The sequence below is a fragment of the Equus quagga genome, chromosome 15 (assembly GCF_021613505.1).
Source record: "Equus quagga isolate Etosha38 chromosome 15, UCLA_HA_Equagga_1.0, whole genome shotgun sequence".
NCBI classification, from domain to species: domain Eukaryota; kingdom Metazoa; phylum Chordata; class Mammalia; order Perissodactyla; family Equidae; genus Equus; species Equus quagga.
Genome location: NC_060281.1, coordinates 87,514,254 through 87,656,699, shown reverse-complemented (window position 1 = coordinate 87,656,699; position 142,446 = coordinate 87,514,254). Strand labels below are relative to the sequence as shown.

General features: G+C 47.8%; 4 protein-coding genes across 11 annotated transcripts in view; 2 read left to right on the top strand and 2 right to left on the bottom strand.

Moving 5' to 3' along the window:
- The window catches only part of PATZ1 (POZ/BTB and AT hook containing zinc finger 1), a 17,862-nt gene extending 11,879 nt beyond the window's left edge, over positions 1-5,983 (top strand). Inside the window, exons 4-5 of one of the 4 annotated variants that reach the window (XM_046640684.1) lie at positions 2,894-3,031; positions 4,488-5,983. In XM_046640684.1, coding sequence (XP_046496640.1) covers positions 2,894-3,031; positions 4,488-4,903 — 554 coding nt within the window. In that variant the 3' untranslated portion in view covers positions 4,904-5,983. Of the gene's footprint in view, positions 1-2,893; positions 3,032-4,484 lie in introns of all 4 variants that reach the window. The other 3 variants (XM_046640683.1, XM_046640686.1, XM_046640685.1) reach the window with 3 other exon arrangements.
- A 25,034-nt stretch (positions 5,984-31,017) lies between these two features.
- Positions 31,018-42,030, top strand: PIK3IP1 (phosphoinositide-3-kinase interacting protein 1). The gene is made up of 6 exons (XM_046640129.1): positions 31,018-31,245; positions 32,213-32,329; positions 32,411-32,530; positions 33,474-33,668; positions 33,770-33,848; positions 40,294-42,030. The coding sequence occupies exons 1-6, from the start codon at positions 31,161-31,163 to the stop codon at positions 40,496-40,498; spliced, it is 801 nt and encodes a 266-aa protein (XP_046496085.1). The 5' UTR covers positions 31,018-31,160; the 3' UTR covers positions 40,499-42,030.
- Positions 42,031-43,255: 1,225 nt separating this feature from the next.
- Positions 43,256-98,176, bottom strand: LIMK2 (LIM domain kinase 2). Of its 5 annotated transcripts, XM_046640124.1 has the most exons (16): positions 98,023-98,176; positions 87,132-87,231; positions 59,586-59,721; positions 58,803-58,912; positions 58,017-58,205; positions 56,687-56,792; positions 56,129-56,325; positions 54,244-54,430; positions 53,309-53,395; positions 52,481-52,612; positions 52,181-52,237; positions 49,992-50,057; positions 48,908-49,082; positions 48,114-48,169; positions 46,900-47,057; positions 43,256-45,060 (listed from the first exon to the last, which is right to left on the bottom strand). In XM_046640124.1, the coding sequence occupies exons 1-16, from the start codon at positions 98,036-98,038 to the stop codon at positions 44,916-44,918; spliced, it is 1,917 nt and encodes a 638-aa protein (XP_046496080.1). In that variant the 5' UTR covers positions 98,039-98,176; the 3' UTR covers positions 43,256-44,915. The 5 variants fall into 5 exon arrangements, with proteins under 5 accessions (XP_046496080.1, XP_046496084.1, XP_046496081.1 ...); XM_046640128.1 differs by lacking the exon at positions 87,132-87,231 and having other exon boundaries at positions 98,023-98,127; XM_046640125.1 differs by lacking the exons at positions 87,132-87,231; positions 98,023-98,176 and adding an exon at positions 68,502-68,736.
- A 1,878-nt stretch (positions 98,177-100,054) lies between these two features.
- Positions 100,055-130,150, bottom strand: RNF185 (ring finger protein 185). The gene is made up of 7 exons (XM_046640363.1): positions 130,032-130,150; positions 115,310-115,533; positions 112,673-112,691; positions 110,592-110,704; positions 109,090-109,144; positions 104,451-104,568; positions 100,055-102,532 (listed from the first exon to the last, which is right to left on the bottom strand). Exons 2-7 carry the CDS (start codon positions 115,483-115,485, stop codon positions 102,435-102,437), a joined length of 579 nt encoding a protein of 192 aa, XP_046496319.1. The 5' UTR covers positions 115,486-115,533; positions 130,032-130,150; the 3' UTR covers positions 100,055-102,434.
- Between the last annotated feature and the right edge of the window lie 12,296 nt (positions 130,151-142,446).

Below are 142,446 nucleotides of genomic sequence, written 5' to 3'. Positions count from 1 at the left end.
AGAGGAAGCCTTCTGCCCAGTCAGAAGTGAGCGCACAAGTTGTCACCAATGCCAGTCATGGATGCAGACAGCCTACCATTCCCTGGGACTGAGCTGACATAAATCTACTTAGTGCCTCCCCCAGCACAGCTCAGTTGGGCATGGCCCCACCGAGGTTTGGACAAGGAGAAAGCAGTCCCTGACTCCTGCATGGATGTGAAGCTTGCAAAAGGAGGATTTGCTTCTGGAGTGCAAATTGCAGCATACTAGGCAAGAAAATGCAGTTGAGGAACAGTAGCCTTTTGGTAATAAATCCTTCGTATCTGGAGTGTGAGGGTGGGTGGCTTGTTGGTTGTAGTGGAGTCATATGTGTGCTCAGTGTCTCCAGCATTCTGGTGCCTGGATCAAGCTGCCTTTTTGGTTAATCAGTGGTGAATGGGCAGGTGAGTTCAGAATTCTGGCTAAATATTTCTGGCTTCAAAGATGTGTTCTTCTCAGAAACTCAGCTTCCGTGTTATCCCAACACTTGGCTGCTGAGTTGCTCTGTGTTTAAATTCTGGGCTTTAAGTGGCAGCTGTGGATCCACTCCTAGCACCCCACTGTGTGGTTTTGCTATAGATAGTACAGTCTGCAGCTTGGGTAAAGTCAAGAAGACCCAGCCACGTGTTTCTCAGACTGTTTTTCAGGAAAACACAGCAAGTTTTCAATGAGCATCTGCTGTATTCCCCCGGTATAGCTCTTCCCACAAGGAGTAAATATAATAATCCTGGTGCTCCTTTCCTGTCCCCTTTGATTGCAGTATACCTGCCCCAGTACTCCATAGAGAGGCCTTCATACCACTTCAGAGGCCCCACAAGGGATTAAAAAACAAAGAAAAAATTCCCTTCTAAAGTGGCATCATGATATCATCAGAGTCCTGATATCTCCTGCTTGTTGCCAGGGACCACAGCCCCAGTCCCAGGCACAGAGCTAAGATCCTCTTTTCCATTAGCCTCATCTACTCATTCCTGACTACTGCCTCCCTCTTAGGAATATTTATATGGGACCCTCTTAAGCCAGTCTGTCTCCCAGTAATTGGTCCCAGGCAGACCTGGTTACAGCATAGGACAACTTGCTCTAGAGGCAAGGCAAGACACCAGCATCTGGTCTAGGCAGGTCTGTGGAGTAGCTGTGTCAGGAAAGGACAGAAAATTCACCCAGTCCCCCCATTTCCCTCCAGAACCACCAGCTGCTACCGTCAGGGGAATGTTTGTTAAATAAGCTTCCCACAGGTCAGCCCCCTCTACCAGCAGCTTTGTTCTCATCCACCAGTGTGGCAGAGAAATACATGTGTGTAAATGGTAATAATGAAATCCACTGCAAAAGTGCAAGGGGTGTCTGTAGGGCCAGGACCAAGACACAGGAACCATTAAAGAGTCTGCCGAGTAGTTAAGGACCGAGTTCTGGTGGCACGTGGTCCTGGGGTTGGAGTCCAGGCTCCGCCATTTAGTAGCTGTACATGTGACTGCAGTTACTTAACCTCACCAAGCCTCTTGTCTCTTCAACTATAAAACGGAATCATAATTCCCAGCTCACGGGGTGTTTGGGGGAATTCTGCAGAGTAATGCATGCAGTGCCGTGGGCCCTGTTGCACCATCATCACTCGCTACAGGTGAACCTTTATTACAATTCCAGCAGCAGTCAAAAGACCATGCCAATTTGGAATTTTTTTAAGCAAGTCTTGTGCAGACATTGCACAGTTCTTTCCAGCCTCTGACCGGTTAGTAGTGGGTCCCACTGTTAGCCTGTGACTGTAATTTAAAAAGGGAATCAAAGTACTTGAGACTGTGTCAACCAGATCTGGAGTGGATTAAAGGGACACCATCAGGGCACTGGCGCCCCAAGTGGGCCTTACACCCAAATGCTTTGTTTCCTGCTGAAGGCGTTTTCGGATCCTTGACCGTGGTGGGGTCCGTGTCACAGTTCCTTCCTACGAAACTCAAGTCAGAATCCTTTGACTGGCCTGCCTGGTTCCATATCCTCGGACTCGTGGCTCGCATGGAAGTTGGCCCAAGATCTCCTCTTTCAAGCATGAGATATCTCACAGCGCAAAGTGACCAGAGCATCTGGGTTGGGCTGTAGCAGCTCCGAGAAGGCTGGATGGCCTCTCCCCCAAAATAAAGACAAACAAAGATTGTCCCTGTTTCTTCCTTAAGAGAACTGATGGATGCTCCAAAACTGAACCAAAAAGACTACCATGAATAAGAGATGACTACTCCCCTGTAACCTAAGTTACTATTTTTTGTTGTTCGTCAAAAGGTCTAAACAGTTACTAAATCCAGTAATTCTGAAGGTGAGGAAGTTAGCAAAATAGAATATGTCCTAATAGACAGAAGAAAAGGGACTCCTGGAGGCATTCCTCTGGGATTTCATCTTGCCTCCATCTGGTGTGTTGTGCAGTTTACCTTTACACGTGTTGAGCGGGCATTCTGCTGGCCGGAGTCCCATGGCTGCCCTGGAGCCCCATATACTTTTCTGACTACATTTCTAACCTTAGTCCCTGCAGCTAACCTGGGGCTGTGGGATTTCGCTCAAACCACTCATTACTGAGGCACCAAGCAAGCCTGGAGGCATCTGGCCTCTGCCCTGGCAGGAGCAGGATCTCAGGCCATCTCTCCAGGCAGCTGGCCTGGGCCCTCCACTGCAGCCTTGCAGAGCGGGCTCTGCAGAGAAGCTGATTCGAGGACAGTGCCACCTCCCATCCTGAGCCAGGTGGCTCCTGTGGTTGAAGCTGTTTCTGAGCCAAGGAGGGGGCCCCTTCTAGGTGCAGCTGACCCGGGAGTGCTAGCCAGAGCGGCCAGAGGAGAGGCATGGGGGAAGCAGAGAAGTATCTCTGTGCTGGCCGCGGGATCTCATCTCCTTTTGTCTTGTTTAGGTTTCTCCTCTGCCTCCTACTTAAAGGTCCATGTTAAAACCCACCACGGTGTTCCCCTTCCCCAGGTCTCCAGGCACCAGGAGCCCATCCCGAATGGGGGAGCAGCGTTCCACTGCGCCAGGACCTATGGCAACAAAGGCAAGCGACCCCTTGCTCTGCACTTTGCTTCTCTGCGCAGACTGTGTTGTGGGGGCGCTGGGCCGGGTGTGGGGAGGCAAGAAGACTGCCAGCTGGCTGGCTGCCTCGAGGAGGCTCAGAGAGTGGCAGTGGCCTCCAGGACAAAAGTCACAGTGGGTATCTCACTCCAGGGCAGTGAGTGAGGCTTCAGGGCACTGCCAACCTCGCCTCCTCTTCCCAGCCCTCCCCTCTTGCTCCTGGCCAGCCCCACTGTCTGAAGCCCTGCAGGGATGCCCCGGCCCCAGGGCAGGAAGAGGAGCCCTGCATGATGAGTCATTCTGGGCCTGTCCATTGCCTGTGGCCCTTCAAGGACGGTGTGGAGCTGCGGCCGAATGCTCTCTTCTCCTTGGTCCGTGTGGGCAGGGGGAGCCAATGGAATGGCTGGCTTCCTCCTCAATAGGGGTGACTGGTCGCTGTGAGCAGTCTTTTCTGGAGGGCCTCTGGCTGCATTTGTGAGATGCATGGCGGTAAATGAGCTACTGGACTGCCTCTGACTTGGGTTGGTTTGCATAGAGCTCACTAGGCCCCACCTTCACTTGTTGATTCAGGTTGTTCTTGGTATTTTAAGTTGTTGTTGGCTTGGATGAAGCCAGGGGCTTGGCAGATGGCAGAGATGGCATGCTCCATGCTCCCATCACAGACCTCCCTTCCTGGCATGGCTCTCTGAACCCAGACAGGAAGCTGCTGATTGGTGGAGGACTCCAGTGTGGGCCGGGCAAGGCAGAGCAGGGAGTTGCCTTGAGGCCCAGCTTATCCTAGGCCCTGCGTGGGGACAGCCAGCTGACTGAGTTGTTCACAGTTGCTTTTAATCTCTGTGCTTTGGCCGCTCTGCCCTGGAAGGGTTTTGGCAGGAGGAAGGTGGTAAAGGTAGGGCTTGTGTTTGCAGCACTGGGGAAAGGACTGGCTTCTGTCGCAGCCATCGATGGCGTCTGCCCAGGTTAAGGACCTCGTGACTCTGGTTCTGCCTTGCTAGGGCGCAGCTAGTCTGGTGCGGAGGTGAGGCCATTGACATACCCGCTCAGCATCCTCAGAACAGCCATCTTACCCTCAGAGGCACCCAAGAGGGTGCCTAGGAGTTGGAGGTTTTTGAGTTGTTCTCAGCAGAAGCAGAGGAGGTCCCCTCTCCGCACCCCATTCCTTGAAGCAGGCTGAGATGGTGGTGAGCGGTACAAGTGCACCTGCATGAAGAGTCCTCGGCGAGGGAGGCTGGCAGCCCTCGGGCCCTGCTGTCTCACCCCTGTAGGCACACCAGGCTCCCCGACTGACCAGCCGAACCTCCGTGGGTCCAGCCAGGGCAGTGGCTGGCCATCAGCTGCCCTCCACAGGCCCGTGAGCTGGCCCCTCACGACCCCTCCAGGAGGGGGCATCTCCAAAGCCCGGCCTCATCTCTCCTCTTTGTTTTGTTTTCTCCTAGAAGGCCAGAAATGCTCACATCAGGATCCGATTGAGAGCTCCGACTCCTACGGTGACCTCTCGGATGCCAGCGACCTGAAGACGCCGGAGAAACAGAGCACCAATGGCTCCTTCTCCTGCGACATGGCAGTCCCCAAAAACAAAATGGAGTCTGACGGGGAGAAGAAGTACCCCTGCCCTGAATGTGGGAGCTTCTTCCGCTCTAAGTCCTACTTGAACAAGCACATCCAGAAGGTGCACGTCCGGGCCCTCGGAGGTCCCCTTGGGGACCTGGGCCCTGCCCTCAGTTCACCTTTCTCTCCCCAGCAGAACATGTCTCTCCTCGAGTCCTTTGGGTTTCAGATTGTTCAGTCGGCGTTTGCATCATCTCTAGTAGATCCTGAGGTTGACCAGCAGCCCATGGGGCCTGAGGGGAAGTGAGGTAGATGCTGTGTCCCCACAGAAACAGCCATCCGGGGACTGCTAAGAAATGCTGTGAATGCGGAGGGAAGTGATGTCTTTGGGTTGGTTCTGTAGCTGAGAGATTTTTATTCGTTTTTAACTCCCCCCCAACCCTATCACCCCGTCTCTCTCCACCACCCATTCCCCCAGTGGCCTTTAGAAATAGGTTCTCATCTGATACTCTGCAGAAATATCTGCGAGACCCAGTATGGGACAATGGCAGAAAACACTACATAGGCCTCCAAGGCAACACCAGTCTCAGTTTCTCTAGTGGGCAGAAGCTGGAATTCCTGGTGCTCAATTCTTAGTGACCCCAATCCCAAACCCATACCTGATGGCATTCTAGGACCTCAGTGATTTGGTCCCCTCCCACTTCTCCAATCCCTCATTTCCCCTTCTCATATCCTTCAAAAGAAACCACAGTAGGGTCTCCACCCACTTCCACAATGCTGATGCCCAACTGTTTTTAAGGAAGCTGGAAGCCTACAGCATCCCATGGACCATGGGGTGAGTGTCCTCTGAGAGCCCCCTGAGCTTGACCCTGGACTTGGAGGGCCCCAGACCTTTCTGAGCCCTGCTTGGAGGCTATCATTTTGCTACTAGGACAAGCTTAGCTATTGAGGACACCCCCACCCCAAATTCCAGTTCTTATGTGATTTTAACCATTCAACTTGCTGTTGGGTTTTAATTCTCTAATTATTATTATTATTGTTATTATTTTTTAGGACCAGTTGTAGTGATTGCTACTGAAAGCTATCCCAGGTGATACAGAGCCCTTTGTAAACCGCAGTCACACGTTAGGGTTAGTATTAAACTTTGTTTAGATGTACCATAATTAACTTGGTTAGTTGATTGTTTGAAGTCTATGGAAGAAATAGTTTTATGCAAAATTTTAAAAATGCCAGTCTGGTCAGGGAGGTAGGGGGTTCAATGCTGTCGGGAGCCAGAAAGTCAGGAGAGCTGGTAGGTGGGGACATTGTGTACCTCGGTTGTGTCACACGTGAGCAAGCCCAGGTTGACCTCGTGATGTGAATTGATCTGATCAGACTGTATTAAAAACGTTAGTATGTTACTCTCCCTGCTCCCCTGAGTCCGGTTTTTCAGCTGTGGGGGTCTTTGGGACCCAGAGGGTGGGCAGTCTACCTGCACCTGGGGGGGAGGGGTAGGATCACAGGAGACTTCTCTTCCTCTTCATTGCATCAGTTTCACTGCAGTTGAAGGTGGGTGTTCACACTGAGGACTCAGATGCCAGCATTTACCCATCATTCAACAAATATTCACTCCTTGTTATCTTCACTGCTATGTGCCAGGCCCAGCCTTAGACCCTAGGGACACAGTAGTGAACAGGACACCTTTGTGGAGGGAGCTTAATGGGGGAGACAGTTAACATGTAAGCAGATTTAACCATGAGTTCAGATAACAAGAAATCCAAGGAGAAAAACTAGGCAATAGGTGGGGATAGTGACAGCAGGAGGGTAGGTCCGGTGGTCCAGGATGGTGAGAGGCAGGGGATGGGACTGAGAGAGAAGGCCTGGAGTTAGAGGGGACCCAACATACGACCAGCTAGGACCTAAGGAGGGACATGGGCAGGGAGAAAATCCTCATGGCCACAGGGCTCCAGAAGCCCAGCGACTTGAATCTGTCCAGCCCCGTGTTACCCACAGGGTTGAGTAAAAGGTTGTTCCACCCTTAGTGGCGAACGTATGAAGAGAAGGGGAGAAGAAAACCAGGAGGCAAAAAGTGAGCACGATAGAGAATTAAGGGGAGCAAGAACTGGAACAAGACAGGACAGGCAGACGTGGCAGCCCAGGTACCTCGAGAAACCTCGGGGAAGAGGGAAGCCCTAAACTAATAGAATAGCATTCAACCTCCAAACAAGTAGAAAGGAAGAAATGTGATAAAGGAAAGAAAAATAAACATATAAAGCACAAAATGATTTAGACCCACATTGATGTCAGTAATTATATTGCTCTGGTTTAAAGGCAAAGACTGAGCTGGAGTTTTAAAAAACCCTCTAAGCCATCTACATGAAATCTTGTTAGTTGCTGGGCTCTGTCGAGTGTGTGGGATGGAGACTTCGGCCATTTGGTGTAAGTATAGGAGGAAAGGGCAGCCCTAGAATGCTGAGGCCCTGTGGACATGTCGCCTTGTGACCACCACAGAATCTGCTAGCTGGTGACACCCGCCAGGCATTAAAGTGGAGAACCTGGCTTGAACCAAAGACTTGAGACATTCTCGGTCCTGTCCCCCAGAACCCCTGGTCACATCCGTGGACAGGTAGGACCACAGTTAGGAAGCAGTATCTGTCACGTGGCAGGAGGGGAACGACAGAGCAAGCAGGCTGCCGCTTCTTCCAAAGCGTTACTCACCTGGATGCCTGAGCAGCCCCTGCCTGCCCCCTCACCTCCGCGTCTCCTCTGTATACCTGTGCCCTTCAGGCCACGGGGAGAAAAGCTGTTCAGAACATGGATGCATACAGGCAGAATGGCTTCTCTTGCCATGGTCAAGGGTCAAGAACCTGAGCTTTGGCTGTCCAGCTCCATCATCTGCTCACTGCCAACTCTGGGCAAATCTCTGAGCCTCAGTTTCCGCATCAGTAAAGCAGACTCTGAAGAGTAAGGGAGGCCACTGTGAGCTAACGTTCTCTGTGCCTAATTCTCAGCATGACCTGTGAGTCGGTTCCATTATTACCCTCTCCTGCACATGAGCAAACAGGCTCAGAGAGCTGGGCCCCACACCCCATCCCTGCCCTGAGTCACAGTACATGGCAGAGCCAGGGTTCAAACTCAGGTCCGTCCTCTGACTCCAGAACCTTCATTCCCGAGCTCTAGTGACAGTGCTTTCACACATATGTAAATGCCCACTACCGTGCTTGGCACAGTACAGGTTCTGTAACCCTGCCAGGCCCCCAGGACAAGGGCCTGCACAGCACAGCAGAAAAAATGCGACAGAGGAGCTCAGGGTCAGTGCCAGAGGGAATGCGCAGAGACCCTGCGTGAGAAAGCACACTCTTCATACTTACACTGACTCTCTGGGGTGACTTGCACCAGCAGCAGCCTGGTGGACTTGCTCTAGCAGAGCTGTCACACCAGAGAGCCCATCCAGCCACTGCCTGAGGGTCTGGGCCAGGACTGGGCACTGGCCTCCTCTCCCGGTGATGACCCGTCTCTGCCCCTAGCAGAGGTGAGGGAGGCCTCGTGGCACCAAAGGACCCCGGTGCGTATGGCTACAGAGACATTTGACCCCTGACAGCCAGGAGTGGGGCCGGGACCTGGGGGCCAGGCAGGTCTGGGGCTGTGGCCAGTCTCAGGATCCGCTTTCTGAAATACTTTTTACAACACTGGCAGTTCTTCAAGCCTTGGCTTCCTCATCTGTACAGTGGGGCTGACAGGACGACTTGGGAGGGTTGTAGTGAGGATTAACAATGTCCCTCAGGAGCTGGGCCCAAAGCCAGGCTCCCCACAGGTGTGAGTGAACTTGAGCCCCTTCCCTGGCCCCCTCTTTTTCTACTCTCTGCCTTTCTCCCTCGGCAGCCTTGGGGATCCCCCAATCTAACCTTCCTCAGCAGCTTGCCTCCTCCGGGTTTCCCCGGCTCCAATCCCACACATCTTACTTGGTGTGCCCCAAGCACAGGTCCCCACTTGTGCTTCTATTTTGTGTGTGTCAAGCCTTTTTAATGCCAACCTTCAGTCACATCCTGTTCTGAACAACAATAACCATAATAATAATGACAAATGCAGTATTTACTAAGTGCCAGGCACCCTTCTACGCACTTTGCACGTATTAATTCAGTTCGCCCTCACAGTCGCCCAAAGAGGTAGACGCTGTTTTTACAGTTAAGCAGCTGGCCCTGAACACACGGCTTTACGTGGTGTCGTGAGGCTCTGAACCCAGGCCCAGTCTGTTTCTTCACTGCCACCCTGCACTGGGGAGTGCCGTGGCTTGACCCCAACTGTCTGTCCAACCAGAGCGCCCAGGCTCAGCTCCTCCCATTCTCAGTACGCACCACTCACTCCGAGCCCTGTGTCTTCACCCATGGAACACCCTCCACAGCTCTGAGCACCTGAATCTTACCCTTTTCATCGTCTTCTTCGCCACAGCTCTCCTCCGACCTTCCGCAGCACTGCACCTGCCCTTCCCTGGGTCGTCGTCACTGTGCCCTGGTTCATGACGGTCTCTGGGGAGAGCCCGCTGGGCGCCACCACTTTCTAACTGGGTGACCTCTGGCAGGTGTGTCTCCATTTCCTCAGGTAGAAGACGAGGATAACAGTTCTTATTCACATGGCTGCTGTGAGGATTACATGGGCTGGCACCTGTAAAAGTAAGAGTTCCCTTTTAGTTTACCTGCATTATCTCCTCCACCACTCTACCCGCGTGAAAATGAACAAGAGTAGGGACAGGCAAACTTTTTCTGTAAAGAGCCACAGGGTAAACATTTTCAGCTTTGTGAGCCATACGGTCTCTGTCACAGCTACTTAACTCTGCGTTGTACAAGAGCAGCCAGGCACAGACAACAAAAGGATAGGCATGGCTGTGTTCTGATAAAACTTCATTAATGGACAGTGAAATTTGAATTTCACATGATTTTCACGTTACAAAATATCCTTCTTCTTTGGATTTCTTTCCAACCATTTAGAGATGTAGAAACCATCCTTAGCTCACAGGCTATATGAAAACAGGTGGCAGGCTGGATTTGGCCCCCAGGCCGTAGTTTGCTGATCGCTGCACAGACCAGCTCCTCCTCCTACTCCTCCAGGCCCTCCCCTGGCTTCAGATCTTGGATTTCACCCAGACTCTGGTCCCAGCCTACCTCAGGCTCATGTGAGTTAAATTGATCTGACACCCAGAGCTTGTGATTTCTTGGTCTGCCGATCAATCCATCTATCCACAGAGAGTACGACACCGTGTCCCCCAACCGAGGTCATCCCGGAGAACTCCAGAGCCCACACAAAGAAGTGCCTAGTGTGCTCAGAACAAGAACTATTTGCCCAGTTCACGTATCCTGTGTTTCTGGTCATTTTGTTTTCATTCATGTCTCCTTTTGAGGGTAGGGGCAGAAGAGGCAGGACGCAGGGAAGACAGTAGGCAGGGAGCTGGCAGAAAGGAGTGGAGGATGTGGTAATGAGGCCAGTGACTGAATCTGCTACCGTCTGCTGGGGACCCTCCTGGCTGCTTATCTACCTCTGCTTTCTGGCTTTCCTGAGAGGCTTGTACTTGGAGGCACCAGGGATGCAGTGAGGGCTGCCAGTTTGGGCAGCGACTTCAGAATTTCACAGTCCTCTTGAGTGCCCCTTGCAGGAGGAAGTTCCACAGTTACGCTCTCTCTTATATTGAGCGACGATGGTCAGCGCTCACCCTAAAGTTACCTAAAACTTGCCCCAAAGTTATCACCGGAGTCTCGCAAATCCCTCCTGGCCCTTGGAGGAAGCAGGCTGGTGCGATTCGCTGCAGTTTACGGTATCAGGCCTGGCCACCGAGCACCTGGCAGCAGGGCCTCCAGAATTCCAGCCCTTCACACTGTACCTCTCCCGCTCCTCTCCACGGCCGCCGGCCCAACCCTCCTCTGGACCTCTCCAAGGGGGAGGGTGCCTGTTAGACCCTGGGAAGCCTGTCCCACTGGAGGTGGGGAGGAGGAGGGCAGAACAGTTAATGTCTGGATCTGCATCTCTTGCTAAACTGCTGTGAAAGGAAATGCCAAATATTTATCTAAGAGACTACTCCATCCTAACAAAACAAGTTTCCTTTGAGGACAAGGCAGTGTGGAGGTAGGCGCCTCTGAATAAAGCTTCTTTGTATCGCTGTGGATGGGCACAACAGGATAATAACTTATTTTTGCTTCAGGGCAAGTCTGCTGCTCTCCCTAAGTCTGGTGCTCTACCCTGTGGCCAGGCCCTACCAGGCCGAGGTCAAAGCCTGTGGCAGCAGTGGAGGAAAAACTGCGTGATTATTGACATCTCCCTCGCTCCTTTAAGGGCATTCTCTTCTGATTTTCTCCTCTTCCGAGTTAAAATCTGTACCCTGAGCCTGCCGAAAGCTTTGGGGTCCATGTTAAGGGGCAGAAACTCCATGAGTGGTGGGGCCTCTGTTTAACTTTTTTCATCTTTTCTTTGGCTGGCGATGAACTGTTTGCTTATTCACATAGTTTCCTCTGCCTGTAAAGTCCTTATCTCTTGTCTACCTGTGGAATTATTATTCAAAAGCTCAACTCAGATGGCCCCTTGTCTACTCACTTTCCCTGCCCTCTGCAGAAGCGAGACAGCTCTCATTTATTACATCACTACTACATGCCACACTCCATGCCAGGGGCCTTATGTAAATCAACGACCCTGTGGGGTAGGTACTATTTTATTCTCACTGAGGCCCAGAGAGGTCAAGTAACTGCCAATGTCACATAGCTGTGAAGTGGCAGAGCCAAGAGTAGAATCCGGAACTGTCTGACCATGGAACCCAGTGGGGTTTTATCACTGTGTCTTCCTCTGTGACATCTCCCTATTCTGCACATATTTCTACTTTTGCATCATCTTTTTATGGATCTGTCTCCCCATATGAGATCAGGTGTCTTTGCAAATGGGGCTCATGCAAAGATAATTCATCTCTGTATTCCCAATACCTGGTATCACGCTTGGCACTTAGCAGGCACTAATTCATTTAACAGATATTCTGAGCGGCTACTGTGTGCTAAGAAAGACAATTCCTGTTTTCAAGGAGACTGAGTACAGAGTTGCACAGGACATGGGACATACACACAAACAGATGTCTGTACCACAAGAGAGAACATGACGTGAGAAGTGAGGGAAAATAAATCCTCTGATGTCTGGAGAAGGAGAGGATGCCAGCCAGGTCTGAGAAGGTGGTGGCATTAGAGCAGGGCCCTGGAGCACGCTTAGAACTTGGCCGTGTAGGGGAAGCAGGGGTGCCCAGAGAAGGGAGGACGTGGGCAAACTTGCCCTTGAAGTCCAAATACCAGCTGACGACCAAAGTGACAAATCTCTTCATGTTACTGAGGGAGAAAAGGTCCATTCAGACTGTGTAGGAGCTGCTGGAAAAAGTTGGTCAGCCAGCAGACTGAGAAGAAGAGCTGGTCAAGGCAGACCGTGGTCGAATGTGGGGGCGAGTCTGGGTGACTGAACAAAGACAATTTCCGAAGAAGAATTCTGCAGCCAGCTTTTTAAATAACAAACTTTCTCTCATTATGATAATAACTACCACCATTTATTGAGCACACAGGTCTTCTGATTCCCATGCTCATGACAGGTGCGGCTGTCTCCATTCCACAAATAAGAAACCTGAGGCTCATAAATCTAGCACCGAATAAACAGCCTGACATTTAGAGTCAGAAGATCTTGGTTCCAAGATTCACTCTTACTTTCCCGTACTGATGGCAGAATTTTTATGGAAAATAATTTGTTAAAAATCTATCAAGTCTACAAGAACATACAATGGAGAAAAGACAGTCTCTTCAAAAAATGGTGCTGGGAAAACTAGACAGCCACATGCAAAAGAATGAAAGTAGACCATTATCTCATGCCATACACAAAAATAAACTCAAAACGGATCAAAGACTTGAAGATAAGTCCTGAAACCATAAAACTCGTGGAAGATAATATAGGTAATACACTGTTTGACATTGAACTTAAAAGGATGTTTTCAAATACTATGTCTTCTCAGACAAGGGAAACAAAAGAAAAAATAAACAAGTGGGAGTTCATCAGACTAAAGAACTTCTGTAAGGGAAAAGAAACTAGGATCAAAACCAAAAGACAACCCACCAATTGGGGGAAAATTTTTGCAAATCATATACCCGATAAGGGGTTAAGCTCCGTATAAGGAACCCACACAACTGAACAACAAAAAACCAAACAGCCCGATCAAAAAATGGGCAGAGGATATGAACAGACATTTCTCCAAAGAAGATATACAGATGGCCAATAAACACGTGAAAAGATGTTCAACATCACTAATCATCAGGGAAATGCAAGTCAAAACTATACTAAGATACCACCTTACATCTGTTAAAATGGCTATAATCACTAAGACTAAAAATAACAAATGTTGGAGGTGTGGAGAAAAGGGCACCCTCATACTGTTAGTGGGAATGCAAACTGGTGCAGTCACTATGGAAAACAGTATGGAGTTTCCTCAAAAAACTAAAAATAAAAACACCATATGACCCAGCTATCCCACTACTGGGTATCTAGCCAAACAACTTGAAATCAACAATCCAAAGCAACATATGTACCCCTATGTTCATCACAGCACTATTCACAATAGCCAAGACATGGAAACTATCCAAGTGTCCATTGACTGATGATTGGATAAAGAAGATGTGGTATATATACAATGGAATACTACTCAGCCACAAAACAGACAAATTCATCCCATTGTGCTTAGTGAAATAAGCCAGACTGAGAAACATCAGGTGATTTCACTCATATGTGGAATATAAACAAGACACGACAAAGATAACAGGTCAGTGGTTACCAGGGGAAGCGGGGTGGGGGTGGGCACAGGGGGTGAAGGGGAGCACCTGTGTGGTAACAGACAAGAAATAATGTACAACTGAAATCTCACAATGATGTAAACTATTATGAACTCAAATGAAAAAAAAATTTATCAAGTCTAAAAATGTTCATATCCTTTAAGCCAATAATTCTACTTGTAGGGAGCTATCTAACAAAGTAATCCTAAAAAGATCTACGTCAGATGTGGAAGAAGCCTAAGTGGCTGGTTAATATATAGCCATTTAAAAATGATGATTACAAAAAATGTTTAATACCATGGGAGGAAATGTTTATATTAAAAGTGGTTATGAGAAAACAGCAGGTCATGAAAAAACAAAACTGCCTAGATGGTAAGATCAGAACAGTGGTAAAAAGATGCGTGGAAAAAAGACTGGAAGGAAATGCAATTGCAACTGGTTTACTGGGGCATCTCATTCTGTATAAATGTGAAGTTTTTTGATCTTTTCAACAGCTGCCCTCGGTGACACTAGGTCAAACCCCTTTTTCTTACTGGGTAGCTTAATGATAGATGCCACAGATTCCTAGCTACTTTCAGAAATTAGAATAGTCTCCTTCTGGTATTTAAGAGTAATTTTAAATGTTTACACATATAAAAATATTCATTTTTAAAATGTCCACCTTGAGCTCCCCTTAAAGCTTTTGCCCTGTCCCCTCCCGTGGCCCTGGTGGTTTGAGGGGAGGGTGGGGGAAATGTGCCCTGTCCTCCACTACTCTCCTACCGGTTCCTCTCTGAGGAAGGTCTGGGGACAGGGCTGGGTAGGCAGTGTCCTTCTACCTGACAGCCTTGGGGAAGCAGTGGTCTCTCTGTTGGTTGGCTGCTGCCCTTCAAGACTAACTGGCTGTTGTCTTTCTCTGTGTGGCAGCATCCAAAGACTGGCTCTCTTGTGCAGAGCCTTTCTGAATCTCGGCTTCCTTATCTGTAAAATGGGAAGGAAACAAACTACCTTATGTGGGTGATGGGAAAACAGAGTAAGGTAATGTATGTGGGAACACTGTCAACTGGAAAGCACTATGTAAACATCATTAGCTATTATTATTATTCCTTTGAGGAGCCTATTATTTGAAATGTCTACTATTATTTGAAGTAGATACCTCCACTTGGTGATCAAATTGGTGTTTCACTTAATAGGCAGAAACAGAACTGGTGAATTTTCCCTCAGATCTGCTCTTCTCCCAATCTTCCCCACCTCAAAAAAACCCATGAGGCTGGCCCAGTGGCTGCGTGGTTAAGTTCATGTGCTCCACTTTGGCAGCCCGGGGTTTGCCAGTTTGGATCCTGGGCACAGACCTACGCACCACTTATCAAGCCATGCTGAGGCGGCATCCCACATATAGAGGAAGATGGGCATGGATGTTAGCTCAGGGCTAGTCTTCCTCAAAAAAAATTAATTAATTAAAAAAAATTAAAACGAACAAACAAACAAAAACCCATTCTTCCAGTGACACAGGCCAGAACCTTTGGAGGTAGCCCTGGCCCTCCCTTTCTCTCACACCCCACACCCATTCCATCAGCGGACCCTGCTGGCTATACTTTTAAACCGTATCTACAAGTCAATTGCTTCTTCTCACGTCCACAAGTACCCCATCCAAGCCTCCTCACCTCTCTCCAGTCACCACCCTCCCACTGGTTTCCCTCCTCCACCTCTGCCTTCTGTGATCAGTCTCCACACTGCCCCCAGAATGAGCCTTTTCAAACATAAATGGGTCCACATTACTTTTGGCTCCAAACCCTCCAATGGCTTTCCCTCTCACTCAAGGCGAAGTCCAAAGCCCCTGCCAAGGTGTGCAAGGCCCCATATGAGCTGGCCCTGGTTCCCTCGCTGACCTGGCTCCTACCATACTTGCTCTCACTCACCCAGCTGTAGCCACATTGGTCTCTTTGCTGTTCCCCCACAAGCCAACCGTGCTCCTGCCTCAGGGCCTTTGCACTTTCTAGTCCCTCTAGAATACTCTTTCTCCAGGTAGTCACAGGGCTTGCTCCCTCACCTCAACTGAGTTGTTTTCCCTGACCACCAAATTTAAAACAATGCACTCCTGCCCTATCCCTTTTCTCTGCTTTTTCTTCTCTCTTAGCACCCCTGACATATTACATGTTTATTTGTTTACAGTTTGCCTTCCCCCATTAGAACGCAGGACTTTGCCCACTGCCAGAGTCCCAGCACCCAGTACAGAAATGAGTTCCTCAAATACTTCTTTATAATGACCATTTCATAGCCATACCTGCCCAAGTCCAAGGGCGATTTTCACGCCCTGAGGTTCTTCTGGATTGGGTTCGCTTCCCTGTGTGTTGGGGAAAGTCACGTGCTTACCTCTGTGTCCTGAAGGGGAACATTTTCCACGTTCATCTTTAAGTGGAATTACCCTGGCTCTTGGGGTTTGGGTTGGAGAGAAGAGGAGGGGGTCTGCCTTTAGTGTCTGATCACCTTTAGCCCTCTTACTGATGATGCCTACAGCGGCTGGAGTCTGGCGAGATTCATACTGCTACAGCCTGCTGTCTGGGGAATTGAATTGTGGAGAAGACAAATTTGTGTAAACAACCGGGAAATGTAATCTAGGGGGTGGGCAGGTGTGGGGAATTTATTTCCAGAGGGTGAAGGGTGGAGGCCCCAGCAGAATGTCCACCCAGAGCTCCACAGAGTTGTTACTGGTCTTGCGAGTTGGGAGATGGGGTCATGTATCCAACATAGGATCATAAACTCTGGGGATGCTTCCATCTACATTTACCACCAACCTTGCCTCAATTTTCCCAGGAGGCCAAAATAAACTCTGCAGCCACTCTGCCTGCATGGTGACTATGTCTGACCCAGGCCACTTTGTCTTAAGGGGAGAAACAGCTCATCTCTGTTCTCAGTATAGGGTCTGATCACATAATGACCAGCTCGTTTATGGGCCCGTGTGGTCACCACACTCGTGGTCTTCCAATGCCGCAGGCCCCGACCCTGCCCTCCTGACTTGAGCTGGCAGTGGGCCCCCTTCCCTGCCCTTTACACGGAAAGCTGCACTTCCCAGAACTGTTTTCAACAAGCTGCTGTCTTCCTCCTCAGACCTGCCTGGACTAGCTAGGGCGCTCTATAATAATGTTCTATTTTCCCTTTGCACAACTTGCCTCTGGCTCCAATCCTTTGCCACTGGAAGCATCCATATGCAACTGCCCAGGAGGGACCAGCAGGGGGAGCCAGAAAAATTCAGATTCTTCCCGAGACAAAAGGGTCAAGGATAAAAGCTATTTCTCAAGAGGCTCAGGTAATTTTCTCCTCATTTAAGATACACAGAAACAAGAGCACTGTTAAAACAGCCGATTGTATGGTTCAGGTGAGCGGAAAGCCAAGTGGAATTCATCCAACAGTCATCAACAACTATTTATTAAGTATCCACTACATGCCAAGCTAGACACCGCATACAGAGTAATTAAGAAGACTGTTAAAGTCCCTAAGCTCGTACCTTAGAGTTGGTGAACTGAGAGAACTGGTGAGTGGAGGTCTAGGCACTTGGATCAAAGTGAAGACATGTGACAGGTTCATAGGACTCTGGGAGTGGGAGACACAAAAGAATAGAGTTTGAGGCCAGAACTTTCCTGTGATTCTACCAATACAAAAAAACTGCCAGAGAAAGAATGTCTGGCTTAGCAACAAAATGAAAAGGCAACCTACTGAATGGGAGAAGCTATTTGCAAATGAGGAGATGATATCCAAAATATATAAAGAACTCATACAACTCAATATCAAAAAACCCCAAACAGGGGCTGGCCCCGTGGCCGAGTGGTTAAGTTCGCGCGCTCCGCTGCAGGCAGCCCAGTGTTTCGTTGGTTCGAATCCCGGGCGTGGACATGGCACTGCTCATCAAACCACGCTGAGGCAGCATCCCACATGCCACAACTAGAAGGACCCACAACGAAGAATATACAACTATGTACTGGGGGGCTTTGGGGAGAAAAAAGGAAAAAAGTAAAATCTTAAAAAAAAAAACCAAACCAAACAATTGTATTAAAAAAATGGGCAGAGAACCTGAATAGACATTTTTCCAAAGAAGACATACAGATGGCCAATAGACACATGAAAAGATGCTCAATATCACTAATCATCAAAGAAATGCACATCAAAACTACAATGAGATATCACCCTACACCTGTCAGAATAGCTATTATCAAAAAGACAATAAATGACAAATGTTGGTGAGGATGTGGAGAAAAGGGAACCCTTGTGCACTGTTGGTGAGAATGCAAACTGGTGCAGCCACAGTATGGAGGTTCCTCAAAAAATTAAAAATAGAACTACTATATGATCCAGAAATTCCACTTCCAGGTATTTATCCCAAGAAAATGAACACACTAATTTGAAAAGATATATGTACCCCTATGTTCACCACAGCATTATTTACAACAGCCAAGTGTCCTTCAATAGCTGAATGGATAAAGAAGATGCAGTATATACATACACATACACACACACACACACACACACTGGAATATTACTCAGCCATAAAAAAGAATGAAATCTTGCCATTAGTGACAACATGGATGGTCCTAGAGGGTATTATGCTAAGTAAAACAAGCCAGACAAAGACAAATACCATATGATTTCATTTACACGTGGAATCAAAAAACAAAACAAATGAACAAACAAAACAAAACAGAAACAAACTCATAGATACAGAGAACAAACTGATGGTTGCCGGGGGAAGGGGAGAAATGGGTGAAATAGGTGAAGAGGATTAAGAGGTACAAACTACCAGTTATAAATGTCTCAGGGGTGCCATGTACAGCATAGGGAATATAGTCAATAATATTGTAATTACTTTATATGGTGACAGATGGTTACCAGACTTGCAGTGATCATTTTGGAATGTAGAGAAATGTCAAATCACTATGTTGTACAACTGAAACTAATATAATATTGTATGTCAACTATACTTCAATTTAAAAAAAAAAAAGAATGAATGTAAAGAAAAAAAAAGGAACAGCAGGTTCAATAAAACTACTAAAAGCAATCTAAATGGGAGCACAACCCAGTATCTAAGGGAAATAGCATCAAGAACAAGTACAAACTGAAGACTTGATCAATACAGTGACTTTGGTTTAAAATAATCCAGTGGGGAGAGGGAGGGAGTGAGGGTAGAGATGAAACAAGATTGGCCACGAATTGATGTTCCATAAGCTGGGTGACAGGTACCTGGTAATTTATTATATTATTCTCTCTACTTTTGCATATGCTTTAAATTCCCGTAGGAAAAGTTTATATATATCAACAACTTGGTCAATAACCATGACGGCCAAGTTTCACAGAGGACACCCTACTTGTTATGGGAGAAAACTGAGCATCTCTGCTCATCCAAAATTCCTAAAGCATTCAGAACACACTGAAGCTGTGGACGTTTCCTCGCCTGTCCCCTTCTCTCACAGATCTGTTGCCAGAGCCTATGATCTTGATCCTTTAAAGAGTGGCACAATGTATGCAAGTTATTTACTGGGGCTCCTTACCTGCATTATTCACAAGGACAGGGAAGAAGAACCTCAAGACCTCCCTTAGGGGAAATACTAAGATGTGCATTCTATCTTCTGTTGGTAGGAAGGAAGGTTTGGTAACGCGGATGAGAAAGGAATCCGCGGGCGCAGGGGACGAATTCTGTTCCTAGTAGCACAGCGAGGTCACTGAGCAACCTTGAACAAGTCCCATAATCTCTGGGAGCTCCTCCTTTCTAAAGACAGGGACTACATATGGAAACACCACTTGTAAATGCTTGTTTTGGCAGCATGAGAGAAGTTCAAAACACAGGTTCTTTCCCACCTGTCTCCTCCTCAGTATGCCATCTCAGGGAGAGTAATTTACAAAAGAGCATGGAGAAGGTCGTAAGGCTGGTGCCACTCCTGACCTCTGGAGAGCTCTGGTTCAATACAGAGGTTTTCCTAGCAGGCTCCTACCCCAGGAGTTCGATCCATAACTGGCAGACATATTGGATCTGAGCTGAGGCAGATGGGAGTAGTCAGTTTCTGGGAGGATGAACCAAAAACAGCAGCCAGAATTCCCTGACATCCAGGGGTGTGGGGCTTGATAGCTAATGAGTCTGGGTCTAGAACAAACAGTGCAAACAAAGCCATCTAGAATGTGAAAACCAACCCAGAAAACAGAGTGAAATAAGAGCTTGAAAACCAAGCACAGCACAGGAAGGCAATAAAACAAACACTTCATAATTATTTTAAATGACAAATGTGCTGATTATATAAATGATCCACACAGAAGTACATGCTCCAGAAAAAGTGAAAGGAAAATACAAAATATTGAAAATCCACAAATGTCCTAAAAATCAGAAGCACGTTTGGAGTAACAAGAGTAGAGCATTTGCAAAGCTACAGTAATCAAAATGGTATGGTACTGGCATAAGGATACACATATACATCAATGGAATGGAATTGAGCATTCAGAAACAAATTCATACATCTACAGTCAATTTATTTTTGACATGGGTACCAAGACCATTCAATAGGGAAATTGTCACTTCAATAATTGGTGCTAGGACAACTGGATATACGCATGCACTATGTGACACCAAAAGCATAAGCAACAAAGAAAAAAAGGATAAAATTAGACTTCATCAAAATTAAAAACTTTTGTGCATCAAAGGACTTTCAAGAAAGTGAAAAGATAACCCACAGAGTGGGAAAAAATATCTCATATATTTGATAAGGGTCTAGTATCCAGAATATATAAAGAACTCTCACAACTCAATAACAAAAAAAGACAAGCCAATTAAAAAATGGGCAAAAGACTTCAATAAATATTTTTCCAAAGAAGATAAACAAATGGCCAACAAGCACATGAAAAGATGCTCAACATAGTCATTAGGAAAACGCAAATCAAAACTACAATGAGATACCACTTTACACCCGCTAGGATGGCAATACTTAAGAAAAGGGGGAGGATAACAAGTGTTAGACAGGAAACGGAGAAATTGGAACCCTCATACGTAGCTGGTAGGAATGTAAAGGTATAGCCACTGTGGAAAACAATTTGGCAGTTCATCAAAGTTAAAGATAGAAATACCCAGTAGGGGCCGGCCCGGTGGCGCAGCCGTTAAGTTCGAACATTCCGCTACAGCGGCCCAGGGTTCGCCAGTTCGGATCCCAGGTGCGGACATGGCACTGCATGGCAAGCCATGCTGTGGTAGGCGTCCTACATATAAAGTGGAGAAAGATGGGCACGGATGTTAGCTCAGGGCCAGTCTTCCTCAGCAAAAAGAGGAGGATTGGCAGCAGATGTAAGCTCAGGGCTAATCTTCCTCGGAAAAAAAAAAAAGAAATACCCAGTAATTCTACTCCTAGGCATATACCCCAAAGAACCAAAAATAGGTATTAAACAAAAACCTGTACATGAATTTTCATAGCAGCATTATTCATAATAGCCAAAAGGTGGAAACAACCCAAATGTCCACCAACTGATGAATGGATAAACAAAATGTAGTATAACCATACAAAGGGATATTATTCAGCCATAAAAAGGAATGAAATACTGAACATGCTACAACACAGATGAATCTTGAATACATTATGTCTAGTAAAAGAAGCTAGACACAAAAGGTCAATGTAGTATGATTCCATTCATATGAAATGTCCAGAATAGGCAAATCCATAGGGACAGAAAGTAGATCAAGGGTTTCCATAGAATAGGGGGAGGGGAGAACGGGGAGTGACTGCTAACAGGTAGTAGGTTTCTTTTTGGAGTGATGAAAATGTTCTGGAACTAGTGTTGATGGTTGCACAACCTTGTGAATACACCAAAAACTGCTGAATCGTGCACTGTAAAACGGTGGATTTTATGGCATGTGAATTATATAGCTCATTCAAAAAGTAGAGCATTAAGTTCTTTTGTTGTTAAATTACTTAAATTCATTAAATTTTGTTTTTAAATGTGTCTGTGTCTTAATGGTGCAGGGAGTTACTGACATCTGAAGGCTTGTGTGCCCCTCCCTTTGCAGACTTATTTGTCACCATCAGTTCCCACGTCATCCTCAGTCCCCAGCTGCATATCAAACATCTGGCCATTACCCGAACATCTACTGTCAGGCTCTTTCACACTTCAGCACCTGTGCTCATGCTGTTCCTCATGCCTGGAAACTTGCACCCTCTGTCCACCTCACCCAATCCTACCTTGTCTTTCAATACCCAACCCGAACGTCACTGGGGCCTGGAAGCTTCTCCAACTCTGCCCTGCCCCAACTCAGAAAAGGTTACCTTCTCTTACCTCTCTCTGTACGTTCCTCCTCAGTGGCATTTCTTATACTATATTGTAATGGTTTGATTTCACGTTTGTCCTCTTCTTCTCTCTTCCCTCTTCACCCAAGACTAAGACGCCAAGGAGGCACAACTTTCCTGTTCCATCTTGAGCACCAGTGCAGTGCTTAGCATAGAATAGGAAAAGAAACTAACTGAAGGCCTAACAAGCACACAGCACATAACAGTGAGGCTTTCAACCATCCTGTGAAGTGTATATTACAGTCCCTGTTAATCAGAGGAGCAGACTGAGGTTCAGGAAGCTTGAGTGACTTTCCTAAGGGCGTTCAACTTGTTAAGTGATGGAGTGGAGGAGTTGAGATCAGAATTGGACTTGCGCCTCTCAAATCCAGGGTTCTCCCTGGCCGTCCCAGGAGGTGGTTATTAGCACAGGCTGTGGGATCAGACTGCCTGGGTACATATCCTGGTTCTCCCACTTCTTATCTTTGGAGATTTAGGCAAGTTAGCCTCTTTAAGATTGTTTCTTCATTTGTAAAATGAGGATAATAATAGTGTCTGCACATAGGGGTTTTATGAAGAATAGACGAGACAGTCTATACAAAATCACTTAGAACACAAGCTGGCACGTACAAAGCGCTCAATAAATGTTAGCTATGATGTTTATTACTGTCGCGTGTTGAGCTAGCGTTCCGTAAACTTACTGGATGGCTGGATAACGTGTACGTCATTCTAAGCAGAGATTGCTGGATTATCCAGCCCACTGTCAAGACAGGACCAGACTCTCTCAGGAATCCAGAGTGCGGATGTTCAAACTCGAACAAGTAAAAATACTAAGGTGATAACACTTTGGCCTTTTTAAGACTCCTTGAGCTGACATTGGCCACAAAATTGAGAGGAAACCAAGTATGTTCAACCATAATTCCAGATAAACTGGATTTTCTTAAGCCACTCAGCACAACAAAAGCAAAATCAGAGGTTCAGCTAGGCTCCGGCTTCTGTTACTAGATGGTGGCAATAACAACAAGAACAATATTAATAATAGCAAAAGATCTTAATATGTGTTAGGCACTCTTCTAAACGCTTTTCACATATTAACAATCTAATGTTTATTGGAGCATGTTTTTCTACTATATCCAAGAGAGCAGAAACTCAGAGCAAAAAGCATGCTACTGGCTGATGGCAGAGCGACTCCAGAAATGGGGAGAATTTCTCATAAATCTGATGACCCATGAAGGTGACAAAAGGTTAGGCCACTCAGTGTTGGAGAGGACAAGATCCTGGAAAGTGGAAATGCTCCACTATTGCCTGGGTAGCAACAGCCTGGCTGCAACTGGGCAGAATTTCTATTTCTAATGTCAGGATAATAAGGAAGCCATTGCCAATGCTGCAGAAAACTCAAGAACACTTAGCAGCGATGGCTGACTTCCAAGTGAGCCATTAAGGTAAATGTAGACGAAAGCTCCAGGTAGAAAACATTGGGAACTCAGAGAACACACTGAGCGTTTGAAGTAGGTACTTAACCTCCTATTATTGAATTCATGGTTTTGCCATGCTGGGGACAATCTGAGTCCATTTATGACACCGCCCATAACACTGCTCATTTCTGTTATCTGGGCTTCACAGAGGGTGAGAAGGGCAGCAATCAGATCTTACGGCTGGGCCTTATAGTAATAAGATGTTGATTTCTCTTGTCCTTGAATTTCCTTCCACCCACAATCACTCTGTGATTTCATTTGGAATTATTTTTTCTTCTCTCTCCATTATACTGTAACAGAGTCTGGAGAATATATGTAACATTTACTAGTATTTCCTGACATACACATGCTTTAAAAAATATCTCTTAAGAGGAGAAGGGATGGAGCCAACCATAGGAAAAGATGGATAGAGAAAGTCTGAAGGAGAATGGTCCACATGACAGAGCAGAATGGGAGAGACAGGCAGGAAGGAACTGAGATGATAAAAGGAGAAGCAGTCCCTGACACGGAAGGTACTCAAGAGCTATTTGTTGACTGATATAGTAATAGTAGAAAGAAATACTAGGATTCTAAAGGGGGAACAGTGATATTTTCCCAGCTACCTTGTTGTTCTCCCAGCCAAGATATATTTAATAGATAAACATCTGATTTACATATTGTTTACGTAAATACAAATGCTAACTATAACCGTGTATGATAAATTAAAAGAAATTCATGTCAAACACCACAATCAGGGCTGGGTGCACCTGAAATACACGGATGAGTGTTTTTACATTCTGAAGACAGCAAAGATTAGGGCAAAAGCAGTGCGTTCCTAAAGTTAAGGCACAGGGCTCATCATGCCATGTGACTGCCTAGACGAGGCCTAGTCTCTGGCCAAGGTCAATTGCTCCAACTCCAAACCCAGGACTTTCCTCTCCTGCTCCCTCTCCTTGACAGCTTAGAACTCCTGAGCTCCATCTCTGAGCTCCCCTGTCCATTGCAAATGCTCTTTATAAGCTGTGAGGTCTGGATTTGAGGCCTGGTTTCTTACCTCCATTTTAAGACTAACTTTCCAGCCCACCAGTACCTGGCTCCATGGAGTTCACAGACTCTCCTTGTGATGATGAATTCTAAGCCTAGACCCAAAGCTCCTTTGTGCCTTCTTGCCAGCCATCCTGTGTTCTGGTACCTCCTAGTTGATCCTCACTCACCTGAGTGTTACTCTGATTTTCTGTCCAGTCATCTCACCATTAGTTTCGTGTCAAACTGTTTACTGGGCATTTGTACATGCGCACCTTGGCTTTACATCAAATTCAAAACCAGTGAGGCCAAATCCATTATTCGTCCCCAGATCAGCTCCCCTTCTTAACCTGCCTAGCATCACTACTGACCAATTAGAATGCGTGCACCACCACTCAGAATGTCACACCCAGCAGGCCAAATCAGTTTATTGGGTCCAGTGTCAGCCCTGTCCATAATCCTTCCAGCCACTTCCACTCCTTCACAGCTAAACTTCTTGCCTGTTCTCACAGTCTCCCTTCATCTTCTCCTTTTCCTTCCATAATCTACACATTTAGCTATGCCCCGCCCCCTAATTCCTCCTTATAAAGTCACCAATGGCCTTCTTTTTGCTAAAACCAATGGATTCTTTTTAGCTCTTATCTTACTTGACCCTCCTGGTACATTTAAAATACTGACCACTCCCTCCTTCCTCACTCTCTCCCCTTAGCTTCTCTAACACCAGACTCTCCTGGTTGCAATCCACCCACCTTTGGCTACATTTTCTTAGTCTTCCCCACAACTGCTCCTCCTCCACCATCTGCTAAGCCCCCAAACCAGAGACCAACTTCCTTAGCTCCTCCTACTTGCTCCTGACACCCCCTCGGCCATGGAGTCTTGCCTGTTCTTCCTCCCAGATAGTTCGCCTCTCTTCGGCCTCATTGCCTACATTTACGGAGCACTTACTATGTGCAGCCAGGTGTGTTCCATGTGCTTCCATCCTCACAACAAGCCTCTAAGGTAAATTTTATTATCGTCTCCAGTTTTCAGATTAGGAAATAGAGGCACATACGGTTAAAAGGTCACAGAGCTCCTAAGTGGCAGAGCCAGGATTCAAGCCCAGGTGGCCTGACTCAATTCTGGATCCAGGTTACTATTCTCTCACCTAGATCATTGCAACAGTCTCCTTGCTGGTCTTCTGGCCTTCTGTCTTGACTTTCTCTAGTCCTCTCCACCCTGTGGCCAGAGTGATCTCACCAAAACAGAAGTTTGACTCTTGTCACTCTTGCTTAAAACTCTTTACTGGCTCCTCACTTCAAGATAAAGTCCACACATGGGAACCTCCATAACCTGGTCAGCAAGCCTGTACCTCTTCTGCTTCATGCTTTTGTTTTTTGGTCTCATTTTAATCCCCACCCTAAATGCTCCACTAACCACAGTGATAGCCTAGACTTCCCGGCTTCTACACATTCCAAGAACCTGACCTGCCAAGAACACTGACTCCTACCCCCTCAGATTTTACTTTTTCTGATAAGCATTTTGGGACCTCCTAAAACCAGGCCATACGCCCCTCCTGTGAGCTCCCCACAGCCACCAGTACTAATCTCGCATTAATAATCACTAATTAATAATCACTAATGTAGCATTGCACTGTGGTTTTTTGCCTTCTACCATATCTGGTCTACCACAAGACTGTGAGCTTCTGGAGCACAAGAACCTCATGGAGTTCCCTGTTGTATCCTCCGTACCCAGTTTAGTAGCCTGACTGGTGCACAGTACACATTTAAAAAATAATCATTGAATCAATAAACCTTTATTGACTGTGTCACACTCTTTAATACCTTACATAATGCCCTATATTGTTTTTATTTTCATATGTGTTAGCCTGATCTTTATAAGCAGATTGTAAGTTTCTTGAAGATAGCAAATATACAGATATTCCTCGACTTAAGATGGGGTTACATCTCGATAAACTTATCATAAGTTGAAAATAGCTGAAGTGAAAAATGCATTTAATACACCTAACCATCCAAACATCATAGCTTAGCCTAGTGTAGCTTAAATGTGCTCAGAACACTTATATTAGCCTATAATTAGGCAAAATCATCTAATACAAAGCTTGTTTTATAACAAAGTGTTGACTATCTCGTGTAATTTACTGAATACTGTACTAAAAGTGAAAAACAGAATGGTTGTATGGGTACAGAATGATTGTAAGTGTACCGGTTGTTTACCCTTGTGATTGCGTGGCTGACCGGGAGCTGCAGCTCACTGCCCAGCACCATGAGAGAGTATTGTACTGCATATGGCCAGCCCGGGAAAAGATCAAAATTCAAAAATTGAAGTATGGCTACTACTGAATGTGTATTGCTTTTGTACCATTGTAAAGTAAAAAAATCGTAAGTTGGGTCATCATAAGTACCTTCAAGATAAAGTCCACACATGGGAACTTCTAAGTACTCAGTACTGCTAAGTTAGAGGCTACTCACACAAAAACTGACACCGTTAACATTTATTCAGGGCTCAATGGAGGGTCAACAATCCAATGATATAGATATTATTTTTATCTCTTTCTCCCTCCATATAAGGAAACTGAATCAGAGAGAGTTTAGCAACTCGTCTAAGATGACACAGCTAGTAAGTGACAGAGCTGGGGTTTGAATCCTGACATTGATGGCTGTACTCTTAACTGTAACTATACTATAATAGCAGGCTAAGGAAACTTAGAATTATAGATGCTAAGTAACTCATCCAAGATCATACCATAGTGCTGAGACTGGAACCCAGGTCTTTCCAAAGCCAGCACTCTTTGTTTTTTGGTGAGGAAGATTGGCTCTGTTGCCCATCTTCCTCTTTTGGCTTGAGGAAGATTGGCACTGAACTAACATCTGTGCCAATCTTCCTCTATTTTGTATGTGGGACGCCACCACAGCATGGCTTGATGAGTGGGGTGTACGTCCATGCCTAGGATCCGAACTCATGAAACCCAGGCTGCTGAAGTGGAACCTGTGAACTTAACAACTATGCCACTGGGCCAGCCTCCCAAAGAAAGCACTCTTATATTTGACATACTGCTTCTCTTGCTTTAAATGTCAGTGCCAAAGCTCATACCGGATGTTGATAAACTTTAAAAGCTGCAGATCCAGTTTACTGGGAGTGTGGAGAATATTTGATCCCCTTCCTAAAGAGCCATAATTGTAGCTTACTGGGTTAATTTACCTTAAATATCGATAGCCTAGTTTCACCAACCAATGAAGTTTATAGTCTCTAGCGTTCTCCCTGTGACACTGAAGACTGTGTTCATTGTGAAAGCCATGTTTTCTAAGGCTGGCCTCTAAGTCAAAATCCACTCTCATTCAGGAATTTACTCTTCCCTTTATTACTTAAAACCAGTAACGTGAGGTTCTCAAGCTCTCTGCTTTTGTGGCTCCTCAGTTCCCCAGTGTGGAATGTCTTGTTTCTGAAAGTAAGTTGTGATCCATATGCCTTCTTGGCTGTTTTATTATTTACCCTTAGAAAAATCCTATTCTCTGTGGACTCATTAGACTCTTTTTCCTTACATGGTATTCTGCTTTTCCCATTTCAAATATTTATTAAACACTTAACTGTACCAAAATGGAAATAACCTAATTTACAGAAGGCCATACTTTCAAAGAAATGGCCTTGGGGTTTAGATATTTTGACTGGAATATTATTTCCTTAACAAGCTTGATAAAATCATCCTCTGCTCAGTTTTCAATTATACACCCAAATATCCTTCAGCACAATCTCAGTGGCTCCTTCTAGAGCACATGATGGGGAGAGAATAGCTGGAGCTAATTCATCAGATCGTACTCCAAAGATTTTTACCAATACCTTGGCCCTCTTTTGCTGACAAAAAGGATTCTTAAGCCTTTTAACAGCTTTATGGCTTCCTTATTAGAGCTCTTCCACTAATGTACCCCGTTATCCAAATGAACTACCCATCCTTCTGGGGAAATTCTCTGAAGGCAATTTCCTGAGTTCACGGTATGGCTTCGTCTCTCTGGGTTAGTACCGATTTAATATGAAACAAAGGGTCAAACATCCCTGAAATATTCAGTAAAATATGAGTGTTATATTTCACAATGTTGTCCTCAGGGATATAAACAATCCAAAATGAGTATTTGAGTAGCGCTGTATTAGAGTATTATTGTAGTAATATTTACAGAAGAAATCTCAAGTTTGGAAAAACTATAGGCCATAAAATCTGGCCATATAGGACCAATACACGAAGCAAAGTTCAAATCTGGATCATAAGAAAAAGACCAAAATATCATCAATGACGGTGACAGGCACATCTCTGAACAAAATCTGATTTCCTTGAGGAAGGAAGGTACTGAACCTATTATAATAGGATATGCCTACGAAGAACTGGGAAACAAGTCCTTCATTTAAAAAAAAAAAATCAAATCACGCTGCTAAATGTCTTAGTTACAGGGGAGGAAAAGCAGAGATGACTAAGCTGAAAGAAATCTCCTCTGGCCTGTCTTATATCTTTTCTAGGCAGTGCTGTTCCTGATAAAACACATGGCACAAAATACGGTTTTACTGTATATCAAGGTGTGTAAGTTAGGGATGATAGCAGTTTTTTAAATAGAAAAATAAGGTGACAACAGCAACAGGTAAGGAAGCTTTGAGCTTCTGAGGGAGCAATACTGGCACCCCTACATGGGCACAGCAGATAATCTGAAAATGGTACAAGTGCCAGCCTGTGTTAGCCCGTCTCTATCAAAGTCAGAAGGAAAAGTATTATAATTCAGCAGAAGTAGCTCCTCAGAGTCTAAGGAGGAGCATTTCATCAGACATTATTTGAGTACTCAGTGGATACAAGGGCAATAGGTTAGGTACTGAGGAGTCAATCCATAAGAACCCCTGCTACTCTGAAATTAAAAACTGCCCTCTCTTTTCTCAAGCCTATATATATATATATTTTTTTTTAAGATTTTTTTATTTTTCCTTCTTCTCCCCAAAGCCCCCCAGTACGTAGTTGTATATATTTTAGCTGTGGGTCCTTCTAGCTGTGGTACATGGGACGTGCCTCAGCATGGCCTGATGAGACTGCTAGGTCCGCGCCCAGGATCCAAACCGGTGAAACCCTGGGCTGCCGAAGTGGTGCGTGCGAACTTAACCACTCGGCCACGGGGCCGGCCCCAAGCCCATATATTTTATGTAATGAAACAAAATACACATCATCTCTCTTACAGCGGTGCAAGAATATTTAGGACCCACAAGGAAAATTGTGCCAAGAACTCTTCCTCTTCAGCCTTTGCCTACAGAAATGTTCTACTGGTTCCCTGAAAATAGCGTAAGCTTTCTTTAGCAAGTGAAATACCATCCCAACGCTCTCTCTCCCTACACTGTTTCGCTTTTTTTCATAACATGTAAGACCATCTGACATTTTATATCATATAATTTGTCTTTCCCAACTAGAATATAAGCTCCATGAGGGCAGAGACTTCAAATATTTTGTTTATAGATGTATTCTCAGTATCTACAACTATATCTAGCATGTAGTAGGTTCTCAAAAAGTTCGTAAAATTAATGAGTTAAAAAGACCCCTGAATAGTATGTTGGAATTGTTAAGTTCTACAATTTTGGCATATCTGTGTGGATACGTGTATGTGAGTCAATTTACAGAGTCTGTGGTGTGATTCCCAGTGTAGACCACCTCAGGTGTCAGAGGATCAGGAGCTTGTCTGGGGATATAGGAGAGAGACTGCAAAAACAAAGCAAAAGGTCTTATTAAATGGACTGAAGGGATCAAATACCATAAGTAAACTTCTCTAAAGAGTGAACTAAATTTCTCTCTGTTCTTTCCATGTCTGACATCCGATGGTAGTGAATTGAAATTCACTTCAGATTAGTTGCACTGACATCAGCTTTCTTCCTTGATAAAACTTTTGAAACTTATTGAGTAAACTTTTTTTTCTTCTCCTCCCTAAATTACTGCCTGCAAGACCCAAGTCCTCTGATCCAAACAGTCTCCCATTTCTATTTTGAGACGTGCCTGAGTCACAAGGTAGTCTTGGCGAATCAGTCGGCTCTATCTTTCAGTTTACTGAGGCTGCCTGGGAACTTGAACTGTCAGCCAAACAGGAAGAGGGCCCTTCTGCCTAACTCCAAAAGGCCTAAGTCATATGGATGTGGTGAGGTTTAATGATGGATATAAATCACTGCAAATGGATTTCCCACAGGGTGGGGGGAAAAACAGCAAACATTTTACTTAATGTTCTCTATATGAATTCAGGGCTAGTAGAAAGGACAGATTATCAAAAAATATAGCTGAGCAAATGCCCCAGTGTTTGCACATGTGTTTTCAACTAGAGACCCCTTCTGTATTCTTATTACGTATGACACCCCAAACCCCAAATATAAGAAAACGAATGTGACTGATCTGACCTTAGCAAAGTTACACTGTTTAAAAAAAAAATCAAGTCGGTGTTCATAAACATGTATAAACCACAAAGGCCCTTTTTCGAGAATGAGTACAAAGATTACTTCCACCTGGATACTCTTATTTGTGCCTCCTATGTGGTCTTGAGTCCCTCCTCCTTTTTTAGCTAGCACATCCTCTATAAACTGTTCTGCTTTAGTCAGTATAATTCCAAGACTCCCTCCCCTCAACGCTGCCTCTTGACAAAATTACTCTTTCTGTACTCACACAAATGGAAACAGAAGGGAGGAAAAGCCCTGGGGATGCAGCCAGTGCAGGTCTCAAACTTATCTGCTGCTAAGCACAACCTGAACTTCTCTGCCTCTCTTCACTTGGCTGAGTTCCTCTCTTGGCTCAGGGTTAGTGATCTTGCATGGCATAGGAGGCTTAGGACCCAGGGGGCGCCTTTCAGCTGAAAAACACCTCGCTGCAGCAAGCTAGCTGGGAAGCTCCCAGTTCTAAAGAGAGGCTGTTTACCAGAAGAGCATAACAAGGGCAGGTCTGACTGCAAGGCTGGGGCCGGGAGGCAGAGCCACCGCCAAGGGGACCCCGGTTGGACGCTTTATTGATCACCTGCAAGATGAAGGAGGTGAGGATGCTGTTGGCCTGGGTGCAAACATTCTTCATCAGCAACATGCTCCTAGCAAAAGCCTATGGATCTGGAGGTGAGATAACAATCTTTCCTTTCTGCAGCAACTTAATGAAGCAGAAAGGGTAAAGCTCCCTATTTCCCAAGCATGGCCAGGCTAGACAGGAAGATGACAGGAAGCGAAGCTTTTAGCCAGTTTCTGTTGTCCCATGAAAGCTTTTTAAAAAATTTTTTCTTCCTTTCCCTGCCAGGGGCTTGCAGCTCCATCCTTGTCATTAAAAACAAAGGCAAGTAGCCACTTTCTCCTTCCTTTTGCTAGCCTGTGGCTCATGAGTGGATGGAGCTCGGGGGTTCATCTCCCCTACTCCCTACTTAAGTCCTGTTCCTTTCAGAGGCTTTGCACCCATGTGGCCAGGGCACAGGCCCTCCTTCCCCAGCCTCTTCCTGGGGTTCTCCTGCTGAGGGGAGTGGGAGCTGGGAGTCACATCCAGGCAGCGATGAGAGCAGCTTCCCTCCGTTTGAGGCTTTCTTGTGCCTGACTGAATCAAGGTTTTTGTAGAAGTCTCTTGGGAAGGAGTGTTGCCTGCGGAAGTGTGGCCGTATCCGCGGAGAGGGGAACCCCAGAGTTTATGTAACATGGAATTACACACAACACGGGGATGAATTTCAGTTCTGGCCGCCCACCGACCCCAAATTCCCACCATCTCCACAAAGGGACCCGAACCCAGGCCTCTCCCGCACCTTCCTCCAAAGTGGCCACGAGTTCCAGAGTAACAACCCCTGACACTTGTGCAGTACTTTCCGGCTTACAAAAAAACAAGCTAACGTTCTCTCAGCGCTGACTGGGGGCCAGGCACCGGCGGCTGCTTTCTCTTATGGGGCTCACAACAACCCTTCGAGGCAGGCGAGGTTTTCCACGTGAGGACAGTGTAGGGCCCCGGGTGCCCTAGCCGGGCAGGGACACGGCCAGGGTGGGCCGGGGCTCCCCTGCCCGCCGCGCGTGGCGCCTTCGTTCGCCGCCTGCCACTCAGTCTGCCCCACAGGCTGCTTCTGGGACCACGGCCACCTGTACCGGGCGGACCAGCCCTCCCCCGCGCCGGGCCTCCGCTGCCTCAACTGGCTGGACGCGCAGAGCGGCCTGGCGTTGATTCCTGGGTCAGGTGAGTGTCCGCCCCTGGCGGTGGGCGGGCGGGCGGGCGGCGGCCGCGGCCCCGGCCCATCGCGCCCTCTCTCCTCTCCAGGCGCCGGCAACCACAGCTACTGCCGGAACCCAGACAACGACCCCGACGGGCCCTGGTGCTACGTCAGCGGCGAGACCAGCGCTCCCAAGAAGCGGCCTTGCGAGGACCTGCGCTGCCCAGGTACCCGCCCGGGACCCCCGGGACCCCCTGAGGCCGGCGCTGCCTGGGAGTGGCCGTTACCCCCGCTGCGCACGTGCGGCCGCCGGCCTGCCCCGCCCCGCCCCCGCGCCGCCCGATTGGCCAAGGCTGTCTCCAGGCCGTGGGGCCCGAAGCCCATTGGCCGCTTCGCCGCTCGGAGTGAGCTCATCCTCCCCGAGCGCCTCGTAAACAACCGTGGGAGCGAGGCCCCGCCCCTCGGCCGCGCGCTCCCGGCTCGTCACGCCGCGTGTGGGAGCACCAGGGACTCGCGCTCCGGGCCCGAGGCCGTTAGCGAGCCCTTCAGCTTTTACCGACCGTTTGTGGAGGATCTGCTGCGTGCTAGGTGCGCTGCTCACAGCCTCCCTGGGAAGCAGCTGTTTGGGGGAGCTGAGCCTTAGGGAAGTTCCGCGCTCTACCAAAGGCAGTGGCGGGGTCCAGGTTTCAATCCAAGTTTCTTAGACGCCAGAGCGCAGGTTTGTTGCTCCCGAGGCAGCAAGACAATTCTCTAGGATTGAATGGGATGTGTAAAGCATATAACATAGGGATTGGCACAAAGCACGGGCTCAGTAAATGTGAGCTGCTCAGAGGAGTCATAGATTGTCTTCCTGGCGTAGAGAGGGACCCTCTGGAGAAGATGGCGACTGAACTGGGCCTTGGAAGGTGGCAAGGATTTAGACAGATGAAGACAAGGGAGTCAGGAGAGGCCCTTTCTCATGGCGTTGCCCTCACATTTGCCTTGTCCCAGCAATGGAGCAGCCCTCTCAGGCCTGGTCTTGTCCCTGGGGCAGGGTTTGATTTCAGTGTTGTGTGTGGGGAGCATTCCAAGGTGGACATCCTTCATCTTCCTCAACACTCTGGCAAGGTTCAGCTGTGGAATTCCCTCAGGCCACTCTCTGATGAGAGCTATTTCCCACCTCACCTCCAGAGACCGCTTCCCAGGCCTTGCCAGCCTCCACAGCAGAAACGGAGGAGGCATCTGAAGTGCCAGGCGAAGATGAGGTGTTCGCTCCTGCCAACGCCCTGCCTGCCCGGAGTGAGGCGGCGGCCGTGCAGCCAGTGATTGGGATCAGCCAGCGGGTGCGGGTGAACTCCAAGGAGAAAAAGGACCTAGGAACCCTGGGTATGTTTGCCCCACCCCTGTCCTTGTGGGATTCGTCAAGCAATGTCATTTGCTGATTGTCTGGGGTGAGGCTAATGGAACCTGTGTCCTGTCCTTGGCAGGCTATGTGCTGGGCGTTGCCATGATGGTGATTATCATTATCATTGGAGCTGGCATCGTCTTGGGCTACACCTACAAGAGGTCAGTAGCTTCTCTTTTGTGCTCTCTTTAGAGGAGGGGAGGAAGGTACACAGTCAAATCAGACTCCTTTGTGGCATTCTTACCCCCAAAAAAGGAAGTGAGGTGTTGAAAGAGAAAAATCAGCTCAAAATGTAGAGACTTGGTTTCTAGCCTTTACTAGGTGACCTTGGACACACCCTTTCCTTTGGTGCCTTCACTCCTAACCCAAAAGTCTTGTGAGGTAGGGGTTCTTGTTCCCCATTTCACAGATGAGGAAACCTTTGTCAGAGAGGTGAAGCAATTTGCCCAAGGTCGCACTGGCTGGGAATGACAGAACCTGGATTCAAACCCAGCTCTTTTGTAAACCAAATTCCCTGCTGTCTAATCGACTGTGTCTGGCATGGAAGTGAGTGGCACTGCGGAAATCAAGCTGGGCACTCATTGCAGGGGACCCAGAGCTGAATTCTTTCTGTGAGTTACAAAATTCTGCTACTAGAAAAGGTTACCAGCCACTCTTTTTGCAGCTTTGAATTTCCTGAGTCATAGGCAGTGGAATCTCCTCTAGGACAGGAGCGAAAAAGTGAGTTGGAGGACAGAGAGCCTGTTTGCCACATGTGAGAAAGCCAAAGAGGCTACCTGGGAAGCTCAAGGACATGCCCTGTGGTTGGGACGGCAGGAGGAAGGATGCTTATTTTGAGAGGCCCTCTGGGATACCGTGTGGAAAAGGCTGTCAGAGTCAGTGATGGGTGCACGACGAGAAGCCAGAGTCGCGTTCATTTTTACAGTACTGGCTGACTCTGGGAAAATTATTTGCCATTCTTAGGCAAAATCATTCTTCCAGCCCTGAGTGTCTGTGATATTTCTTTTCTATGGTCTGAAAAGGCTTCCTGTAAAAGAAGTGACATGGTGGCCTGCATTTTCCAGTGGTGAGGGCCACGTCTGAGCCCACGTTCCCAGTGGAACACCCAGCATTAAATAAACTGAGGGTGTGCATAAACTGAGGGTGTGCTTAGAGGTGAAGTAGTCAACCTTCTTATTTTACAGATGAGAAAGGGGAAGTGTTGGGTAAGAGTAATAATAATTACAGCACTAGCGAACATTTACCACATGCCAGACACTGCTTCAAGCAATTTGCATGCTTTAACTCAGTTCTCCTAGTCACCCTTATGAGGTAAATGCTATTATTATCCCCAGTTTACAGATTAGGAAACTGAGGCAAGAGAGGACATGTGCCTTGCCGGAGGTCACATACCTAGCATTTGGTGGAGCCAAGTCTTAACCCTGCCACTAACTAGCTATCTGTGTGACTTGGGCAGGTTGCTTCTATTTCTACTCCAGAGCATTGCTGTAGCTAAAGCATGTGACTGCTTCACTCAGTGTGTAGCACATAGTAAGTGGTCAGTAAGCAATAATGTTTTTCCTTTCTGTAAAATATGGGTACTGTACTAGTGCTCTCCGAGCCCTGTTCCTTCCCTGATTTCCTATGATGCAGGAAGCAGAGGTTCAGAGAGGGGAAGTATTGACCTGATAAGGTCTCCTGATTTCTTGTCTGAGGTTGTTGCCCCAGTGGGATAGTTGACATGGCAAGTCCAGGACACCTGCTTGTTCATTTTAAGGAGTTAGAGGAAATGATGTGGTGGTCCTGGCCTGTACTTCATAGTCAGAAGCAAACCATGTTAGCTGAGTTTAGCCCTTGAAATATTTCCTCCTTCCTCAGCCACTGGATAGCGTTTGGCTCTCCTCCAGTCTTGTGACAGTTTCCAGGCCTCCAGGTGCTTGAACTGACTAAATGTTAATTCTGAGCTCAGGTCTCATGCCCAGTGAAGAAGCCAGGCCTTTTTCTGCTAGATTTGCTCCTCTAAGGTTGTCACGGGACTGCCCTGAGGACTAGAATTGACTTTCCTGTAAGCTCAGGGCAGGGCACCCAGTCACCCGACTCCCCGTCACCAACCACCAGACCACCCCGTTCCTCAGCAAAAGTGCTCTGAGAACAGACTGCACAACAGGAAACCACATGTGAGCTAGAGACAAGCTCTCAGCTGCCATCTCTCCCCAGAGTCAGAGAACAGAGTGTCTAGAAAGAGCTGTTGAGTGTAGGTTCTGCCAGCCTCTGAACCTTGGTTTGTTGTCTTTTAAATGGGGATATATCCCCCCTCCACACATATCCATACCCATCTACCCAAGATTTTCATAAGTATTAAATGTAAACAGTAGAACACCAATTGGGTAATCACAAGAGCAGCAAACATTTATTGCATGCTTTTTAGTAAGTAAGGCCCTATTGAATGCATTTCCCTGATGATCTCGCCCAAGCCTCATGACCACACTAGAAGGAACACTTTGACACCATTGTACAGTGAGGAGCTGAGACCTACAGGAGTTAAGTGCCATGTCCAAGCTACACAGCTAATAAGGTGTGTCTAAGGATTATCAATATTTCCCAGAAGTCCAGTGAGGCCCAGTAGCTTCATGCAAGTTTGCTTTGAATTGCAAAGGATAGTAGGAAAAATAGAACCTTTCAAAAAAATAGCTGGCTTTAGAAGTCAAAAGAACCAGGATCTAGTTTTGGAATTGGCACCGATTCTGGGCGCAACCCTGGACAAATCATTTCCTTTCTCTGTTTTCCTCATCTGTAAAATAGCGTAAGGGCAGGGAGTTAGATATGATGATCCTCCCAGCTCTGATATTTCCTGAAAAGACAATATTGCCTGCTGGTGGCTGCAGGCATTCTGGGTTCAAATCCCAGCTCGTCTATTTCCTTGAACAAATGATTTAACCTCTCTGCGTCTGCCTTCCCATCTCTGAAACAGAGATCCTGATAGAGAGCATGTAGGTTTGTTGTGAGGATGAAATTAGACGGTGTAGTTTGGGCATCCAGTTGGTGCTCATAACCTTAGCTGCCCTGAGGAGCTTTCCCCGAGCAGCAGTGTGGCACAGCACTGCTTCTGACTGGGAAAATAGCAGTGGCTCAGTTATGTAATAATTGGACGAAACCTCTGTTGCCTGAAGGAGATCTGCGGTGCCTCCATCACCCCTGAAGAGGATGTCAGAGGCAGGCAGCAGCTCCGTCCACACCTGCTGTCTCTGGCCAGCCCAGCTCCTGATTCTGGCCGTGGAGCAGCCAGGGATAGACTTACTGCAAGCCTTGAACTCTGCCAAGGCCATGAGGCTAATGGGATGGAGCTTTCTCCTGGCTGGGAAGGGCGGGCAGGCACCAGGCTTCCTCTCTGGGGAGGAAGAGCGGCAGGTGGGGGTGAGTGAGGGCTCAGCCTGGCTGGTCTTTGTCCTGGTTGTCTAGGCCACGAGGTTCAGAAGGCCAGTTGGTGACTGGGCAGCTCCCCGTCCCTACCCTCAGCACAATGTCTGTGCTAGCTCCTGAGGGAGTGCCTATTTTCTGATAAAAAGGAAAGGGAAAAACTGTAAGTCAACCCCATTCCCCCCGCCTTAGGAGAGGAGCTGAGTCAGTGAATAAGCCTTTTGTTCTCTCTTGGCTGCCAGACCACCGCCCAGCTGCCCCCCCGCCCCTCCCCAGGGGGATGGGGCTGAGCTGCATGATGGTCAGTGCAGCAGGCCTAGTGGCCTCTCGCAGGTCTTGGAGGGAGCTGGAGGCAGCCGCTGCGTCTCTGGGACTCATAGGCACCATTAACATGAAGCACGTGAGGTTGGGTGTGTTTTGAGGCTTCCAAATGGATGAGACTGTAATCCGGATGAGTCCTAGCACCTGCTTCCTTTACCCTTGGCTATTCTTCCAGCCCTGCTCTGCCCCAATACAGTTGATTTTTTTTCCCCTAAAGACTTGTGTATGAAGCAGCCTGGCCATTATCAACAACTCAGCTAGCCACAGCCAGATGCCTGGTAAAGGAGGTAGCTGAGGAGAGCAGGCCTTTGGACTCAGACTCTAAAGCCTCAGTTTCTTTATCTATAAAATGGGGATGACATTATGTTGCAAAGTTGGTGTGGAAATTAAATGAAGAGGGTATGCATATAAAGTGCATGGCATCCAGTAGGTACACAATTAGTTCTTCTCATCCTGGGTAATGGGAAGGCCATTTCCTGGCAGCTTAGTAGGTACTCAGGAAGTATGAGTTCCCACTTTCCCTGTTCCTCCAGCCCCTTAGATCGTGAAATTCAGGCCTTAGCAAACACACTTGCAAACTACATCTTTTGTAAAGTGCCTTTTGGTCTTCTGCTGGCTTGGGGGCTCCCTTGATAAAATTAAACCAAGACCTTCCAAGTTTCTCTCTACCTGGGCAACCTTGAAGAATCTGGCTTTTTGTTTTATTTTGGAGGTGGGTGTTTCCTTCCATGTGGCAGTACTGTAACTGATGAGCAGTGCCCAACGGTAAAGTGAATCTCAAGCTGAGTGTGGATGCACTTGGTCCAGATGACCTTCTCCCCACGTCCCTCCATTTCCCCTCTGGGTGCTCTGGGAGTTATTCTGCTGCGGGAGTTGGTGGTGTCCAGTACAGAGGCTAAGGAGAAGGATGGGGCAAGAGCCTGAGGCTTGCACATTCAGAAACTCAGTCACCCAAGGTGACTCAGGGAGATGAGCTCACGACTTTGCCCTCTGTGACCTTACAGTGGCAAGCGGGGAATCAGAGAACATCTCATGCAAGGGATCTTACAGAATGTTAGGGGCCGCAGAGATGATCAGGTTCAACTCCTTGTTTTACAGATGTTGAAATTAAGGCCCAGAGAGGAGGGGAGTTGCTCAGGTCATATCAGCCATACTTGCCTTGGCTGGCCAGTAGGAGGGTTTGCTTGGGAAGCCAAATTAAGATAACATTGCTTGGTGAGTCAAGTCATATTCAGGGCAAATCATAATAACCACTTATGGGTTTTACAGCAGTCTCACTGTTCTCAAAATGCTTTCACATTCATTATCTTATTTATTTTTTGAGGAAGATTAGCCCTGAGCCAAAATCCATGCCCATCTTCCTCTACTTTATATGTGGGACGCCTGCCACAGCATGGCTTGACAAGCGGTGCCATGTCTGTACCCGGGATCTGAACCAGCGAACCCCTGGCCGCCAAAGCAGAACGTGTGCACTTAACCACTGCACCACCAGGCCGGCCCCCATTATCTTATTTTGAGGCAGATATTATCCCTATTTCAGAGATGAGGAAACCAAGGCTCAGCAAGGCTAAGTGTTTTGCCAAGTGTCACACAGCTAAGGCTGAGCTGATACTAGAACACAAGTAAAGAGAACTGGTTGATTTAAAGACAGTTCTGAGGCACTCGTGCAAACTCCTTCCCCTCCAGCCCCTGCTGTTTTCTCAATATTGTTGTCTCTGGAAACTCTGGTCATTGTACCTGACATTGTGATGGATGTGTAATCTGTCTGATCTCAGCCATCTCCCTGAGGAGGTCTGAAGCAGGCCTGTGTTGTTTCACCAAGTCATCCATCAGCTGCCTGCGTCAAGGCCTCTTTGGGGCGGGCTCCTTCCAGGAAGATTTCCTTCAACAGCTGAGTCCATGTGTCTAGTTGCTGGCTTCAGAGGATGCTGACCTAGGTCCTGGTTCTAGTGTGCAGTGTGCTGGGCACTCACCCAACCCTTTGGCCTGCAATTGGGGTGACCTGGTGCAGTGGAAAGGGATCTACATGTGCAGCCAGAAGACTGGGTTTGAGTCCCTGCCCCACCATTTCTTTGGGGTGACCTTGATCAGATCAGAACTTCTCTGAGTACCAGCCAGAGTCCAGCAGACTTGGATTTGAGCCTACCATGTCATTGGAGAGTTCCTTAACTTCTCTGGGCTATTTCTTCATCTATAAAATGAATGAGATCTAATTCTTAGGGTTCAGCTGAGAATGAAGTCAGATAATGTACATAAAGTTCTCAGCATGGAGTGAGCACTCCACGTGAGTAAAATAGGGCAACACGATGGCCTCACTGGGTCATGAGCACCATGAGAATTCAAAGGCCTGTGAAAACTCTGAGGGGTCTGACCGTCATTGTCTCATCATTTCCCATTGACCTGAGCAGCCATCAGAATCGTTTTAGCCCCCTGCGTTGGGTGGGGATGGTCCCTGATTCCAGTCGGGGCTCACACCTTGTGGGACTTCAGGATAAGATGACTGTCTCAGAACAAGATGGTCAAACCAGTTTTCTGACTTTATGGGTTAGGGCCAGGATAGTTCTCTGAGTCTCTTGGAGCCCTGGGCTGAAAGAACAAAACTACATCTTGCTTTAAGAGTCTCTTTCCTCTACACTGTCTTCAGTGAGCCCCATTGCAGCCGTGTGAGGTTCATACTACTGTCGTCCCCATTTTACAGATGAGGAAGCAGAGACCAGAGGTGTGGGACCTCTTTGTTGAGTTAAGGCAGTCTGGCAGAGTAAAAATCTAGTACATCAGCCACTGATTTGCTGTGACCATGGCTTGCCCCTGCTCGGGCCTCAGAGATGCTGTCTAATGAGCAAAGCCACACAAGAAGCACAGCCTGAATGCTTCCCTTTTGTCCTCCAGGGGGAAGGACCTGAGAGAGCAGCATGAACAGAAGGTGTGTGAGAGGGAGATGCAGCGAATTACCCTGCCCCTGTCTGCCTTCACCAACCCCACCTGTGAGATCGTGGATGAGAAGACTGTTGTGGTCCACACCAACCAGACTCCAGTTGACCTTCAGGAGGGCAGTGTCCCCCTCATGGGCCAAGCAGGCACTCCTGGGGCCTGAGCCCCTCACAGTGGGCAGGAGCCCATGCAGACACTGGTGCAGTTTGGCCTACCCTCCTACAGCTGGGAGGTCTACACTTTTGTTGTGGTTAAAACCCTCCCCTCACTTTTTTGTTTTGGTGAATCCTAAGACAGAAGCAGGAGGTGCTGTGGGCTGAGGGCGAAGCTGGGTAGGGTCCTACCAATACGCCTTCTCGATCCCTTGGAGCAGGATTTCACCCGTGGATGGAGACAGTGGCCGCCCCCACAGCAGTGCTGCTGACAAAGGTTTCCAAACATCACCCGTGCCCCAGAACTGAACCAGGGATGGACAGGGAGCTCCCCCAGCTCCTCTGTGCTTTATTATCCAAGATGGCCTCAGTCTCTGCCTTTCTGTTTGTTCTCTGTGGGCACACACTGTTATTCATAGTCCAGGTCAAGCAGGTCGAGAGGCAGCATTAAAAAATATATTTAGTTTTTTAAATATTTGGGATGGAACTCCCTACTGACCTCTGAGAACCGGAAATGAGTTTGTACAAAAGTCAAAACTGTGGGTTGAGAACAGGATCTAGGCTGGGGGCTGCTGGGTGTGCTCCAGCTTGCTGGCAGTGATGTGCCTTGACAACCGTGGGCCGGGCCTGGGCCCAGGCCCAGGGACTCTTCCTGTCTGGAGAGGAAAGGAAGGGAAGAATTGCACTGAACATTCCACTTAGGAAGAGGGTAGAGAAGGATCCGTGACTGCCTTAGGCCACAGGACCTGAGGTGGACCTGGGGTGCCCTCGTCTCTCTCCCCTCAGGGTAGACAGTGACCTCTTCATTTTGCAGGGGTAAGACACCAGCCAGCTAACCTACGGGAATTACACTGTGGGGTCTTGTGAGCTGCTTCTGAGAGGGTGACCTGGAAACTATGCTCAGAGGCAAGGTAATGAAGTCCTTCAGGCTTGCCTCTGCTGTGGTATGAGTTTGCAGGTGGCCCTGTGGCCTCCAGGCCAGCACCTTCCTGTGGGGCAGTGGGGCTAGGGGTCACAACCCCTAACTTGTAAAACAATCATAGAACCATTGGAAGGGACCTTAGGGTTCCTCAAGCCTTTTGGACAAAGTGGCCCAGAGGGGGGAAGTGACGCCCCAAGGTCAGAGCAAGCTACCGGCATAGCCAAGAGGAGAGGAACATTTCTCCACAGCACTGTGCTGGACTGTGCCAGGGCCTCAGCAGGGCCTCCAAGCCCTGATGTCACACTTGGAAGCCTTAGCAGTACTCTATCCACAGAGCTTCCTTCCCAGAGCCCTTCCACTGCCCCACGTGGAGAGGGGGGTTGGTAGGGCCCATTCTCTTCAGTAGGCTGTTCCTAGGAGTCGTCTGCTGAGGGGACCTAGGCCTCAGGGGGTCCCTTGGTGTTAGTGATGCTGAAGAAGAGAGTATTACTGGTTTCTACTTTTTTATAAAAGTATTTCTCTGTATACGTGTTTTATATACCTCATTCTGACACCTGTATATGAAGTGCAGGAAATTGCTCTGCCATTTCACTTACATAAATAATAAAAAAAAAGACTCCGTATTGCCAATTTTTTGTAGGGTACCAGGACACTTCTCTCCTAAGTTGGGAAGTCTTGAATTACCTTGTCAACACTGTGTGGTGAGCTCTGGCTTTCTCATTCACTCTGCAGCTCTAACTGGGAGGTGGCAACAGTTGAATGGTTAGTAACTGCAGCCTCTGTGTTCTGTCATCATCGGGAATCTTTCAGGCTGAAGCTGCAGGAAAGGTGGGCGTGCGGGCAACCCAAAGGGATGTTGGTCGCTGCAAATCCTCTCCCCGTCAGCATTCTTTCCGAGCTGGAGGTAGTTAAAGGAACATCCATGCAGCCCTTGGCAGGGGCTGGAGACAGGGATGGTGGGTGATGGAGCTACAGCAGCCAGTGGAGGGATGGGTGTGCAGAGGGGGATGGGTCCTTGGGCTGAGGAAGGTCCCTGTGGGGGTGACTCCTAGGGCTCAAGAAGCTACCAATAGGAGTGTTTGTTGGACTTTTACCAGTGGGTTTCAGCAACAGGTTTTCAGCCTCTAGGAATCCCCAGAGTGAGCTCTGCCCATGTCCAGACATTGCTTTATAGTTCTACAAGCAAGGAGCACCCTGGAGCGTCAGTTTCCCAGTAACCAGATTCTGCCCTTAAGTTGGACTCCTCAAGCTTTGGGAGAAACCACTTTTGGGTATATGGATTTATATTGTGCCCAGAATCCCACTAGCCAGATAGCATCATCCTGCCCCATGGTCATCCATCCATAAAATCCTCTATATACAGAAGCAAGAAGAAACAGGTCGTCTCCTCTCAAGCACTTGTGGGGAAACAAAAGGGGTGTGGTGATTTGTATTCATTGCTTCCCATTATGAAGGTGGACTCGGCCCTGAGGAGAGGACTCCAGGATATCCAGGCTATAGGAGTGTATGTATATTAGAGGGTGGGACTGTAGGGCCCTGAAGGAATGACTTGGCCAGCAGGTGGGAGTCAGTCAGCCCTCTCCAAGGACTGGGCTGCCTCAGGGGGGATGTACATGTTCTCTGGAGCAGGTTGGTGTCCACATAAAGAGAAGGGATTAGGGTTCGGGAGCATAAGAATTCCCTGCTGTGGGGAGTCGTGTGACCTGGGCCTGAAAGTGCCCAGCAGTGTTCCTCTAGAAGGGAGCAGGGGAGGCCTTGCACTTCCTGGCAGACAGGCCAGCAGAACCTCCACACGGATCTCCCTGAGCCAGGCCCCAAGTCACTTTTTCACTCTCAGTATCATCAGTTAAGTTAACTGCTTAATTTATTTGGTCTGCTCAATGGCCCAGCGTGGGCCCACCACTCCCACGTTTGCTGGGGACAGCCGAGGCACAACCAGCCACACAATACGGACCTTGCTGCTGCTGGGAGCCCAGGGCTCAACCCTATACAAGCTTGCACACTCCACACCTAAGTATGGTCTATACAGCAAGTAAACTCTGGTCAGAGATGACATCTAATCCCACAATTTATCAGGTCTATGTATAGTATTTCACATATCACCCAAGAGATATAACAACAAGATAGTATTAACAGCAACCACTCTCCTGGATCACTCCCCCCGCCCCGCCCCACCTCACCCCCTCCAAACAACCACCACACATTATAGTAATATCCCAAACCCATTCCCAACTTGTTAAATATGGTGCAAGCTCACAGACACTTAGGGAGAGGCAAATCTAGTTGTGTTCAACAGTCCCTAGAGCTCTGGAAGCCAAGGTGGAGGGTGCCCCCAGGGCTCTTCAGTGCCCATGGCTGTGGCTCAGGAGGCGGCAGCCAGGAGCTAGTGAGCTGGACCAGCCAACAAGGGAGGTAGAAGCCAGAGAGCCCAGCGCAGGGAGCTGTCTTCCCCGGCATCTCAGCTTTAGGACTCTGCCACCACCTCTTTCTGCCCAAGGTGCTGCCTGGACTAGCATGGTGAAGGGTGAGCAGTGGCTGCCACAAGGACAAGGCTAAGAGATTGCTGAGATTGCCACTCCCCCGCCTCATACACTGGGCCTGTGACAAGCCACACAGTCCTCCAGAACCCATCTAGCCCTAGGCAAAATGTCTTGGGCGTCTGACTGAGGTGCCCACCAGGTATGAGTGACAGCAGCCAGGATATAGCCTCTCTAGAGGTCGGGGCCCTCTTTCTTTCTCGCCCCCAGCCATTCCTGCACTTGTGGGTGACTGCTTGTTGCAGGCAGAAAGGAAGGCCCAGAAGTTCTCAGTCAGTCTCCAGCAGAACACGAGGTGGAGGCTTCCCCTCACACTGATATGGCCCCTGCACCTGGGAGGTGAACAGAAACCAGCCCTTCCCCTGACTCCTGGTCAGTTCCACCACAAACTGACTAAGAGACTCTTCAAAACCTACTCCCTCAATCCCTGCCCCAAGGGAAGGCAGGACACGAAGTGGAAGGGGCGTAGCACCACTGTCGTTTCACATCCTTGGAGTGCCGCCTGGCCACCAGGCTTTCTCTTGTCCACAGTCTCACTTGAAGTCCTCCTGTACCCAGCTGGACCAGAAACTTCAGAGCCCCAGGCAGGTTCACCCTGGCATCCTGCCCAGCAGGTCCAGATCACGCTGATTAGTGTAAGCAAGAGCGTCCCGGAATCCCACTGCCAGGGAGTTCCCGAGTGGTCACAAGTAAGACTCCTCCTGGCCCAGGGCCAGGCTTTTTCTTCTTCACAGCTTTCAGGCGAGTGTTGGATTTACAGACAGTAGCCAGGCCCCAAACCTGTGGAGATGTGTTTCCCTGGTGCTGCACCCGCTCGCCTCCTGGGGAGGTAGTAGGGATGGCTTGTTCTGCTTCTAAACAAGCTGCCAATCCACAGGAAGCCCGGACGGCCCTGCCCACAGCAGGAATGGGGCGCAGAGGGGGCAATGCTGGCTGTAGAACGCCCCCCTGCAGGGGGCTGGGCAGGGGTTAGGGGGGTGAGTCCCGGGTCAGGCCATACTGCATGCTCACAGTGTGGTCCAGCTCCTCCAGCTCTGCAGGCAGTGGGATGCCCAGCTCTCCAAGGTACAGGGAGAGGGCCTCAAAGGAGTCCTCCAGTTTTGAGAACGCCGGTCTGGAAAGACAAGGGGTGAGTCAGTGGCAGGTGAGATATGGGCACGGCTATGGGGTGGTGTGAAAGGCAGGTAGGCCTGTGGCTCAACCACATCCTAATTGTATGGGCTCGGGCAAGCCCCTTAACCTTGTTGTGCCTCCATGGGAAATGGGGATAATATAATGTTACTGCTGCTGCAAAGATTAGAGATAACACTGTGAGAAGGCTGGCCTAACTCCAGGGAGTAGCTTCAAAAAAGAAAGTCCAGGAGAAAAAAAGCCCCTCACATGTCTTGGAGAAAATGCAATCATCAAAGGTGGGATTGGACTAAGTGCCTTAAAGATCCTTTCCAGTCCCGAGACTGTTTCCACATCAATGCATCTGCCCAGGAAGGGGCATTTCATAGACTCAGCAGCTCTCCCCAGAGAAAGCAAACACTGGACTCCTCGTGCTGTGGAAATAGCTCAGCTGCTGATGCCTGGAATCCTAAGGCATCTCAGGCTTACTCCTCTGCCTCCTCCACATTTTTGTTTAAGTATCTTGTCACCTTCTCGGTGAGACCTACTCTGACCACCATATTTAAAATTGCAGCTTGCACCCTACACAATCCTCTTTACTCAGCTTGACTCATTTTTCCATAGCACTTGTCACTTTCTAATACTTAGTTTACTATACGTACTGTTTATCATCTCTCTTCGTTAAAATGTGAGTTCCAGTAGGGCGGGCACCTTTGTGTTGTTCACGGCTGTACCCCAGGTGCTAAGAACAGTATCGAGCATATGGTAAGCACTCACTAAGTATTTTTTGAATGAATTAAAGACAAACATTGAGAGTGACTGAGAAGGGATATTAGCTAACAAATATTGTGTAGCTTCTTGTTTTCTCCTCGTGCTCTTCATCTGGCGTTACTGAAGTGTGGTCCTTTGGTCCATGAAGGAACAAGATCTAGAGCCTCGCACTAGCAAGTCCCAGCTGTGAAGTGGACCATCAGAAATCATTTTAAAATAAAGGCTATGTGCCAACTGCTTATCTTGGTGGGGTGGAGTTGAGGAGTGAGGAGAGTGCTGAAGGGTGCATTGGTTAGGAAATTATGGAAGACATATACATCCTGTGCTATATATTTTGGTAACGCTTAAATTTGTTTTTTTAAAAGAAACATGATTTTTGATAGCAGGAGAAAAAGCACAAGATTCTAGTTTTCTGATGCACAAACTTGAAAAGACCCAGGATAACTTTGGTAATAATGAAAGTGATAACCTGAGAAGAATAAAAGTAATTTTTAAAAGATTTCTTTAAAGGAGAAAATTAACTAAATGCATAAACATGCCCACTGTAGTAATATCAACTGCAAAGAGAAACTGGAAAAACCTGAACATCTACATTATGTATATTATATGTTTAGACAGCTTCTTAATTGAAATTTCAGGTAGTCAACAAAAATGATAAACAGGAAAATTGGGCAGCAACAAGGAAAATGCAGGGCAAAATATAAAACTTTTCTCTATTTGAGATTATTTAATGATATAAAAAATGTGTGTTTGGACATGGACGGGGAATATGGAAACATGAAGACATTTATTCTGTTAGAATGCTATAGTTTGGGTGAATTTTCTTCTGTTAAATTTTTTTAATGGCTGTGTTTATATCCAGCCTGTGATATCCAGGTCACTTGCTACTACGCCCTCATCTCCCTCCCCTACCTGGCATGTCAAAGTCGTCAGGTGGCTTCAGTGGTTGACAGCCCCTCTTTGAGCTCAACGCTTTTGCCAGCCCCGTGCCTGGGAAGAGCTCAGAAAGGCTGAAGGTTGGGGCCAGTATCCCAGAGCTGTGTGAGCTGGGGGAAAGGGGTGGGGTACCAACCTGCTCTCAGGCTCCAGTTTGCAGCAGATGGCAGCCAGGGGGAAGAAGGCTGGGGGGCAGTCTGTGGGGACAAACTTCTCCCAGAAAAGCTTCACGTTGAGGCCAAAGTCCAGTGTTCGGGGCAGGCAATCAGGATCTGCATACACCTGCCCAATGATCTGCAAATGACAAGTTGGCTGGTCAGGAATGGATTATGGAGGGTGCAGCCATATGGTAGGAAAGAGGGATGTTGGTGTGTGGACAGGAAGGATGAGAAGAAGAGGGAGGTAAAGACTGAGGTTAGAGAGCTGCCCCCACCCCCATCTCTCCAAATCTTGCTGATCCAGACTTGTCTCTCGACTGAGAGAGTCTGGTTACCGAGGAGGGTTTAGAGGAGGCCTCGCTGCAGCGGAAGCACAATGTCTCAAATTGGCATCTGGAGGGGCAGCTTCCACACTTCCCACCCTGCCCTGCTGTGTTCCCTTGCGTCTGTGTCCCCTGCCAGAGTTCAGGCTCTGTGAAGTGCTGGGTCTGATTCATGTCTGAAGCCCTTTGGCGACTGCCTAGTGCTTTGTACACAGTAGATGCTCAGTTGATCTCTATTAAAGAAAAATTTTAAAAACACTTCCTCCATTATTCCAACTGTCCCTTGTCTCCTCTACACTCATCACTTTGTAGGAATTACAGTAGCCTTGGAATGCATGTGGTTGGGTGAGTGCTTCGAGAGAAGACTGAGCGAAGCTCCTAAGGGCAGGAATCTCTCCGAGACTACTCATCCTGTACCCCACAGTGCCCAGCACTGTGCTAGACAGGCCTCCTGGAGTGCCTGCTTCCACTTGTCAGGCGGAGGTGGGGGCACCACTAGGGCCTGTGGAAGGGGAACAGAGGGAAAGGCTGCATCTGGCCCAGCGCTAGACAGACAGCCACAGGAACAACCTCGTGCCTTTCCTGGTGGAGTTCCGAGTCTCACCTGTGCCTTATTGGCCATGTCACTAAGAGCAGGCCACTGGCCCTTTCTGAGCCTCAGTTTCCTCACCTGAAAAAACCTGCCAATCCTTCCCAGGGGACCAACGAGACTCGCACGTGTCAAGAGATGTATGATAAACTGTACAACGCTACCCTTGTGTTGATCCTATGGCAAGCTACTCATCTTTAGGAGGAGAAGCCCCAGTCCTGAGGCAGAACACAGCTGTTAGGCCTGCTTCCTCAGGCCTGGCCTCCACGCCGGAGCTCACCTCGCAGAGAACGATCCCAAAAGAGAAGACATCCACTGTCTCATCGTAGCTCTTTCCTTGGGGAACACAGGACAGCAGGCTGTTAGGTTTGGTCCCTTAACTGCTCTGTAGTAAGTCTAGGGTCAAGCCAGGCCACACCCAAGAACCAGGGCTAGAATATAATATGTTCTGTGAGGATGCCCCAAAGGCTGCCCAGAAAAGGCGCCATCTGAAAATTACCTCTCCTCAGCCCTTGGGGTGGGCTGCCTTGGAGAGATCTTATCAAACAACACTGCCCAGGATGAAATGGAAGAGAACTGGACTCCGCCATTAGCTAGCTGTATGCTCCTGGGCAAACCACTGAACTTCTCTGGGCCTCAGACTCCAAAAACCCCTCCATTTCTGAGGCCTCACAACCCTGTGCATTTCAAGAAGCCCAGCCAGCATCTCTGGCTGGTTTTAGCATTATCCACAAGGGGGCACCACACATCAGTTCTCAGCATGGAGAGAGAAGAAAAGGCTGCAAGTTTGGGCAATAAATAGCCTGAGCTCTCAGCTACCCTTGGGACACAAAAGCCACAGTCAGATCTCACCCTAGGCCTAGGATGGGACACTGACCAGCACGCAGCTCAGGGAGGAAGGAGCTTATGAGTCCTGGTCTGGCAAAGGACAAAAAAGATCCAGCTCTCAGCTCTGGGTACCTGGCCTTAAACTTCACAGGCCTCCCTTGGAGCTCCCAGGGCTCTGCTGCGAGATGTGGGCCCCCCACTCCCCTCTGGGGGCACGGCACGTCCCCTCAGGGCATCAGAACTCACCGTTCAGCATCTCAGGGGCCATCCAGTAGGGGTTTCCCACCACCGTGTAGCGCTTCTTACGGTCGTTCTTGCGCAAGGTACGTTTCTTGGTGGTGGCCTTCTCCACTGGGGGCCTTTTCCTCTCCTCGACTATGAGCCGTGACAGCCCAAAGTCTGCCACCACCACGGTCTTGTCCTGGTAGGACAAGGGCCAGGTCAGGGCTTGGTGGGGACATTCCCAAGAGAAGCCATTGAGAAGGGTAGGAAAGGTCTGTAGCCAAGGAGAGGCAGAGCTGGAGCTCTCTGGCGGCCAAGGTTCTAACAGTCTCTTTTGTGCACACAGCCGATTCCCCAGATGTGGGGGTATTTGTAGAAGAGCCTGGAGGGGTAAGGCTCCGGGACCTAGAGAGTGGAACTCAGAGGCAGGACAGGGGCTTTCTTTTGTTTTGTTTTTTTCCCCATCCTGCTTTTTTCCCAAAAAGATTTAAGGCCATGGCTAGAACCAGGATAAGACAGAAAAGGACAAGGTGGAGGCAGTCAGGGAGGGAACTTGGGAGATAAGCTCTTCAAATAGCTACAGAGCAGTCATGTGGAAAAGGGATTAAGGTTATTTGGTGTTGGTCCAGAGGGCAGAGCCAGGGCCAGTTAGTGGACACCCAGGAAGCCAGATGGCAAGTCAACAGGAGGAATAACTCTAACAACCAGAGCTGATGGGCCAGTGGGAGAGTGCTGGCCCCAAACCGGTCACTGTAATTTACTAGCTCTGTGGCCTTAGGCTGAGGCTTTGGTGCCACAGTTATAACATGGGGTCTGCAGTTAGCTGCTTTGCAGGACCACCATGGGGCAAAACCAGGAAAAGTGACAGGGCTCTACATACAGTTAAGGAACTTCTGAAGTCCCTTTCAACCAAACGATTTCGAACTGTGTCTGCAGGTGTCTGGGAACCCCCGGAAGAGAGAGGAGGGCATCGAAGGCAGCAGGAAGGGCAGGATAGGAGCCCTAGGAGACACCTCTGGTCTAAAGCAAGAGGAGGCAGTCAGTCTCCTTTGTGACAGGAAGCCAGGAGGGCTGGCCCTAGGGGGAGACCCATAGCCGTGGGACATACCAGTTTGATGAGGCAGTTGTGTGAGTTCAGATCCCGGTGGATGATACACATGGAATGCAAATAGGCCTGGAACAGAAGTACACGCTGAGGCTGATGGCCAGTAAATCAACCAGACGCTGATGCCGGAATTGGGGGCCACGGAACCCGTTCTTCTCCCAGGCCATCCCCACCCAGCTTCAGAACCCAACCTGGACTCCAGAGCCCAGACCCTCCTGCTGTTACTCCCTTGTCCCAACACCGAAAGAAAACCAAAGGCCACCTGGGCTTCCTCTCTCTCCCTGCTGCCATCTCCTGCCCATCCTTTGTTCACTCGCCCTAACCCAGTGGCTGCTCTAAGCCCTCACTGCTCTCTGCTAAAGTTCCTAACTCTACTGGGCCCTGGCCCTTGTGTGCCCCCAGACTTTCTACCTGTTTTACTTAGATCCAGGCCACCTGAAGTGAGTGCCCTCAGATGCACTGTTGCCGGCCCCCTCACACCCACCTTCACCCCAATCTCTAGATTCAGCCACCCTGGGTCCTTCCTGCCTGTGATGGGGGAAGAAGTGATCTTCTCCCTGTCTGGTTGGCTCTATATTCCTGATATTCCCCTCCCCTGAGACTCGGCACCCTCCTTGCTCTCTGTCTACACTTTAATCTCTCCCTCTTCTACCCAAATGTTTCTGAACAAGTCTCTGTTTGCTATTTCCCCCTCCAGGCCTCCGCCTCTGGCTCTTGTCACTCTCTGGAGCCACTTGCTTTTCCTTCCCTTCCTTTCCCCAGCAAATGTGGAGGGAGCCACTCCCCCTCCCCAGCACCCTGCAACACTGCTTCCATCCCCTAGGCTCCTGGAGCTGCTCAGAGACCCAAGGAGCTCTACCTGAATCACCTGTAGCTTGTGACCTGCTGCCTATCCCCTCCTCAAAGGTGGCTCACACCTCTCCCAAGCTACCTGCCCGAGACTGCTGCGTGCCTGCGTTTTCCTTCCAGCCTCCTCAGTGTCAGCCCTTCTCAAAACCATCTTCTCTTCACATGCGGACCCCCGCTAACCACACATCAACCTCAGCAGGCGCCTATCCTAGCTCTTCCCAAATCTGTTTCTAGACCACCACTGCCACCCCTAACATCTGGTAAATGACACCCCCATTGATCTAGGCACCTCAAGCCCCCCAACTCCTCCTCCCCTTACCTCTGTTCTCTCACTGCCCACCAGTCTCCCCATTCTAACTCCATCTTGCCTCCCAGTCTCCTGTCTCCACAGCCATACCTTAATTCAGAAACCTGAAATATTTCATTAGCCCCCTACTCACGTCTCCCTGCCCTGAGTTCTCCCAACTTTACCCTAACCTCCTGACGACACCAGACTCATCTTGAAAAAAGCACAGCCTAGTCACAAAATTTTCCTGCTTAAAAATATTTTACACCTATCTTTTTGGCTTCCTAAATAAAGTCCAGACTCCTTAGCTTGAAACACAGGGACCTTAAGGTACCCCTAGACTAATACTGTCTTCATGGACCCCACATAAAGAGCAGTGACTAAAAGCTCAGGGTTGGAAGTCAATTGACTAGTCCAAGCGCCTAGCTCTGTCCCTTTCTAGTCTCAGCTTCTCATCTGGAAACCAGGGTGGTAGTAAGGAATAAATATGCACATGCATGTTAAGTTGCTCGGCCCAGTGCCTGGCATATAGAACACTCAGCAATTATCACTGTTATTATTGCTATGTTTGGCACCATTATTTCCCAGGCAAAATAAACTATTTCCTCCTCTCTCCCCCCAAGTCTTTGCTGCTTTCATCACCCTAACCTTGGGGCCTCTCTGCCAAGAGGAACTTTTATCCAATTCTGACCATCCTCCAGGGCTCAGCTAGAACACACTTCCCTCTTCTCTGATTTCCTAGGTGGTGAGGTATTCTGCTTGCTGGACACCTCTGCGTCAGCAAGGGCAGGCCACCTTGTGCTAGTTTGCTCCTCCAGTTTGCCTTGCCCATATCTTGTTTTCCCTTGAAGATTTGGAATTCGTTGAGATAGCGTTGTGAGCTGAGAACAGCCGGCTGGGGGCAATTTCACTGGCACGGAGAGCAGCTCAATAAGTGCCTGCTGAATGACCCAGCAAAAACAAGCTGTCCAGGCTGGGGTTTCTGCCTTCCAGCGCCTGCCCACAATCTTTGCACCTCTCCTGACCCCCCGTTGGCAGGGTTGTTGGCAGGACTCACCATTCCAGAGGCGATGCCTTTGGCAAAGCTGACCTTCTGCTGCCAGGGGAACGGGTCCTGCAGGAAGGAAAAATGCTCATCAGAGGCTGTTGGGCCTATCCCCGTTGTGGTCCAGGCCCCACGGGTCAACATGGTCTGCCAGTGAACCCTCCCTGCCTGTGCCAAGCCCCGCCCAGCATGGCCCTTTGTAGGCAAAGCGGGGAGCCTCTCTGGCCCTTGTAGTTCCATGGTAGTGGTGACATAGGTATCCCACTGACAACCCACCAGGGCTCCTGGGGACCATCGGGGTGTTGTGCTCACCACACTGCGCAGAAAGTCCTTCAGCGTGCCCCCCTCAATGTACTCTGTCAGCAAGTTCAGCTTCTTGTCCTTGTACAGCACGCCAATGAACTTGAGCACATTGGGGTGGTCCAGGCTGCGCATCACCTTCACCTGGGGGTGGGGGAAGACACGGAGGGTAAGTGATTACTTCCCACTATGTCTTCCTCACCCCTTCCCTCTAGGGTGTCAGTCTGGTAAGTGTTACCTGCATCTCCTACCTCTCATCTTACATGATGGGGAGGAACACCTCCACATGGATGGAGATGGCCTCACAGGCTCACCCTTGGGATCTTGCCTTTCTAGGAATTGCACTGGGAGGAACTGGAGTGGGAGGGTCCAAGAGTGAAACAAAGGCCTGGAAGGCAGCACTTACACCACAGGTGCGCCCAACTGAAGTAATGGAGCAACTTGGGAGAGGCGGTGTAAGTGCTCAGTGGGTGTCACTTTTCTGGGAGGCCCCACTCCAGGTTCCCTTAGCAGGGTGTTCAGGGGGTCATTATAGCATCTGCTCTACTAAATTGGTCTGTTTCCAGGTCCATCATCCCCATTATCTGTGAGCTCCTGTGAACCACCTCTCACTTGTTACTGCATCCCTCATGCTCAGCTCGTGCTGTCTTAACAGGTGTTCATTGAAAAAATAATTATGCTATAATTTAGAGGGGCAGAGACCTTCCTCTAGTGCTCTCTGCTGCTCAGCCTTTAAGAAAGTGATTGCAAACTAAGTTTCCTCTTGAAAACACTGTTTAGTAAGGTCTTTCACCTTTCAATGGTGACACCAAATTCCTAACCCCTACGCCACCTTCGTACCTCAGTCAGGAAAGTCTTCTGTGTCTCCTCGTCACACCGAATTAACTCCTTCATGACCATCACTTTGCCCGTGGCTTTGTGCGTCACCTATAAGGAGGGAAATTGTTACCAGTGCAGAGACCAGAGGCAGTTCTGAGGAACCATTTGTGAAAATCTATGCAACTGGCCATCCCCATCCCTTGGAGGACACACTGAGCTGGATCAGACTGACAGAGTTCATGTGTAGAAGACACAGCACGGGGCAACAGGAAACTCAGAGGGGAGCATACCCTCTTCCCTGGAGAGCTGGGCATGCACAGAGGAGAGGCGAGAATCCAAAAAAGGGAAGTGCAGAAGGAGGCAGGAGGGGATGCTGCCAAGCCAAGCAGGAGCTCTGGTCATCTGACACAGGGGTGAGTCCCTTGGGTGAACAGAAGTCTGGGGGCAGGAGGGTCAGTGCCACAGACATGCACCAGGGAGCTAGGTGGGTGGGGTGTGAGCTCTTGAGCCCCACTGCCCCGAAAGCTGAGACACATGGCTTACCTGACCCCCCCTCCCAGCTCTCAGCAGAGGAGGAGGAGGAGAGAAAGAGAGAAGGTTAGTCCCTGAGACTGTTCATCAGGGAGGCAGAAGCCACTCTCCCTTATGCTCCCTGCAGCATGCCCAGCACTGAGGCCTCTGGGCACCTAAAAACACCCAATGACTGGAGGCAGGAGGGCCATGGGCACAGCTCGTCACAGCCCAGGTCTCCAGGTCCACCAAGCTCACTGCAACAGCAATGCTGCCCTTAGGTGGCCTGGGAGGGTGGGGGTCAGCCCTCACACCATCACCTGCAGCCAAGTAGGAGGCCTGGTGTTCTGCAGGATGTGGGGTGACGTTATGTGATGAGAACTCCCTGAAAGAAGGCGAGAGAAAGCTGGGGACACGGGGGCAGAGCAGCTACTGCCTGTGCTCACCTTGATGGCCTGCCCAAAGAAGCCCTTCCCCAGGACCTCCCCGTGGATCAGGTCACATGGCCGGAAGATCTGCTGTGAGTAGCTGCTGGAACAGCGGAGGGATTCTGAGCGGCTAATGTCACGGCTAAGCAGCAGGGGCTCCTTTGGGGAGCTGGGGCCAGGGGACTTGGATATGCTGTTACTGCGCCTGAGAACAAGGAAAGATGGAGGTAAGGATAGGGTAGTTCTCGGAGAGCCACCAGGAAATCCTGGAAGCAGGAACTTCAGGGCCACCCTGTCCATTCCAATGTCTGTAGTTCAGGTGCTATGAGGAGTGGGAGGGAGACCCACATCATACAGATGTGCCATGTTGGGGAAGCAGACATCAGTAGCTTATTTAAGCATGGTAAAAACACATTCAAAGTGGGAACCTTGAGTACTTCTCGTCGGGAACAATTGACTAGACTCTACTAGCTTATGGTGATCAATATATAACAGCACTGTAGATGGTAATCCACCACCTTCCATGTCTGCTTGATTCAAGGCACTAACCGGGCTAGAGTGATAGCCTACCATCATCCAAAAAACGGTCAAATGGGATTTTGGGATTTTGCATATCTTTGTACCTGTCTACACTTAACAAATTTTAAAATAAAAAGCATGTATGGTTTTTATAGCAGCAAAGCCAGCGTGTTTACATTTTTAAAAGCAGCCAGTAATAGTAATGGGTGAGGACTGTTCCTCTGACTTCCTGAAGAAGGGACAAGGTTGACAGCACTGCAGGCGAAGTGCAACCCCGCAAACTTCTCTCCAGGGCATGGTCCTGTTTCACTTGGCCTACCCAGAAAGGACCACTTGCAGGCTTCCTAGCCTTTGCTCTTTTGCTCTGCCTCCCCCCAACTGTGCCCACCAGAGCACACAAGATGAGCTGTCCCCTCTCCTGCATGACGGCCCTCCAGATATCTAAGCAGCTCTCTGGCCACCCCCACATCTTCCCTTTCCCAGGCCATGTGTTCTCAGGCCTTCTCTGCCCTCTGGCGCCCAGCCTCCACCAGCTCACTTGTGCTGATTGAGGCCAAGAGGGCAGTCAGGAGTGACGGGAGCAAGCTGTGGGGAGGGCCCTGAGTGATTCAGTCTGTTTGGTCAGGCGGGTGGATAAAGAACCCGATTCCTAGTGATACTAACGACACCTCACATTTGCTGAGTGCTGACCCTATGCCAGCACTGTGCTACTTTGCATCCCTTTCCACACTGAATCCTTACATAATTGGTGAGACAGCCACCTCTATCTTGCAACTCCACTTCACAGATGCAGAAACAGAGGCTTGGAGAGATGAACGATTTGTAAGGGAGGGAGCAGTATGGGATGTCTGCCTTGAGAGCTGCTGCTCCAGGCTCCTGTTCCTTCAGTCTCCCCACTTGGCACCTGCACCCAGGGCGAGTGCTCCCTCCCCATGAACCTGGACAACTGTGAGGTTTTGCTTGCTGGTCTCTCAAATGTAAAACAACCTACTTTCATCTCTTGCTTTATTGTTTTCAACATCCTTATTTATACTTATTAATCCTATCTGTGCCCCTACTCCAGCCTCTGAGCCCCATGTTTTTCTCACAGACCATGATCTCCTTTGGGGTCCAGCATTGCCGCCTCCTGTCCAGCTCAGAAGTTCAGTGGACAGAGCTTGACCCTCTGGTTTCTACAGAAACCTGGCAGACAGCTGGGTCAGATCACAAACAGGCCCTGACTATGAATTGTGATCCCCGTTGGGGGAGCTGGGTCAGCACAATCCTCATAGCCTGCCCCTAGTCAGCTGGTTCTCTTCCTAATTCTGCTGGCCTTCGAAAGCCAGCTCTGCCTCATCTAAGGGATTGGCAGGGGTCAGCACAGAACTGGGGTGGGAGGCAGCACCTCAGAGAACGTCTCCTCAGCGTCCCTTCCAAATTCTCCTTGGTGTCCAGGGTGCTGAGGGTATGGGAGTGTCTGGTGTTCTGCATGTGGGGAGAGAGCCGGGCATCCAGCCGCAGGTGGTCCAGGCGCTGGGAGACGGGGTCGTGTTCAATCAAGAGCTGGAGCGTCTGGCTGGTCTGGCTAATTGCATCCTCTACCTGTGGCCAAGAGCAGTGTAAGGCTGGCTCCCACAGGCTGTCCCATCCCAGGCCACCCACTGTCAGCCCAGATGATCCAAGTGCAGTGTGGCCAATGCTCAACTTGGCTAATGGTGGCCTCCAGCTGCCGTAGCCCCACGGTGCCCTCTGCCTGGCATCCTGTCAGCTTCCCCATCTGTCAGGCCATCCCTGCTGCCCTGGGAACATGCCAGGCTGACACAGGAGGTCACGAGTGGTCACAGACTCAGTGACAAGACAAAGAGATAGAGTCGGGGTGGGGAAAGGTAAAGGCCAGAGTCTGATCTCCCAGAAATCTATTTCATGTCCCACCCCTACGAGACTGACTGGACACACATGCTACCTCCTCCACTCGGAGTGTGCGGACGGGGGTCCCATTGATCTCCAGGATGCGGTCCCCAGGGTGGATGGCGTTGCGGTTGTTGGGACTGATGTGCATCCGGTTGACCCTGGACCAGACAAGAATTGAAGCAAGGCAAAGGCATCCTAAAAATGGGCCTGACCATTTCACACATGCAGGGAAGGCTCACCAGGCCCCAGGCCCCCGCTGACCTCCAAGGCCCAGGCTGCTCACAGGGAAAGGCAACACCCTTCACAGATGCCTCGTCTCAGTGAAGGGCACTCCACTCGCCCAGTGGCCTACGCCAGAAACTTAGATGTCATCCTCCCCATCGAGAGTTCCCTCACTGCCCCCAACCCTCACCATCTTGGAGAATCCTTCCTTCTATCACCAGTCACCAAAATCTCTCATCTGGATCTTACAACAGTTTAACTGGTCTCTACAGGCTTGCTCGCTTGCTCCTCTCCCGTCCAACTTCCATACCAGCCATCCTTCAAAAATGCTAACCTGGTCACGTCACCCTGTTGCTTAGATCCCTCGATAGACCTGCTGAGTCTTCATAATCCAGGCCCTCCATGATTTAACAGCCCCCTCTCCGGCTACTCCCAACCACCTAATCTACACCAGGCACAACCAGAGACTCCCACCTCTGCCCTGAACACAATTCCCTCCCTCTTTCATCTAATGAGGCTTTAGAGCAGACCTCAGCTTCTCCTGACTACCCCAATCCTAGCACTTCTCACCTATACTGCAAGCACCTAGTGCCCAGCACAAACTCAGTGCACAATCACGATTTACAGGGTTAGCAGCCACAGGTGGCTCTTTACTGGTATTAGACGGACACAGATTCCTTCCCCTTCTGGTCTCCGGCCTGGACCTAGAATGGAGGCTTTCTCCTCCTTCCTCCATTCATTCACTCAACTAACAAAACAATCATCAATGAACACCTACTACATCCCAGGCACTGTTCCAGGTCCCGGGCATGCAGTACTGAACAAGACTAAGTTCCAGAAGGAACTTGTGGGGAGGACAAATGATAAACTAATACACATGATTAAGCAGATAATTTCAAAGAGCAAACATGATCTGAAACCTGACATGTGAAAGGTGAACAATTCTGGCATCAAGTGTCCGGTGGGAAGCGGCCTAGGCAGAGAGAACAGTAAGTGCCAAGGCCCGGGTGTGATTACAGTATAGTGACCTCAAGGAGAAAGATATGGGATGAGGATGAAGGGAGCTCTGCATAAGACTCTGGAGTTCTGAGCCACTTGAGGCCCATCTATGGACTCTGCTCACTCACGAACCTCTGCTCCAGGGTTCCCAAAATACTCACTCTTTTACTTGCACAGTGGTGGCGTAGTTGGAGCAGCCACTCTCCACGGACACGGAGAAGCCCCGCCTGCCCTCAGTGGTGGCTGGCATGGAGATGTGTGTCACGGAGTAGGGCAGCTGGTCCTGAACAGACTCCGTGGAGAGCCTCTCAAACATGGGTGCCAGCACCACCTCATTGTGGCACTTCCCACTGGGGAGAGGAGCATAAAGGGGGCTCAGATCCTGGAGCCCCACCTGGAAGCCCCCAGCAGCCACTGCACCATGTGGCTTCAAGCAATAGCATCCACAGTCCCATTATGACTGCCCTTGCCATGATTCTAGCTGGCTGCTCAGAATGAGGAGCCTGGGTTCTCTGGGGCAGGCTGGGACTGCGGATGAAATGGCCTGTGTTCTCTCCACTCTGCCTGACTCACAGTGAGAACCCAGCCCCCTTCCTCTCTGGGCCTCAGCCTGACTTCATTGGTCAGTCGAGGCAGTTGGACTAAGTGAGCTCTAAGGGGCCTTTGCCTTTAATATTCTGGGATCCTTTTTCAAGAGCACCTTCCCAGCCATCCTCTTCCTCTGGGAGGACTGCAGGGCAGAACGTCGTTTTCCTCACAGCAGGTAAGAACAGAGGGCAGGGAAATGTTAACCGTTTTGCTTACAGGTTACAGAGCTGGTTAAGAGCATTGCTGATAGGAATCCAGTTCTCTGATACCCCAGTAGTCTTCCCACCCAACTCACACTGCCACCTGTCCCTCTCTATGGGCCACTCTTGTAGGGGAGAGATACAGGGCCACCATCTTACCAGTAGAGGGTGGCGTGCTGCACCAGGGCATATGCGTCCCCATCCTCGATGATCACCTTGCAGCTCATGCAGGCAAAGCACTCTGGGTGGTACTTGAACTCCCCGGCCACCTGTGAGCAGGTGAGGAGAGGGGTGGACAGACGGAGGAAGTGAGTTGTCACTGTTGCTGGAGTGAGGGTAGGGGTGGGTCAGTGATCTCTGATCAAGGATCTACAGATCCCTGTCATAATCTACCTCTGCACTTGAGCTTCCAGAGTAAGTGTCAGATTGGTGGCTCCTTGTCATTTTTGAGATTGCAAAAAACTGTTTTGGTCTCAGCCATGAGAACAAGTCCTCAGAAGTAACCATCCCCACTAGAAGGCCAACACAGGGTTGGCAAGTCTGTGACTAGGTTCAAAGCCCTTTGTTTAGAGCAGGTAGGGGAGGCGGTTGCGGTACCTCTCTCTGCCAGTCCATTCCGGGGTCTCTTTTTCTGATTCCCTAAACACAACTTAGGTGTATCCACCTCTCAACCTGTACTGCTCTCCTTTAAGGCCCGCATCCCATGGTATTGCGTCTCGTCCCTGCCTGGCCACCCACCCACTCCCAACGCCGGACTGTTAAGTCTTTGAGGGAAGGATCTTGCCTGGCTCAGGAGCTCAACAAACATCAGTTAAATTACTGAATAAATAAACAGAGAGGCCTTGATGAATGGCCTCAGAAGATGAATGTCCATGGAGAACCAGAGGCGCCTTCAATGGACTCTGATGACCAAGAGGGACAGAGGTAGAGGGACTCACTCACCATTACGGGCCCTGTCATCAGCAGAGAGCACCCATGGCAGAACTCCCCAAACTTCCCCCAGTAGTCCTTGTGGCAATAAAGCTTCCCATCCTTCTCGTAGTACCAGTTGGTGAGGGAATCCTGGCATTCTGAACACCTGAAAGGCAAGACAAGAACAGAAACTCTTCTGGATCCTTGGAACAAGGCCACACAGGCTGTGCCTGCCTTTCAGGTCTAACAACAAAATGGACAGACCTCTCTTTGATCCAAGGCCAGAATGGGGGAAAGTTACAGTTTACTGCTATCTCCCCAAAGGAAGCTGGTTCAGAGTGAACAAGACCCCAGAAACCAGCTCTGTATTGCCTGCCTGAGCTGGCAGACCAGTGTTTCTTAACCTCTTTGGGTCTTGAAACCCTCTGAGAATCTGATAAAAGCCAAGAAGCCTCTCCCAGAAAAATGCACATACAAGGAAAATGTGCACGTAATTTAGGTACAGGCTGTGTGTGTGTCAATGACTGAAGCCTATTCACGGCCCCAGTTAAGCACCTCTGGTCTAGACAGATAGCTTGATGAACCAAAGACGCTCAATAACCTCCACTCTTCCAAACCTGCCCTGTTAGCCAAGAGTACTACCGATGTAGCATTCTTGCGAAAACCATGTTAAGCCTCAAGAAACAACCAGGCAAATCTAGAATGTGGCTCATTCTATAAGACAGCTGGTCTTGACTTTTCCAAAAAGTTAATTTCTTGGGGGGGGGGGGGGGCGTTGCATAGGGATTAAAAAAGCCTAAAGACATAGCAACCAAATGCAACACGTAAATCTTAGATTTGATTGTGGATTGAAAAAGCAAACAGCCATGAGTGACATTTTTAGAACAATTACGGAAATTTGAATTTGGACTATACATTAGATTATATTGTGAAATTACTGTCAATTTTCTTAGATGTGATAACAATACTTTGGTTATATAGAAGAATTCTTAGAAGAAACATATTACAGTAATTAAGGGTGAAAATCAAAATACCTACCACTTGTTTTTAAACAGTTCAGCAAAAATACATAAATAAATACATTGTGTATATGTGTGTGTGTACACATATAGACAGATAAAGAGAAAGTGGCTTAAAGTTAACAAATGATGAATCTAGGTACAGGATCCATGAGTGTTCATCGAACTATGCTTTTGACTTTTCTGTTTATTTGGAAAATTTCTTTTCTTTTTTTTTTTTGTACAGATTTTATTTTTCCTTTTTCTCCCAAAGCCCCCTGGTACACAGTTGTGTACTTTTAGTTGTGGATCCTTCTAGTTGTGGCATGCGGCATGCAGCCTCAGCATGGCCTGATGAGCAGTGCCATGTCTGCGCCCACGATTCAAACTGCTGAAACCTTGGGCCTCCGAAGCACAGCACGCGAACTTAACCACTCGGCCACAGGGCCAGCCCCTGAAAAATTCCAAAATAAAATGCTGGGGGGAAAAAACCCAAAACTCCATTAGCATTGTGTGAGATGTACATGTTAGACCCACGGCTCCTTTCTCCTCCAGTCACCTGGTTGTGACGCTCCACCTCTCAGTCAGGTCAGGTGTGTTCTCAGGCCATGTCTGCACAGACAAACTCCTCCTTATTTCTGAGCCTTCCAGCACCCAGAGCTAAGAGCTCCCTGGCCTGCTGAGCCCATGCCACCTCTTTCTAGTCAACAGACTATTCTTCTTGTCAAGGCCTCTCACCACCCACATGAGCCATAGCCTTGCTTCTGAGAGGCCGGGTGGAGCTGCCCCTTGGTTTGAATCCTGACTCTGCCACTTACTAGTTATGTCATCTTGGGCAAGTTATTTCACTTCTCTGACCCAGTTTCCTCATCTGTAAAAAGGGACTACTGTGAAAATGAAATAACATGTATTAAAGTATAGATAGTTTATATAAAAGGCCTAGTATAGTAGGAACTCAATAAATGTTAAGTGCTATTAAAGATGATGATGATAATGGTATTGGCCATTACTCACATTATTGGCCACTGTCACTAGCTTGATAGCTTTGGACAACTTCTCTCAATAGCTTTTCCTCACTGACAAATGTGACTAATAGCATCCTACTACAAAGAGCCACTGTGAAGACTAAATAAGTTAATGTATGAGGAAAGCCTTTTGCAACCTGTGAAGGGCAAGGTAATTATTATAGTTTGCTTGTATTAAGTGTATTATTATAACTTGCTAGACATGGCTGATATAAAAGATAGATACATAAGATTCCCTACTCCACTTTCCAAGAGCTTATAATGAGTTGGGGAAGAGAAAGTCTAAACAAAACTTAACAATGCAAGCTGAGAGGTCACAATGGGTGCTACTACTTCTGGGCACTGCGGGAGGCAGGGGAGGGAGACGGGAATGAAGTGAAGCAGCTGTGGAAAGCAGCTGAGCTAGGGAGGTCTGGAGAAGCAGGTGAACCCCTCTCTCTGGAGTGCCCAATTCCCCATGGATGCTTAACAGACTGATGGCTTCTGCCATGAGCCATTCCCATCCTACAGCATTTCCTACTTGTCCTATGCATGCTGAACTTTAGGGTCTTGAGAGCTGGGTAGAGCATGAAGACTGTGAAGTGCCTGAGGCGGCACAGTGAGAACCATGAATTACAGGGGGTGGAGGGGAAGATCCCATTTTGGGCAAGCAGCCCCAACTCCTCTCAACGTAAAAGACATGCTGGATGAGCTCTGAATTGGGAAGAGAGAGACCCGGGGTTCAAGTTTGTGGGAGCTACATGCCCTTTCCCTCTCTAGGTTCAGTTTCCCCACCAGTAAAATGAGGGGATTACACTATACACCAGAACCCCTCAATTCTGTGCATATCTTTGTTTTTCCCTGGATGATCCAAGGTTCATATCTTAGCACCACCACTACCACCTAAGTGATCTTGAGCCAGCTACTTCACGTCTCCTCTGTGAAATGGCAACATCACCACCTGCCTTCGGGGTAGCAGTGAGGACTAAGTGCAGTTCTGAATGTCTGGAAGGTGCCTAGCAGAGGGCCAGCACTAGGAGCAGGGGCTTCCTTCTCGCCTCTCACCTTCTCACTTAAAGCTCCTGGGTACCTGTGTTTCTCCTTCACTAGACTGTGAGCTCCCTGAAGACAGGAACAGTGTCCCATTTACTCTCGGGAGACTCAGCACCTAGCAAAGGGCAAGGTGGAGTAAGCCCTTAGCAAATGTTTCCAAACTGAAAATGGTGGGAGCGGCAAGAACCAGCAGTCCAGGTGGAAGCACAAGGGTTCCATGGCTCAAGGTCACTAGGTCCTGCCCTTCTGTCTGCCATGGAGAAAAGTTGGTACAGACGTATTTGTACCCAACTGCAGGCCTGGGCCCTGTTACACCCTCGCAATGGTATGTGTGCCGCAGGGCACAAGAGAACCAGAACACGTCCTCCTTTCCATTGCCAATATCCTGCTTTTGTTTGCTGTGAGTAGCCTAGCTAGGCCCAGGAGAGGGGGCAGGGAGAAAAGCGAGTGCAGGCCTGCAGGAGAGCCACGCCAGCCTCCTGGGAAGACACCTGGCTTGAGAGCAACATTACCAATGCACATATCTGTGGAAGGAATGCCTCTGAAGGGCATGGCCAGCTACACTGCCAAAGTCGGCTGCCACAGGTGTCTCTGAAGAGCAGGAAGGTGAACAACTGATAGGAAAACTGGCGGGGGTCCCCAAGCTGTTTTGTCATAGAACACAAATGGTTCTTACGCCACTGGAGAAGTTGCATGGCAGAGTCCTAGTTTAGATATTAATAACAGCTACTGTTACCTGTTACTTGAATGCCAACCATCTCCTGGGCATGAGGTGCCTCGCATCTGCAATCTCTAATCCTGACCACACCCTGCAACGTGACAGGATGATCTCTATTTTATAGACTAGAAGACTGAAAAGCAGAGTCAAATCCCTTCTGCAAAGTCGCTAAATACATACATGATGGAGCTGGAATCCCAACCTATGAGTACTTGGCTATGAAGCCATTTCCACTGTCCATCGCCCGAGTGATGCAACACATCTACTAAGCTGGGCCTCGGGATTCGCATTTGTGAGAATAAGGAGGCTGGAGCCCCAAGAGCTCAAGTCCCCTGGAGAGTTAACACTCCGTGAGGCTTCTCCTTGGCATAATGATTGGCATAATCAAGGTATCTTCTCCTTCATTTAATCCACAGCGTTCTACTCCCCAGCAGTCTCTGCCCTTTTAAGAAAAGAATCCGAAACCACCTCTGGAAATGTAAAGTGCTACTCAAAAAAAAAAAAAAAAAAAAAATCCCACCTCAGATTCTCAGAGGCCATGGCCACAATATGTTCTTTCCAAGCCAAGGCTTTTTTCCAGCTTTCAATTTTTGGAAGTTTCCAATGAAAGTGAGAATCTGCCCTGGCTGCAGGCTCAAGGGCACCCAGCTTGGAGGTGGTGGAGCCTCAAACCCAGGGCTGCAGCATCAGTCACCACACTCTTCTGAGCAGCCAGAGATCACTGAGAGGCCCACATACATTGAAGGCAACCTCCAACACTCATCTTCCAAAGCACTCCAGAGGGCTTGGGTAGCTACAAAGTGAACGGAACCCTGGCATTTAGTTCAGTGGGCAGCTCAGAGCCAAACAGACTTTTTGAGTCAGCAGGGAACAGAGGTTTAAAAAAAGATAATCAGTTGAGATTCTCACAAATAACTCTTTTAAGACCCAGATCCATACTCCTTCTTTGCCATTTAATATCTGCATCACCTAAAGCCAGCTACTTCATGGCTGTGAGCCTCAGTTTCCTCATTTGTATACTGGTGATGATAAAATCTCATGGGGTTTTGAGAATTACATATGTACAAAGGCCTAGCATGATGCTTGGCTCACAGCAGGTGCCCAGTAAGTATTCATTTCTCTCCCTTTCCTCTTCAGTTTGAGGACACCAAGGGTGAAAGGAGACAGACCCCTTTCCCTCCTATGACCAAGCAATATGGATCTGCTTATCAGTGCAGAACCAAATTTCTGTGAGGAGAGAAGGTCCTAAAATGAATTATTTATCTAATCAATTAGAAATCAACTGATTACAATCAATCTCTATCAATTAGGAAATAGTTACTGTGCATCTAGGATGTGTAAGACCAAACAGGCAAGGCGCTTGCTGTTGGAGAGGAGCCAAGTGAGACAAGATAGAGGTGCAGCCCTCACTCACACGCAAATTCTTCAAACCAAATGTTTATAGGTAAATTTTCAACCTTAATGTTACGGGAACCAAAGAGTCACTATTAATAGTAGATTTACACATGTTAAACAAGCCCTCCCACATCCTAGTAAAGGCCTAGTTGGATGCTCATCGTTAGCCTTTTTTTTTTTTTTACAAGATTGGCACCTGAGCTAAGAACTGTTGCGAATCTTTTTTTCTTTCTGCTTTTTCTCCCCAAATCCCCCCAAAACATAGTTGTATATTTTAGATATGGGTCCTTCTAGTTGTGGCACGTGGGACCCACCTCAGCATGGCCTGATGAGCGGTGCCATGTCTGTGCCCTGGATCCTAACCGGCGAAACTCTGGGCCGCAGAAGCAGAGTGCGTGAACTTAACCACTTGGCCAGGGGGCCGGCCCCTCATCGTTAGCCTTCCACATGAGCAGACAGACAGCTGGGGCGAAGATTCTTCCAGCCCCTTGCCTGTGAGCTTTGACTGGGCTGAACGGGAGGATGGGCAAGCTTCTCTGCCTCAGCCTGAGAGTGCCATGACTGGGGATGCCAACTCTCCTCGAGGGCCCAGAAGGCAAATATAACAGGGGCCTAGAGACTCTGGTCCATCTGAGTCCAGTTTGCTATCACCACAGATCCCTTTACTATTCCTCCTTCCTGCAGACCCTGTAGATTGAAACAGGCTATCAATTAAGCTGTAATTATTATGGAATATGTTGTTATCCTGTTTAAAAAAATTAACCAAACATATAACAAGCCTCTGATCAGCAAGAAATAAGTGTTACCAGAGTGCGTTGATTCAGTTCCAACCAAAAGCCGGGAAGCCTGTAGTTTCAAGTAATTTGTGCAGTCATACTGCAGTTAAGGGTAGAAGCTCTGTTATTTGGAAAAAATGGAAAAGAGCTGTGTGTCTCTGAGGAGCGACAGGAGTTGAGGAGTTGGGAACCATTCACCTGATCCAAGTCCTTCATTTTTCAGATGAGGAGAAAAAGAGTCCCAGAGGACTTGAGGCAGCTGCCAAATGTTACTGCTGAGCCAGGCAGGGTTAAGAATAATTTTTCCCTTTAAACATGGGTTGCTTTAGAATACAAAGATGCACTTGTTTTCTTCAAGAGACAATGTGTAAACCAAACTGATTAAATCAATGTTGGGCGTTAAGGGAAATTCTATAAAAAGAAAAATTTAATTTACCTCTTTTATAAATTCCAATTTGAAGTGTTTTCTTACTTGGGAGCACTCCTGTAATTGCATCTCACCCCTCACACTAGTGGCACTGGCAGAGGAAGACAGTGCACTCTGCTGAGCATGGCCTGTCAGGCAGGGGTGTACAGGGCACAAAAATTACATTCTTCATTCCCGCTCCCTCTTCCCTCCCTTGCGTGCTGTCACGCCTGATCATGTCCCCGTGGAATCTGGTTGCGTCACTTTCTTGCAACCACAGCCCCAGAAGTCCTGCGGACTCTGTACTCCCCCAGAGGCGTGAGGTCAAGGACTTAATTTGTTCTACAGAATTTGGCAAAGGTCTTATTCAGGAGCCCAGGAAGTCCAGCCCCTCTGCTCTGTAGAAGAAACTAAGGCCCAGGAAGGGGACAGGCACCTGGTCAGAGAGCAGCCCTGGAAGATGCCCTGTAATAAAGGAGGGGGCTAATCGTATAAGCAGCTTTCTGACCAGGCAGTGACAGTGATGACTGATTAGACTGATACCTGGGAGAGCAGAGGGTCTGGGTGGTCCCTCCTGTGGGGCACAGAGCCCAGTGTGCTGGCTATCTCTTCAGAAGTGGTTTCAGGAATGTGGCCTCCCATTTGGGGGAGGGTCTATAGTGACTCAGTCAGTCAGTACCCCTCTGACTTCAGCTGGGCAAACAGAGCTGGTGATGGGGAGGGGTTGTCAGGGTCCCCCGAGGGGCTGGGGCAGAACAAGACAAAGGACAGGCAGCTCTGGGCAGCAATGGTGGCCAAGCCCTCAAAAGTCCAGGCTGAGAGTTCATTATCAGCTCTACTTCTTGAGAAATTGTATCCTGCCCCCAAAGATTAAAAGGGGCACAGCATGCCTGACTCCTAAGGGAATAACCCCTCCCCCAAGATGCCTTTCCAGGATTAAGAGTAAGAGGGATTAATGAGGCTCTGGCCTAAACTGGTGGCTACTTCAAACACTTGGCATCTTGACTCCACGTGGTAAAACCTGCCTCCTAAACTCAAGATCAATTTCCGAAGGCTCTTCAGAAAAGAATCTCTGCCATCCCTTCGACATGCCAGGCAAACTATGGGGGCCCTTTTTCTGCTCTCTCTCTGCTAGGAGAGGAAAGCAAACCTGAGAACACCCCTGGGGGAGGTGCGGGCAGAGGGAGGTTCAGCTTCCTGAAGGATGAGAAACTGGGAAGACGGAAAAGCCTGGCCACAGTGACCCCACATGAGAACTGTTGCCTCATCTGTAAAGTGGGTATACGTAATATCTTCAGGCTGTTGACAGATCAAAGGATAAAGCGCCTAGCAGGATGCCTGGTAGTGTCAGCACTGAGGACCAGTTCCCTTCGCCCTCCTCCAAATCCAGAGGCTTCCCACCACTCTACCAGGGTCCAGTAATTCCGTGAAACCACATAGTGTTCTGCTTTTCTGCCCAGGGCACAGCCACTTGACTAGTATCCCAGCAGCGAGGTTTGGGCATGGGGTTGGGTTGGGAAAGCCAGAAGGGAGAAGTTGACTGGGACCACTGGTGAGGGGGAGGCAGCCCTTGGAACAGGCTGCTCCCAAAGAATGAAAACAAGCCCCACCCCAGCCAGGAATGGCTCCATTCAGAAGGGACCCTGAGGGCTAGAAAGCCCCTGGGGAGTTTCTGTTGGAGATGGGGCGGGGCAGAGAGCAAAGAAAGGCAGGTCAGAGGTAGAAAGTTTCCACATCTCTCTGAGAAGGCCCACAGAAAAGAGGCCCCCCTGGCTGCTTGGGGGCTGGAACACTCCAAAGGAATTGCCCCGGTCTCAGCAGCACTTGCCCAGGCCTTTCCCTAGCAACTGTACTCACCTGGGAGCTCAGAAGCCCTTACGTGCTTGCCATTAAGAGAACAAACGTTTACAGAGCACCTACTGTGTACTACCAGGTTGCCCACACCCAGACCTTGCCAGCTTCCACGCTGTTTGGCAAAACCTGCCCATCCTGCTTGTTGGGGCAAATTCCTGGGCAGGCGGCACAGCCTGCAGGTAAGACATGTGAGAGCTAGAAGAACAGCACCCTATTTGTGCTCTTCCCCCCGGAAGCAGTAAGACCAAGAGTAGGCAGCGTCAGCGGCATCTTTTGGAGGCTCTTCCAGGTGTGCCTGGGAAGGAAGGAGAGCCAGAGTTCCCCAGGAGCTTCCTTCTAGGCATATCCCTCACCTCACCATTACCAGAACATGGTAGGGAACCCTTGCCAGGCCAGTTCTGCTTGGGAACAGATTCTCCTGGCTTCTGCTTGACAGAACTGATGGCCAAAGGACAAATGAAATCTGAGAAGCCGATTCAGGGAGGCCTCTGCCCTCCCCTCAGGACCAGGGGCCAGAAGAGGAGATGGGGAGGGGGGACTCAGAGCCCAACTCACCGAAAGGGGTCTCTGGAGGTGAAGTAAGCCGGGACGGACAAGTAACTCCCCATCTTCTTCCCACACCAGATAAACAAGCTCAGCTGCAAACCCGTCTGGGAGTGCCTCAGGCTGGCTGCAGACGGCCACCATGACAGGCCCAAGGCTCTCGGCACCTCTGGCTGCGGGCCGGCTGCCCAGCGCTCACCTCTCCCTCTGGAGCAGCCGGAGGGGCATGAGGATTCCGGGCCACTTGCCCCCTGGCAGATTCCCGCAGGGGCTCATGGCTGGAATGGCTCCTCCCCAGTTCTCGGAAGCTCCGGCGGCCCCTCGGGACTCCGGGAGAACCACCTCTCTGCGGAGGCTACACACACACAGGCATTCTTGGGCAGGGACCGGTGACTAGCTAAGAAAGAAGCGCTGCTGTCAAGTTAGCCTTCTTCTCCAGTCCCACCCCTGATGAGGGAGGGAGGGAGGAAGAGGAGGGGCTCCTCGCGGAACCGAGGTGTGTGGTTGGAGCAGCTATTAGGAAACAGACCTTGCAGGCAAGGGGTGGAGCTGGGCTGGAGGGAGGCTCCAGGCAGGCGCCGCAGACAATAACCAGGACTGGCTGAGCGTCCATCCCTGAGCTCAGGGAAGGGCTGGGCAGGAGAGAGGCTGAGCTTATCTGTCCCCAAGTGTCCCCAGCCTGAGGAGCTGCGTAAAGGACAGTAACTCATCTTGGAGGTGAAGGAAAGCACAGGATACCAGCTCTGGGCCAAGCCATGCCCCCAGAAAGCGGTGGTGTGTGTGTGTGTGGGGGGCGGGGGGTGGTTTGGTGTCTCTCTGGAAGGAGAGGCAGGTCCAGAGAGTCGCCTTCTGGGCTCTCTGCTCTGGGCTGGCATCTACTTGGTCCTGGTGCTAGAGTCCCCATTCGTCCCTCCCCTGGCCTGGCCCAGGGACAGCCCCAAGAGCTGGCCAATGGGGACTGCTACTCCACTTCTGGGCAGAGCTGTGCTGCGGATGAGGAAACAAGGCCCAGTATTAACTGACACCTGATGTTTCTCCCTGTGGCAAGCACTGTGTAGGCACCCTTTTATTTCCCCGCCGAGATGGGAATTATCTCCACTTTAAAAACAAGGAAAGTGAGGTAGAGAGTTATCAGGTAACTCACCCAAGGCCAAAAAACTAGTCAGTGACAGGGCTGCGATTTTAATGACGGCCCATGTTGACTTAGAGCTGGGGCTCTCAGCCCCTTAGCTTCACTGGGCCTCTTCAAAGGGAGACACCTCCCTCAAAGCCCTTCTGCAGGTAGGAGAGAGCACAGGGACTGGAGCGCAAGTCACCCATCCCTCTCTGTCATCCATCTGCCTCAGTGGGCAATGGTACTTATTCTGCTGTGTTCATGGTAACCAGGCTTCTCAAACTGAAAAACGGGGCATGATGGACAAGGCCCAGCGTGCCTGTGGGGATGATGGGCCTAGGTATCTGGAGTGGGGGCCTGCCTGAAGAGCCCTAGCTGTGCGGATGGCCAAACCAGAGCCCAGCACTGGGAAAGCCCCTTATCCCCCATGAAAAGGGGAAAAGCAAGGCTGCTGGAGAAGACTGGGGCGTGTCCAGACCTAACTTGGACTCAGGGGAGTGACACCAGCTCTCTCCCACCAGGCACATACTCCTCTCCACTGCAAAGAGCCACAAGTCACCCTGCAACTGCTGTCTCTCATTGCGAACTGTGACAGCAAAGTCTGTGGTGAAGGTGGTGGCTGGGTTAAAAGGGAGCCTTTTCTCATTCCGCTGCTTCTTGGGCACAGGGACAACAACGAATGTGATGAGAGATTGGGTTTGCACCCTGTTATAAGCTACCATTTATTGAGCAGTGAATATGTTTCAGGCCTGTGTTATTAAGTGCTCTGCATCTGTTATTTACTATACCTTTTTTTTTTTGAGGAAGATTAGCTCTGTGCTAACATCTGCTGCCAATCCTCCTCTTTTTGCTGAGGAAGACTGGCCCTGAGCTAACATCCATGCCCATCTTCTTCTACTTTATATGTGGGACGCCTGCCACAGCATGACTTGCCAAGCAGTGCCATGCCCGCACCGAGGATCTGAACCAGCAAACCCCAGGCTGCCGAAGCGGAATGTGCGTACTTAACCACTGCGCCACCAGGCTGGCCCCTCTTATCTACTACACTTAAATTGCCAATGTATGAGGTAGATGTTATCATCCCCATTTAACACATGAGAAAACTGAGGTTCTGAAGGGTTATGTCACTAGCCTGAAGACACAGCTGGTAAGTGGCAGAGACGGGTTCTAAACCGCGTATGATTCTAGAGCAGGAGTCAGGACACTTTTCCTGTAAAGGGCCAGAAAGCAAATATTTTAGGCTTTGCAGCCATTTAGACTTTGTCATAGCTATCAACTCTGTCACTGCAGTGCGAAAGAGGCTATATATAAAAAGTAAACAAATGGACATGGCTGTGTTCCAATGAAACTTTATTTACGGACACAGAAATTTGAATTTCATGTCCCACGAAATATTCTTTTGCTTCCCCCCACAACCATTTAAAAATGTAAAAATCACACAGACTGTACAAAAACAGACAGTGTGGGCTACAGTTTGCCAACTCTGCTCTACAGCAATGCATTCAAACACTCTGTTTACTGCCTCTAATAGTGAAGACCAGCTTTTGGCATATGGGCAGAACTCAGCCACGTCTATCTACTGCCACAGAGACAACACACTCCAGCCCCAGAGGCAGCCAGTGGGGAGCGGGCACTGGACGAGCGCTCCCCCCACACCAAGCACTGCTCACAGCACTTACGTGTATGAATAAATTTTAATCCACACTGTCAGTAGTGCTGTGATTTCTGCCTTTTCACAGAGGAAGAAATCAAGGTACAGAGAGGTTAAATCACTTGCCTGAGGTCACCCAGCTGCATGAGAGAGAAGTGAAGCCAAGATTCGAACCCAGGCTGCCTATTAATGAGCTCTACCATTGCTATGCTGGAGCCCAGCCTGGGCCCAGAGCCAGACTGTCTGGGTTTGAATGCGACAATGCACTGCACGTAAGCCTTTGGCACAGAGTCTGGAACACATTAAGGGCTGATAAATGTTAGCTGCTAATATCATTAAGACTATTGTTACTACCACTAAGGGCTAGCTATGTGGCCTTCAGCAAGTCGCTGCCTCTGTCTGGGCCTTGGTTAGGTCTCTAAACAGCTTCCAGCTTCAACATTTTGCAGCCCATGAGGTTGCAGAGGACTCCTTGTTTTCCTTGGATCTCAAGTTGAGTTTAAACCCCTTGAGCTGGCCCTGAGATCAGGATCCTAGCCTGGGGGCCACACAAGAGCCACAGAAGAGGTGGGGCAGGGTGTGAGGGGGGAACGACACACGGGATACTGAAAGGCCTGCCCAGCTGGAGAGTGGGAGCTCTCTTTCTCCCAGCGACAGAGCCAACTATTTCTCACCAAAAATCTATTATGTTCCCCTGTAATTCGATCAGGCAAGAAGGGGGCCCCAAGTTAAGTCTGGAACTAGCAAATTATCTTCTAATTGCACCCTCTGATTTCCATCTGATGAACAGAGTGCGGGTGGAAGAAAATGCAAGCCACAAAGAGACTGGGGCCAGGGAGCCCGTGAGCATAACTCCTCCTGACATTTCACACAGCTCCGCCGTTCCAGCGGCGGCGGGTGCAGTGAGTCGGTGTCTAGGAATGTGAGCAGGAGGCTGCAGGCATTCTCCATTCCCCCCACTCCCCTTCAAAAGGACTCAGTGGGTGGGTGGGTTGGTGTGTGGGGAACTAGTAAGAGGACTTCTCAATGCCACGAAAACTGCCTCCTCCTGGCAGAGGGGCAGCCGTCTCCCCATGTCCTGAGCTGAAGTGGACGCCCCTCCTCGGTGGAATCCACTTGACCCTCATAAATCCAGACTTCAGGAGGAACCACTGAAGGATTGATCACCAGATGCGATAAGCCGCTGGCCGCTCAGACCCAAGCGCGTGGTTCCTCAGGGCCAACTTCAAAGGGCCCAAACCACCCAGAACTGGGAGGTGAAAGGTCACACTGGAGGATATACTTCCCCCGCCCGCCCTTGGATACTGCTCTTCTAGGTCCCCAGAACAGCTGGCAGAGGGTTCAGCAGTTACAGCTGCCAGAGGCAACTGCAGGGATCTTTGGGCTGGCAGTTACGGACAGGATAAAATGGCAGGAGAAGTGCTAATCTCCTGCACATTTCACAAGCTGGAAACCTGGCGGGGAGCCGAGCAAACCGACTCCTCGGAACCAGCTGAGCCACAGGGCTTCAAGGCATCTGTGAGAGGCTAGGGACAACAGCCTTCAAGGTCAGCAGGCCCAAGTGAGAGGCCTGGGGAGGAGCGGTGAAGGACTGAATCACCCACCCTCTCCTCGAGAGAAGGCGCTGGTCAGACAAACTGAAGTCTAAGGAACTGTGTTCGTGTGGGGCCCTCTACGGGCCGGGAGGACTCCAAACACAAAAGGAAACTTCAGGGGACTCTGCAGCTTCTGAAACCTTGAAAGGTGAGCACTGCCATCCCCATTTCCTGATCAGTTCTCCTGCCTCTGCTGCTGTTCTCTTCCAACTCGCTTTCCACACATCTACAGCAATCACCTTTCTTTTTTCCTTTTTTTTGAGGAAGATTAAGCCCTGAGCTAACATCTGCTGCCAATCCTCCTCTTTTTGCTGAGGAAGACTGGCGCTGAGCTAACATCTGTGCCCATCTTCCTCTATTTTATACGTGGGACGCCTACTACAGCATGGCTTGCCACGCAGGGCCATGTCTGCACCTGGGATCTGAACCAGCGAACCCCAGGCTGCCAAAGCAGAACATGCGCACTTAAGCACTGCACCACCGGGCGGGCCTCCAATCATCTTTCTAAAACAGCAGTCCTAGGGCCAGCCCAGCGACAGAGTGGTTAAGTTCACACGCTCTGCTTTGGCAGCCCAGGGTTTCGCCAGTTCGAATCCTGGGCGTGGACATGGCACCGCTCATCAGGCCATGCTGAGGCGGTGTCCCACATGCCACAACTAGAAGGGCCTACAACTAAAAATACACAACTATGTACCAGGGGTGCTTAGGGAGAAAAAGGAAAAATAAAATCTTTAAAAAAATAAAACAGGAGTCCTAGAAATTCCACTATGAGAAACTGTGCCTAGAGAAATACGCCAAGACATGTATCCAGCATCCTAGGAACAGACTACGTGTCCATCAAAAGGGGTGAGCTAAATACTATAACGCATCCACATAACAGAATACTATGCAGCTCTTAAAAATAATGAGGTAGATCCATGTCCTGAAACAGAAATTGTCCTGGGTAAGGTGTTACATGAAAAGGCCAAGTATCAGAGAAAGTGTACAGTATAATCCCATTGTTTAAAAAGTTGATGTGCATAATCCTTAGAGACCACCTAGAAGACTCCACTACATGGTTATGAGTCTCTCCTTTACAGCAGTGAGACAAGAAGCAGGGATAAAACAGCATCCATGTTCTACCATTTTGATATTGTTTACCTTTCTTCTTACACTTAAGCGCTGCTTTTTATTTTTTTATTTTTTGGTGAGAAAGATTGGCCCCGAGCTAACATCAGTTGCCAATCTTCCTCTTTTTGCTCGAGGAAGATTGGTGCTAAGCTAACATCTGTGCCAATCTTCCTCTATTTTGTATATAGGATGCTACCACAGCATGGCTGGATGAGCGGTGTGTAGGTCCGCATGTCGGGTCTGAACCTGCAAACCCCAGGCCGCTGAAGCAGAGCACACGAATTTAACCACCCACCATGCCACTGGGCAGGCCCCAAGTGCTGCTTTTTAAAATGATAAATGGAGGGGGCCGGCCCGGTGGCGCAGCAGTTAAGTTCACACGTTCCACTTCTCAGTGGCCCGGAGTTCACCGGTTGGGAACCTGGGTGTGGATATGGCACCGCTTGGCAAGCCATGCTGTGGTAGGCATCCCACATATAAAGTAGAGGAAGATGGGCACAGATGTTAGCTCAGGGCCAGTCTTCCTCAGCAAAAAGAGGAGGATTGGCAGTAGTTAGCTCAGGGTTAATCTTCCTCAAAATAAATAAATAAATAAATAAAATTTTAAAAAAGAGTCTAAAAAATAAAATGATAAATGGATAACAACAAAAAGAAGTCCCATAAAGCAAAAACCTCCTCACTCTTTTTTCCTAGTGCTCTTGTCCAGAGGCAAATCCACCCTACGTGCACAGCACTCAGGACCGCTGGCGCTGTCTCTTTAGCTTTTCCACCAGGGTCACCACTGTGGCCCCCTCCTGCCCCACTCCGCTTCCTGGCCTGGCCATGCAGGCTCTCGCCGGCAGTCCCCAAGCCTTTGCTCTCTTAGCTCCTCTGCAGCCTCCCACATCTCCAGCTGGTGGCTGTCGTCTCCTTTTTCCAGGCCCAACTCCAACAGAGCACTCAATCTTCTCTGGAAAGGATTTCCGTGACAGGTCCCCAAGCACATCACCACAGGAAGCGCTCTGAGCCTGTATCTGTCTACCTCCAATCAAACTACATGGAGCCCACACCAGGCCCACAGCTAGCAATTCAGTTTACAAAGGGCTTTTATGCTCATCATCTAGTTTAGTCCCTGCAACAACCCTGCGAGGAGCACCTCCAGCACAGACAGGGCAAGGGAGGCCTGGAGATGGCAGGTAATTCATCCAAGGTACTGCTGGGAAGGGCAGCGCTGAGAGGAAAAGCTGGGTTTGCTGACCTCAAACCCCACGCCCTTTCCTCACCACGAGCCTTAGCAAGGTGTTCAGGAATCCCGCCTCTCCAACACAGGGCCCAAAACTGCGGCGTACGTTGAACTCCGGCGTCTCATTTTTCTAGATTTCCTGCCCACATTCCTGCTGTCAGGATATCATGAAAGAGTTTACCAAATGCCTTGTGGAAATCAAGAGAGGGTCTCATGACTGGCAATCCAGTGAAAACACAAAGTCAAGTCTAAGTCACAACTAATTCACTCCTGCCGAATCCTAGCGATCAGCTCCTTTTCTAAGCGTGCAGTGTCCACCTATTCCATCATCTACAAAATTCCACAGAATTCCATCAGAATTTGTCCACAAAATTCCCTCAAGAGTTCTGTGAAGGAGTCAAGTCAAAAAGACTATGAATTTACTTTTTCCAGGATCGCTTTTTCTTCCTTTTTGAAAACTCAGCCAGTTAGCCATCTCCATTTTCATTTCACTAAGAGATCCCCAGTGCCCGGTATATGGTAGGTATGGAACAAATAATCATTATACTTAGGGTGTTGCCCCCATTCTCTACGGTTTCTCAAAAGTTACTAACAGTGGTTCTGTTACTGTGCTAGAAAGGTTTTTTTCTTTTTCTTTAGTTGGGAAACACATTTTTCTGGTCTGAAAATCTAAATGCATTTCATGTGACTGGGTACCCTCACACATCTTGGGCTTCCTGTCCTCCCTTCCTAATTTCAAGTTCACGAGCTGTACAGTAAGGAACTGGACTAAATCCTTACGCTTCTATCTTGATTTCCACAATAGTCGATTAAGGTGGATACCAAGGATTGTCTTTTACCTGGTGTTTGTTAACATGACACCAGGAAACAGAGGTCGTGGACACTTAGCTCTCACTCTGCAAAACACTGACCGAGTTCCACAAGCCAGGTGCTGAGGTGGGCTTGCTCCCGTTTGCTCCCATTGAATTCTCATAACTCTGTGAGGTGGGGCTGTCATCTCCTTACGGATGAGGAACTGAAGCTCACAGAGAAGGCTGTAGTCCAAAGTCACAGGTCTAGGAATTGGCAGAGCTGGGGTTTAAGCCAAGTCTTTGGATTCCAGGTCTGAGACACTAAAGTTGCCTCAAGTAACTCCTTTACACTTGCTATTTGATTTATGGGGGTGCTTCTGAAAGTGTGGTTGAAAGAGCAGCAGCATCAGACTTCTCCAGGCAGAAAATGAAGATGTCTGGCCCTACCCCAGGCCTACATACGAAGAATCGCTGAGACGGGGCCCCATAATCTGCATTCTTCAATAAGCCCCCATGTTTCTGATGCACACTGAAGGCTGCAACCACTGCTTTACGCTTTCCTACATGCGCGTCCACTAGATTGCATTCTACCCTCACGCTAACCCTGAGAGGCAGGCAGGGCAGATCCCTACTGTTCCCTTGCTACAAATGAGGAAATGACTGTAAGACAGGTTGTTCATCTTCTTATTCTGGATGCAGCTTAATAATAAATGTTTGCCGGTTGATATTTTGTCAAGCCTTGGCTCGCTGGGGACTTTCACCTTCCTGGTACTGTTCTTATTCACTTGTAACCCCACAGTAGCTGCCTCTCTCTTTTCCTCAGTGACGCTGGAGTGGTGCTCAGGGTATGGTGGGAAAAGGTGACTCTAGAATTCAGGGTCATCTCATGAAAAGGCCACCTTGGTAACTGAAACAAGTTAAAAAACCCCACAAAGAACACAAGGGCATAAGCCAATTTCAGAACCAGCTTGTGCTGCTGCCAGCGTCAGTGCTACTGAAGGGAGTGGAGCGGAGCAGTCTCTGATCTAATCAGGATCACTACAGGGCAGCCTCAGGAAGGCATGACCAGGAGACGACTGACATGCAGAAGAAAACTACCCTAATTCAAATCTGGCGTGAGGAACTTGGAGGCTTTTCCCTGTAACGGTGAGGAGTGTGGAGAAAGAGAATTTGTTAGCACCCCTCCAGCAGTGCCCAGGGGAGGAGAGACTGGCCCTTGGCGTAAAAAATACAAGGCAAATTAGTACCGTGGGCTGCCGCAAGGCAGAAGGCATGCCATCCCTTGAGGCCTTGGCTTTGATGGTTTTAGACTTTAGAATAACATTTACACACAGAGGTCTTATTCCAGGCCCCGACTTCAAAACAAAAGTGCTTGCCTGGGAGAATACTGCAGAGCAGACATGGTGATGGTGCATTTTGGACACTTACCCAAGAGTCCAAAAAGAAAGGTGGTCATTGGACAAAAATATCATCCATTCAACAAACACTGAATACCAACTCTGTTCCAGGCACTCTGCTAAGCTCTGGGACACAAAGACGAACTATATATGGCTCCAGACTTGGAGAATTTCATACTCCAGAAGTGATGTTAGATGTGTAAACAAATACTGATAAGGCTCTAACTGAGGTACGAGGAGAATAACAGCGAGGGAGAAAATTGTCCTCTGATTGGTAGGGAGGGTGAAGGTGGACTTGGGGAGGCTCCTCCACAGAGGACGGGATGTAGTGGCTGAATCTAACTGGCTGATTGCCGGGCAGACAAGAGCATTCCAGCCTGAAGGAGCAACATGTGCAAATGCTCAGAGGCATAACAGTTACAGTTACTGTAAATGGCAAGGAGGAATACAGTATGGTCCCTAAGCTGCAGTGCAGGACACATGTGAGGAGTGATCAGGGAGGAGGCTGGGACAGTGGAAGAGAGCAGGCGCAGATCACGATCACCAAGCACCAAGTCTGCCAGGTGAGAGTCACCCATAGGCTGTGAACAGTTATCAGAGGTATTTAAATAAGCAGAGGTTCCCAACGAATAGAATGTAAAGCCTGAAACACCAAAGACAGTGTCAGTCTTTAGTTGCCAGTTTGTCTCCCTGAATGGGCATTTATGCCTCAAGTCTATAGGTGGCTGCATGTACGTCCACGTGGAGTCCCTGGCTAACTAGTGTTCACTAACAGCAGACTATGGCTTCGTCCTCAGGCCACATCTCTACCGAGCTGGTCATTTTAACAGCTGAGATTTGCCTGTATTGGCTGTAAGCAAAGAGGAACGGGGTCACAGCCTCTTGTAGACAGACAATCATCCATTGTTGCTCTGTGATACTAACATTAGAAAATTGAGTGTCTGACATTCAGTGTCAAATGCTTTGTTCACACAGATATTCTTCTTCTGGCTGCGCCGGGGGAAAAAGTGCTCTGGACACCTTAATTAATCTCTGGGTAATGCCAGGAGAAGAGCCCCGGCCTGGCAGAGAAGACCTAAAATTTGAACTGCCTAACAACAAACTTGCCGTGTGATCTGATGGAAGCCATTAAACCTCTCTGGGCTTCAATTTCTTCCTCAGCAGAAGGAAGATGTTGGGTGAGCAAAAAACTCCACACCAGTAGGTCAATGCTGCAGGGAGCAATGAGGAAGGGGTTGTGGTCAGAGAAAGGTAGGCTGGCTGACCACCCAGACACTGCTCCAAGGCTGGCATCACCTTGGTGAATGATGCTAATTTGGGCCTTGTTTTTGGCCTTTTAGGTCCAGAAACAGGACTTCATAGTACACAGAGAGGTGCAGACATTCTGTGATGATCTATCCTAACAATTTATCAACCCCACTGTCCATTTATGAATTGACACTTGAAATTGGAACACCCACAGCCCCTAAACAGGTGCTACCTCCCGACTCTTCCTGTTATCAAGAGTCCCAGGAAGCTGAATTAGGCATCAGAAGGTTGCTCTGTGAGCATGGACTTAAAAAGGGACATAAGCGGCCATGGAGAGAAATTTCATTCTGTCGGTGGTGAGCCGGCCAAACCAGCCCTGCCTACAACAAAGAACGTCCTTCTAGGGACCAAATCCAGACTCAGTATCTTTATCTGGACACACTGCTAGTTTTGCCTCTCTGACTTCTCACTTTCTGTTTCACTGCTGACCACTCATTATTATATTGGTTTTCAAACTAATTTTTTTTTTTAAAAAAAGATTGGTACCTGAGCTAACATCTGTTGCGAATCTTCCTTTTTTTTTTTTCTTTTTTTTCTCCCCGAAGTCCCCCAGTACATAGTTGTACATTGTAGCTATAGGCCCTCTGGTTGTGCTATGTGGGACGTCGCCTCAACACGGCCCGATGAGCAGTGCCATGTCTGTGCCCAGCATCTGAATCAGCGGAACCCTGGGTCACGAAAGCGGAGTGCACGAACCTAAGCACTCAGCCACAGGGCTAGCCCCTAAACTAATTTTTAATTGAAAAAAATCATTACTTCTTTAGATATGTAATGATCACCAATTCACATATTACTCAGCCCTGGAAGACATTTGCCTCCTTAGTAGCTAACACAAACGGCTAACACATGAGTGCTCACTCTGCGAGGCCCTGTTCCCACCCAGTGCTGCACATGACTTCACTTGTTTACCCCTCACGATAACACACTGAGGTTGGCAGTAGGTCAGTACCTCCATTTTATAGATGACGAAATGAAGCACAGAAAGAGTAAGTAACTTGTCCAAGGTGCACAGCTAATAAATGGCAGAACTAGGATTTGAACCCAAGCAATCTGGTTCTAGAGTCTGTGGTCTTAACTACCACCTGAGTGTGCTCTCATTACATGTAGATCTAACTAGTTTAACTCATAGAGGACAAACTTTATTTCCACGTTCTTGGGGAACTGCCAACCTATCTACCTATACCCTGCCATAAATTACCCATAAGTAAAAGATACTATGTTAAGTATTCCAATTTTTCCACTCTATACTTAATGGGCATCTTTAGCTAATAGCATCCTTCAAAGATTTCTAAAACTTAAAAACAAATAAATTTAGAAACTTACAATTAAAATTGAGATTTGTCAGATTTCAGGGCAATTCATAATTAGTTTGGGCTGAAATCATTTTTCCCTCTATTGCCTCTCTCTCCAGGGCTTGCTCCTGTCTGGAATTGTGCCTACAGAGAAACGCAGCTCAAGACCTACTGCTGGACAGGAGCACTCCTGGGCCAGCCTCTCTGGCTATTCTGGGGGCAGAATAAGTTTCAACTTCTCACCTCGACATTTGCAGGCAAATTTCCAAAACAACCCAATGTCCGGAACCGATTCCTCCCTGCCGTTTACAGTAAGTGCAGCCACGGTGGCTGCTAAGGGAAGGATGTGGGGAAGGGGCAGGGCAGGGAAAGGCCTCGCTTACATCATATCTTTTGGCCACCTCTGGCAATTCATTCAACAAATATCCCTCCCATGCTAAGGATATGTTCAGTGGTGACCCAACAAGGGGCAAAAAGCCCCGTGGTCCCTGACCAAGTTATGCTGACAGACTATTAGAGGTCTCAGGATGCCACTAAGGAGACGATCACATGAATAAATGTGAAAGTAAAACCACAAAAAAGCTTCAAAGGAAAGGTCTATGAAAGCATAAAACAGGGGCCATGACCTATTTTATAACTACTTCCCTGAGACATCCAGGTAAGGATCTGGAGGATGAGCAGGAGTTAATTAGGCCAAAAGAGGGCAAGGGGGCATCCCAGGCAGAGGGAACGGGAGGAACAAAGGCCTTGTTAGAAGAAAGGAAGACGCACTTTGGACAGTGTGAAGAAGGGCAGAGAGGCTGAAGTAGAGAGAGCAGGAGGCTGTGGGGAGAGGCCAGACTACAGGGGGCTCTGTATGCCACGGGGGGCTCTAGGGGCCAAAGTAAGGACTTCAGTCTTTATCCGAGAATACTGGAAAGTAAGTTGTGGAAGTGTGTAAGAATGGAGAGACGACACAGTGTGACGCAGTCAGACTTTTTTAAAGATCACTCACTCTGGCTGCTCTGTGGAGAAGGGATTGCGGGTGCAGAGTGACTATGGACAGTTAGAAGTCCTCTGCAGTCACCCAGGTGAAAGAGGATGGTAGCACGGAACAGGGTGGAGGTGGGGGAAATGGAAAGAAGTGGATGCATTCAAAATATAATCTGGACATAAAACTGATAGGCTTGGGTATAGAGGATGAGAGAGAAGCATCCAAGCGGACTCCCAGGTGCCGGCTTGGGCAGTGCGCGGATGGTGGTGCCATTCAACAGGACAGGTGACAGTGGAAGAGGAACCAGTTTTGGGAGGAAGACAAAGTCCAGCTGGGTCTGGGGTGCCTGGAAGACATTCAAATGGACATGTGAAGGTGACGGCAGGACACATTGGTCTAGAGCTCAGTCAGGGGAAAAGTCTGGACTGGAGATACTGATTTCAGGATTGTCCTTGTGTGGAGGACAACAGAAGCCACAGGCGAGGGTAGGACTGCCTAGGGAGAAAACAGAGAACCACATCTGGGAAAAACACCACCATTTCAGAGCTGGATAGAGGAGGATAAGCAAACTGGAATGATGAGAGAAGTGGGGCGAAACGGAGGAGAGTGTGGAATGTCATGGAAGCCAAGGGAAGAGAACATTTCAAGAGCGACAAAGACACTAATAACAAATGCTACCATCTATTAAGTCCTAATTATGGCCAGGCACCGTGCCAAGGGCTTGGAATACATGATACAATTAATCTGCACAACAACAAATTGAAGTGGGAACCGTTTCCCCTTTTCTAGTTGATGAAACTGTGGCAAAGAGAAGTTCAGCAGTTGGTTCAAGGTCAGGTGTCTGATAAGAGAAACTGGGATGGAAACTCAAGCAGCCTGACTCCAAACTCTGAGTCGCTTTTCTCTACTACCTCTAGTGCAGTTTAGGAGTTAATATAAAATGAAGACTGAAGAGTGCCCAGTGCACGAACCAACGAGGCTGTCCTCTGGAACATTACGAAGGGAAGCTGTGTCAGGACAGAGACAGCACGGAAGCCCGCTATTAGGAACGCCCTGTGTTATTACCTGTGTTCAGCTGTCTGAGGGAGTCAGTTAGAAGAGCAGGCCAGTACGTAAATCTGTATCCCCAACAGCATCTAATTTGGTGCCTTCAATACAGCAGACGATGCTCCAAATTAAACGTGAATGATTAATAGAAGAAGCAAAAGGCTGCCACGTGCTGCTAATCCTTCACATTATACCGTTCGAATGGTTTCAGAATGCTTTCTTCTCCGTACCTCCTTGTTCCTTACAACTACTCCATGAGGTAAATTACTTTCACCACATTTTATAGATAACAAACTGAGGCTCAAGTGGCAAAGGGACTGGCCCACAGTTACACAGCCAGCCTGGCTCCACTGAGACCTAAATCTAGGTCTTCCGACTTCAAGTCCACTGTTGTTTCCTGGAAGTCCCAGCGCAAAGAGGACCCTCCTGGGAGCTAGGGAGACTTGAGTTCAAATGTCAGCTCTGTGTGACCCTGGGCAAGTTCTTCGACCTTTCTGGGTCTTCCTGTTTTATATAAAATGGTGTTGCAGGGGCTGGCCCTGTGGCCTAGTGGTTAAGTTCAGCAGGCTCTGCTTTGGTGGCCTGGGTTCACGGTTCGGATCTTGGGTGTGCACCTATACTACTTGTCAGCCATGCTGTGGTGGCAACCAACATATAAAATAGAGGAAGACTGGCACAGATGTTAGCTCACGGTGAATCTTCCTCAAGCAAAAAAAAGAGGAAGATTTGCAACAGACGTTAGCTAAGGCTAATCTTCCTTAGAAAAAAAAAAACAGAAGAAGGAGAAGAAGAAGAGGAAGATGGGGTTGCAGGGTTATTGTGAGGGTTGACTCACATAATCTAAGTGAAACTCCAGATACAATGCTTAATAAATACCAGTCATCCATCCCCTGCCCCACCCCCACCCCCACCCCTTTCTATCCCTGCCCCAGACTGCAGCTGTGGGGCTTCTGTTATAGCATCTTAGTTGTCTCTTCCCAAAGAACAGAGCAGGATTAAGGCACATGGAAGGTTACATGCTGCTGCTGCTACATACTAGGAGTCCCACCCTGTGTTCATGCTAGAGTCCCTTGTGGGGGCACAGGAAGGCCGAGGTGGTAGCCTGTGCCTCTGTCAGGCAGGTCCCAGCTCCCTGCCCAACAGCCAGCCTTAATGACCCACTGGCCAGCTGTTTCCTTAGAAATAAACTAGACAAATGGCAAATCGGAATCCCAGGCCTGGGTCAATAAACGCAGCAGCAGCGCCCACAGTCCAACAGCAGATGGCAGAGTTGCTCCACTGACTCCCACGCCAGGAGCCGGCAGACCCAGGGGAAATTTAATAGCACTTTTATTGACACTTGAGAGTTCCTGAAGCCTTTGAACCAATACCCTTCAGTGTTATCTGACACCACCTGTGGCAAGTAGAGTGAGTGTTTTTACCCTGAAGTTACAGAAGAGGAAACTGAACCTCAGGGAGGTTAAATGACACGTCCATACCCAGAAATGCAAACAGATTCTTGTAAGCCAGGAGTCAGAACCCCAGCGAACTCTACTTAGTAGCTCTGTGACTAAGCAAATAACCTCCATTTCCCTATTTGTAAAATAGGTAAGACCAGTACGACAATGAGGTTATTGTAAGAATGCAATGAGATAACGCATGTGAGATGCTTAGCACAGTGTGTGGTGCAGAGTAGGCACTCAATAAATGGTACCTATTACTGTAATTATGATTCTACCTCACTTGTTTAGAAGGGGGTGTGGGTGAGAAAATGACCATGGCTTTCAGCATCACAGAAATACTCTGTCGTCAGTCAGCCCATTACACCACAGTCTCTGGTCGTTACGTGTGTAATTTCTTCACCGGCCTTTCCTGGAGTCAGAAATTTAGCGGAAATGATCTGTTGCCCGCTGAAATGACAAGAGCTCGCTGCATTATCCCTTTTCAAGGGCATAGCCATTAGAAACCACTTCTCAAAAGAGAAAGCTCAAATAGTGTGTGTTCATGGCCCTGAGAAAGGAGGCCCTGAATAGTTCCCAGGAGCCTTAAGAATGGTGGATTTTTTCCCTCTGATGATGCTGTTAGGAGTCAGGTCAAGCAACAGAGTCCCATGTAGGGGCCATAAAGACTAACAGAGGCAGCTTTTCCCTCTGCCCACGAACCCTCCTCTTTGGCCAAACACCTCTGATGAGGTGAAAGGGCAATCATCAGAAAACTTGTCAAGGTTCTTTGGCTTGCCAACCTGCCAAGAGGCCGGGTCACCATTCATAGCTCGACACTCTAACCTCAGCCACAAACGATGTGAGCCTGGCTGCTTTCCTGGCCTCCCCCACTGAGAGGGAGCCAGTTCTGGAGAGCTTCAGAGAGAAAGGACACAGCTCTGGAGCCAATGACACTGCTCGAGGAAAGGAAAGGCCAGAGGTACTTAGTGTCTAAACAGGCCTATTGCAAAGACAGAAGAGAGGAAGTAGAAGGGCTGGTCAGCTGAGTGTCCAGAGATCAGAAGGATCCTGGCCAGGCGCCCAACTGCGCCAGCACAATTACAGACTGGGCTACTTCCAGGAGGTCTGTCAGCTGGCCTCCACTCTACAGTCCCAGGTTCCAGCCCTAAGTGGCTCCCTATTTTCCTGGGTACCTGAGAATCTGGCGGAAGGTTATCGGAGGCAGGATTAGGGATGTAGCCGCAGTGAGGGGGGAAGGGGTAGTGCAAGGAGAAGGCGAGGGAAGGAGTTTGGGCCAAACCCCAGCAATTTGTCCACTCAATATCCAGCCCCACCCTGTGACTAGGAAAACAAAGGTGTGGGGGAAGGGGAAAAGAAAAGTCATTTCCTTTATTGTAACTGCAGCCCAGCTGGGTGAGAGCAAGGTTGGAAGGGAGTCATGAAGAATGAACTGCTTTGGGTAGCATGGAGGGAGGGTCCTGCTTCCAGCAGGCCTGCACCCAGACACTCTGAATTCATCAGAGAATCACAGATGAGCTGGGGTGGAAGAGACCTTAAAAGACCATTCAGGCTGATGCCTCATGCTCCGCATAACCCAGGTTACTTCCGGGGTCAGGCTGGGCCTTCACAGCCCTGAAGATCTTCCTCCAATTTGGGCAAAAGTCAAATTGGCTCCAAAGCAGATGCCCCCACGGCAAATTACTAGACTCCGTCTAAGGGGCTCCCCATCTTCCAGTTTGCACGGGAAAGCTCAGGAGTCTGGAGATGCACCCCTGCAATACGGCTGGATTAGAGACACTCCACCCTTGAGGCAAAGTTGTAAACAGGAGACGAATCTTCATGCTCTACTTCCCTCACAGGCATGATCTTTGGTTTAATTGTGCCAGAGTAATTCAAGGTTGACATTCATGCCGAGCCTCCACATCAGATGACCCATGAGTATGTAATAAGAGAAATAAATGTATGCATGGCGGTGTATATAAACACACACATAGTGTAATATAAAGTGACAGCTACTGATGATTAAGGGTTTTGTATGTGTCAGATGCTATGCTAGGCACTTTACACAGGTTCTCACACTTAATCCTCCCCAACCACCTTGTGGGAGTAGTACACTCTTATCCCCATTTTACAGATGAGGTGCCTGAAGCTCAGCAAAGTCACCTAAAGCCAGTTAATAAATTGCAAAGCCAGGATTTGAAACCAGATAGTCTCATTCCACAGCCTGCCTTCTTATCCACCACGATCTTGTGGCTCACTTCTTTACGAGCATGTATTTGTGTGTATGGTTTTCTCTCTCTGACACATATCTCACACACACACAGCTAGCATCTGACCAGATCTACAAATGACCCAAGACTTCACTTCTAAGGCCGGCTCCTGCCATCCATGGCCCGTTGTGTAACTCTTTTTGTCTTTTTGGTTTCAGGCCTCTCATCTGTGATATGAAGCGGTTATATCACACAGTAGGTAGTCCCTTCTAGTTCTGAAGTTCTTTAGTTCTAGGAGAATCCAGAAATCCCAAAGATTAGCATGTTGTACCCTATCCTGCTTATTTTGGATAGAAAATATTCATACAAATAGGAAAACAGCAGGAACAAATATGACCATCTGGGTTAGATGCCAAGGCAAGCCCCGGCCTGGGAACTCACTAGGTTCAGATGCTGCTGGTTAACCTCAGCTCCAAAAGGGAAGAGTCAGCCAAAGCTTTATCTGTAAGGTCCCTTAACAGCTCTGACGCTTTGCTCCTGTCTTACTAAAAGGCATAGTAAAGGTAGAATCAACTTGCCTGAGGGTAAAAGGAGGAGGAACCAAGGCAATTAGATCCACAGAGAAGATTGGAGAGCTCTGAGTTAGAGCTGAGACGGCACAAAAATGTTGGTTCCTCTCCAACTATTCCAGAGGCCAGAGCTCCCCAGACCAACCCCCTACACACCCCAACCCCGTGTAGTTCCTGTAGTTATGGGTGGAGGCAAGTGCTTAAAGGTCAATTAAATTACTTGATAGCAGCAAGAAGGATGCTTTACAACAAGAGCTGTGTGCGGGAGCTGGAATCTACACCACAGCACATGGTGCCTGTCTACGCAGTCTGTCTCATTCTCAGAATGTGAGCACAGTCCCACCACTTCAGAGCACGGGGGCCACACATGCCTACCCAGCCTCCGACATGGAATGACTGCAGGCCAGGCACTGTTTTATGTTCTGGAGAATGCAAAGACAAGCTCCCACTCTTGAGGATTCCAATCACCCAGGGGAAAGAAAGAACCATTCAGTGTGTGCCTACCATGTGCTGGGCCCTCGGTACACATGATTTCATTCAATCTTAACAAGTCTATGAGATAGAGTCTTAACGCCTGTATTTTCCTAATGACGAAACTGAGCCTCAGATGGCAGGAACAAATCTGATTTTAAAGTCTGCGTTACTTTCAAGAAACTGAGCTGCCTCCAAACAATAATCTAGGAGCTATAATAAAGTTCATAACAAAAAGCAGGACACTAGGGAGGCATCCTGTGGTGAAGAGCGGGCTCTGCCAACTGTGCTCAAAACAGCCCTTCAGGCACCTGCATAATGAGCAGTGCAGCGGTGGGAAAGTCACTCTTTCTGGGCCTCGGCTTCCTCATCTATAAAGTGAGGGCGCTGGGACACCCTGGAAAGGGCTCCTCCATCCCCCCACCCCACCTCTAGCTGCAGCTGGCCCATTTATGGCTCTTCCACTTTCACCTGGTGTCGGGGGCCACACCTGACGTTTGCTCATGTGCCCTTCCTTGGCACACCCCGGCCCCTGCCCCCAGCTCACTCACACCGAAATGGAAACCCTAAGTCAGAAGCTTATTTTTGCATTTTCAGAACATGAAATAGTGCCTGGCCCTTACTGCACTGGCAAAGACAGGAGGACAGGCCCACTTACCGGAAGCAAGAACTGTGCCAGGCTTCATTGACAGTCCTATACAATCTCTGGCTTGGTGCGACGTGGTCCCCACAGCCCTGACACCTCCAGGCATCCTCACCTGCACACAAAACCAAGGGGTTCAGAGGCTGAAGCAGCACGGAGCACAGGGACGGGATTTCTACTGTGTAGAATAAAACTGAGTTAAGAGACTCATATTGAAAGGGCTGGGCCAATGCTCGGCTAGATGCACAATTTCCTCCTCCAGAGGATCTCTGGTAAGTAAGCACTCATCCAGCCTCTGCTCATCTCTCCAGGGACAGGGAATTCAAGGCCTCAAAAGTAATCTCATTCCATTTTTTTTTTTTTTAAAGATTTTATTATTTCCTTTTTCTCCCCAAAACCCCCCGGTACATAGCTGCATATTCTTCGTTGTGGGTTCTTCTAGTTGTGGCATGTGGGACGCCACCTCAGCGTGGTCTGATGAGCAGTGCCATGTCCGCGCCCAGGATTCGAACCAACGAAACACTGGGCCGCCTGCAGCGGAGTGCGCGAACTTAACCACTCGGCCATGGGGCCAGCCCCAATCTCATTCCATTTTTTAAAAATGGTTCTGATGGTTCCTTTTTCCACTGAAACAAAACTTGCCTTTTCCTTGAACTTTCAGCCTTGCTCATAGCTCTGAGTAGATGAAATGAACAAGGTCTTTTTCTTTTCAGGGTCACCCTTTCTTACGACTGTTCCCAGCCAGCACCCAGAAACTTCTCTCTAGGTTAAATACATCATTGCCTTTTCCTATTCCTCCAAAGCTCTGGTTTCCCATCACCTAGTCCAGGAGCTCATTCATTCAGCTAACATCATGGGTCTTCTTGATGTAAAGCTCTATGTTGGAGACTGTTGGATAACACCATCCATGCTCCTCCAGGAGCAAATCCACTGGAAAAGAGACATTCTTCCATATTGTAATTTTTCATTTACATATTATTTCGGAGGTAGAAACAAAGTGCTATTTTAGCTCAGAGAAATAAGCTATAGGTACAGAAGGCAAAGAACAAACATCTAATGAACATCTCCTATATGCCAAGAACTGTGCTAGGTGCTTTCACAGACCCGATTTCATTTAATTCTCAAAACAATCCTGTGAGACAGGGATTATTATACTCATTTAATAGATGAGAGAACCATAACTTGGGGCTGGTGGTGACAGGCCAAGTGGCAGATCTAGCATTTTAACTCAAGTCTGGCTCATTCTAAAGCCCATGCTCTTCCCACTCCGCCATGTTAATTCCTGCTTATTCCACTGAGAGGAGTCAGGAAAGTCTTTGAAGGGGAAGCTGACACTTGAGCTGAGCCCTGAAAGATGGGGCACGTTTACCAAAGGCTGAGAAAGGATGCAAAAGAGCTGTGGAACATGGGTAATAGCACAGAGTCGATCCACGTTCCTCCAAAAGCGACAAAACACAATACTCCTGGTGTGGCTCAGATGCCACCTTCTTGAAATAAAGAGGGCAGCTGAGCTCAAGCTGTGGTACCTGACTCAGCCCTAGAAAGCGGGACAAGGTTGTTACAAGACTCCCTTGTGCGCTCCGTGTATGCAGCTTTGTTCTCTCTGGGTAACTCTAGACTGCCACAGGCACAGTGACAGTCACCGAATCTTGTTTCATAGACACAGGGGCCATGAATAGACAATGCACGGCTCCGGGCACTTCAAGATTGCTCAGCAGCATTCTGGGGCACCCAGGGCAGATAGCCCTGAGGAGAGTTAAATAAGCTGGCAGAAGGCTTTAAAACCTCGACCCACCCACTCCTCTCCTCTAGTTCCACAGCGACAGGACATACATGCCCATCACCTCCTGGATTTAAACTTCTCAGACTGTCAGTTGGGGCTTTTTGTTTTTTGGGTGGTTGTGGCCAGAGACTATACCATCATCTTCACAAAAACTCCAAGGCAGAAAGTCTGCGAGACTCACTCAAATTGGGTTATGGACAGTGGGGGAGACAGTGAATTAGTGAGAGGGTTTTTAATGAACACAGACATCCAAATGAATCTTCCAAGTCTAGAGGTACCAGTTTGAAACATTTTTGGAAGTCTTACATGGAAGGGTTTTCAGAGTCAGTTTGTGAACTGCCACATCCCACCCCCAGCAAATCTTTCTTTCTTTCTTTTTGCAGAGGAAGATTCGCCCTAAACTAACATCTATTGCCAATCTCCCTCTTTTTTTTCCTCCCTAAAGCCCCAGTACAAAGTTGTGTATAGCTGTAAGTTCTTCTGCTTCTTCTATGTAAGCCACTGCCAGAACATGGCTATTGACAGACAAGTGGTGTGGTTCAACATCTGGGAAGCAAACTGGGGCGTCCAAAGCAGAGTGCACCAAATTTTAACCACTAGGCCATCAGGGCTGGCTCACTCCCAGCAAATCTTATTATTTTAAGTCACACCTTGTGTCTTGTTTTTACTTGTTAACCAAAAGGAATAGTCTGTAACCTGACCACCCACTTAACAATTCAACATCTTGGCTCTACAACTTCTGGCTATTTCCAAAGTTCGAAAAGGATCAAGACTTTCCACTAGGAGGATATTCGAGATACTTTCTATCGCCACACCCTCTAGAGCCTGCCCTCCTTTCTCCAGTCCCGAGAAACTCAAAGCCATTCAATCAACACTTATTTAGCACCTGCTCTGTGGTAGGCACTGCGGACACAAAATCAAGACCCCTACTGGCTTCTCTCACATCCACCTGGTTCCACCTGCCCAATCTCTCTCCAGTCCCTCCCTGTGCCTCACCGCAGCTGGAGTTCAGGTCTTTGGCTTCTCTTCCCCGTCCCCTGCACCATCTTGGCTGGCTCACCCAGACTCGCCGATGTCTACAGAACAAAGGCTCAGCTGGTGAGCACGGCACTCCTGTTCTAGACTCATCCTCTCCCACCTCTCAGAAGATATGCTCTTTCCACTATCTCTACCACCACTCCCTTCTCCACTGGCTCCTTCCAGTTATCATTTAAATAAGTTCAAGTCTTTCCCATTAAAAAAAAAAAATCTGGACTCCATTTTCCCCTCTAGCTACCACCCTTGCAAACGCTTCACAGCCACATGTATTAGAAAGTTGTTTACACATTACCCCTCATTTCCTCTCTTCCCACTTACCGCATAATCCACTGCAATCTGACTTCCACCCCCGCCATTTCTCTGAAACTGTCTCACCAAGGGCAACAGTGACCGTTTATTGCTAAATTCAATGGACACGCTTCAGTCACTCTTTGAGCAAATATTTCCTGCATGCCAGCTATGTGTCTAACACTGTGCTGGGAAAAGGGCAGCAAACAAGAGAGCGATTAAACATAGAGCAGATATTAAACAATAACATAATTATTTTAATTATAATTGGGGCAAGTAGCATGAAGGAGATATCAAGTTCATAACTAGGAAAATGGGGGTGCGGTAGGGCAAACAAGTAATCCTTAGGGAAGTAATTTCCAAGCTGAGCTCTAAAGGATGAATATAAATTAACCAGGTAAAAAGGAGGAAGGAGGGCCGGCCTGGTGGCGCAGTGGTTAAGTTCGCAGGTTCTGCTTCTTGGCAGCCCGGCTCAGCAGTTCACGGTTCAGATCCATGGCACCGCTTGGCAAAAAGCCATGCTGTGGTAGGCGTCCCATGTACAAAGGAGAGGAGATGGGCATGGATGTTACCCCAGGGCCAGTCTTCCTCAGCAAAAAGAGGAGGATTGGCAATAGTTAGCTCAGGGCTGATCTTCCTCAAAAAAAAAAGGAGGAAGGAAGGATAACAATGGAGACTGGGGTAGGGGAGACACGTGCAAAGGTCCTGAGGCAGGAACACAAACTCCCCACACATCATTAAAGTCAGCTACTGTCAGCTCCAAAGGACTAGGGAAAGCAAAACCGGTCTGCTACAGCCTCAATAAACATTTATTGTAGGAACCAATGGCCTTCCGCAAGGTGGCCCTAAAGAACCTTTATCTCTCACCATCCCTTACAAAGGATGCTCTAGCCACATTTCGATCTACTTTCTATTCCTGCCACACACATTCATGTTCTTGCATCCTAACATTCACACCTCAAGCTATTCTCTGTGTTTAGCATACTTTACCCACCTTTTTCCTTAATCAAACATCTAGCCTTCCTTGATGGTCCCCCAAAGGTAGGCAGTGTTTCTTTCACTTTGTCTATGCCTGCTTTATATTATTTATTCTGTAATTACAGTTCATTATGTTTCTGTCTCCTCCAGTCCCTCCCTCCACCCCCAGCTCCAAGGGGCAAACACTGCACCTTGATCATCTTCAAATCTCTAGGGCCTAGCATACAGCCTGGTGCAGAACAGATACTCCTTTGTGTGACAAATCCAACTGAAAAAGTGGATCCAACTGCCAGCTGTAAAGATAAGCTCCCACCGTCAGCAGGGATGATTCAACTGGGAAAAGTGTTCTGGCTCTCAGGCTGACTACCTACAGGTAAAGTCACATCTAGGTGCACAGGCCTCAGCCTATCATGTTCTACCTGAGCAAGGATATTCACGCAGAGCCTTCAGCCTCCCAAGCCCAGATGTTCTTCCAAAGAATACTCTTGGCCTTTTCAGCTCCCTTACAGCCCTGAAAGTCCATGATCCTAGTTCTCTGACAACCTTCACTCTAGGAAAGGTGAGAGAAGTATAATAATACAGTCTTGGAGATTTCCGTGAGGCCCAATGGAAGACCAATCCCGAGTCCAGTCTGCCTAGGAAATTCTTCCTCCAGGAAAACACCTTGTTGTACCAGTTTGTTCACTCTCTCCCTCTACTGTATTTACCTCTCATATTTGCAGACTTATCAACAGTGGCTACTGACTGAGTCCAGAAAGGGAGATTGATTAAGTCAATGTCCTCAGTAGCCTCAAATAATAAGGGGCTCTTATTAAATGTTTAATAATCAGAAAAATGTGCCCTGACAGTTATTGGAATTTGTTGCTTATAAGAAGTGGTAAATGTGTAATGTAAACAAGATGAGAATTATACCAAATGGCTCATTATAAAGTTCTCACCTTCAGGTTCTTTTGAATACTAGTATAAAACATATTCAGTTTATGCAGGATGCAAGGATGGTAAGGCTGGAAGGGCCTTTAGAAATCATCTACTCTAATCTAATTCTTTCATTTTTCTAAAAGAAAAGGAGAATTGAGCTGCCTAACCATCAGAAAGCTGATGTGGGAGGGGCTCAAACCCAAGTTCTGAGACTACCAGACCAGTCGCATTTTTATTATCTTACGCAGCCTCCGACAAGCTGAGACTTGCTCAAGACTACACAGTTGTTCTGTGGAAGGGCTTGGCCTGGTAGCTCAGCTCAGAGCCCGTGCATTTCCCACAAGACACTAACATTCACCTTAATCTCGGTCTAAGAGCTGGGTTTCTGCAAACTAGTCCTTTTCAGACTTCAAAGTGGTGAGAAATCCCCAAGTGCTGAGACCTCATGAGACCATAAAGCTTAGCCTGAACCAACATGCACAGACCCGATCCTCTTGTTTGAGAAAAATCCTTGATGCTTCTCATGTTCCACCAGGCAATGAGAACCAGGAACAAAATCCAGCCAATTCAGTGGAGTGCAAAACAACAAGTATGGTAACTGTTGTGACCCCTGGGATCTGGCAGGTCAGGTGTATAAACTGCACTTGTTTCAGGACAAAGCAGGAAGCAGAGGGGCAGGGCAGCAGCTCGTGGGGAACAGCCAAAAGAGAAAAGATCACATTTTAATGAAGTGACTACCAACGAGACTAACAGTAATGATTAACATTCCTTTAGATACTTTCCTCTATATCCCAAAGGGTTTTCCACCTCACTAGCTTACCAAATATTACCAAAGGGAGTGTCTAAGGAAAAAAGATTAGATGATTTTTAAAGGAGCTTTGGAAATTCTCTGGACCTTAGATTCTTCCTTCATAAAAGGAGGCGTCAAACGATTCCTTCTAGCTCTGAGAGTCTGTGACGCCAAACCAGGGGCTTCTCATTCAGGTGAAAAAAATGTCTATGTACAGACACAGGCATCTCAGAAAGTTTCATTCTTGCTGTTGTTCTCTTCTGCTTTTCTTCATCAGGAGAAATTTGTGAGGGTCAAGCAGAAGAACTAGAGTTAGACCTGGATTTGAAACCTGGCTCTGTGACCTTGGGCAAATTATTTAACCTCTCTGAGCTTGTCTCTTAATCTTTAAAAAAGAGGATAATGCCACCTACTTTACAGGATTACCAAGAGGATTAAGAGAAACAACAATATATGTGAAAATACCTCCCGCAGTACCTGGCATTTAGTTGGCAAATGAATTGAGAGTGGCTTTTCTTCCTTCCTTCATGTATATCTAGGGGGTTGGCTGAGTAAAGGTTGAGCTGCATACGCTAACCTCTAAAACCTGAAGGGAACGTTTTCAACACAAATTGAGCAAATATTTTCTATGTGTCCACTTGCAAGACACAGACTAGGCCACAAACTGCTGGGGGCCCTTGGTGAGTACTCATGGGGCGTGAGGGACAAGGATATGTAGAGAAATAACACACGTCAGAAAGGGACAAACCAGGTGCCGGGGGCAGGGCAAGCTCGGCACAGTAATAAGACACCTGGTAGAGAAACAAACGAACAGATGGTTCCTGTGGCTTTCGGGCACTCAGGTTCTCACTTCCAACCGTGAGTTTACTCGGCTATGAGTGAGCAGGCATTTTCTTATCTGGAGGAAGACCTAGAGAGAATCTCTTTATCAGAAGACGAGTTCACCAATTCACATATTCCCAGATGGCAGTTCTCTACCATTGTCAATAACAGGGAAAAAACTCCAACTACTTTGAGTCCTTATCGTGTGCCGGGCAGCGTTCTCAGCACTATGCAAGCACGAACGAACTGAACATAAAGATCCCATGATGAGGACTAGTTGTGAAGGACTATTACTGTTCCCATTTTACCGAAGAGGAAACTGAAATGCTCAGCAAACAAGTGTTAGAGCTGGGATTAGACCATAGGTCTGCTAAACTCCAAAGTCTGTATCTTTACATTTTAGACTTTCTTTCCAGGAAAAATAAATTACAGGCAAAAGATCTGACAAAATAGAATCCCAGGGTGGACGCTCAAGGAATACTTTAATAGAACCAGGCAACGGTTTCACATTCTAGTTACTGTTGGATGTAAATTAATAGGTAAAACAGTCTAATTCTTGTTACTGGATAAAGAAAGGGGAGGGGTGAGAAAGAAAACAGACTTGTAAGAGACTGCCACAGTTCTCACAGGTCCTCTCACTGAAATGCCAAAGTGATGCCTGGGGTGCCCCCCCCCCCCCCCCCCCGTATGCCCTGAGCCCCCGCCCCCCCCAGGTTGCACTGATCAGATGCCAGCCCTGGGGTGGGTATCAGCCCAGCTTCCAGAAGGTGCGGAAAATCCACCAGGAATGTGGAAAGCCTAATACAGCCCGTTGAACATGATGGGTTTCTACTCAGCTCTGAAACCTTGTGGTTCTCTTGGGTCCTACCTTGCTCCCTCCACCCCATATCTACGGCCATCCAAGTCACACTGCTCTGCCCATGACAAGAGGCATTTCCTACTGGTTGGTGCTTTCTTCTCCATTCCTATCACTAACACCTCAGCTCAGGGCCCACTCTATCTACCTCCAGACTGGTGCCCTGTCTCACCCTTGTCCAATCCATCCTGCCCACCAATGCCAGATTGATTGTCTAAAAGCAAAATGCCCATGTTATGACTCTTCCTCCCTCTGAACCTATGGTCTCTATTACAGACTGGAAAATTCCACAAGCCTGGCATTAAACCCTCCACGGTCTGGCTTCACCCACCCTCTCAGCCTTACCTTCCACCTCCTCTGACTCCTCCACTCCCAATCCTCATCTCTACCACACATACGAATTCCCCACCCTTGTGAAGACCTTGAAACTTGACCACCTTTCCCTCCTACTCCCACAGGCTTCTTCCCTACCAGGATATCATCCTGCCCCCACCCCCTTTTTTTAACCTACCTAAGACTTCTCAAACCTCACCTCCTTCAAGAAGCATTCCCTGACCAAATCTGGTAGCCACCCTGGACACCTTGCTGTTCTTCAAACATGCCAAGCACATTCCTGGCTCAGGGTCTTTGCTCATTCTCTTTTATCCTCTCTGGAATGTTCTTCCCCCAGATATCTAAATGGCTCACTTCCTTGCTTCAGTTCTCTGCTCAGATGTCGCTAACCAGAGAGGCTCCCCTGACCTCCCACTGCTCCTATGCCCTTATCCTACTTTATTCCTCTTCAGAGCATTTAGCCCTAATGGATGATATTCATATATTTACACATTGTCTATCTCTCCCGCCAGAACACACACTCCATTAGGGAAGGGATTTGGTCTACTTTGTTCCCAGTTGTATCCTCCAGGGCCTAGAAGTGCTTGGTACACAGTAGGAACTCAATATATATTTGTGGAATGAATATGTGTACAGAGTTCTTTCCCACCTTTGAAATTCCATGTTACTGCAAATAAGCCTTATAACAATGTGTCTTGATTTGTCCATTTTTTTCTTAATTACTCTCAATAGACAGTGAATTTCTTGAAGGTGTAAACCACAAATCCATTTCCACAAATACTTATTACGGGCTTCCTGTGCGCCAGGCCCTGTGTCTCAAGCAGCCTGGAATACTGGAAAGAGCACTGCGGGGAGAACTCCTAGATTAGCCCTGGCTCTACCACTCGTTCACCAACCCTGGACAAATCCATTTTCCTGCCCGGGCCTCAGTTCTTCACATGTAAAATGAGGAGTTACATTATCACAAGTCTCTCCCGGCTTTAGCATCTGTTAAAATTCATAAGAGGTGAAACTCGGCCCAGCCCAGTGCCTTCGACATCACAGGCACTCAGTAAATATTTGATTTCTTTCTTGTTGATTCTCCTGTTACACAAGAATCTGAGTTGTCTTGGAACACAGTTTGGACAGAACAAGAAAAACTTTAAGTCCTACTTCCTTCTCTGACTCCATGGGCAACCTCATTCTGGTGTTCGTGATATAGAGAGGATGAAGTATTGAATTTGAAATTGGAAAATATGAATTCTGACCATGGCTTATTTGGCTATGGAACCCTGAACAAATCATTTCTGAGTCTTAGTCTCCCCATTCCTAAAAAACCCACATTGGCCTTCTCTCAGTTCTTCAGAGGCACCACATGACTTCCTACCTCAAGGCCTTTTTATGCTGTTCCCTCTGCCTGGAATGTTCTTTGCCCTTTCTTTTCTGAATTAACTTCTACTTATCCTCAGGGATTAGCATAAACTTGCTTTTTTAAGGACAGTATTCCCTATCCACTCTCCTTCCCCTGCTGCACTCTTATAGCACTATCTCAACTGTTTATCCTGAATATTGTACCATTTATCTCAATTGATACCTCAATTATTTAATGTCCATCTCTAGGACTGCAAGCACCACAAAGCAAGGACTGTGTCTGTTTTGTTCATCACTATACTGCTCAGCACTTGGCTAAGTACATGGCACAGAAGTATCTAACAAATACTCTTATGGAAGAACGTATAAACTAATGCATCTAGAGGCTTTAATGCCTCTAGACAGCTTTTTGGTTTACTCAGAGAAAATGTAATAAACACCATTGTACTCTAAGATCTTCTGCAAGTTTCTGAGAATCAAGGTTCAAGACAGGACACCTATGTTACACAGAGGTTAGAAAAAGTCATCGGAAATCATGAGCTGAAGAATTTTGAAAGCCAAAAAAACAAAAGATGAAGGGACAGGCAGCATTTCTACCTCTAGCCCTCTTTCTCCAGAAGCCTATTATCAAGAATGAGAAAATCCTACGCTCCCAGGGTGAGGAAGTGACCCACTGGTGGCCTGGTTCTTGTATTCAGGATGCAGGAAGTGACTGTCCACAGGCTGAAAGGCAGGAAGCGGGGGTAGATATCCAGGACAACGTCCCCCCTCCACTAGTCCCTCCTGCCACCTCTAGAAAGCTTCTGGACGCTGACCCTAGCCGACCTAGAGACTGAGCCACCTACACAGGTGTCTGGGAAACACAGGCAACAGAAAGTCCCTGGTGCTGGGGGACACGCCAGGAGGGCAGGAAGCTGCAGGGTGGTGTGTGAGGTGACCGGGAGGGGACTGCAGGGCCAGCTAACCTAACCCTGAAGCTAACCTTCACCCTTAGACAGCTCTTCTTTCCAGGAGGTGTTTGGCCCCATTCCTCTCCTGTCTCACAGAGGCCAAGGGAGGACCCGGCTCCCATGGGAGGGCTCAAAACCCCAGGGAGCCTACCTTCCCCAGGAAGAATGCTCCAATCTCTCCCCAGCCTCGATCCGTGTCCTAAACCCCAAGGGAGCCCACCCTCTCCTTTTTCCCCCGCAAAGAGCCCCAAGACCCAGGGGACCGCAGGCATCAGGACCCCACGAGAAGCCTTGGATCCTATCGGGAAAGTCATACTCTCCTCCATTTCCCCCAGAAAACCCAGAACCCGGGGCAATTCTCCATCCCCTCCTAATTGCCCAGAAGCCCGAGGATCCCGTACTCCCCATATTCCACAAAACACTCAGTCCAAGGGAACCCAGGCCCCCTAGCTGCCTTAAAAGGGTTTTCATTTGAGGACCTGCAGTCGCGAGGTCCACAAAAAAAGCTGGCCCCCTGGCAGAGCCAGCATCCCTTCCTCCCGGGGACCTCAACTCGCGGGAAGCCGCCCAACCTTCCTGCCCCGCGCAGCTCTATCTCCGGCCCCCCAATTCCCGGAGCCCCACAACCTCCGAGTCCTCGAGGTGCGCTGTGCTCACTTTCCAAATTCTCCTTCTAAGGAACCCGGACCCAGGGGCGTCCACTCAGCCCGAGACCCCCGAGAGGCCGCCGGCTCCCCTCGGGCGCCCGGGCCCGGGCTTCCGAGATAACGGTGGGACAGGACGGCGCGGCCCTTCCTTACCCGCCTCCTCGGCCATGGTCCCGGGGGCGCAGAAGTGCGGCGGAAGAAGCAGGGTCGCGGCAGCCACTCTCAGCTCCCGCCGCCGCCTCAGGCGCGGGAGGACCTCAGCCCCGGGCGCCAGCGGGATGCGCCGCCTACGGCGCCCGGGGAGGACCAAACCGCACCTGGCACCGGGGCCCGCCCGCCGACGCCAGGACCCGCCCCCAGACCCCGGACCAGGACCCGCCCCCTGGCTTGGGCTCCTCGACGGCCCTGGCGCCCTCTGTGGGCGCCAAGCTGGTAAGCGTGATTTTGCTCAGGCCAGAGGTCTCAACGCAGAGGATCCTCAGCCCATTTTACAGATGGGGACAGCTGAGGACCAAAGGGGACAAGTTCGACTCCTAATGGCTCAGCTTATTAGGAGCTGAGCTGGGATGGAAACCCAGGTCTTCTGACTCCCAGTCAAAAGCTCTTTCCAGGAGTGTTTGGAATCAAGAATATGAATAGAGAGAAACCAGGTCTACCCCACAAATAGCTTTGGGGGTTGAAAGTGGACTTTTCTTAGAAGCTTCCAGCTCAGAGAAGCCATTTCTCTGTGCCACTATGAGTAAGCTGACACTCAGTATATAATCTCTAGGTCAAAGATGGCATGGAGGTGGTACAATCAGCATTCCAGGGGCAGATCCTTAGCAAGGCCAAGTAGGTATATAAATGAACCCAGCACACCAGATCTTCCAGTTTTTCACGACAAGCCAAAAATCCAGGTCTTTAAGTGAAATTTCCCACTTTTTAAAATGTTGGAAACATTAAAAAATTCTAAGAATGCCATGTAGGCCAAAGGAAACACACCTGTGGACTAGATTTGCCCTGCGGGCTCCTCTTTGTGGAGGAAAGAGCACTGGACGAGGAGTCGGGACACCAGACTGGTTTCTGGCAGCTGCTAGCAGGCTGAGGGGCCTTGAGAACCACTTCCCTTCACTGGGTTTGGGAGTGGATTGGGGTCCTCCGTGTGAGGAGGGGTTGGCCACATCACCTGCTCCCTGAGATTCCTCCCATTTGATTCTCTTGTGCTGGATCTTTGGCAACTGTCATTTCCCTAGATCAGATTTAGGTCATGTGAAACGTGTCCAAATGACCAGGAAGGAACAAGGATAGGGCCCAAGGAAATGGATCACGATGCCCCACAAGGACAAAGTTCAACCCAGCTGCTCTGGTCCCAGCACTCTTGAGTAAGCAAAGATGAACACTGCTCTCTTTCTTCCTGCCCTCTGTGGTCCAAACCGGATGCTGGGCTTATGAGTTCCTGAAGTTCCCTTATCTTTCCATTTCCTACTACAGTTGTCCCCGGGTATCCATGGGGGATGGGTTCCAGGAGCCCCCCGCGAGTACCAAAATCCATGGATGCTCAAGTCCCTTAGTGGGCCCTCCATACCCACGGATGCAGAACCCACGGATAAGGAGGGCCAAATGTATATCTTGGCGCTATTCAACTTGATAACTGTTAGGTCAGAGTGTAAGAGGGAGAAAAGAAAAAAATCTCCTTTCAGAGGGATGACCCGTAGCTCTAGTGTGCTGGGGAGCCTGAGGCTGGGCCAGGTTTGTATCCTCACCATCTTCCATCTCACACTCTGCTACTGAGGAAACTCAGGAAGCAGCACAGCCTCTGCTCCAGGAAGAGGGGTTGGTGGGGGCCCACCTGCCCTGTTGAGGAACATGCGGAGAGATGAAGACACTGAATAACCTGGTTGTCCTCAAGGCTCTGACAGACCACAAGCTAAGCTCCATCATGGCAGCTTGCAAGCTTAGGAATTCCATGCACTTTTCAGGGCCAGGGCTGCCTGTCAGACAGGTCACACCTTGGGCAAGACTGTGTATGAAGCCAGGCCTCCAACCTATGCTTCTAATCTCTAATTATGGATGGCTGTCTGAGAACTTTCATCCTCAGTGTGACATTTCCAAGGACGCACAGGTGCTTCCCACAGGCCAGACTGGTGTGGCCACTCCTCAACCCATTCACCACCTCCCATGACAAAGACAAGTTCAAAGCTCACAGTAATGTAAAACCATTTGTTTAATTCTAAATCATATCACTTTCACAACAGTGAAAATCAGTGACTGGTCAAGGTGTGTCACTGTACATGGTGTCATTTTCTGACTGTGGCTGGGACCTGGTCCTAACCCACAAAGGTGGCAGGCGGGGGGTGGAGGCAAAGAACATAGAAAATACACACAAAAGAAGGGAGTATTGCCTTGGCAGAGGGCAGTGGGAAGGGGGCTCCCTGTCGGGGCTGGGCCAGCAGTCCCAAGTCAGCTCTCCTGCCCCAGCTCCTGGAGGCGGATGAGTGGGGGCCTATAAGCTTTAAAATCAAAGGGCATGTGGCCAACCTGGCTTTGCAAACAGGTTCCTGGGATGCCTTTGCTGGTGGTGCTCTCCAGGGCTCACTCCATTTCGTAAGGAGTCCAAGGGATTCGTCTTTCTATCCACGACCCTTTAACCTTTCTTCTGGGACCATCTGACTGAAGTCCTCTACTTCACCCACCACTAGGTGGAGCCATTGCACTGAGGGAATCCCACCAATCCTCTTCAGCTGAGAAACTCCAGGGGCCACCCTCTGACTCTGGGGATCTCCAGAAGGTAATAAAAAGAGCACTCTTAAGTGGGTGCCCCCAAGGACGTTTAAAATCCAGCAGGCACACTGTAAAGGTGGTGGCTTATTCCTACCAAATGAATTCAGCAAACGAACCACCTATTATCCAATACTTACATTTTGTCTGTTTAAACACTGAACTCTGGCATTGACAGGTACAAGGGAAATGGGTGGGGCTGTGGAGAGGGGAGGAGGGCTTCCTTCAACTTCTTCCTCAAGGTCTTGGTTCACACACTATGCAGAGCCATATCTGGAAAAGAGCACTAAGTGGGGCTTTCTACCACTTGTTGGCTATTGCTGGGAGTAAGCCAGGAGCAGTGTGGACTGGAGAAGTGACAGAGAGGCCCCCAGAGGAAGTCCACCTCCCCCCACCCTCGACGTCTCCTGTAAGGAGATGGATTTCTAGGAAGAGACCTGACTGGCAGAGTGAGAACCATTCCATCAAGTGACCTGTCTTCCTGCCTGGCACCGCACTCCTTCAATCAGATTCGGAGGAAGAAGCTTGTGAAGTTGAAAAACAAATCAAAGGCTTGGGAAGAATGAGTGCCCCTGGAAATTTCCAGGGGAAGACTTCCACAGGAAGACCATATCATATGATTATATTGAGGCTCCCCAGGTCCTGTGCCTGGCTTTTACAAATCATCAGGGATTGCCTGTTCTGCAGTCCCAGGCTTCCCTGGTTTTAGAACACACACAAGGAGTTTTCAGGAGAATCCATTGAGCCACACCAAAATCAGGGTCACAAGCTGGTCTCCCCCTTCCCTGCCTCTTCATTAAAAACAATTTAGCTTCTGAGGAAGGTGGTCTTCAACATGCAGCTTGACTGACTTGACAAAGCCCCCAGTTTCCTTTGGGCAGGTCTGGGAGAGGATGCACCCGGAGCTTCTGCAGCCTTGCGGACAGGGCCGCTTGTTCGGTTGCTCCTCCATCAGAGCTCGGAATCCCACCGGAGTCCTGACTGCAGGTCTTTCCTCACAGGCAGCAGTCAGTCCCGGCTCGGCAGCAGTCTAGGCTGTGTGCCCTCTAGCCAAGAGGCAGATGCACATAGTTTTGGGGGGAAAGCTGATGGGAAATCTGGGAGTGAAGCCACATGTCTCCAGGGACAATCTAATCCAGGAAACCAGGAGGTCATTCAAGCCAATCTCTGGGGCCAAAGACACTGAGCACACCCTAGAGCCAAAAAAAGATCTTTGGGTCTCTGGTGAATTCCTGAAGTGGCTCCAGCTCCAGCTGCTGCCATTATGATCTTTATAGGACAGCAATTTCTTGCATTTCTGCTGAGGAGGAGGAGGAAATAGGACAGAGCAGCACTGGGACCTGGAAGGAGAACCTCTCTGTATGAGGAGCCCTAGGGATTTCAGAGGTCATTTGTCAAGGGGTATTTAAAGAGATAAAAGAAAGTACTATTTGGTTCATCCCTTTGTTTTTGTAGTATTAAACTCAGGTGACACTGTACTGCCAGTTTTGCTCTTCCTGCCTTTTCCCTGTGCAGAGTCAGGACCTGCTGAGCTGGCTGGAACAGGATTTCATGGTGTAACCCATGAGAGATGACTCAATGCCAAGGACTGAGGATAGCAGGGTGTTCCCAGCAGTGGCCACATTCTAGGGTCCTCGACAGCTGGTCTTGAGTCCGAAAGCTCTGATGGAGAAGCAAAACTCCTTGATGTATTACTGACCCCATTGATTCCAGGGGTCAGGATTAGCCAGGAAGTCAAACATCAAGAGCTGGGGTGGTGTGTCACCAGTCCAGAGGCCCTGCCATGGATGTAGGCCAGGAGCCCAGCATTAGGCAATCAGGAGCCAGAACATGATCACCAGGGCCACAAACAGGAAGAGGCGTGACAGGAACTGCTCGTCCACGTACTGGGGCGTTCCAGGGACAGCTGCAGAGACAGGAGGGAGAAGAGAGACTGTCAGAATGCTGCTGCTGTGCACACTGCCCATTTGGGCCAGAAGTGGAGAGCATCACTGTTCATCTCTTTACAACAGAATCCTGCACACTAAAAAGCTTTCCAAACCCCAAATAATATTAGGCAAAATAAAACTGGAATTACGAAAACACATGGAATAATATAACAATGAGGATAAGGTCTCCAATTTATCCTAAGAGGGTTTGGCCTGCAGGTGCAAATAAAACAGGAAACTCTTAGAAGAAATAATAAAAGAAAAGCTACTGTTTGTTAAGCATCTTCTGTGTGCTAAGTATTTTGTACACACATTATTGTTTGGTGGGTATTATTCCTCTCACTTTGTGTAAGAAGAAAGTGAAGCACAGGTAGGAGGTGACCTGCCGGAGATCACAAGGCTCAGGAGGTGGTGGCAGAGCTCTGCAGCTGCGTGCTCAGCCTCTCTGCACACCGCATCTCGAGTCACGTAGTCTCTAGATTCTGGCACTTTTGAGCCTGGAGGGGTCTCAGAGAGCCCCACACGGAATGCCTTTCTTTTCCAGAGGAGAGAACTAAGGCCCAGACAGTCAAAATGATTTGTCTCCCTCATCACACAGCCAATAGGGGCAGAAGTGGATTGAGAGGCTGGCTCTCCACTCCTCTCTGCTTTAAGAAAAGCTACTATGTAGAGCTCTCTGTCTTGACTTTGGGGGAAGGAGAGTAAGAGAATCTAGATCCAGGATGGGCAAATTGTACCAAACATTACAAGGGAAAACTGTCTGTGATTGTGGCAGGGAGATAAAATGATTCAGAGTCCAGCCTGGCTGTGGAACTCTGTTTACCGGGGGAACGCAGGGTGAGCTCTGGACCAGGCTGGAGGGAAGCAAGCTACCAGGCAAATTCCTGCTGCCTCCCCAGGGCTCTATTCCCACTTCAGAGTACAGCATGCCCCTGCCCTTTGGGGTCTCCTTCCTCTGAGAAAACAACGTGAACACACGAGAAACCTTTGCAGTAGATGAAGTAAGGAGGGGCATTCCCAAGATCTCTGGGTGCTGTACTATTCCCAGTCAGGTGCTCTGATGGACTCATGCAAGCAGGCAGTCAACAGAGACTTACCGATTGCCCGCTATGTGCCAAGCACCAGGGTGGGAATGCAGGAGTAGGCTTCTATCCCTAGAGCATAAGCTCCTGGCCAGGAACCACACACTGGTCCCTTCTGTACTCCACACTGTGCCCAGTACACATGAGGCTCCAACAAGTGCAAACAGAGCTCAACTGACCTTGGCATCTCAGCAGACTCCATGGGAAGGATCTTGGCCCAGGGGTCAGATTGCGATACAGTACAGGGCACCAACCTCACCACCCTGCTCTACACTGAATGCAGCTGACACCTTCAAGCTGGCTGGACGGAGAAAGGCAGCAGCAAGTGGCACACCTAAGAAGGGTTCCCAAAGGGCTGGGGCTTGGGACCAGCCCCACGTGTGTCCTGAGGGAAGCTGGACAGAGAATGGAGAGGCCATGATTCCTGCAGGGTCGCCTTGCCCCTCGCTGCCCCCAAATGGTCAAAGTGGGCGGTATGCACAGGACTAGGCTTTTCCTCAGGTGGGTATCATTTATACTTTTTCATCTTATGGGCATGGGGTACGTCTTGGGAAACATTTGTAACTGAGCTAACTGCACACCTGTCTCAAAGGCTTGTTGTGAGGATCCCCCAAAATTATAATGGCAAGTGCTGTGAACGTGCCTAATACTTGGTAAGTGCGCGATATCATTAGCATAACTACCAGTAATCTGAAAAGAGTTCAGCATATTTTGAAAAGGCTGATTATCCAAGCAGTGACAATTATCTGCAACCTTTATACTGCCGAATTCCAAGGAGGCTTCAAGCAGGATTACCAAAGAATTAGGGTCTTACCTGGAGGAGGCCGCCCATCATTTATGTTAAATGCTGTGGCAAAAATCCCAAAGGGAAATGCCCCAATTCCAAAAGACATCTGGAAGCCACCATCCCCAAATCCAAATCCTTGAAATCCCTGCGTGGAAGAAATGCAAATAAGAACAAGAAGCAGGTTTCTCTTACACCTATCAAACACGTCACCTGAAATGTGGCATCCACCTCTCCTGCCACCTGTTTCCAAGGGGGGACATCTTTTCCCCCCATTTAGACCCCAAAGCAAAGGCCTCAAACCAGGTGGCCACTCTGCCTTTCTAGCCTTCAAGGGGTCCCAGCGAAGGAGCTGTGAATGCCAGAAAGGACCGGCTCTGACCCAAGGTAAAACACTGCTGACGCAAGTCAGGGTTCTTAGAGCTCCAGGCTCTTTCCCAGAGTGGCACACTAGCCAGTAAAATTTTCTACATACTTTGTAACAGCAAAATTGGCAATAACTCCTACGCCCAATTACAAGGGAATATTAGAACAAGCTACACATTATCGGTAATAGCAAATAAGTGGAAATCTAATTAACCAACAATGGAGGTCATGATCAGAAACTTGATACATGCTGTCTGAGGACCATTACACACTGACCCTGCAGCAAGAGAAACTCTTGTGACCAAGTTACCAGACAAAACTGAATACTATGGTCACAAGTACATGACAATATGTAGGTATGTGGACAAGACATAGGTATAAGTATTTTCCCTTAAAATTTTAATATTGTTACAGAGAATTTTTAAAATTTAAAATACTTTAACTTTTTTCTGATTACAAAAAGATACATGCTGGGGCCAGCCCGGTGGCGCAGAGGTTAAGTGCGCACGTTCCGCTTTGGCGGCCCGGGGTTTGCTGCTTCGGATCCCGGGTGTGGACATGGCACCGCTCAGCAAGCCATGCTGCGGTAGGCGTCCCACACATAAAGTAGAGGAAGATGGGCATGGATGTTAGCTCAGGGCCAGTCTTCCTCAGCAAAAAGAGGAGGATTGGCAGCAGTGAGCTCAGGGCTAATTTTCCTCAAAAAAAAAAAAAAAAGATACATGCTTATTATAAGAAATTCAAGGGCTGGCCCCGTGGCCGAGTGGTTAAGTCCACGCGCTCTGCTTCAGCAGCCCAGGGTTTCGCCGGTTCGGATCGTCGGCATGGACATGGCACTGCTCATCAAGCCAAGCTGAGGAGGCAGCCCACTTAACACAAGCAGAGGGACCTACAACTAGAATATACAACTATGTACTGGGGGGCTTTGGGGAGAAGAAGGAGGAAAAAAAGAAGATTGGCAACAGATGTTAGCTCACGTGGCAATCTTTAAAAAAAAAATTCATACATTAGAAGAATAATCGACACAGAAAGTTAGAGCTCTCCTTACTCACCCTCCATTTCACTGCCCCTCCCACCAATATCCACTGCGGGGAGTTTGGTACGTCATCCTCAGCTTTTCCCCATACATGTTCTACACTGCATCATCTTTCACATGAGAAGATTCAGCAGGAATCCTAATGTTGTGAGTAAGGAACTCCCATTCTGTAAGTGCTAATTCTGTGCTGGCACTGTGTTAAGCACAAGCTACTCTAATTGCATTTAATTCTTACATCAGCATCAGCCACATTTTACAGATGACCAAACTGAGGCTCGGAGAGGTAAAATAACTTGACCAAGTTTGCACAGCTAGTAAGGGGTAGAGTTTAGACCTAAAACTAGGTCAATATGATCCAAAAACCCATGCTCTTATTTTGCACACCTTACCAAAAAATCTCTTCCTCTCCCACATCCCTGGGTAGATCTCTAGAACAAATGATTAAAAAATAAAGAAGAAGTAATCATTGGGCCAACTGCTCTCCACAAAGAGCTGATTGGCTGTCATTTGTGAGTGTTTTGCAAGTCATGAAAGTGGCTGCTCCCTATCCCATACTGAGCAGTCTGGCATCTAGCTCCAAACTTCTTGTTGGGTGGCACCACCTACAAAGCTTAACAGCCGGTTTAATAAGAGGGCAAACCTACAGGGAAGGAAACAACTGGTTTCCATCTCCTCAGTGCAGAAATGCCTCCTACTCAGACCCAGCATGGTTGAGTCTGAGGGCTCCTGGGACCGAAGCTGCCTTACCCAGGAAGGTGCAACTGTTTCATCAGGAAACACCACTTCACCCAGTGCAATCCTGAAGACTGACCCCACAGCATCCCTTTTAGCAACCCCTATACAAATCGCACAGGTCCTCACATTTGGTGGGTTTATGTACCTGGGGCAGAGAAGGCAAAAAGCATCACTGGCAGCTGCAGGTGCTTGTAAATGCTAGAGGTGTGGGACTGCAGTCATCAAGGCCAGGGCCTCTGACTTCCTGGGGCCTCTGATTCCTGGGTTAGGAGCTAATACTCTGTTGGGAACCAGAGCTTGGGAAGGTTAAGTGGCGCTGCCTGGTAGTCAAGAACAGGGACTTCATACCAGCCAGATCTGGGTTTCAGCCTTGTCTGTGTGGCTCTGGACAAGTCACTTCACCTATCTGGGCCTCAGTTTCTTCTTTTGTTAAATGGGTTGATGGGAGGCTTAAATGAGATCGTGCATATAAAGCCCTTAAGATATAATTCTTTGCATATAATAATTATCAACAAGCGTTCACTGGTATTACTATTGAGGGTAATATGGAGAAGAGACTCTCAGTTTCTATCAAGATCCCTGACTCAATAATCCCACTCCTGGGAATCCTAAGGAAATGCCAAAATTAAAATAAGAAAATAGATACGTGTGCAAAGATGGTCACTGTAGCATTATTTACAACAGCAAAATCTGGAAGCAACTAATTATAATGCAAACCCAAATTATAATGCACCAAAATTCAATGGAATAAATAGCAGCCTTTAAAAATAATAAAGAGAATACTACAGAGCACTATGGAAAATACTGCCAAAATTAAATTTTAAAGAAACAAACAGAATGGTGATGGCTACATAAAAATACATCACACAAATGAAGAGAAGATGGAGAAATGAAAATATATTTGTTCTGGAATTCGGGTAGTGTGGGTAAATATTTTGCTTTCAAAATTTCTTTAACACATATCTATTTTTTTGTGAGGAAGACTAGCCCTGAGCTAATATCTGGGCTAATCCTCCTCTACTTTGTATGCGAGATGCCTCCACAGCATGGCTGATGAGTGGAGTAGGTCTGCACTCAGGCCATTGAAGTGGAGCACATGGAACTTTAACCACTTGGCCACGGGGCCGGCCCCCTAAAATTTCTTTAATATTTTAACAAGAAAAATTTTTAGAGGGCCGGCCCCATGGCCTAGTGTTGAAGTTCACGTACTCCACTTTGGCAGCCCAGGGTTTCGCTGGTTTGGATCCTGGGTGCAGACATGGCACCGCTCGTCCGGCCATGTGAAACCCTGGGCCGCCAAAGCAAGCGTGTGAACTTAGCCACTCAGCCACGAGGCCGGTCTCAAATGTGCAAATTTTTTGAGCCAGTAATTTCTACTTCTAAGAATTTAGCCTGGGGCCGGCCCCGTGGCCAAGTGGTTGGGTTCGCACACTCTGCTTCCATGGCCCAGGGTTTCACTGGTTCAGATCCTGGGCACAAATATGGCACTGCTCATCAAGCCGCACTGAGGCAGCATCCCACATGCCACAACTAGAAGGATCCACAACTAAAAATGTACAACTATGTACCGGGAGGCTTTGGGGAGAAAAAGGAAAAATCGGCCGGCCCAGTGGTGCAGTGGTTAAGTGCGCACATTCCGCTTCGGCAGCCCGGGGCTCGCCAGTTTGGATTCCAGGTGCGGACATGGCACCGCTTGGCACGCCATGCTGTGGTAGGAGTCCCACATATAAAGTAGAGGAAGATGAGCATGGATGTTAGCTCAGGGCCAGTCTTCCTTAGCGAAAAGAGGAGGATTGGCAGCAGTTCGCTCAGGGCTAATCGTCCTCAAAAAAAAAAAAAAAGGAAAAATAAAATCTTTAAAAAAAAAAAAGAATTTATCCTCATAATTGTGAACCTGCTCAAAATTTATCTGTAAATTCATCAGATTATTTTCAAAAGAGAAAAGAGAAAATGAAGCAGCTAAATGTCCAACAAAGGACTAATTATGTTAAGTCTGTGCATCTGAACACTAAACAGCCATTAAATAAAATATTACTGACATGTAAAATCTCCAGATCTCTCTCTCCCTCTGACAATGTAAACTCCGTAGGGCAGGGATCTTTGCTACGTGCACTGATATATCACCAGTGCCTAGCATGATGACCAACACACATAAGGCACTTACCATAGAATGAATAAAGTTTCAAAAGAGGGTTACAAAACAGGAGCCAAATATTGTAAAAAAAAAAATATATATACATATGTATGCACATAAGTATACAAGCACATATATCTATAAAATACACAGATAAATAGATGTATAAAATTTGCATGCATATATAGGTAATTATAGAAAAATAGAAAAGAAAACAGACCAAAATGTTTCCAGTGGTTATCTGAATGGTGTGATTCTAAGTGCTTCCCTGCCCCCCTTTTCCTTTCTGTCTCTTACAAATTTTCCTTTACTTTTACAATCAAGGAGAAAAAGGCCAAGAGAGAAACTTCTAAAGTCATGGGTTTATTTCTAGAGACTTTTCCTGGAATTCTCCTCACCCCTCTGTTCTCCGGCTCTGGCCTCTGTCCTTGAGGACGGGGAGGGGTCTTCTCTCTGAAACAGAAACGGTGTAAAATAAGTCTATTACAAAATGCTTTCCGCTGCTCCCTGAGTGGACTGCGAGCTCTTCATCAACAGGGGCAGGGTCACAGCGCCCTTTCCTTCCAGCACATGAACTTACGTCAAATTAAACCAAACACTAACTCTGTTCTACCTGCAATCGTTTTTCCCTACTGTATAGAAAACCAGGGAGACACTCAGGCTGTTACAAGATGTTCCTCACATTGCACTCAGCCTACTCCTCTCAGAGCCTGACCCAGACTGGTTACGAATGCCAGCCAGATATCTTCGCTGGACCTATGTGACGTATGATGTCAAAAATCCCAAATCCAAACTGAAACAGAGATGGTCTGCCAGCAGAGCGGGCTGAGATTCAGGGTCTCTCTGATCTGCCCCTATTAACTGCAGTTTTACCTCCCACTACTCTTGGGCAAGTACTCTACACTCTTCTTTTTGCCTCTGGGTTCTAGCCCCTTCTATCACTCCTCCCTCAAATATTGGACTGAGGGCTTGTTACCTATCAGGCACTAGGCAGGATGCTACCAATACTAAGACTGATGACCGACTCTACTCTTGAAGTGTCCATGGTTTAAAGGGGGCCACAACCAATCACAACACAGTGTGGAAAGGGACTTCTTTAATAGAGGTATCAACTAAATGGGGTAGAAGCAGGGGTGAGAGCAACTAATGTGAGGAAGAAGGGCTACTTCATGGAGGAGGTAGCTTTAGGACTGCTCATTAAAGATGGGCAGACGTTAGAGGAGGAGGAGGGGGCTGAGCAGGATTGGGGAGGGCAGAAGAGGCAGAGGGAAAACTAACAAAACCATGAATGTGAAAGGGTAAGCCCAATATGCCTGGGTACAGGATATGCTGTGGTGGAGAGGGAGAAAGTAAGAGATGCTGCCAGGGAGGTCGTGTGTGTGTGTGTGTACGTGCGCACCTATGTGTGTGCACATGTGCACGCCAGACCATGAACGGCTCTCAGTACTTGTGTTTGCAGAATGCTGGACCCAACCACACCTCCATTTCCTGTATCTCAAACTTCACAAAGCCTCCTAGGCCCACTGTCCCCTCCTCCCCTTGTACTTTATACTTTACTGTTGTAACAACTCTGCTCCTTGCAGACTCTCCTGCTGGATATCCTGCTTCCCAGGCTGCTCCTTCACATCACTTTGCACACTTGGAATTGTGAGGATGTGTGCACTGCCTGGCACATTGCTTGCCTGTTGGCAGACGCTCAGTGGATATCTGTATTACAGTCTAGCAAGTGGCAACTTGGCTCCCCTCTCCTCCTGGCTGACTCCCATCTGGATCCCAACTGCCTGCCTCAAAATTGAGGGTCTGTAAGCACTAAGTAAAGGGTGGGGTGAGGGGGTCCTGAATGGAAATGGCTTCACGTCCAAGGGGAGAAGTGGGCGTGAGAGATGCCTCAAGGCCTCACCTGGGGTCCTGCTGCCCGGTGCTGCCCCTGCCATAGAGCGGGATGACCTTGTCTCGGCTGATGCCAGCTTTGCAAACTGGACACACTTGTCTGTTAGGTCTGGTCTCCAACCACTGCAAGCAGGAGAGAAAAAGACATGAATGGCACAAGCCTACCACAGAGCACTCAGTCAGTCAAGCCACCAGACCCACGTGGACCAGAGGCCTCAAACTGGAAGTACCAGCACCAGCTGAGAACACCTCAAGGAACCCAACTAATTCCTGCTCCTGGCACTCAATAAATATTTACTAGTGGTTAAATCAAAACTGCCTTAAGTACCATCATAATTAAACATGCTTCTTCAGGCTTCGTCTCTCTAGGGGCTCCCAGCAATAAAGCAGGAAGGCACTTTAATCCTGGAGCTGTGTCCACCAGCTCTGACAGACCCAGCTCAGTTCAGGCCGCAAGTGCAGGTAGAGGAACTCTAAATCCCCACTTTCCCCAACAGATCAACTATATTACCACGGCAGTCGGGTTTTTCTTTCTGTGATTTCTCATTTTGACAGCATTTCCTCAACAACTCTGTATCCCAGACCTCAGGATCTGGGCATAAACTGACCACTTTCTGGTGATTTACTATGTGCTAAATGATAGCTTTTGCTCATTATCTAAATTTGCTTAGTGTTTCTAACGTACTTTCATTGATTTTGCATTCAATTATTTCAATATTAAAAACACCAAAATTCTGTTTGGGGTTTCCCAGGCTCTTACACTGGTTATTTTAAAAACATTTTGTTTAACTTTCTTAAAAACAAAATAAAAATGATAAAAACATGTTACCTATAGTGTCTTTGTAGACATTAAATAATAGTTTCTCAACATTTATCTTAAAACATAAATTGCATCTTTAGACCCAATGATATAAAGTTTATTACATAAATGTGAATCTAGGACTTCAGGGCCGTGGAGAAGGCAGCATTTAATGATTTTATATCCTATTTCTTTTATCTTACTGTCAAAGGCTCCAAAACTTGTATGTTATGTGTGCTTTATAAACTTTCAGCAGACATGTTCCACCAAGTTCCACTGGGGTCAGAATGCATAGCCCTGAACATAGCGGGAACCCCTCTCGTCTCCCCCGCTTCTCTCTCCCATCCAGATTCTGAGGCTCTCGCGGTGGGGAACTTCTGTCCTCCCTCTCCATTCCTAAGCCACCTCCTAGTGTCGGGCTCTACTGCCAACAGTCGTGGAGACAGTCAGCTTGCAGCGATTATTCACAGTCGGTTGTGAAAGCCAGGCCCTGCTCTGTCACACCAAGCACGCGCCTGGGTCTTTGTGAATATCTGCTAAGTGGTTTTCATAATAATCTAAAGCTGGGAAAACAGACTTCTTTCCTCTCACAAAAGCTCTCTCTTGACACCAAAAAAAATTTCCCTTTCTTAACATTTTTAAGACCGTTAAAGGTAAGGGGGATTGGTGATATGACAGGAGGTACTATTTTAGTACCTTTAAAAAAAAAAATTTTTTTTGAGGACGATTAGCCCTGAGCTAACCTCTGCCACCAATCCTCCTCTTTTTGCTGAAGAAGACTGGCCCCGAGCCAACATTCATGCCCATCTTCCTCTACTGTATGTGGGACGCCTGCCACAGCATGGCTTGACAAGCAGTGCCAGGTCTTCACCCGGGATCCAAACCAGCGAACCCCAGGCCGCCGAAGCGGAATGTGCATACTTAACCGCTGCGCCACTGGGCCGGCCCAGGAGGTACTATTTTACAGAGGGACAATCTCAAAAATAAATACCTAATATATTATCAAATCCAATGCAATTTACATGAGGAAGTGAGACTCAGAGAGGTAGTGGCCTGCTAAGGCCACAAAGCCATCAGTAGCAGAGTCAGGACCATCCTGGGTACCACACCGACCCCTTGTTTCATTAAGTGCCTGTCAGTGGGCAGATGTATAAAGAGGGTTGAGGGGAAAGCAAGCAAATGAGCCCACAAGCAGGGGAGATTGCAGCTTCTGACAGCAGTCTCCTGAGAGCAGTGGTGTCTTGTGTAACCCAAAGCTGATGAAAGACAAAGTAAAATGAAATGCATCTTACCTGATGTAAACACGGCCAACTGCCAATGTCCCCAGGGCAACCAATCATCAAAGAGGAAAAGAAAGGGAGAAAGGAAGAAAAATGCTTTTATTAGCAGAAACATCAATGGGTCAGAGCGGGAGTAGAAAATGGGAAAATAGAATCAAACTGTGGAGCAACACAACCCCACTGAGGGTCTGAGGAGATCTCTGGCGTCAGAAATTAGAAAAGACTGGGCTAAAATCACAGGAAAAATGAGGCAATGGAGACAAAACCCTAGTCTCCATCCCTGGGATCCCAGTGCTTGTGAAGACCCCAGGTTCCAGACCACCCCAGACCCAACTTCTCTACAAGTCAGCCTTTGAGGGGTTATGGCATATGAAGGAATCCAATAAAAGCTAAGGACCCCCTGTGCAGAAAAATTCATGGGGGCATTCCTATGCACAGATGCACACATGTGCACACACACATATGTGTACTATTTTAGACTCAGTTTCAGTGGGTTCACAGCCTCTTCATACTCAGATCCAGTTTAACAAAATCCACAGGCTGTCCTCTGCCTTGATAGCTCTGCTGGCAGAAAGTAGGTTAAAAGTTCAAGTCTACTGTAAAAACATCTTTAAGTAATGGAAAGGATGGGGAAGCTGCTTGGCAGAAAGGACTACCTTTGGCTTAGTAAGCGACACTACAGAGGTTGCTGCCCACTCTCTCATTTTTCAAATGAGGAAACCAACCTCAGAAACGTGAAAGGACTTGCTGCGGCACCAGGACTAAACAATAAGTCTCTTGACGTCCAGTTTATTGTCCCTTCTATCACCCAGCACTGGGTGCAAATAATGACATTTACAGAATTGAAGGAAAAGTTACTCTAACTCCAGATTTTTTGACTTTTCTTTCTCTCTCAATTCATTCATTCAACTAACAAACGTCTACTGCACACCTACTACATGCCAGGACAGGAGAAAATGTGGACATGGTTTCTGTCCCTCACTTAACTTGTCTCCTCTAGTTGAGTAAAATTTGGACTCAGAGAATAATTCCTTTCTCAATTCCTGAACCACAGTTTAGCCTCACAACCCAGGTACACAACCTCCTCGGACATAACAGACACCTGACATCTGATTCCAACATTAACCTTGAAATGCCATTCCAAACTGAGTGAAGGGCACCCCAAATCATGGCAGATGGCCACTGGCCATTTCCCACAGAGGCTGTGGGGGAGAAGTGGAAGTGACTTTCCCTCAGGGGAAAGTTCAGAATTATAACAAAGATGGTGATTACTCCCATTTATTAAGCAACTACTCTGTGCTAGGCTGTGGCTGAACAGCTTTTCATTTGTTAATGTCACTGGATGGTCACAGTAACCTACAAGAGAGTGCCACTATCTCCATTTTACAGATGAGGAAACTGAGGTACAGAGAGGCTAGTAGATTTGCCTAGGGAAAAACTACTCTAGTTGGAAGCATCTGTTAGAGTCTGTGTTCTTTCCAACGGTACCCTGACTTAATTCTTAATTTTGTCACTCATTTCAAGTCCTGGTTTTCTGATACCTGAATCACAAAATTGGAGTATCTCCAATTTCTAGGAGAGGGCTGATGACAACAGTTTCTGCATAAAACTTAATGATTAGGGCAAGAACCTCCAAAACAAACATTTCCGCCCCATTCTATTCATTCACCAACAAATTTCTCTTTTTCAATGGTGCCAACTTAAACTCCCTTAAATATTGCTTAAATGACCCTTTCTTCACACCACTTCCCTGCTCAAAAATATTTAATAACTTAATGTCCTACTCAGTCAGATCTGGGTTTGATAACTTGGCCCAACCCTCCCTTAACCATTCTTGTTTCCTAACACTCCCCAGACCAGAGTGCCCATCCAAGGTGCTATTCCAGGTCAACAGTAGCCTCAGGGTCTCAGACAAACCCAACAGCGCATATGCCTGTCCCTAGAAATTGCCTGCCTTGGGATGGCACACACTCTGCCTTTCCTGGCCTTCTGACCCCTCTAGTTACCCTAACTCACCCCTTAGGTCCAGCTCAATACCAAGAGAAAAAAAATAAAATCTCAACCTTCACTCAGATCCTCAGAGCCAGGAGGAGCTTCTGTAGCTGAGGCTGGAACAGACACTGACTCTGCCACTTTACTTTGATATACATAAAATATAGTAACAATTAATAGGATCATAGTTAACACACAATATTTACTATATGCTAAGTGCTCTTCTAAGCCTTTTACATATTTCAAGTCATTTTATGCCCACAAACAAGCCTATAAAATGTGGCAGACTGTGTGTAAGGGAAGTGGCAGAGTCAGGATTCAGAGCGGAGAAGTCTGGCTCCACAGTCCTTGCTCATAACCACTCTGCTATACTGCCTGTTGGCTCAGCACGCAGGTGGTGTGTAGTAAGCGCTCACTAAATGGTGCGTGCTATTACTTTAGAGATGCGGAGATGGAGCCCAGGTCGGGACAGGATTTGCCTGAGGTCACTCAGCTCATCAGCAGCAGAGCTGGGATGAGAACCCAAGTCTCCTGCCTTGGACCTGAGTGTATCAGGACCCAAAGTGGGTGGGAAACCTTCTGCTCCAAAGCTGTCCAGGGCCATGAACTTTCTAAACTTGGCAGTGTGTCCTCTGGGGCAGTGGCAGGGGTACTGACCAGAAGAGGTGGCCGCACAGGCTGATGACGGCGTCCTTGGCTGTGTCCAGGCAGATGTTGCACTCGAAGGTGCTGTCCTGCCCTCCGCTCTCACCAGTGCCATTGCTGCTGCCGCTGGGGCCCCCTGCACTGGAGTTCTCAGGGGACGCAGAGGCCGAGGGCCCCTTGCTCGCCATCCTTGGCTGTCAGCAAACTCTTGAGTAAAGATTCTCCCCAGGAAAATCCTGAAAGGCAGAGAGCCCATGATTGCCCGTTTCTGCAGCACACTCCCTCCAGCCTCCATGTCAATACGCCCACCTTCTCTCAGCTCCAGTTCAGATTATGACTGCACCCCTGAGTAGACTCCCCAGAGGCTGCAGAGGCTGATAGTTGTGGGCCACTACCTGGAGAGCAATGACTCAGAAACTTCCCACGAACACGGCCCAAATGTACCACAAAAACACACAAACTGCGCAAATACCGAACAGCCTCCAGATGGCTCTCCATAGGAACTGGGAGCCTGTCTCACTGTCTTTACATTCTCCCAGGGTATCCACGCCAGGTGATAAATATACGCTCAACCGAACTGAACGTTCACAGGCTGTCTAACTCTGGACAGCCTCTACGTTGGCAGGTGAATCTGCTCAGGCCAGAAGGCTGTGACTGGTATATGCCAGAATATAAAGAAAATCCTGTAACTGTGAAAGGTTAAGAAGCTAAGAAGGACCAGAAAGATCATCTGGTGCAATGTCTTCCGTGCTACAATCTTCTGCATTCCTCCTTCTGCCAGGTTAGAATACCACCCACTTTATTTTGTCTAAATCTATCAACTTTTTAGTGTCAATACATTTAAAGAGGAGGCTTATGTCACTGCTGAAAGTGGAAAACCAGCATTACTTACCATAAGCGAAAGATAAATATAAACGTAATGAAGGAAAATCTTTTACCCTTATACCACCTGAAACCATCTGGCACACATACCATGCTCTGCACAAAAGTGACCCGGTCCAATCTCTTTAGGAAACTGCGGACCAAGACATCTCAGTTAGCTGATTGATGTATAGCTGAGACTGGGACTCATGACACCTGGTTTGTATTCAAACCACGGTACCACCACAGTCCAAGCTGGCCACCAAATGCTGGAAGAAATGGACCATTATTTGTTACCACCTCCAAATCAAAGAACTTGCCAGGAATTGAACAAGGAGGACAAGACCAACACCAAAGGATACTCAGAAATTCTGGGTGCAGACTAAGAACCTGTCAAGATCCTGATCTGGCCACCCTGATCATCTCAGAAATCCCAAGGGGGCCAACCCCATGGCCGAGTAGTTAAGTTTACGCGCTCCACTTCGGCGGCCCAGGGTTTTAGCGGTTTGGATCCTGGGCGTGGACATGGCACTACTCATCAGGCCATGTTGAGGCGGCATCCCACATGCCACAACTAGAAGGACCCACAACTAAAATATACAACTATGTACTGGGGGAATTTGAGTGGAAAAGGAAAAAAAACCAAAAAAACAAAAAATACATTGGCAACCGTTGTTAGCTCAGTCTTAAAAAGAAAGAAAGAAAGAAAGAAATTCCAAGTAGGAAATGCTGGCTGGTACCAGAGTGAGAGAACTGGAGGGCTGGATGCTGGCCTTAGTTGAGCCTCCAGCTTGCTAGGTAGTTTTGGGAACCTCCGTTCTCCTCTGTGGGTCAGTTTTCTCATCTGTAAACTGAGGCACTGGACTACATGGTCTCCTAGGTGCCACCTTCTAGCTCTGAGACTGTGCTACTCCAGTCTCTATGCATCTGGTGAGACTGTGCATCTCACTCATCCTCTCCAAAGTAGGCGCCCCGCCACAAGTCTGGAACTCACCGTGGGAGCACCAGACGACCACTCTGATTTCAGCTTCCAAAGTACAAGGAGTTAAGGACCAAAAAGCCGCATTCCCCTCAGACCAAGAAGCCTTCCTACACACCACGAACTCAGAAGTCTGGACTCGTGAGCATCCCTCACCATGACAGCAGCTTAGTGACTTGAGCAGGGAGAGAAGGCCAGCTCACTGCCAATTTTTCACTCAGTTACATCATTTTACATAATGTCCCAGAAGGGCAGCTGGCTGCCAACAACATCAGTGCCTTGCTGGCCTTGGCTCTAAGACCTTCCCCGCAACCGAGTGCTTCCTCCTTTCCATACACATTTGCTCTCTTCTTCGTAGGATGGAGCCTGCTTATAAGGGCCACATTACGGCCTTTCTTTGTTGTTCCTGCTCAAGTACTTGATACGTGTGTTTCTTTAAAAAAAAAAAAAAAATCTTTTAAAATCAAGGACTATGTGTACAGATGTGGAAAGACAACCATAAAGTCAGGTTCACTGATCGAACTTAATGAGAGTCTCCTTATGTGATGCAACAGGAAATATACTGCAACAATGAAGGACTCTCACCTTAAAACATAGACTTTAATCCAGTCTCTAAAATAATTACTAGTTTACAGAAAATATGGGGCATAAATGCAGGTGTTAACTCCAGGAAGATGCAACCAGCTAATCCAGAACGAGGTTACTTCCTGCAGAACACATAACCCAAGTTCTCCAAACAAATGAACAGCACAGGTGAGGAGTGGAGCTACAGATTGAGACGAGACAAATTAACCACCGGTAGGGTGGGGATCTCACCAGAACCAGATTCAACAAACAAATCAACTGGAAAAAGACATTTGTGAGATGACAGACAAAAATCAGAGTTAGCCTGGACATTAGTTGCTATTAAGAAATTCTTAATTTTGTTGAGTATAATAATCGTATTGTGTAATATTTCTTAAAAATTCTCATCTGATAGAAACACATATTTAAGTATTTATGAAGGAATGATAAGATGTTTGGGATTTGCTTCACAATACTCCAGGGGAAAAGTGAAAGTGGAGAGAAAAGATGAAATAAAAACTGTAAAGTTGACAGTTGTTGGAGCTGGATGATGAATAGGGGTTCATTGTATTAGTTTATTTTTGTGTGTGCTCATAAATTTCCATAATAAAAGGCATGTTTTAAAAAGTTCAGGTTGCAGAACAGTAGGTGGGAACTTATTTGGGTAAAAACAAAGTATATAAATGAATATATATCTACACATACACAAAGAAAGTGTCTAGACAGCACACACTAAACTATCAACAGTTATTTCTGGGACTATGAGGGCTGGGGAACTTTGAATTTCATATTCTTATCCTGTTTTAATGTTTTATGACAAGCAAGTACTACTTTTTACAGTAACTTTTTTTTTTTTTTTGCAGGGAAAGATTTGCCCTGAGCTAACTTCTGTTGCTAATCTTCCTCTTTTTTTTTTTTTCTCCTTCCCAAAGCCCCAGTACATGGTTGCATATCCTAGTTGTGAGTTGTTCCAGTTCTTCTGTGTGTGCCGCCCCCACAGCATGGCAACCAACCAACAGGCAGTGTGGTTCAGTGACCGGGAAGTGAACCTGGGCCGCCGAAGAGGTGAGAATCGAACTTTAACCACGAGGCTATCAGGTCTGGCTCTAAAATAACATTTTTAAAAAAGGAAACTGTAAAATATATGTATAATATTATATTTGTTGCAATAATGAATATAAATATTAGAAAACGTCTCTAAAAAATGTTGAAGAACATACCAAACTGTTAATAGTGATTATCTCTGTACTGGTAGGGCTCAGAGGTAGTGACTTATACTTTCTAACTCCTCCCCATTCACAAAACTGACATTTTTACATGTATTAATTTTGAAATCAGACAAAAGAGTAACTACTTTTTAAAAAAATTTCCCCAATGTTCCAGTTTTCCCTAATCGTGAAAAGCTCTGAGTTCAAGTCCTGGATCCACCACTGACTAGCCATGTGGCTCTGGGTAGATCCCTTGATGCTTCCATCTCTCTTCTCACCTAAAAAGTGAGAGTATCATGCCTCCTACAAGACTGCTAAGGTGGCCCTATGAGAGAACACAGTGACCTGCAGGGCCTGCCAAGGTAGCAGGGGGCTGGGGAGACTCATATACATGCTGCTTACCCTAGTCCACTGCCCTCTCGACTCCCTGGACCCAACAAGGCTATGCATGGTGCACACTCCTACACAAAGGCCTAAGGGGACAGTGAGGCTCAAGGTAGGTGTCGGGATGGAAATGGTCAGGGGACAGTAACAGGTCAGCTCAGAGTGTGCAGGGAGTAGCAGCCTTGCAGCAGGCCAGGCATTGCAAGAGGCCTGCACATCCCAACTCTAGGCAGACCACATCACTCTCATTCTAATTCTTAGCAGAGTGACCATGTGGTCCCTACCTGGGTTCTACAGCCTCATCCTGGTAGGCACTCAAATACTTGCTGAGTGAGTAGGTACAGGCATGCATGACTGGTTTTGGACAACTCCCAGGCGGGCTGCTCACAAACCTTCCTTTCCAATATATCCCCAGTCACATACCCATCCCTGGAGCCTCTCCTCCTCACCTCCTCCCTACCCTCATAAACAGCAGGCCAGCATGGCAGATGTGGGCAGCCCTCCCTGGGGCCTGTCCACGGAGCATGTGTAGAACAAAGAAGTGGTCACAGCATCACAGGCCCAGCTGGAGCAGGACAGTGATTCAGAGGACAGAGGGCCCTGGTTGGCTCAGGAACTAGACAGAATAAAAGGTCCTGAGCATGACTGAGTTGCCATCCTACTAAAATTTTCACCTAGTCCTTGTAGGGCCTATGGACTTGGTCCTGACCACAGAGCAACCTTGTGTGGCTGGTTCTCTGCCCCTGTTCCTACCCTGACAATTCTTTACTCCTGATCTGAATCCACTTTCTGGTTTTCAAAGCACATTTACATGTATTACCACTTCCGACCTTCACTCCATTTTACAAATGAGGACATCAGGCCAGGGAAGTTAGAGGACTTGCCCAAGGCCAGGCATCATATAGTGCCAAATTCAGACTTCCCAACACAACATCAGCAATCTTTTCGCTCTTACATGTTACCCCTTTAACATGCAGCTTTACAAAGTTAAATACTTGGTCTTTGTTTTCACTCAAATTTATCGTGCAATGCTGTAACTTTTGTGTTCTCTGAAGTGAGTGTAAAGTAAACTCACCACTCATCCATTTATGCATTCAATCAAGAGATCTCCAGTACCAAACTACATTGGAGGCATGGGGCTATCAAACTGGGGACGGGGTTCACAAAGAAGAGCAAGGCCAAGTTGACGCTCTGGAGTCTAGAACAGGAGCTAAGGAAGTCACATGGATAATTCTAAGAATTCTTTAAAAAAAAATTTTTTTTAAAAGATTGGCACCTGAGCTAACATCTGTTGCCAATCATCTTTTTTTTTCTTCTTCTCCCCAAAGCCCCCCAGTACGTAGTTGTATATTCTAGTCGTGAGTGCCTCTGGTTGTGCTATGTGGGTGCTAGGTCCATGCCCAAGATCCGAACCAGCGAAACCCTGGGCCGCCGAACTGGAGCACGTGGACTTAACCATTCAGCCACGGGGCCAGCCCCTATAAGAATTCTTACCAAGGGGCTCCATCAAACTTGTCTGTTTTTCCTAAACAAGGCACTCTCCCCGAGATCTGGTTCTTAGACCCCTTCAGTAACTTAAATAGGATCTGGATAGTGCCCAAGAATATATACATGTACACATATATATATACACATTAATAATATATAATAATATATCATATACATTAATATATTAATAATATATAATATCTATAAATAAATAAATATATATATGTATTTTTTTTGCTGAGGAAGATTCACCCTGAGCTAACATGTGTGCCAATCTTCCTCTATTTTATATGTGGGCCACCACCTCAGCATAGCCACTAACGAGTAGTTTAGGTCCACGCCCAGGAAGCAAACCTGGGCTGCTGAAGTGGAGTATGCTGAACTTAACCACTCGGCCACAGGGCCAGCCCCTCTATATTTTTAAATATGTGTCCCGACCTTCCAATCCAGATGACCATCTGATGAAGAGTTTTGGAAACCCAGGTCTTGAACAGGGAAGAACTCTACCAAAAGCACAAAGCAACACAGCACAGCACAGAGTTTGGGAGGGACAGTAACCTCAGGGCCTGTCCTTCAGAACACACAACCCCCAGCTACAGTCCACAGGGATTACAAAGAGGTCAGATAAACTTGGGGGGCGGGGGACAAGTGTGCTGAGATCTCAGATCAGCTAGCACCTTGCCTATCCAGGAGAGAGCCGGCCATTTAAGAAACAAGTTCAAACCTAGTTTTGAAAAACATTCCTAAATTTGAGATGTCCAGGGTAACACATGGTGCTGGGACTAAGGCAGAGGTGCAATACTTATCCCCGGAGGAGTGCAGAGCCTGGAAGCTGAAGTCGACTGACCCAGCATCCTCACTCCTATTACCTTCCCAGAGCTGGCCAGGACCACCTCACAGGACCTGAGCAAGGAAAAGAACACAAGAGTTGCATATCCCTGTAGGAACTACCAGGGAACTCAGCCTCATGAAGAAATCTCTTTGTAGCATTCTTGTGATCAGTTCTCAGGTTCCAGACAATTGCAGATATTCATAACTTGCCTTCTCTGCTCCTTTAAGAATTCCTGAACCAGGATGTACACAGACATCTAGAAACCTTAATCCTAGTTATGAATATTAGAAATCTGCGTGATAAATAACTAGCATGATCAGAGAGGGGATCCAGCAGAGGTCTTGCTCCTGGTGGGCACACACTTGTTCACAGGGAAGCTTTCTGCCAGGAACTGCAGTGTGCCTGAGCCTGTCTGCGCTGCTCATTAGGCTGCTGCTGGATCACATGGAGGCAGAAACAGGATCCAGACCCTAAGAACATCTACATCACATTCACAGAAGGTTGGCGTGGGAGGAAATCTGAGTAGGTTGATTGGAACACACAGAAAGTAGGCTCTAAAATTTTGGAGACTAAATGGAATTTGGGTCTCTAGGCTAGCTCACAGAGGCCTGGCCCTCAAATTCAGGACCAAGGGCATGAATGGCCTTTCAGGTCCAGAAGGACAGAGGAGGCTAGAAGACTGGCCTCTTTTTCTCGGGGTTGCACTGGTCCTTTATTCTGGTACCCTCTAATCCACCCTCTGTTGAACCAACTCCTCTCTTACCTTCAAAGATTTATTAAAGATCCTATTTGCCATGCATTCAGGATACAGAGATTAAGGATTTCAGTCTAAAGTGACACACAGACAAGTAAACCAACAAGGCAGCCCAGCGTGCTGGGTGCTGAGAGAGGTGTGTACAGAGTGTGTGAGGGTAGGGAACGCTGGGGAGGACACAGACGCAGCACACGGGACAAGTGGACAATTCAATGTGCCAAGTTCAGTGTGGCTGGAGCCCAGGGCACATATGAGAATGATAGGGCAGCAAGGGCTGGGACTGAGGCAGGAAGAACGGCCTTAGAGTCCTTGCGCCCGTCATACTTGAATTGGGATTCTAGGGTCAGCTGTTTCTACTTTTTCATATTTTCTTCCACTATTTCTGAATCAAAAGGGCTTTTTATTTTGTTTTAAGCTTCAATCCTTTTTCTAAAAGTTTATCAGGTTTCCTAAGAAAGGGTGAAGTAGGACTTGGGCACAGCTAGCACAAGCTCTTAAGGACCATCCAAGAGGCTGCCTTTTGTCAGCCCTTACATCACTGTCTTAAAATGTCCCTTAACTTTTCATGGACTTTTGTCCTTAAAAACTAGCATGGCACAGAGGAATTTGATAGCTTTGGGTTCAAATCTCAGCTCTGCCACTCACTCTTTCATTCTTCCCTCTCTAAACCTTTGTCTTACTCATATGTAAAAAAGGAGCTATTACCTTCCTCACAGGACAGCTGTAAGGAGTAAAGAGATAAAACAGTAAGGGACTAGCACAGTGCCTGGCACACAGTTAAGTGCTCAAGAAATGTTCCTCTCTCCACTGTAAGGTCTCTCACGGAGTACACTGAAGGTGTACTGCTTCATTATATTCCCCACAGAGCTACGCAATCAGCAGGTACTCGGTTCATTTGCTGAACGAATGAATCACAACTTCACTCTCTGAATAAGCAACATTCCTTGAAGGCATGGTAGGTGAGGCATCAGAACCGTCTATAAGGAAATCTAGAATGGGACACAGTTTGATTCAGGCAAAATTAGATTTTCCCATAAAGCGTTAAAATCACGAGGCACTTGTTATATTTATCATCACTATGAATAACATCAGCTAACACTCTGCCCAGCCCTTTACAATGAATTATATTATTTAATCTTTACAGCCTGCCTTTGAAGTAAACACTATTATATTATTGGTAGCATCTCCTGGGATGTTAGATTAAAGCTCAGAGTGGTTAGGTCACTTCTCATGGTCACAGAGCCAGTCAAAGGCAAAGCTTCCCAACTCCCAAGTCAATGTGCTTAACAGACAGTACCTCAGTGATCTCTTGGTGTCTGTCTCCTCAAGACCACACTCAGCTTCCAGGTGCCTTACTCAGCCCAGGGCCAGGCACCTCAAGAGCACCTCACAAATGTGTGTGGGTTGATGGATCTGATGCCCAGGAGTACTTAGAACTGGACAACTCAATATGAATCAATTAGGCCAACTCAAGTTGTGGAAAATCAATATCCTAAAAGAATAAGACATTCTTCAGTGATGTTTTCAGAACTGGAATGTTACATAATGGTTTTAGAGTAATTTTTTTTTAAATAAGTATTACCCAACACTATTAAACAAGAAAAAAAGATCAGGGATATGCCACCAGAAAAAGGTTTGGATTTTCTCAAATTGTACCCACCTCTATTGGGGATAATGACACACACACAGAGGATTAATTATTCATTGAACTGTCTATTACTCACTCTAGTTAGACACCTCCTAGAGCTGCACGCACAGTGTCTGTCACACAGTAAATGTTAGATAAAAGTATGTGAACAAATGATGGGGACGTGCAAATTTCAATTCAAACCAACAGAACTGAGTATTATGTTAAGGAAAAGATCTTCAGACTGGTCAGCTCCCAGTTAAGGGCTGCGGATTTCTAGTACAATATAGTGAAAGGAGCCAGAGGACCTAGTCTGATGCTCATCTTTGCCACTCACCAAGCCAGGGTCCTCACTTGCAAATGGGGGAATTGTGTCTGCCCTTCCTTTGTTACCAGAAAAGTTTTCAAAATGAGAGTTTTGGTTTTGTTGTCACATAGGCAGTTAATCCTAATTAATTCAGATTCTACAAAATCTCATCAATTCAGATTTTACCTGAGATTGAGCTAAAGACCTATAAAATACTCTGAAGGTACAGTATAAAAAGAAAATGAATAAGGTTGACAAGATTTAATTAAGAAAGAAAATTTCTAAGCGTTTAATAACATCCAGTATATACTTGACAAAACAATGATTTCACTTGTCATTTCAATAGGAGGTCCCCAGGAGGACCATCAGGAAAGCATATATAAGATAGACCAACTGTGGTTAAAAATAATAAAACCAAAATGAAATCATTTTGAATAATCTATTAATATTGATTTTTACAAATCAGGCTTGTGTCCCAAGCTACCTGACATTAATTGTCGGTGTGGTTTTGGAAACATTTAAAGAATGTCAACAACTAGGCTCAAAGATAAAAATAAATCAGACAAGGTTCTGGTTCCTGCTCTCAAGGAATCCACCATCTAGTCAGGATTTAACTGCTATTTTTTAAAAAGCGCCTCACAGTGAGAAACGCCTCTGTAGAAATAGTAGTAAAAAACAAGTAATTTTCCTGAGCTTTTGCCCAGAATCCACTCCCATATTCAGAGTTGTCCATCTTTTTTTTTTTGGCAAGGAAGATTCGCCTTGAGCTAACATCCATTGCCAATCTTCCCCTTTTTTTTGCTTGAGGAAGATTAGCCCTGAGGTAACATCTGTGCCAATCTTCCTCTATTCTATCGTATATGGGATGCTTCCACAGCATGGCTGATGAGTCCATGCCCGAGATCCGAACCCACGAACCCGGGCCACCAAAGCCGAGCACACGGAACTTTAACTACTCAGCCATGGGCCAGCCCCCAGAGCTGTCCATCTTTAAAACCCCTGCCATGCCTACATCACAAGGCACTTCTGAGGAACAATGGGGAGTGTGGACAGTAAACAGCCAAGTGCTGAGGAGACTACCATGGCAGTCAACCTGACGAGTGGTCCCAGGTTGAAATGGCCAGCCAGTCACCTAGGCCACTTCCAGAAGCAGGCACGGCCTGTTGCTTCTGATCTCTGTGTGTCCTTAAGCCAGTTGGTGGACAAGGGCACCACCACTTAGCGGTGCTTTGCTCCCACTGCTCAATGAAATGAAGAGATGGACCCACACCATTTCTAGCTGATGTGAAGAGTAGAGAAGTAGGGGCCATGGTAACAATGCAGCAATTTGGGCCACCTCTGATAATCTTAAGCCAGGGGCCACTTGGTGGCTTCCTCCCTACTTTAAAAACTACATTTCTCTGGAACTGGCCGGGTGGTGCAGTGGTTAAGTGCGCACGTTCTGCTTTGGCGGCCTGGGGTTTGCCGGTTCGGATCCGGGTGTGGACATGGCACTGCTTGGCACGCCATGCTGTGGTAGCCATCCCACATATAAAGCAGAGGAAGATGGGCATGGATGTTAGCTCAGGGCCAGTCTTCCTTAGCAAAAAGAGGAGGATTGGCAGCACACATTAGCTCAGGGTTGATCTTCCTCAAAAACAAAACAAAAAAAAAGAGGAAGATTGGCAACAGATGTTAGCTCAGGGAGAATCTTCCTCAGTCAAAAAAATTTGAGTGGGGGTTGGCCTGGTGGCGCAGCGGTTAAGTTCACATGTTCCACTTCTCGGTGGCCCAGGGTTCGCTGGTTCAGATCCCAGGTGCAGACACGGCACTGCTTGGCAAAAACCATGCTGTAGTAGGTGTCCCACATATAAAGTAGAGGAAGATAGGCATGGGTGTTAGCTCAGAGCCGGTCTTCCTCAGCAAAAAGAGGAGGATGGGCAGTAGTTAGCTCAGGGCTAATCTTCCTCAAAAAAAAATTTTTTTTGAGAGAGATTCTCTAAAATAATTGACCAGTCTGACCAGTCCTCTTCAAAAGTTTCCAGTCATGAAAGACAAAAAAGATGGAGGAATTGTCTCAGATTAAAAGAGACTAGCAGGCCAGCCTGGTGGCATAGCACTTAAATTCATGCGCTCCGCTTCAGCAGCGCGGGGTTTGCCAGTTTGGATCTGGGCACGGACCTACACACCACTTATCAGGCCATGCTGTGGCAGGCATCCCACATATAAAAAAATAGAGGAAGATGGGCACAGATGTTAGCTCAGGGCCAATCTTCCTCAGCAAAAAGAGGAGGCTTGGCAGTGGATGTTAGCTCAGGGCTAATCTTCCTCAAAAAAAAAGTAAAAAAAGAAATAAAATAAAAAGAAAACAGACTAAGGAGACTTAACAACTAAACGCAATGTGGGAAATTGGACTGGATCCTGAACAGGAAAAGGACATTAATGGGACAAATGGCAAAATTTGAATAAAGTCCATAGATTAGTTAGTAGTATTACATTAACGTTAAATTCTTGTTTACATAATTTGAATATGGTTATGTAAAACATTAACATTAGGGAAAACTGGGCGAAGAGCATACAGGAAGTTTGTGTATTATTTTTGCAAGTCTAAAATTATTTTAAAACAAAAAGTTTAAAAAAATGTACATGAGGCTGCCCCAGTTAAGTGCGCACATTCTGCTTCAGCGGCCCAGGGTTCGCCGGTTCGGATCCCTGGTGTGGACATGGCACTGCTTGGCAAAGCCATGAAGTGGTGGGCGTCCCACATATAAAGTAGAGGAAGATGGGCATGGATGTTAGCTCAGGGCCAGCCTTCCTCAGCAAAAGAAGGATTGGCAGCAGTTAGATCAGGGCTAACCTTCCTCAAAAAAAAAAAAAAAGTACATGATGCAGGTCAGGGGTTGACAAATTTTTTGTGTCAAGTGCCATATAGTAAATACTTTGCACTTTGTGGACCATATGGTCTTTGGGGCAACTACTCAACTCTGCTGCCAAAGACTATATGTAAATTAACAAGTGTGGCCGCGTTCCACTAAAACCTAATTTATGGACACTGGAATTTGACTTTCCTATAATTTTCAAATATCACAAAATTTTATTCTTCTTTGGATTTATTCTCCATCATTCAAAAATGTAGAAGCCAGGGGCCGGCCCGGTGGCCGAGTGGTTAAGTTTGTGCGCTCCGCTTCGGTGGCCCAGGGTTTTGCAGGTTCAGACCCTGGGAGCGGACATGACACTGCTTGTCAGGTCACACATCCCACATGCCATCCCACACACCACAACTAGAAGGACCCACAGTTAAAATATACAACTACGGACTGAGGGAATTTGGGGAGAAAAAGCAGAAAGAAAAAAAAAAAGGACTGGAACAGTTGTTAGCTCAGGGGCCAATCTTTAAAAAAAAAAAAAAAAGAGTAAAAGCCATTCCTAGCTCACAGGCATGCAAAAACAGGCATTAGGGCCAGATTTGGCCCACAGGGCAGGGACAGCAGACTCCTGCTCTAGGTCAGAATTTGCCAATGCGTGCTTCAATTAAGGCAAAAAAATTGCTTCGCATCAATTAAGTTTGGCAACACTAGATCAAAGAAGGTTAGGTACACGCCTTTATTGCAGGACATCTCAGTGCCTTTAATGTGGTACTACACACTGACAAGCTCCTAGAAGGGATAATGATATGTAGCTTTTTCCAAACTTATTTTTACCACACAACACTTTTTCAGGGGCATCTCTTCAGACTAGTGGCCTGAAGACACACAACAGAAATGCTGATTTAGGAACTTTTTTAAAAGAAAATTTTCAGATTGAGAAGCTTTAAAGACGCCACCAAATTAAAATAGTTTTACCCAGCACCTGGATAATATCTGAATAAGCATTTGACAACTTTTTTTTTTTTTAATCCTAGGAAACACAAACAAGGCAGGAAGACAAACACAGGCAGGAAGTCTTGGCTCAAACCCAACCTTTTCTGGGGGGGAGGGGAAGAGAAGTGGAGGGTGGTGTCAGCAGAATTAGGTCATAATATGGAATCTCTGCGCCACAGAGCAACGTAAGCATTCTAACAGGTTCTGAAAAAGTGATCTGCTTAGAATTTTGTAAATCACAAAATAAGGAGTTTTGATGTTTGATTAGAAAACTAAAGACATGCTAGAGTATTATCTGCAGATTACATGTAAGTGAGGATTAACTAGCAAGTCAAGTCCTTAAGAGGACTGGTTTTAAATGCTGGATGGAAAGTTAGCTGACAGATTTCAAAAACTCTCTCTGTAGACACATCTATACAACACACTGCTGGAGAGAGGATTAAAGAGGGATTTATGTCTCAGGGAGGAAAGGCTGGCCTGAACGATCTCAAGGGGCCCTTCTGACCCCTCATTCTGTGATCCAAAGAGTCCACTGGCTTCTTCTGATCAAACACAAAGTCTTCAGAGGCATTTCCAAGTTGTTCTAAGAAAATAAGCTACAAACCCATAGGGTGGGGACCCTGCTTAGCTATTCATTCAATAAACCTTTAAGGAGCCTTTATCAGATGGGGTGTTCTAAAGTCCTTAAAAGGAAGGATGGTGCACAGGACAACCAGGAAGAGATTACATAAGTTCAGACCCACCGGCCTTACTTCTAGAGGATGTAGGCTAGGGGGATCGAGGTGTCAGGAAAGAGGGCAGAAAAAAAGCACTCAGCACCAGAAAGATTCAAAATAACCACTCAGAATCAGACACTCTTAAGCTGGAAAGGAGCTTCATCCGACACCTGTATACCTCCTTCAACAGGGAGTTCACCACCTGCGGAGGCAATCTATTCCATTGCTGGTCACCTCTGCCCAGCATTTAGTTCTTAATTAAGTCAAAATCTTGTCTTCTTGTAGAATTCACCTGTTGGTCCTAGTTCTGCCTCTTTCAACCCCAAAGATGAAGTGGAAGCCCTCTTCACCATAACAACTTTTTCAGTTTTTAACGACACTTCCTTTGCAGGGCTCTCTTTTCTGAGCTAAACATCCCAATTCTTTCAAAGATCCTGAACTGGCTCCAGCTGCCAGAAAGTGAAGAATGGATACCTAGTACTCACAGCAGGAAAGCACTTAGGATCAGTGGGTTTCAAACATCAGTAAGCAAAGGACCCCCATGTCTAAGTTCAAAACGCAGTTTCCTAGGTTCTGACCCAGATGCTAAATCAGGGGTCTTATTTGAGCCTCGTCGTGTAAAGCATGCATCTCAGAGCATTTCAAAGCAGATGGTGTGAGCACCATACTTTGAGAAACACTGCCCTGTTTCACAAATGACGAAACTGAGGCCCAGCACAGGGAAGGAATTTGGCCCAGAACGCACAATTGGCTGTCGGCAGCGAAGTCTCGAACCCGATTCTCTTACTCCCAAACCCAACTCTGTTTACCACGGTTCCCGGCTTCGCCTGACCATTCGGGAAACTCGTTAAAAGCACCTCCACATGAGAGAGGCAGCTTCGAGCGGGGCACAGAAGGAGAATGAGTCCCTGCCTAGACAGGAGAGCTCGTGGGAGCTTTCCCCTTCTCGGGGCCTCAGTTTCCCCAAACTATAATCCCGGGACGGAAGACCACAACGCCAGCCCGAGCTCTCTTCTGGGGCGGCGGGCCCGGGGCAGAGCTGGGCTTGCTGTCTTTGCGCCCCTGGGCTCAGGAGTCGCAGCCCGGGGGCCGGGTGAGGAAGGAACGCAGCGCCCTGCCCCCGTCCCTCAATCTCGACAGCCCAGAGCTGCCGACCCAGCCCCTTATGTACTTGCCTCTGCTCAGGTAACGCCGCCGAGGCCGCCGCAGCCCCGTCCGTCGGCCGCCCAGCAACTCCGGCAGTCACGTCAGTCGGTCAAGGCCGGACCTCTGATCCCTCCTACCCGGACTCCGGTCACCTGATACAGAACCGCCCCTCCCCGAGGGACTTCCGGCCACAACCGGAAAAGGTTGGTCCGCTGCACTGTCTTCCGATCCAGGTCCCCGGCTCTAAGGTTCCGCCTGCGGGCAGGCAGCGGGGGACCCTAGGGCCTACTTGGTGTTACCAACTGAACATTCTCCGCAACTGGGGAGCCACCCGAGGAAGGGTCTCTTGCCCTTCCTCTTGGAGTTCTTCCTCTTTTCGGTGTCGCGAGCTAAAGATAACATTTTGGCTTGTTCTGAGCAGGTTGTGCTTAATGTCTTATGGAGCCAGAGCTGGGGTAACGTTGGCAGCTTCTAAAGAGCCTTGGTTGAGGCAGAGAAGGTACCAGATTGATGCGGGCTTGGCGAGCGGAGGAGTCAAAAAAAAGATTTCTTGGACTCTCAAGGTCTGGTAGTAGTACTCCTTTATTCAGAGAATAGCATGGGGACAGGAACCATGGGCAGTGAAGGGCTGCAGGCATGTAGGCCAGGACACCTTGGCCTTCTCTACCTGGGGCAGCCTTGATCCACATCAAGATAAGCTTAGAACTTCTTGTTGCATCAGAATGTGAGGATGATAGGAATAAGAATGATGGGAATATGTCAAAGGGGTCAACACAGAGGTTAACTTGAAGGAGATACCACTGGCCAAATCAGGGCAATTTGACCATCAAGATACATAATGATAGTAACAGAGTATAATTGAATAAAATGGTAATCCATGAGTCTTTACTGACATAAATAAAGAAGTGAATAAATAAATGAGGGAGAAGGGAAAATTCTTCCTTTTGGTAGAATGCCAACCAACGAATATGATTGAGTTAGAAAAATCAATAGTGAATGGTAAAACTTGAGAACAGGATGGTTACACAGTAAAATTGTCTCCCATAAATTACTTATTGATTACAAAGGGAAAAGAGTAATTTTACAGAGGTATAACCTTGAAGAACAAGTGAATCAAAGTGATCAAAGTTAACATCACCAGTTATGGGTCAAGTAGAGATCATGTGCCTCCTAATAAGATCCACTGAAAAGGTGGCCGGCGTGTGGCCGAGTGGTTAAGTTCACTTGCTCTGCTTTGGCAGCCCAGGGTTTCACTGGTTCGGATCCTGGGCACGGACACGGCACCACTGTTCGGGCCATGCTGAGGCAGCATCCCACATGCCACAATTAGAAGACCCACAACTAAAAATATACAACTGTGTACTGGGGAGATTTGGGGAGAAAAAGCCGGGGGGGGGGGGGAGGGGGCAGTGGGAAGATGCGCTGAGGAGGACACAACATCTCTTCTGTGGTATTTGTCAAAAATGCATATCCCAAATCTCATGAGGAAGCATGAAATAAATCCAAGTCCAGAAACACTGTACGAAATAACTCTGTCATGGGAGACAGAGAAAGGCTTAGGAACTCTTTAAAGAAGATTAAAGAGGCGTGACAATAGACTGTGGTGTGTGATTTTTTTTTCTTGAGGAAGACTAGCCCTGAGCTAACATCTGTGCCCATCTTCCTCTACTTTATATGTGGGACACCTACCACAGCATGGCTTGCCAAGCGGTGCCATGCCCACACCCGGGATCGGAACTGGCAAACCCCAGGCCACCTAAGTGGAACATGCGCACTTAACCGCTACTCCACCAGGCTGGCCCCTGGTGTGTGATTCTAAATTGGATCCTGGACTGGGGTGAGGGGGGACAGAATAGGTACAATGGACAATATTGGGACAAATGATGAAATTTAAAAAGAGATTGTGGGCTAGCTGTTAATACATATTGTATCAATGTTAAATTTTCTAAATATGATTGTCGTATTGTGGTTATGTTAAGGAAATGTCCTTGTTCTTAGGAAATCTTTGTGAAAGTATTTAGGGGTAAAAGGGCACAATGTCTCCAACTTAATTTCAAATGATTCAGAAAAAAATGCACATATATATATATAAATAGAATGATTAAGCAAATGAGGCAAATGAAAACAACTGTGAATCTAGGTGTTAGGGAGGTGGGTGAATTCCCCCCGTTTTCCTCAAAGTTTTTATGGCTGATGAAATAATTTAATAGACAAGTTAGCAGGAGAAAATAAGTTTAATAGCATGTGTAAAAGGGAGAAACTCAGGAGAAACTGAGTAACTCAGCCATCCAGTAGAGGCTGCCTGTTTAAATATCTTTAGCCACAGACAAGGAGGACGTTGTGGGTAGTGATTTGGGGCTTCAAAGGCGGGGAAGGCAATTCACATGGAGATGGAAAAGCAAATGTTTGGTAAATAGAACTTCAATAAGAGTGAGCTTAGCAAGGACCCTCCCAGTCTACAGATACCCAGAGTTATCTATGGTGATGACCTGTAGGGGACAGGCCTTTATTTTAAATTTCTTTTAGGCAGTTAGGGGGCAAGGTCAAATGTTCTTCCTGAGTCTTCTAAGACTCTATTGTCTTCAGCTTGAAATAATCTGCATACCAAAGTGGTGTATCTTGGGGTGACCTGCTCTGAACCCCATCATTGGTAAAGGTTATATGGAGTTCTTTATGTAATTTTTGCAACTTTTCTTTAAGTTTTAAATGATCTAAAAATTAAAATTTACCCCCAAAATGGGAGGAGTGCTTAAGTCCTAGTGAATTTCCTTATTTATCTATCACACATTTATTTATGTGCTAGGCGCTGGTAGTTTAGTGAGAGACAAGGCAAGACCTTTGCTTTCATGTCTAGTGGGAAAGATATTAAACATGTAATCACATATCTAATAGACTATTTATCTAGAGGAAGATGGGCACGGATATTAGCTCAGGGCCAGTCTTCCTCAGCAAAAAGAGGAGGATTGGTGGCTGATGTTAGCTCAGGGCTAATCTTCCTTAAAAAAAAAAAAATACCAACTGTGGGGGAGGAAGACATTTCCTCTACCCGCTGTGGGTTCTTCTGGCCAGAGAATAAATTAAATTCACAGGAGACAGAATAACAGGAGAAAATTAAACAGAGCTTTATAACATGTATACATGGGAGAGGCTCAGGCAACCTCAGCAACTCGCCAAAATGGCTGAATCCACCACCTTAAATATCCTCCTCAGCTAAAGACAAAGGAGGATGTTTGAGGTGGGTGGAGTCAGTTACAGGAGGTTACCAGACAAGTACAGTAAAAAAGATGCAGATTTAAGTCCTTGCCTTTGGCGTTAAGAGTCTCTAGAGATAAGGTCATCCCCTCTTCTTCCTGGTGCAGAGAGGAAGACACCTTTACAGATGGAGATTTCCTTTACAATGTAAATGTCTCTTAACAAAGGGTAAGTAAATTCTACTTTTCAGAGTTTCTTTCCTGTCTGCAGTTTAAGTAACCAGCCCCAAATAATCCTCATGCCAAAGAGACATATCTTGGGGTGGCCAATTCCAGTCCCCCACACTAACATTTACTGAGCTAAACTAAGCATACTCCACACAATGGTTCATTTGATCCTCACAGCAGCCCTATGAATGGTTTTGGTGACTATCTCCATTTTACACATTAGTAAAGGAGAGTTTTTAAAAGTTTGGACAATTTTATCATTCAATTAAAAGGGTTTTTGTTTTTTTTTTAAGTCTGAAACCACTATACAGGCAGTCAGTCTCTGGAGTTCTTGACACTTGTCTTCATTGTTTCCTTAATTCAACAAACATTTGTTATTAAGTGCCTACAATTATCCCAGACGATGCAGGCTTGCGAGCCAAGGAGTCGAAAGAAAGATTTCTTGGACTCTCAAGGTCTGGTAGCAGTGCTCTTTTATTCAGAGAATAGCATGGGGACAGGACCCATGGGCAGTGAAGAGCTGCAATGGGTTGAGGGTTAGGACTAAACTTATAGGGCATAGGTATGCGAGTTATTTCTTTACAAGACAAAGGAAAGATTATATTAAAAAGTCATTAAAATGGTATCAGTACAGGTGGCGTCTGGTTATTGGAGTCGTATAACTTTGGATACTAATCAGGTCAGGACGTCCTATACTTCCCGGAGGATGATATAGATGGGTATGTAGGCCAGTACGCCTTGGGCTTCTCTCCCTGGGGCGACCGTGATCTGCATCACCAGAGACTGTGTTTTTTAAAAATATAAATAATGAGTTCAAATTAGCCTCAACAACAGAGAAAAGTCAAGCCTGAAATCTGTGGGAATTAAATAGCCCTACTATGAAAGGTGAACGATGTGGTAGCACCTGGAGGAGCTTCCTCAGAGATTCCCTTAGTCTGGCCACCCTGGGGGAGGCATTTCAAAGGTATAGGTAATAACAAGCAATGGGCTCCCTCTGCTCGCCTCGATCTGAGCCAATTAATCACAACAAGTTAGAGATCGAGAAAGGAAGTTTAATTAGATTAGACTAGCCAGCAAATCAGAAGATGGGTGACTAATGTCTCAAAAACCCATCTTCAAGGATTACAGAATCTTGAGGCAGTTTGTAGGGAAAATGGACAGTAAGGAGGGGATTTAGAAATGTACATGATGGACTCCAGGATCTCTCATTGTTCTTTTCTTCTGTCGATAATGATGTATATTCTACAAGTGTTCTTTCTTTTTAGATGCCTTCTTATTCCCTGGGAAAATTCATTAAAATTGTTAGGAACAAAGCTATCAGAGTCCCTCAGCAGGGGTACGTGCACAGGATTGGGGCCAGAAAATTATGAAACCATGCAGCAATTTATAATGATCATATGCTAGAAAGATTTCAACTAAGAAAGGGTTATTCAGTGTAACAAGATGGCCTCACTTATGTTCACTTACATAGGGTCTCAGTAGGGGATGAAGGTAGTAGGTAAAATAACTCATAGATGAAATTCCTCATCTGCCAGCCTTCTTCTCAGGTTCCTGTGGACAGAGAGTAACAGAGGGGATGTTTCTAGTCACACAAGCCTGGATTTGAGTCCAGGCTCTGAGAAAAAGGAAAGAAGCCCCTGATATCCAGGACCTGGCCTGGCACTCACAGGTAGGCCTTGGTGTTCTCCTGTTGAGCATAAAAATGTCACAGAATATCAACATCAGACAAGGCCACTCTGTGACTGTGATGAATCCAGAAAATAGCAAGAGATTTTCGTAATCATGTTTGAACAAGACGAAACATGAGCATTGTCCAAACCACAAAAATGACCAGACATTTCCCTGTCCTGGTTTATATAGAGATTGCTCCTTCTTTACTCATCACAGCTTTAGTCTCAGTCTAGTCTTCCTGCCTTCTAGATAAGATTCACCAAGATATCCAATCATAGATAGCATTCAATCCAGATCAAAACCCTGCCTCTTTAACCGCTCCAGATTTCCTAACACAAGCCTAAATCTTAAATGCCCTTCCTAACACCCTGTTACTGAGATACCTCATCATTCCTCCTGATTCACATCCCCTCTTCGCTGTAACAAGTAATAAGTAATAAACCCACCTTGTTCAACCGTGAATATGTTCCTGGTGGTCTCTTTTTTTTTTTTTTTTTTGAGGAAGATTAGCCCTGAGCTAACATCCACTGCCAATCCTCCTCTTTTTGCTGAGGAAGATTGGCCCTGAGCTAACATCTGTGCCCATCTTCCCTACTTTATGTGTAGGATGCCTGCCACAGCATGGCTTGATAAGTGGTACGTAGGTCTGCACCTGGGATCCAAACCAGGGAACCCTGGGCCGCCAAAGTGGAACGTGGGAACTTAACCGCTGCACCACCAGGCTGGCCCCTCCTGGATTTCTGACTGGAGGGTATTGAAAGCTCCCACACTCACTAGCTCTGTGACTTTATTTCTTTTCTTTTCTTTTTAATTTTTTTTGAGGAAGATTAGCCCTGAGCTAACTACTGCCAATTCTCCTCTTTTTGCTGAGGAAGACTGGCCCTGAGCTAACATCCGTGCCCATCTTCCTCTACTTTATATGTGGGACGCCTACCACAGCATGGCTTGACAAGTGGTGCCATGGCTGCACCTGGAATCTGAACCGGCGAACCCCGGGCCGCCAAGAAGGGGAACATGTGAACTTAACCACTGTGCCACCAGGCTGGCTCCCCAAGCTCTGCGACTTTAGACAGCAGTTTCACTTACAGAAGTCTCCGTTTCCTCGTCTGTTAAAATGGAGAGATTTATTGTCATCTCAGAAGGTTGCTGTGAGGATATAGAGCAGGTTTAGCACTGAGTAAGCTCTCAGTATACTTTAAAAAATTCCTGCTTGAGCTCCTACCTCCTTTGAAAAAGTCAGAGGGGCCGGCCCCATGGCCTAGTGGTTAAGTTTGGCGTGCTCCACTTTGGTGGCTCAGGTTCACTTCACAGGTGCAGACCTACACCACTCATCAGTAGCCGTGCTGAGGCAGTGACCCACATACAGAATAGAGGAAGATTGGCACCAATGTTAGCTCAGGGTAAATCTTCCTCAGCAAGAAAAAAAGAGAACAACTCACAGAGCACCATCATTATGAAAAGATCTTTGAAGCCGTCAGCTTCAATGAAGACAAACTTGCTGATTATATTCCCCTTCGCTCTTTTTGTTGGGTTCCCAAGGCAGACTAAAGGTGAGAGTTCAACTTTTCCTTTGTCAGAAATGGGGTCATTCTCATGGTCTCTTCTGGAAAGCAATAACCACATTCCTGAAACTTTAATGTTAGGGAACCAGCACTGTTTATTTCTTCATGTTCTTCTTATTAAAAACGTTCCCAAGAAATAACAGAATTGAAACTACCAAACTTGAAAGCACTTCAGTTTCAAAAATATGCCAAGTAATATCTTCTCAACTTTAGCACACTAAGGCACTCATAGACCCCAGAAGCCCTGTTGGTGATGTCTGCGTTTATCCTGCTAGGACCCAGCATGAATTTAATGTTATTTAATGCCTACAACAGATTGTGCTGAATAAAAAATATTCATTCCAGTGAGAAAGAATAAAATCAATAGGAATGTTCTGATTTCTTCCTCTGCTTGCTCTGAGCATCCCAAGTGTTCTCAATTTAATAGACCTAACCTTCGCCCCTACTTCTTCCCTTACTCCTCTAATACTAATACTAATGCTAATATTTATTGCATGTTTATTAATGTGCCACACATTGTGCTAAGGGCTTTATGCAATTTAATTTTCACCTCTAAATCGTGACACAAGTATTATTACATATGAGGAGCTGGAGGCCCAGAGAAGTTAAATAACACCCCCAAGGCCACATAGCTGGGAAGAGTCAGGCTCAAGATTAGAATCTGTCTATAAAACCTGCTCCTGTTGAAATGCTGCCTTGCCACTCTGGGCCAGAGAGTGTTTGTGAAAGGATGGAGGGGAGGGTGGGGCTGGAAAGGAAGGAAAAGGCTGGGGCAGGGGGATGGGGGTGGGAATCCGTGGAGGGGCATTCGGAGCTTCTCCCAAGTATGGAGGGGAAGGGTGAGATTGGGAGCACAAGACAAGTAGGAGGCCACTGCAGAGCATCAAAGGGAGCAGGGACCTGCGTCAAGGGGCTTGGGGGGCCAGCAAGGGCAAATGGTGGGAAAGGGCAGGTGATTGGGTGGGAGAAGGATGTGATTGAGACCCTGAGGCTCCAGGTGTACATCTGACAGAAGAGGAGAGGCAAGGGGTCTGAGGGACCTTGTGGCCTATTTGGTCTGTTAAGACTCACAGGTCTCTACCCTTTCCTGGACCTCAGTTTTCTCTGTTTAATGCAGGGAGAGAAGATTCCAGGATCCCAGGAACCAGCCCAGCTCTGGTAGGTGGTGAGGAGCTGGCATCAGTTTTTCCTACAGTCCCCTCACTTGACATCAGGGAGAAGGTTCCTTGGGCCTGGCCTGTCCCCACCCTCCACCCCAGGCTGAGGTTGGTCTCCCCTCGTGGGTACAGGAGGCTCAGAGAGGAAGACTACGTGTGCAGACAGAAGGGAGAATAAGCCAGAGAAATCACCCCCTAATCCTCCTCAACCGCAACCCTTCCACGGAGCAGAGGAGACCGGTTAGGAGCATGGCCTCATTGGTGACGCAACCTGGGGCAAATGTGCAAATCCTTGCTGTGTGCCTTCAGGCATGTCACCTAACCCCTGGGCCTCAGGCTCCCTAAGCTTAGGTTGAAGCCCGCTGCACCCCTGCCATCAAACCTCCTGCCCCAGGACAGCTCAGGGTCTGTTTCTTCTGCCTCCTGCTGGGACCTGGCCTAGGACTCTGCCTGCATGGTGGTTTTGCTGGCTGAAGGCAGTGTCTCACTTGGCTCAGGGACAGAGTGAACCAGACTGACTTCCCAGGTTCGGGTCTGGACAGTATTATTTGATTAGGGACATGGCCATTAGGTGGTATTATGGCCATATTCTGGAATCCTCTGAGAGCTGGGTCAGGAGGACCCAATTCCTGAGAATTAGGCCCTTCCCAGAGGATTCTGGGATATTCCCAACACAAATGAGGCATGGACAAAAGTCCAGGAAACCAAGCAAGGGAAAAACTAGCGAAGGAGGGGAAAATCTGGAAGGCTCTAAGAGATCATGGGGTCCAATCCCTGGGCAGTGTGGGAAGGAAGGCAGGGTACTCATTGGGCAGTCCATCTCTGCCCTTCACTTCCGGGAGCCCAGGAAGAAGGGACACATGTTTACTCAGGGCCTACTGCATGCCAGGCATTATGGGGAGTTCCTTTTCTTATGTTTTTCCCAGTGAGTCCTCTTAATAGGTCATTGAGAAAAGAATTATTAGCCATTTTACAGAGGGGGAAACTGACGCTCAAAGAGGTGAAGAAATATGGCCAACGTTACACAGCAAGAAAGCAGAGCCGGATTCTGTGCTTCTGAGTCCTGGAGGATGAGCTAGGAGTCTGATTGCCAAATAAAATACAGGACGCCCAGTTAAATCTGAATTTCACATAAACGAAAATGGGACATACTTATACTAAAAAAATTACTTATTTATCTGAAATTCAAATTTAACTCAGTGACTTTTATTTATTGCTAATCTGACAGTCCTAGATAGAGGGGCTGCTCATGGCTCCAACAGCAAGAGCTTTAGACTGTAGGGTCTACAAGAGAAGTTTGAGTGACACCGTCACCTTCTCTCAGGTCTTTGTGGGGAGGCCCAGGCACAAGGCCAACTGCTGCCTGCCACCTGTTACCTGACCACCAGGGGGCAGCCGAGGTCTGCACAGCTCCTGGTCAGGCGACTCTGCAGACTATCAGGGTCTGAGGGCAACAAAGACCCAAAGGACAAAGATCCTCAGACTCTCAGCCTTCCCCCATCCTGCACCCCGTCTGTTCACCTTCAGCTTCGTCCATCCTAGGAAATTGCCCCACTCTTTGTCCATCCACGTTCAGGCCAGAAACCTGGAAATTACTTTTTTTTCCTCTAGGCTAGATATAATTTGCATACAAAAAAGGTCAAAGTCTTAAGTGTTCAGCTCCAGGAAGTTTTACATATGTGCACACCTGTGTAACCACCACACAGATCAAGATACACAGCTGTGCTGTCCGATAGATACAGTGGCCTTTATATCGTCATGTGGCCACCGAGTACTTGAAATGTGGAATCCGAATTGAGATGCGAGGTAAGTGTAAAGCACACATGGGATTTCAAAGACTTAGTATGAAAAAAGAATATAAAATAGCTCGTTAATAATTTAAAAATATCGATTACATGTTGAAATAATATTTTACACATGGGTTACATAAAATGTATTATTAAAATTAATTTCAACTGTCTTTTACTTTTTAAGTTGTCGCTAGAAATTTTAAAATTGCATCTGTGGCTTGCATTAGAGTTTATTGTTCAGTGCTAGTGTAGACAGAATCTGATTTATTCACCTGTAAAATAGGGACTCGGAGAGGTGGAGTCATTGGCTGATGTTTACACTGCCCAATCATGGCAGAGTAGGATGGGAAATCAGATCAGTTTGAATTCTGAGCCCATGGCTCCCCACAATGGCCACTCCCAACACTCTGGCCTGAATGGACTGCCATTTGACCTCTTCCAGTGTCATATCCCCATTGAGACTTCAATCAATCCTCGGTGGGGACCTAAAGTATGCTTGCCCATCCTGGGTTGGCAGCATCAGGAAGGAGGGCTTTCTGGAGAGGGTGATTAAACCCACACTTGAAGGATCAGTAGGAACAAACCAGGTGAAGGAGAGGAAAGAGTGTTTTAGGTAAAGGGCACGTGCAAAGGCCCTAAGAGGCCCTGATGATTGAGGAAATGAAAGCAGCTCTGTGTGGCTGAAGCAGAGAAGTGGGAGCTGGTGAGGTAACCAGACGCAGATCCTGCAAGGCATGACAGGCTTCAACCTGAAAGACAGGGGGTGTCAGGGGACAGACCTGGCCAGGTTTGTGTTTTAGAAAGATCAAGCCTGCTGCCATTTAGATAACCTTTATTCTAAAAAATAAAACTGAGAGTCAGAGAGGCAAAGGACTTGTCAGGGTCATACAGAGAATCAGAGGGTAGAGCCCAGATGAGAAGGGTCAGGTAGGTGCAAGGACAGACCAGAAAGGCGCGAAGATCACCTTCCTTGTTCAGTTTCTCTAGGAGGCGCTGGCTTTAGGTGCCCACTAGGTGGCAACAGAGGCTGGACCAAACTTTGAGAGCTCCCGGGAGGACCCACCACGCTGTCCCACAGGCCTTCCAGCTACCAGGTCCCTGGTCTGGGGATGAGGTAGCTGCTCCCTGGGCCTTCTTGTCCAGACCCCAGAGCAGCAAGGAGAGCCATGGGTGTCAAGAGGCTCAAAGTCTGGTCCTAGCTCCAACTGCCCTTTGCTGTTGACCTTGGGCAAATTCCCAAATAAAACTGTGCTTGAGTCCTTGGCTGTAAAAAGGGAAGATTTATTATTTAGTCCTCAAGGGGCCAAAGTCTGCAGTCAAACCTACCTCTGAGCCTCTTGATCTTCCTTTTATGCTCCCCACCCACACTCTTCATCTTGTTGAGTGGATTAGACTCCCAGGGCCTCTCAAGGGTCCCACAAACCAGGCTAAGCCCAAAAGGGAAGGAGGGGATGTGAGCTAAGTTCTCTGAGCTAGAGCCAACAAATAGCCCAGGTTTCAACCTCAAGAAAGAATCCTGTGTGTAATGAAAGGGTGGGTAAGCAGCAGATCTTTGGGAAAGCCCTATCTCCTCCCTGTGCCTCCACTGTGAAGTGGGGTGAAGAGCTGCTGCCCTGCTTTTCCTCACCTCATCCACCGCTGGGGAGAGTTACCATATATAGCAAAGAAAAACACAAGACACTCAGTTAAATTAGAATTACAGATAACCAAAAGACATTTACAATGTTGGGGGCATACACTTACACTAAAAATTATTCACTGATTTCTGAAATTCATATTAACTGGGCATCTATATTTTATCCGGCAACCCTACCACTTGGGCTTGGTGAAAATGTCAAGTGCCATCTGAACAGGAGGAGTGTGAATCTTGCACTCAGCATCATTCTGTCTTATACCCCAAGACCCTTTGTGGCCTCCGTGTCCAGCTAGAAAGAGCTCTCAGGGCCCATTCTGCCCCCTTGTTTCTGTTGGGTTTCCCTACAGTTCTGGGGGTGGGGTCTCATGCCGCATGAAGGACTCATGAGGGCTTTTCTTGGCCTAATGTGAAGTTTTCCCTTCAGTGAGCAACTCTTGCATCCTCTGATTCTCACCGAATCCCCTGGGAAGTAAGAAAGGAAGGCATGAGCATCCCAATCAGCAGATTACATCATGGGGATTCAGCGAAGGTAAGTAACTTGCCTAAGGCTGCCGAGTGAGGGGAAGCGGAGCCAGGGGTGAACCCAGGGTGTGGATAAGGATCTGCTGAGCCTCTTAGGACCCCTCTAGCAGGCTGGAGTCAGTTGGGGGAATGGAACGCATCCTGGGAATTGGGCATCAAATCAGTCACAATGTGATCCTGCCTGGCTGCTGCCTTCAAATCCCCTCCTAAATGGAGACCCCACTTGTCAAAGGCTACTGTATGTCGGCACTGAGGCACTTTTTATATTCTCACATTAATCCTCATGGCATAGGATTATTATTCTTTATTTTTTTTGTTATTATTTTTAATTTTTCCTTTTTCTCCCGAAGCCCCCCAGTACATAGTTGTGTATTTTTAGTTGTGAGTCCTTCTAGTTGTGGCATGTGGGATGCCGCCTCAGCATGGCTTGATGAACAGTGCCATGTCTGCGCCCAGGATTCGAACCGGCGAAACCCTGGGCCGCCGAAGCACATCGCGCGAACTTAACCACTCGCCCACGGGGCCGGCCCCAGGATTATTATTCTTATCTCCATTTTACCAGTGAGGCCCCAAGGGGTGAAAGGACTTGCCCAAGATCACACAGAAAGTAAGGGAAAAGCTAGAACTCAAATCTGGATCTGTCTCAGGCTTATTCTGTTCCACTGCCCTGCTTTCTCCACTCAGGTG

Coding starts and splice junctions, on each gene's coding strand:
- PIK3IP1 (XM_046640129.1), top strand. CDS start 31,161: ATGAAGGAGGTGAGGATGCTGTTGGCCTGGGTGCAAACATTCTTCATC. Junction 33,669..33,769: donor AAAGGACCTAGGAACCCTGG/GTATGTTTGCCC, acceptor TGTCCTTGGCAG/GCTATGTGCTGGGCGTTGCC. Junction 33,849..40,293: donor TTGGGCTACACCTACAAGAG/GTCAGTAGCTTC, acceptor TTTGTCCTCCAG/GGGGAAGGACCTGAGAGAGC.
- LIMK2 (XM_046640124.1), bottom strand. Junction 56,793..58,016: donor ACCACTGTGCAAGTAAAAGA/GTGAGTATTTTG, acceptor TGTCTGGTCCAG/GGTCAACCGGATGCACATCA. Junction 56,326..56,686: donor GCACACTCCGAGTGGAGGAG/GTAGCATGTGTG, acceptor TCTTGGCCACAG/GTAGAGGATGCAATTAGCCA.
- RNF185 (XM_046640363.1), bottom strand. CDS start 115,485: ATGGCGAGCAAGGGGCCCTCGGCCTCTGCGTCCCCTGAGAACTCCAGT. Junction 109,145..110,591: donor ACCGGGCAGCAGGACCCCAG/GTGAGGCCTTGA, acceptor TTTCTGTTTCAG/AGAGAAGACCCCTCCCCGTC. Junction 104,569..109,089: donor CAGAGCCGGAGAACAGAGGG/GTGAGGAGAATT, acceptor TCTTCCACGCAG/GGATTTCAAGGATTTGGATT.